This window comes from Hyla sarda, chromosome 3 (assembly GCF_029499605.1).
Source record: "Hyla sarda isolate aHylSar1 chromosome 3, aHylSar1.hap1, whole genome shotgun sequence".
NCBI classification, from domain to species: Eukaryota; Metazoa; Chordata; class Amphibia; order Anura; family Hylidae; genus Hyla; species Hyla sarda.
The window spans coordinates 225263157-225407335 of record NC_079191.1 but is presented as its reverse complement, the minus strand read 5'-3'; positions in this window follow the sequence as shown (position 1 = coordinate 225407335).

The window sequence follows — 144179 nt, the reverse complement described above, 5'->3', positions numbered from 1 at the left end:
CTTGGGATGAGATAAAGGACATAATCAGCAAATTGGCACCAAGGAAAGCAACAGAGCCAGATGGCTATACATCAGACTGCAATAAAATATTAAGGGGCGGAAATAAGGCAATGTTTAACAAATTTATTTAATGAGAGGAATAATAAGGGACATATTTTTAGATACATAAAATCACTCATGTTATAGTTATCCTTAAAAAAGCCAAAGACATATCCAGCATGTTACAGACCCATATTCCTAATTAACTTGGATGTTAGGACTTTTTCTAAAATTGGATTGACTAAGATGATAATGAAAAACTAGATTCGTACAATGCTGATATATTAAAACATGATGAGGTTAATGTGTCAGGAGCTAACTACTCAAGTGAATGCTGCAAGACAAGTGTTGACCCAAAATAAACTTTTTAAAGGTACTTGCAAAGTACTTGTCTTTGCCCGGTCTTCCTACTTAAACATTGTGGGAGAGAAAAAGCAACAATAACACTCTAGTCCTCATATCTCATCCTCACATCCTATTCTTACATCTCCTCATCATATCCCATCCTCATATTCCATTCTCACATGCTGTCCTCATAACCTGACCTCATATCCCATCCTCATATTCCATTCTCACATGCTATTCTTATAACCTGACCTCATATCCAAGCCTTATATCCCATCCTCATATCCTGTCCTCATTTTCTATCCTTATATTCCATCCTTATTCAACAGAGATGCGGAACTTGTGGAGTAAGGTGGAGCAGAGCTATGATGAAGAGATTGTGGTTGAAGTACCTGTGATGTAGGTATATAAGGTGTAAATGGTGTTTTTGGCTTTAAATGGTCACTCTCATTAAAACTAAGTTTTGCTATTGCACTCCTTATTGTAAATGAAAAATATTTATAATATACTTTGTTTAAAAAAATGAAGTTTATTATGTTTTATTCGTGCTGTAAAAAGCTCAAGAGCACATTTTGCCCAATCTCATACACAGACTTTGAACCTAATCTCAAACACAGGAAGTGCAGTCTGGAGTGCTGAGGGGGGGGGGGGGGGGTGTCCAGCATCATCCAATCATAGCTCCTCTCACACTTAACTGCCATATGCTGTTGGTTGGACCCCCCCCCCCCCTCAGCTCTCCAGGCTGCACTTCCTGTGTTTGGGCTTCGGTCCAAAGTCTGTGTATGAGATGGGGGAAAATGCTCTTGAGTTTTTTTGTAAGCACAAATAAAACATAGAAAACTTCATTCTTTTAAAACAAAGTATATTAGAAATATTTTATTTATTTATTTATTTTTTATTTACCATAAGGAGTGCGACAGCAAAAATTAGTTTTAATGAGACTTACCATTTAAGCCTAAGAAAAAAATGGCTGAAAATAGAGGGGGCATGGCTTGTGGGAGGGAATGCAAGCTTGACAGACACACTCACCGGGAGATGCAGAGTAGAATTTATGGTGTAAGGTACCGGAAGACCCAAAGTCTTGCATGGGATTTTAGACAAAACCCCATACCATTACAAATGGGCATGGGTTATGGTTAATTTAGCGATCCTATATTTTTTGTTGATATATAAGTAAGAAGTGTCCTGCATATTTTAAAAATACCTCCAGCCTTTTGGAAGTGATGCTGAAACTTACACACATACACACATTGGCCCTGATTTACTATTGTAAACTCGACATGTTCTGTTGGGTTGTGCACCAGATGACTGCACCAGAATTTGCACCAGAATTGAAAAAACTGACTGAGGCTGGGTTCACACTGCGTTTTCTCCCATACGGGAGCACATACGGCAGGGGGGAGCTAAAACCTCGCTCTCCCGTATGCCTTCGTATGCGCTCCCGTATGTCATTAATTTCAATGAGCCGGCCGGAGTGAAACGTTCGGTCCGGTCGGCTCATTTTTGCGCCGTATGCGCTTTTACAACCGGACCTCAAACCGTGGTTGACCACAGTTTTAGGTCCGGTTGTAAAAGCGCATACGGCGCAAAAATGAGCCGACCGGACCGAACGTTTCACTCCGGCCGGCTCATTGAAATTAATGACATACGGGAGCGCATACGGGAGCGCAAAGTTTTAGCTCCCCCCTGCTGTATGCGCTCCCGTATGGGAGAAAACGTAGTGTGAACCCACCCTAACTCTCCATTTTACAGAGAAAACCTGAAAAAGGGGCATGGCCATTAGGGAAAGTTGGGGCATGTTATTTCCACAGAAAATGTAGTGGATTTGAACTGAGGAAAACCCCACAGATCAGACCCTGTGTAAAAAAAAAGCAAAATATAGGTAAAAGTGCAAAATGTAGGGAAACATTTGTAAATACTGTGGAAAAAAAGTTGTAGGGAATTAAAACTCACAAAGAAAACTACACTCCACTCTTAGTAAATTAGGGCCATTGAGCTTTAGATATAAAGGGTAAGCTTTATTGTCTCTTTCATTAAATTAATCATTGGAACCATTTGTGTAGAGCTTTGCATTCTAGTGTTATAAAAATGATTCTACTAATTGTAGAAAATGTTGGGGTGTGTAACGACACACTTTTTTTGGAAACTTTTTTCCTGAAAAAAAAAAAGTATTATTAAGGACAAATCCCAAAGCATTAGTGTCATTTATAGAACCTTTTGGCAAAACATGTCTAAAGTTTAGATTGTACCAGGTCTCAGTTTTGAGACTCGCTGTCATAGTTAAAGCCAGCAACATGTTTCACTACCTTGCTGGCAATCAGATCTGAAACATTCACTTATAGACTTTTCACCATATAAAAAAAGGGAAAAAAGGCTGCACTTATAGACCTGTTGTTTGCTTCTTTATTCAATGATTAGGGAAGACAAGAAATGTTGCTGGGACAATGGACACGCTACAGCCATTTCCGTGTTTCATCTGTGTCAGTGTGAAATGGCTGTAACCTAATAATAGCTGCAAGTTACACTGGCACACTTTTGATCACCTACTATATCTCAGTGGATGCAGCAGGTAGATCACATTTATAGAATGAAAGACCTCTGGCAAACTGTCTCACATGAGAAGTTTTTGAAACTCGGACTACAATGGACTACATTTAGATCTAAAGAGCAAAGGATAGATATTTGTGGAAGATCCATCTCCATTCATTCCCTAGTTATTATTCTTTGTTCATGTCTTTTACCTTTAGTATTTACTATAGTATAAGTGAGTACCATAACAAGCAACCTAAAGAATACAAGCTACATCGAGTGTTTGAAGCTTGAAGTTGCTCTCAATGGGGACTCCACTTTTTTTTTGTAATTTTATAATGATGTGCCTTCTTTACTCCTGTTGTATTTCTGTTTATGTATTATTGTGTTCTTTTTGTCTTCAAGAAAAAGATATTTGACAAAAAAAGTAGAAAATTTGCTGACTGGGTAAGGGAGCATCCCATTCTGAAAAGAAAAGTAAATGTTAATTATTTTAAGGAAACAGATGCACTGGGGGTGACAAAGTCATTGACTGTTCATATAGACTGTTGAAATATTTCCAGAATGAGTATATAATACTCTTATTAAAGGGAACCAAGTGGCAGATTTTACCACATATAAAATGGCCACCACGTAAGTAGTCCCCTAGCCATTGAGTTACGGGGATAACTTCATATCCTCACCATCCCTGGGATGGTGAGGATAAATATTTTACCATATATAATGCGTTGCCAAGCATTATATATTGTACAATCTGCTGCTTGTTTCCCTTTAAAGGTTTTGGAAATACCCACACTCACCGAATTAATCAGTAAGGGAGGTGTGTTAATATTGATGTTAAAAATAATATTGATTTAAAAAATAAATAAAATAATAAAAAAACTATCTAAACTAGAAATGGCAAACAGTTAGATAGTATAGTTTTAGTAACCTGGAAAGAGTCATATTGGGGAGTTATACACTAACCAATCAGAGATAAAATTGATTTAAACAGGAGTGTCAACGATCCAAGACTCCATTCACTCCCAGTCTAGCACCAGTATTCCCCAATTCAGAATTTTTGGTGGAAGTGCCAAGAAGACACCCTTATACACTGTGCATAGTAGGCTGTAGCTAATACTTCAAAGTAAGAACAAAAAGGCAGACAAGATGCGCAGCTATGTGCTCTTACTCCAAAAACAATTAAATCAAGAGAAATGAATAGGGTTATGCTAACCTTTTGATGTTGTACTAAAAGCACAACATCTAATAAAGCGTCTCGCCCAACTATGTATGCAGGCAGTCGGGGTGCAGCCAGGATCTATCCCGTCCGGAGGAAGCCTCAGGTCGGTCAGGAGATGCTTGGAATAATGCCACGGTAGGTAGGAAAATGTACTCCTTCAGGCGCTTCACCCATAGTCATAAGGCGCTTCACCCGTGAGTCAGACCTAATGCCGCTGTAATTGCCTACTGGCCCCTGGTATTGCCCATACTGCACAGCTTTTCCATCAAGGACCATATGACTACGGGTGAAGCACCTGAAGGAGTAAGTTTTTCCACCTACAACCATGGAATTATTCTATTCTGTAGCTAATGTACAAGAGCAAGTGCATGTGACCACTGAGGCCAGTGTTTGGCTGCAGCATATGTACCTGGATGTCTTCAAACCACTTTTCCCAGGTAGTCTAAAGCAGTTGTGGGGCTGCACCAGTCATAAGCAGAAGGGTGGGCTTTTATTTATTTATTTATTTTTTGCTGCCATTTTCCGCTGCTGCTCCTTGTAAAAGGAGCTGGAAAACCCTTTAAGAATTCCTTTCTTTCTAAATACATTATTAAAGATGATGTTTGGCTCTGTTTTTTGAAATTGGGAAATGGAATATGCAAGATCACAGGATGGGTCATCAATCACTGATTGGTGCCCTGCATTATAGACCACTGATTATCTATTTGGTGCCCTGCACTTTAGACCACTGATTATATATTTGTTGTCCTGCTCTATAGACCACTGATAATCTGTTTAGCGCCTGGCACTATAGACCACTGGCTATCTGTTTGGTGCTCTGCACTGAAGACCACTGATTATCTGTTTGGTGCCCTGCGCTATATGTGGTGAGGGTGTTGGAAGGGCAGATGTTATTAACCCTTAGGGCAGATGGGATTAACCCTTTGTGTTTGTAAGGCCAGGGCGTGGTTTACCTATTTCACCACCTGAGGTATAGCCGATGATTCTTGGGTCAGGCGCGGGGCAAATAATCACTCAGATGCAAAGTTACAGAACAACTGCTTTTTACTAAGGCAGAGAAGGTGTTATAGTCTTTACAGCTCAGTTCAGGCCCAAGGAGATGCACGGTGAACTTTAGGAAGCTTATCGGCTTGCTGGGACTTTTAGTGGACTTGGACTGATTTATGCAACCCATGCTGACTGACACTTGACTACCTTGACTAGACTTCTCCCCTGTATTTGTGCTTACTGCCAGGCTTTTACTTTCACCTGCAGGGGTTGACTTGCAGTAGTTGCGGGGCTGCGTGACTAGGCCTTGGGCCTTCCTCAGGAACACCAGGCAAACACCAGGCAAGCTGAACCCTGACCTCACTATATAAGACAGTTTAGAGAGATCCCATTGGTCACCAACAAGCCACCTGATTCACCTTGCATACCTCCCCTTGGTAACATAGCCGTTAGCAACAATTATTTAAAGGCACAATAACATATTAATGCATTACATAACATAACATTAACATACAAATTTTACGATGGTAGAGAGAGTTCTGAGGAGTGTAGGGCCAGGGGACAGTGACTGAGCCTGCCCGATAGGACTGCCAGGGGTACAGAAGGGCACTTTCTGTACTGGGCCACCACATACAGACCACTGGTTATCTGTTTGATGACCTGCACTATAGACCAATGATTATCTGTTTAGTGCCTGGCACTATAGACCACTGATTATCTGTTTAGTGCCCTGCACTATAGACTAGTGTTGCTCGCGAATATTCGCAATTCGAATATTATTCGCGAATATCGCATATTCGCGAATTTCGCGAATATAGCGCTATATATTCGTAATTACGAATATTCGGTTTTTTTTTGTTTTTTTTTTCTTCACAGTACACATCACAGTGATCACCCCTCTCTGCTTCCAGCTTGTGTGGTGTAAAGAAGGCTGTAATACTACTGTGTGAGACTGGCGCGCAGAAATTCGCATATGCGAAAATTAGCATATGCTAATTTTCGCATATGCGTATTTTCGCATATGTTAATTTTGTATGTGCTAATATTCACATATGTTAATTTTCGCATACGCGAAAATAAAACGAGAATATAACGAATATGCGAATATTCGCGAATATTTGACGAATATTCGTCCAAATATTCGCGAATATTCGCGAATTCGAATATGGCCTATGCCGCTCGACACTAGTCAAGTCCAGTCAATTGTTCCTGTGTCTGTGCCCAGAGCATTGGAGGCCTCAAGCCTAAAGTCCTGCAGCCACAAGACGGTCATCAGTAAGTCAAGTCATCTCTGTCAAGTCAAGTCCATCTGTAGTCACTGTGGCCTGCACTAAAGTCAGTCTAACTACTGCAAGTCCCAGCAAGCCTGCGAGGTCCCCCTGTGTCACTGGTCACCTCCCTGGGATATTTGGCTGTACTGTAAAGACTAGTGTTGCGCGCGAATATTCGCAATTCGAATATTATTCGCGAATATCGCATATTCGCGAATTCGCGAATTTCGCGAATATAGCGCTATATATTCGTAATTACGAATATTCGTTTTTTTTTTTTTTTTTTTTCTTCACAGTACACATCACAGTGATCACCCCTCTCTGCTTCCAGCTTGCGTGGTGTAAAGAAGGCTGTAATACTACTGTGTGAGACTGGCGTGCGAAAATTCGCATATGCGGAAATTAGCATATGCGAATGTTCGCATATGCGAATTTACGCATATGCTAATTTTGTATGTGCTAATATTCACATATGTTAATTATCGCATACGCAAATATTCGCATATGCGAAAATAAAACGGGAATATAACGAATATGCGAATATTCGCGAATATATGACGAATATTCGTCCATATATTCGCGAATATTCGCGAATTCGAATATGCCCTATGCCGCTCAACACTACTCTAGACCACTGATTATCTGTTTAGTGCCCTGCACTATAGACCACTTATTATCTGTTTAGTGCCCTGCACTATACACCACTGATTATCTGTTTAGTGCCTGGCACTATAGACCACTGATTATATGTTTAGTTCCCTGCACTATAGACCACTGATTATCTGTTTAGTGCCCTGCACTATAGACCACTGATTATCTGTTTAGTGCCCTGCACTATAGACCAATTATTATCTGTTTAGTGCCCTGCACTATAGACCACTGATTATCTGTTTAGTGCCCTGCACTATAGACCACTGATTATCTGTTTAGTTCCCTGCACTATAGACCACTGATTATCTGTTTAGTGCCCTGCACTATAGACCAATGATTATCTGTTTAGTGCCCTGCACTATAGACCACTGATTATCTGTTTAGTGCCCTGCACTATAGACCACTTATTATCTGTTTAGTTCCCTGCACTATAGACCACTGATTATCTGTTTAGTGCCCTGCACTATAGACCACTGATTATCTGTTTAGTGCCCTGCACTATAGACCACTGATTATCTGTTTAGTGCCCTGCACTATAGACCACTGATTATCTGTTTAGTGCCCTGCACTATAAACCATTGATTATCTGTTTATTGCCCTTTACTATAGACCATTGATTATTGGTTTAGTGCCCTTCACTATAGACCACGGATTTTCTGTTTAGTGCCCTGCACTATAGACCACTGATTATCTGTTTAGTGCCCTGCACTATAGACCACTGATTATCTGTTTAGTGCCCTGCACTATAAACCATTGATTATCTGTTTATTGCCCTTTACTATAGACCATTGATTATTGGTTTAGTGCCCTTCACTATAGACCACTGATTATCAGTTTAGTGCCCTGCACTATAGACCACTGGTTATCTGTTTAGTGCCCTGCACTATAGACCACTGATTATCTGTTTAGTGCCCTGCACTATAGACCACTGATTATCTGTTTAGTGCCCTGCACTATAGACCAATGATTATCTGTTTAGTGCCCTGCACTATAGACCACTGATTATCTGTTTAGTGCCCTGCACTATAGACCACTGATTATCTGTTTAGTGCCCTGCACTATAGACCACTGATTATCTGTTTAGTGCCCTGCACTATAGACCACTGATTATCTGTTTAGTGCCCTGCACTATAGACCACTGATTATATGTTTAGTGTCCTGCACTATAGACCACTGATTATCTGTTTAGTGCCCTGCACTATAGACCACTGATTATATGTTTAGTGCCCTGCACTATAGACCACTGATTATCTGTTTAGTGCCCTGCACTATAAACCACTGATTATCTGTTTAGTGCCCTGCACTATAGACCACTGATTATCTGTTTAGTGCCCTGCACTATAGACCACTGATTATCTGTTTAGTGCCCTGCACTATAGACCACTGATTATCTGTTTAGTGCCCTGCACTATAGACCACTGATTATATGTTTAGTGCCCTGCACTATAGACCACTGATTATCTGTTTAGTGCCCTGCACTATAGACCACTGATTATCTGTTTAGTGCCCTGCACTATAGACCACTGATTATCTGTTTAGTGCCCTGCACTATAGACCACTGATTATCTGTTTAGTGCCCTGCACTATAGACCACTGATTATCTGTTTAGTGCCCTGCACTATAGACCACTGATTATCTGTTTAGTGCCCTGCACTATAGACCATTGATTATCTGTTTAGTGCCCTGCACTATAGACCACTGATTATCTGTTTAGTGCCCTGCACTATAGACCACTGATTATCTGTTTAGTGCCCTGCACTATAGACCACTGATTATCTGTTTAGTGCCCTGCACTATAGACCACTGATTATCTGTTTAGTGCCCTGCACTATAGACCACTTATTATCTGTTTAGTGCCCTGCACTATAGACCACTGATTATCTGTTTAGTGCCCTGCACTATAGACCACTGGTTATCTGTTTGGTGCAAAAGGAAAAGGTGATCCAGCAAAGTAGATGAAGAATTCCAGATTTATTGTAGAAAGTTAAGAACAATTTACAGCAGTATGCATGGCAGGGAAATGCATCTGGAGGCATTTTGAAAGGACACCCATTCTTCATCACAGACAACTTTAAATGTTCAAAAATCACATTTAAATTAAAAAGGAACAGGAAAGTGAGGGAGTGAGAGGAGTGCAACATCATCATTGCAGGTGTGTCTGATCCTTGGTAATTCAAATCAACATTCCTAACACCAGCCTAACAGCTAGTATAGTGTGAACATGGTACTATATGCTGAGACTGTGTATACAGGACACCAATGGTTAGCTAACGTAAAAGGGACATATCATTAAATTAACTTAGAACAAAAACATTAAATTTACCAACAAGGCTGAGTATATGCAAGAATGAATAATGTAATAGCAGTTCTTTACGTATATTAAATGGGTACTCCAGTGGAAAACTTTTTTTAAATCAACTGGTGCCAGAAAGTTAAACAGATTTGTGAATTATGTCTATTAAAAATTCTTAATCCTTCCAGTACTTATTAGCGGGTGTATACTACAAAGACAATTATTTTATTTTGGATTTCTTTCCTGTCGCGACCATAGTGCTCTCTGCTGACACCTTTGTCCATTTTAGCAACTGTCCAGAGCAGCATATGTTTGCTATGTGGAATTTCTCCTGCTCTGGACAGTTCCTAAATTGAACAGAGGTGTCAGCAGAGAGCACTGTGGTCATAACAGAAAAGAATTCCAAAAATAAAAGAATTTCCACTGTAGTATATAGCCACTAATAAGTACTGGAAGGATTTAGATTTTTTAATAGAAGTAATTTACAAATCTGTTTAACTGTCTGGCATCAGTTGATCTAAAAAAAAAAAGGTTTTCCACCCCTTTAAGTCGAAACGGTTCAGAGGTGTCTAGTGTGAACTGTCAGAAGGCCTCTCTATTAACAAGCTTCCTGCAGATCCCCTTATCGCTTCGCTGGCCAGACTTTCTCAATTGCATAAACTCTGAACGCATTGTCTGAACAGTTGTGAACATTGACAAAATGCATAGATGCTGCAGATTTAGATCATGATAAAATGTGGATAATGTCATTGAGGTGTTCAAGAATTCTAGTTTTGAATTTATGGTTTTTACAACCAACATATTTTAGTTTGCAAATGCTACACTCAATCACATTGGTAGTGCAACAGTTCATATACTGGTTCATATTTAAGACTCTGTCTCCCGTTGAGTTAGTGAATGTGTTACCTAATTTAGCATATTTGCATGTTTTGCACTGCAGTCTCCCACATTTGTAGAAGCCCCGGTGTTGTAACCATGAATCAGATCAGGAGATCCCAAAAGATATAGCATTAGACGAAATGCTTTCTCCACTGGTATTAGCCCTCTTGGATACAATCATGCAACCCTGCACAAGGATTTGTGACAAAATGGGATCCTGCTTAAAGGGGTAGTCCAGTGGTGAAAAACTTATCCCCTATCCTAAGGATAGGGGATAAGTTTGAGATCGCGGGGGGTCCGACCGCTGGGGCCCCCTGCGATCTCTCTGTACGGGGCCCTGGCTCTCCGCCGAGATAGCGGGTGTCGACCCCCGCACGAGGCGGCGGCCGACACGCCCCCTCAATACATCTCTATGGCAGAGCCGGAGATTGCCGAAGGCAGCGCTTCGGCTCTGCCATAGAGTTGTATTGAGGGGGCGTGTCGGCCGCCGCCTCGTGCGGAGGTCGACACGCCCCCTTCCAGCGGGCTGTCGGGGCTCCGTACAGGAGATCGCGGGGGGCCCCAGGGGTCGGCCCCCCCGCGATCTGCAACTTATCCCCTATCCTTATGATAGGGGATAAGTTGCTCACCACTGAATCACCACTGGACTACTCCTTTAAGTAAATGTAAATGGTTTTTTTACTATATTACGAGCTTTATTAAAGGAGTAATCTGGTGAAAAACTATTTTTTTTCATATCAACTGGCTTCAGAAAGTTAAACAGATTTGTAAATTACTTCTATTAAAAATTCTTAATCCTTCCAGTACTTATCAGCTGATGAAGTTGAGTTGCTCCTTTCTGTCTGACAACAGTGCTCTCTGCTGACACCTCTGCTGACACCTCTGGTAGTCCAGAGTATGTCGGACAGAAAAGAACAACTCAACTTCAGCAGCTGAGAAGTACTGGAAGGATTAAGTTCTTTTAATAGAAGTAATTTACAAATTAGTTTAACTTTCTGGAGCCAGTTTATATAAAAAAAAAAAAAAAAAAAAAAAAAAAAAACGTTTTTCACTGGAATACCCCTTTACATTGAGGGTAGTAAGAGCTAATACTGGTTTGTTGGGATTTGTTTTATCATTATTGCGATTCGGGGAAAGTAGATCTGATCTGTCTTTAGCATTCACACCAATCCGCTCCAGACAGAAATAAATTGGGATAACCCCATTCACTGAGACGATGCATCAATTCTATCTTTTGGCTGTTATATGTCCCAGAGGACGTGTTATTCTTTGAGCCTTGTAATTTCTTTACCTGTTTAGTGACCTGCACCACAGACCACTTATTATCTGTTTGGTGTCCTGCATCATAGACCACTGATTACCTGTTTAGTGACCTGCACCACAGACCACTTATTATCTGTTTGGTGTCCTGCACTATAGACCACTGATTATCTGTTTGGTGTCCTGCATTATAGACCACTAATTATCTGTTTAGTGTCCTGCTCTACAGACCACAGATTATCTGTTTGGTGACCTACATCATAGACCACTGATTATCTGTTTGGGGACCTGCACTATAGACCACTGATTATCTGTTTGGTGACCTACATCATAGACCACTGATTATCTGTTTGGGGACCTGCACTATAGACCACTGATTATCTGTTTGGTGACCTACATCATGGACCACTGATTACCTGTTTAGTGTCCTGCATTATAGACCACTGATTATCTGTTTAGTGTCCTGCTCTACAGACCACAGATTATCTGTTTGGTGACCTACATCATAGACCACTGATTATCTGTTTAGTGTCCTGCATTATAGACCACTGATTATCTGTTTGGGGACCTGCACTATAGACCACTGATTATCTGTTTGGTGTCCTGCATTATAGACCACTGATTATCTGTTTGGTGACCTACATCATAGACCACTGATTACCTGTTTAGTGTCCTGCATTATAGACCACTGATTATCTGTTTAGTGTCCTGCATTATAGACCACTGATTATCTGTTTGGTGACCTGCACTATAGATCACTGATTATCTGTTTAGTGTCCTGCATTATAGACCACTGATTATCTGTTTAGTGTCCTGCATTATAGACCACTGATTATCTGTTTGGTGACCTACATCATAGACCACTGATTATCTGTTTGGTGACCTGCTCCATAGACCACTGATTACCTGTTTAAAGTCCTGCATTATAGACCACTGATTATCTGCTTGGTGACCTGCACTATAGATCACTGATTATCTGTTTGGTGACCTGCACCATAGACCACTGATTATCTGTTTGGTGACCTGCACCATAGACCACTGATTACCTGTTTAGTGCCCTGCACTAGAGATTACTGATTATCTGGTTGGTGACCTGCACTAAAGACCAGTGATTACCTGTTAAGTGCCCTGCATTATAGACCACTGATTGCCTGTTTAGTGCCCTGCACTAGAGATCACTGATTGTCTGTTTGGTGACCTGCACCATAGACCACTGATTATCTGTTTGGTGACCTGCACCATAGACCACTGATTACCTGTTTAGTGCCCTGCACTAGAGATCACTGATTATCTGGTTGGTGACCTGCACTAAAGACCAGTGATTACCTGTTAAGTGCCCTGCATTATAGACTACTGATTACCTGTTTAGTGCCCTGCACTAGAGATCACTGATTATCTGGTTGGTGACCTGCACTAAAGACCAGTGATTACCTGTTAAGTGCCCTGCATTATAGACCACTGGCTATCTGTTTGGTGACCTGCTTTATAGACCACTGGTTATCTCGTTGGTGCCCTGCACTATAGACCACTGGCTATCTGTTTGGTGCCCTGCATTATAGACCACTTGTTATCTCGTTGGTGTCCTGCACTATAAACCACTGGCTATCTGTTTGGTGCCCTGCATTATAGACCACTGATTATCTGTTTGGTGTCCTGCATTATAGACCACTAATTATCTGTTTAGTGTCCTGCTCTACAGACCACAGATTATCTGTTTGGTGACCTACATCATAGACCACTGATTATCTGTTTGGGGACCTGCACTATAGACCACTGATTATCTGTTTGGTGACCTACATCATAGACCACTGATTATCTGTTTGGGGACCTGCACTATAGACCACTGATTATCTGTTTGGTGACCTACATCATGGACCACTGATTACCTGTTTAGTGTCCTGCATTATAGACCACTGATTATCTGTTTAGTGTCCTGCTCTACAGACCACAGATTATCTGTTTGGTGACCTACATCATAGACCACTGATTATCTGTTTAGTGTCCTGCATTATAGACCACTGATTATCTGTTTGGGGACCTGCACTATAGACCACTGATTATCTGTTTGGTGTCCTGCACTATAGACCACTGATTATCTGTTTGGTGACCTACATCATGGACCACTGATTACCTGTTTAGTGTCCTGCATTATAGACCACTGATTATCTGTTTAGTGTCCTGCTCTACAGACCACAGATTATCTGTTTGGTGACCTACATCATAGACCACTGATTATCTGTTTAGTGTCCTGCATTATAGACCACTGATTATCTGTTTGGGGACCTGCACTATAGACCACTGATTATCTGTTTGGTGTCCTGCATTATAGACCACTGATTATCTGTTTGGTGACCTACATCATAGACCACTGATTACCTGTTTAGTGTCCTGCATTATAGACCACTGATTATCTGTTTAGTGTCCTGCATTATAGACCACTGATTATCTGTTTGGTGACCTGCACTATAGATCACTGATTATCTGTTTAGTGTCCTGCATTATAGACCACTGATTATCTGTTTAGTGTCCTGCATTATAGTCCACTGATTATCTGTTTGGTGACCTACATCATAGACCACTGATTATCTGTTTGGTGACCTGCTCCATAGACCACTGATTACCTGTTTAAAGTCCTGCATTATAGACCACTGATTATCTGCTTGGTGACCTGCACTATAGATCACTGATTATCTGTTTGGTGACCTGCACCATAGACCACTGATTATCTGTTTGGTGACCTGCACCATAGACCACTGATTACCTGTTTAGTGCCCTGCACTAGAGATCACTGATTATCTGGTTGGTGACCTGCACTAAAGACCAGTGATTACCTGTTAAGTGCCCTGCATTATAGACCACTGATTACCTGTTTAGTGCCCTGCACTAGAGATCACTGATTGTCTGTTTGGTGACCTGCACCATAGACCACTGATTACCTGTTTAGTGCCCTGCACTAGAGATTACTGATTATCTGGTTGGTGACCTGCACTAAAGACTAGTGATTACCTGTTAAGTGCCCTGCATTATAGACCACTGATTACCTGTTTAGTGCCCTGCACTAGAGATCACTGATTGTCTGTTTGGTGACCTGCACCATAGACCACTGATTATCTGTTTGGTGACCTGCACCATAGACCACTGATTACCTGTTTAGTGCCCTGCACTAGAGATCACTGATTATCTGGTTGGTGACCTGCACTAAAGACCAGTGATTACCTGTTAAGTGCCCTGCATTATAGACTACTGATTACCTGTTTAGTGCCCTGCACTAGAGATCACTGATTATCTGGTTGGTGACCTGCACTAAAGACCAGTGATTACCTGTTAAGTGCCCTGCATTATAGACCACTGGCTATCTGTTTGGTGACCTGCTTTATAGACCACTGGTTATCTCGTTGGTGCCCTGCACTATAGACCACTGGCTATCTGTTTGGTGCCCTGCATTATAGACCACTTGTTATCTCGTTGGTGTCCTGCACTATAAACCACTGGCTATCTGTTTGGTGCCCTGCATTATAGACCACTTGTTATCTCGTTGGTGCCCTGCACTATAGACCACTGGCTATCTGTTTGGTGCCCTGCATTATAGACCACTTGTTATCTCGTTGGTGCCCTGCACTATAGACCACTGGCTATCTGTTTGGTGACCTGCATTATAGACCACTGGTTATATCGTTGGTGCTCAGCACTTTAGGCCACTGATTATCTGATTGGCGACCTGCACTGTACAGTAAAAACTATTGTATAGTGGTAACAGATAACTGGAGCCCAGTTCCCATTAAAGAGCTGAAATTGCGAAGAATACCACTATACAATGATGAGTGCTCTGCTAGGACAGCCTGCTTTAGGCAGGCTGTATTAGATGAGTTAAAAAGCAGATACTGAGGCCTTCACAATGCTTCTGGCTTTCATAGTAACTGATTAGCATCCTACATTTGCATCACAGTGGTGGCGATCAAACACTGGATGCACCTAGAAGCTTTCAAATGCCACCATTATTATTGATCATTGCATTTAAAGAATTAAGTACATGATCGCTGATGTCAGTCATTAATAGTGAGTGCTGGCTGCTGAGTGCAGCCGTCACCTGCCATTCATAAAGTGAACTTAGCTCCTGAGCTTGCTTCATAGTCCCTGAGAACGCATTTGCCAAACATGTATGGCGGATTTCATCAAGGGGTTACTGTGAGCCTCTATTCCACAAACAAATTTCCAAGGACACCATGAAGTGAATTCAATAATATAAAGCACTTGACATTTATAGAATTTCCTTACATGAATTTGATAATAGGGAAACCTACAGACAAAGCTTTTTTTCTTTTTACTTCTGATTGTACAAATTGCAGCCATCATCTACATACAGTATATAAGCAAATATTTTCTTATACCTAATGTATTTAAGAATAATGTACATAAACCTTTGACAGGACAACACACATTTGAGGTTTATTGCCTATAAAAAACAAAAATTAAACGTATTAAACTTGTGTTATTACCAGAAAAGAAACAAAATAACATTTTATTATGTAAAATAGAAACCATTGCAAATAAACATAGCATCAGCCAATGCTGACTGTTATAGTTCTTTGGACAGCAAGAACGCTATTTAATATATTGCTAACTCATCAAGCTCTATACATCAAAATGATTGTAGAAGAGAATAAATGTAAAATACAGCCGTTTGATTATAAGCAAGTTAGCATTAATATATCAATGCGTTTTATAATGAATTCCACCACATTTTGCATGTCTGCATATTTCCCCTTTTATTAGCATAAAAACTCTTAGCTCTAAACCTCTTCTGCAAATGATCTGTGTCCACCAGAAATATATTAACAATTTTATTGAAAAACTGCGTAGTTCAATAAACCTCAGTATGAACCTGAAGTCCAGCTAATAGGAACTATTTATCACTGTAAACGGACAGATTTTTACACACTCACAATTTCCACATTTTTCTATACATGTGTTTTGTCAAGGAGGAAATATACCCATTACATTGATTCATCTTCTAGCGTTTTTCATTTCTTCCATTCAGAAATAAGGATTTATACAATCTGGGAATTTCACATAATTCAACACCTATTATCTGGGCCTAATGCTTAGTATTTCTAGAAAATGTTTTATGTGCTTGTGTTATTCCAGACTGATTAGTAATTCACATTAGAAGGCGATAAAACAATTGAACAACGGCTCTTAAGTTGCTCATGAGCACGTCATGTCATGATGCTTTAATATTAGTTGAGTTTACACATGCGTAATTTAATAGTATGCTTACACAGGGTACATTTACCAACATATTTTATTTTAAGTATGCAATTTTGTCCGTAATAATTGGTTAAAATTTTTGCTGCAATTTTTTTGTGCCACATTTTGCCCTTTTATGGACAAAAATGTGCACGCAAAATAACAAATGTTTCTAAATGTTATATTATGTGAACATGTACAGATATAACTTTTGGGACATTCAGTCTATGTTGACCAGTGGCGTAAATAGAAGAAAGAGGGCCCTGCATTAAATTATACAATGGGCCTCCAAATTCGGCATCTGATTTTGTTTCCAGGATAGAAAGGTCTGCTGTTTATTTCCCCTTGCTTTCAATGACCCATTGGTCAATACCACCCTCCATGGATTTCCAAACAATACAGTTCAGTGTAAACATGAGTGCTGCACTGTTTCTTACCAATAGATAAAGATTTTGGACTAACCCGGGATTGGGTCCCCCTCTTTTTAAGGGCCCTATAGTAAGCTGCATGGTCTACCACTATGATACTGTATATACGCTCTCTATTTACAGTTAGAGTTAGAGTTAATGAGTCATTTGGGTATGTAAAGGGATTTCGCAGAACAGAACTTTTGAAACCAATTGCTGTCTATATTTATTGATGATCATAGTGATAATAGTCACCTGAAACGTATATAGACCAAACAGTACTAACTGAGAAAAGAGCAACATGGAAATGTGAAGGAGCTAGTAAGTATGGTTGGTAAGCAAAGTTATGGGTTTACTGAGGGACTCTGTAGTAGGCATTGTTTTGGATAAGTACACTGTCACTCCTTCTCTCCCCTGAGATCATCTGTCAGGAGAGAGTTGGGAGGCACAGATTATATATTCTGCTGGCCAAGCGTCTGGTGAATTTATACAGTGGGGCAAAAAATAATTTAGTCAGCCACCAATTGTGCAAGTTCTCCCACTTAATAAGGTGAGAGAGGCCTGTAATTTTCATCATAGGTATACCTCAACTATGAGAGACATAATGAGAAAGAAAAAAACATAAAATCACATTGTCTGATTTTAAAGAATTTGTTTGCAAATTATAGTGGAAAATAAGAATTTGGCCACCTACAAACAAGCAAGATTTCTGGCTCTCCCATACCTGTAACTTCTTCTTTAAGAGTCTCCTCTGTCCTCTACTTGTTAACTGTATTAACCCCTTAACGACGCAGGACGTATATTTACGTCCTGCGCCGGCTCCCGCGATATGAAGCGGGATCGCGCCGCGATCCCGCATAATATCGCGTCGGTCCCGGCGCTCATCAACGGCCGGGACCCGCAGCTAATACCACACATCGACGATTGCGGCGATGTGCGGTATTAACCCTTTAGAAGCGGCGGTCAAAGCTGACCGCCGCTTCTAAAGCGAAAGTGAAAGTGACTCGGCTGCTCAGTCGGGCTGTTCGAGACCGCCGCGGTGAAATCGCGGCATCCCGAACATCTGGCAGGACACCGGGAGGGCCCTTACCTGCCTCCTGGGTGTCTGATCGGAGATCCAGGCAGGAGCATTCAAGCGCCGATAACACTGATCACAGGCGTGTGATTCATTAAAAAATGAATAAAAAGTGATCAAAAAGTCAGATCAAAACAAAAATCATACCGATAAAAACTTCAGATCACGGCGCAAAAAATGAGTCTTCATACCGCCCTGTACGTGGAAAAATAAAAAAGTTATAGGGGTCAGAAGATGACATTTTTAAACGTATAAATTTTCCTGCATGTAGTTATGATTTTTTCCAGAAGTGCGACAAAATTAAACCTATGTAAGTAGGGTATCATTTTAACCGTATGGACCTACAGAATAATGATAAGGTGTAATTTTTACCGAAATATGCACTGCGTAGAATCGGAAGCCCCCAAAATTTACAAAATGGCCTTTTTTCTTCGATTTTGTCGCACAATGATTTTTTTTCCCGTTTTTCCGTGCATTTTTGGGTAAAATGACTAACGTCACTGCAAAGTAGAATTGGCGATGCAAAAAATAAGCCATAATATGGATTTTTAGGTGGAAAATTTAAAGGGTTATGATTTTTAAAAGGTAAGGAGGGAAAAACTAAAGTGCAAAAACGGAAAAACCCTGAGTCCTTAAGGGGTTAATAGCACCTGTTTTACCTGTTATCAGTATAAAAGACACCTGTCCACAAACCTCAAAGAGACACACTCCAAATTCCACTATGGCCAAGACCAAAGAGCCGTCAAAGGACACCAGAAACAAAATTGTAGACCTGCACCAGGCTGGGAAGACTGAATCTGCAATAGGCAAGCAGCTTGGTGTGAAGGAATCAACTGTGGGAGCAATTATTAGAAAATGGAAGAAATACAAGACCACTGATAATCTCCCTCAATCTGGGGCTCCATGAAAGATCTCACCCCATAGTGTCAAAATTATCACAAAAACGGTGAACAAAAATCCCAGAACCACAAGGGGGGATGTAGTGAATGACCTCCAGAGAGCTTGGACCAAAGTAACAAAGGCTACCATCAGTAACACACTACGCCATTAGGAACTCAAATGATGTAGTGCCAGATGTGTCCCCCTGCTTAAGCCAATACATGTCCAGGCCTGTCTGAAGTTTGCAATACAGCATTAAGATGATCCAGAAGAGTATTGGGAGAATGTTATATGGTCAGATGAAACCAAAGTAGAACTTTTTGGGGAAAACTCAACTTGTCGTGTTTGGAGGAGTAAGAATGCTGAGTTGCATCCAAACAATACCTACTGTGAAGCATTGGGGTGAAAACATCATGCTTTAGGGCTGTTTTTCTGCTAAGGGACCAGGACAACTGATCCGTGTAAAGGAAATAATGAATGGGGCCATGTATCGGGAGATTTTGAGTGAAAAACCTCCTTCCATCAGCAAGGGCATTGAAGATGATACATGGCTGGGTCTTTCAGCATGACAATGATCCCAAACACACTGCCTGGGCAATGAAGGAGTGGCTTCGTAAGAAGTGTTTCAAGGTCCTGGATTGGCCTAGCCAGTCTCCAGATCTCAACCCCATAGAAAACCTTTGGAGGGAGTTGAAAGTCCATGTTGCCCAGCGATAGCCCCAAAACATCACTGCACTAGAGATAATCTGCATGGAGGAATGGGCTTAAATACCAGCAACAGTGTATGAAAACCTTGTGAAGACTTACAGAAAACGTATGACCTCTGTCATTGCCAAAAAAGGCTATATAACAAAGTATTGCCCCACTGTATGACTTTCCATTAATGTGTTTTTGAGCCTCAAACATTAAAGTTAAAGTTTCAAGGTGTAGGAGGAAAATACAAATATATGCAACTAGTTGCAATAGGGAATAAGAGAAGCATCAAGGGGCCTGGCTTAGGCCCCTTTCACACTACATGTATCATACTGTAAAAACCTCCATCATTACTCCCATTAAATAGTCCTGAAAATGGCTGTCAAAAAATCTCATTCATGTCAATTGGATTTTTTGACCATCCTTTTGTGGTGTGTCGATTTTTACCAATCTCCGTAATTTTTGCCTTCACGAAAGACTGTGCATGCACTTATTTTTGTCCTGGCAAAAATTAAGGTGAAATAACGTCCGTTAAAATTTAACATTGAAGTCTATGGGAAACGGATGTTAACAAAAAAAAAATCCGCTATTATCCGTTTTTTATGATCCATATTTTGTACTGAGCATGTTCAGTACAGCATTACAACCAGTAAGTCACATGGAAATAAAATAATGGACATAAAATAATTGAATACAACAGGTGATTATGGATGGCACATGTCCGTTATTTTGACAGAAAGTCCGTTAACATTGGTCATCAGTTATCATCCGTTGTATTCAGTTACTTTATCCATTTTATCATGACCCGTTATTGCTGAATAACAGATGTCAGAATGCAGGAACATAACTGTAGTGTGAAAGGGGCCTTACAAGGATCTGGGTGATACAGAAACTATTCTAGAGAATGAGCCAGATGTTGGAGAACAGTCAGCATGATAATGGTTAGAGATGAGTGAAGTTACAGTCATTTGATTCGTCACGAACTTCTCGGCTCGGCAGTTGCTGTCTTTAGCTGCATAAATGAGTTCAGCTTTCAGGTGCTCCGGTGGGCTGGAAAAGGTGGATACATTCCTAGGAGAGTCTCCAGCCCACCGGAGCACCTGAAAGCTGAACTAATTTATGCAGGCTAAAGCCAGCAACTGCCGAGCCGAGAAGTTTGTGACGAATCGAATCACTGTAACTTCGCTCATCTCTAATAATGGTCTTGGTGAGAATGGCCTCCTGGAAAAAGATCTATGTGTTACAGAAAGATCTGCAACACACAGAAATGATGTAAAAAATGTAGAAAATGATGCATGTTGACCCAACCTCAGGCCATTTCATATAGCATTGCTGCATATTTGCATTTCTTGTACTGCATAGCTATGTTTCTTAACCCTCTGTTATTGTTGCATCAACCACAGCCCATTTGTTCCAATACTTCTCTGGATTGATCCCACCATGTGTTGCCTGTTAAGATCGTGATCTTTTCTTGAATCAATTTTCGACATTTTATTTGTATTTTTTTTAATATGTCTTGTTTGACTTTTCTAACAAACTATATATATTTTTAGTCCTGTATGCACACTTTTTTTTTTGGGGTATCATGCATACAACTTCCTGGAACTTTTAAAACCCAATGGGGAGATTGTTAATTTGTGTTTATAATTGTATTCATCTGTCAATCTGTTCTTTTCAGAATATTTTCCCAAGTTGTTCTCTGTGCTTTGTTCATTTTCTTCAGGCCATTGAATTCTATTGGTGTTTTAACCATCAATGTCATACCACCTGAGATCCTACCTTGCTCTGAGTTGGCCTCAGTAACCATATCTTTAAGTCATCCACTCACTTTCTATTGTCAAGACTCAACGCTCTCAGGTATCTGCTGTTGTGGAAATTTTTAGGACCTCTGGGTGGAGGTCCACAATGTGATAACTGCTGCTATTAAAGAATACCTGTCATCAAACCATATTTAACTCAGATTATTTTCCCTAACTACTCTTAACCTCCCCCCCCCCCCATGCCCTTACAATTTTTTCCAAGCTTTAAAAAGCTCTGTATCATACCTTTCCCATTGCTCACATTGTGTGAGCTCCCGGCAGGAGAAAGTGGGCGTTTCCCAGCAGGGGCGACATCACTGAAGCCTGCGAGAGCTGTGCCTCGCCATGTCCCGCACGCAATTCCTGAAGTTGGTCTTCTGCCAGGCCGGGAGGAGACCAAACAAACTGTTTGACTTGCCACCTAGTGGCCAGTTTTTTCGATCACATTAAAAACATATAAAGGTTGAGAATTTTACCAGCAAGTAAATAGTTAAGTGTGTTATAATTAAATAAGGAACAATATAATAAAGGTGTACAAATATGCTACTAACTCACAACAAACTTGTAGGTTTGGCCCTATACTTCATGGGCTAGGTGCCCCTTTCGGGGGCAGATATTAAGCAGCAAACTATATAGCTTCTTATACATCAAGGGCACATGTAGTAGTGTAAGAACGAACCTGCAAGTTTGTTGTGAGTTAGTGGCAGATTTACGAACCTATTAAATCTGAAAGGATTTCAGGTTCAAAAATCTGCTGCATTTAGTCCACTGACTTTCCAATTAATGGCTTATATAGGTCATTGGTCAACAATATGTGATTGGTGGAGTTCTGGCCTGCGTGGATCAGTTGATCAGCTGTTTGCCAGAGCCATGGTGCCCAGCATACACAGTTAACAGTGCCAAAAGCATATGGCTCCATACATTGTCTAGTGGCTGTGCGGGGTTTAGTTAAAGTGAATGGGAGATGATCCCAGCACAGCTACTACATAATGTATATAGCTGTTTGCTTCTTGATTGGTTCACTGTGTATGTGGGCACCATAGCTCTAGCAAACAGCTAATTGGCGGGATGCTGAGTGTAGGCACCTAACTGATCAGATAATGATAGCCTATTCTAAGGATCAATTTAAAGGGCATCAATTTAAAGGCTCCTTAAATTTTGTATTATTTATTATGATTTTGTGTGTATATGAACCGTCTGTATTATTATGTTCATGCTCTACAGGTCAGCAAGCAATTTCTCTTAAAGGAAATCTGTCACCAGTGTCCTCTGCACTAACCTGTCGGTACCTGCAGGTGACACTGATGACAACGGTACTCACCTTGTCCCTTTCCGTGGCGGGGATCTTCGGTAATCTCCTCCATTAGCTCCACTTTGGGCACCCGGCTTGGGGCATGGGCGGAGTTTAGTAACGTCACAGCTGCTACTCCCTGCTGGGTCCCACTGTCAGAGAACAACAGCGGTGACGTCACTAAGCTCCGCCTGTGGCCCAAGCTGGGTACCCGGAGCGGAGCTAACGGAGAAGATTACAGAAGATCCCCGCCACGGAACGGGACAAGGTGAGTATTGTTGTCATCAGTGTCACCTGCACTACCTGTCGTTACCGACAGGTTAGTGGAGATGACACTGGTGACAGATTTCCAATCCCAAGCCTTGCTAAGCCCCTACATGAAGAGGCCATAAGAGGGCTTGATAGTTACACATCTTGCTTGGCTTCAAAAAGGAGATGTGAGACAACCTCATTTTTCTTCCTCTGCTGTTCCTGCTGCAGTGATGATTTGCGGTCTGCAGCTCTCTGTCTCTGTCCTCTGGTCATAGCAGGTTGCTACAGAAACGTGTGGACTCACATAACATCAGGAATGTCAATTTATTTAAAGGAGAAATATATGTATGGTTCTCTTTCCTGCAGATCAAGGTACAGTGCATCCGGAAACTTTTCAGACTTTCATTCCTTTTTCACATTTTATTTGTGGCAGCTTTGAGCCTAAATAATAAAAATTCAAGTTACCTCCATCATTCTGCTTTCAATACCCCATTTTGACAAAGGGAAAATAAAATGTTAGAAATCTTTGCAAATTTTTTCTATTTAAAATATTTATTATTTTTCAGAGAAGAACAAGGTAAAATAAAAATAAAAAATAAAAAATCCAACGCAGGGGCAACAAAAATGCAGTAATGCAAGCAATAACATTAGGTAAATACAATCAAACATCTGCAATTCAGGATACTACAAGAGGATATGACAAAAGTCTGCAAAGGTCCAAGAGGACTGGCTCTGATAAGTAACATTCTGCAGGAGGTTGTGAACAAACATCAAACCAATGATTCAAAGAGATCAGAGGCGTACCTAGCGCCCCTTGTGCTCCTGTCAAGATGCTATATATCGGTGCCCCCAGCCCCACCATGACCCCGCCCCTTTACATGCCCAGCCCCGCCCCCTCACATGCCCCCCACAAAAAATAAACATTTTTAAAAGGCCCTCCCCCAATAAAAATTTAAATGTCCCCTTTTTCCCATTTTATCACAAAAAGGATAAAAAATATATATAATTAATAAACATGTGGTATTGCTGAGTGCCTCAATGTCCAAACTATCAAAATATAATGTTAATGATCCCATACAATGAATGGTGTAAGATGCAAAATTAATTAAAAGTGATTAAAAAGTTGGCAAAAATGGAGGCAAAAGTGGTATCGATAAAAAGTACAGATCACGTCACAAAAATTTTGCCCTCATACAGCCTCGTATATGGAAAAATTAGAAAGTTATAGGTGATCAAAATAGAGGGATTTTAAACATACTAATTATGTTTAAAAAGTTAGAGATTTTTTTAAAGCCGCAAAGTTGTAGAAAAGTATGTAATCATGGGTAACATTTTTACTGTAAAGTGTACAGTGTGAAAATGAAACCCTCCAAAATTGACAAAAATGCGGCTTTCTTTTCAATTTCCCCACACAAATATTTTTAGGGTTGCGACATACATTTTATGGTAAAATGAGTGATGGCATTACAAAAGACAATTGGTGGCTCAAAAAACAAGCCCTTATATGGGTCTGTGGATGGAAATATAAAAGAGTTGGGATTTTTAGAAGGAGTGGATGAACAAACAAAAATGCAAACATTTTATTGGCTGCGTCCTTAAAGCCAAAATGGGCTGTGTCCTTAAGGGGTTAAAGGGGGTTTGCGACTGTATTTTGCCTATATGCCACATTCGCACCTGATAAATTCCCGACCACTGCAAAGTGAAGACTGAAAATTGCTTAGGTAGGGCTGATTAGTCGCACAACAAATTGCTTAGGCGCACGTGCGACTTTTGTATAAAAAAGAAACCCTTTAAATCCCTTGATAAATCTCCCTCATAGATGCAGAATATCTAATCTGTTCAGGGGGAAATATATCACATGCATACGGAAGGGGGGGGGCAGGGGGGTTCGGCACTGTCAGTATCTAATCCAAACATGGGGGGGGGGGGTTGGGCACTGACAGTATCTAATCCATACATGGAGGGGGAGGGGGCACTGTCAGTATCTAATCCATACCAGTGGGGGGCAAAAAAATCATAATGTGACCATCCCCCCTATATAGAAATGATGCTGACAGTACCCCCCTGTATGGATTAGATACTGATGATAGCAGCATGTGGGGGTATCATCAGTATCTAATCCATACAGGGGGACACTGTCAGTGTCTAATCCATACATGGGGGGGGGGGGTAAAAAATCATAATGTGACCATTCCCCCCAATATAGATTACATACTGATAGTACCCCCTTGTATCGATTACATACTGATGAATGCAGCATATGGGGGTATCATCAGTATCTAATCCATACAGGGGGACACTGTCAGTATCTAATCCATACATGGGGGGGGGGGGTAAAATATCATAATGTGACCATCCCCCAATATAGATTACATACTGATAGTACCCCCTTGTATTGATTACATACTGATGAATGCAGCATATGGGGGTATCATCAGTATCTAATCCATACAGGGGGGCACTGTCAGTATCTAATCTGTATTTAGGGGGGGCACATTATGATACAGGTACTGACAGTGCACCCTTAATGAATTAGATACTCATGATGATACCCCCTCATGCTTCAGCCTGCTGGAGCCTGGAATTACTATAGATAAACTAAATAAACATAAATGTTTTTTTTTTCTATGTCATTTTTCACGTTTTACAATTGCAGCAGACACCCAGTCTTCTCTCTTCAGGGTCTTCAGAAAATGGAGGCCAGGCCCGCGCTCATCAGCCGTGCGTAGTAACCAGGGCTCCTCCTCAATTAGTGATGCAGAGGGAGTCATGCCAGGAGAGGCCACACGTAAGTCTAGTGATGTCAGCATGGCTCCGCCTGTGCCTGTACACAGATGCTAGACTCCTGGACAGCCGTGGGCAGCAATCATATTAACATGACTTCTGCTGATTGCCACCGTGGCCGGTCCCGCTGCCGCCACCTGTATGATCGTCCTCCAGTCACCCTGCAGCCACATGTAGTGGCGCGGCCTGCAGTGCTTGCCGGGTTCGCCAAATTGTAGGTACACCATTGAAAGAGATACACTAAGAGGAGGAAACACCACAATATGGTTAGAGAAAGCTGCAGGGTTGTGGGAGGCAGTGGAAGTAAAGAAAGACAGTGACAAAGAGGAAGGAGACATGTGGGCTATTGACAAATAGGTGTCCAAGGAGAGAAACTCAAACCAGGGAGAGCACAACAGAGCCTCTCTCTCTCAACGGGGCATCTGAGCCACCAAAAGTTCCTCCATGTGGTGGAGATGATGAATTTTAGCAAATCAATCAGCTACAGAAGGAGGAGTTGCACTCTTCGACAAGTAAGGGGATCACTTGTGTAGTGGCTAGGAGGAAAAATTTAAATAGAGATTTAGACACAGCTTTTACACTATTTTTGCTAATTTATTTAAAAGTAAAATTCCAAATATTACTTGTGGAACATTCGGTGCAATATCATTTATTTTTTTGTGCATTTCTTTTCATCTGGGCCTTTACACAATCCTGTCTCTGATCTCTACAGGCAGATCTTTCCATCCCATGGTTTGGTTTTTGCTCTGATATGCATTGCCAGCTGTGAGACCTTATATAGACAGGGATGAGTCTTTCCAAATTATGTCTAATCAACGGAATTTACCACATGCGACTCCAATCAAGGTGTAGAGACATCTAAAAGATGAGCAAAAGAGAAATGGGAGACCCCCGGAGCTACATGGCAAGAGTCATAGCAAAGAGTCTGAATTCTTATGTCCATGTAAAGCTTTAGGTTTTTATATTTGAATAAATTAGCAAAAATGTCTAAAATTCTACTTTCCTATTCTAATTCTGGGGTATTGAGGGAAGAATGATGGGGAGTATATATTTAATGGGAAGAAAGTGAAAGGGTCTAAAAACTTTCTGAATGCATTGTACATCCTTGTTGGGCTATTGTGACTTCTCTTATCAACTCTGTCCTTATTTCCTGTGTACATAGCAAACAAAATGTGGTTAACAATCCAATGAGGGTCCCATCTTGACTATCTGTAGGTAAAAAAATGATAAGTCTCTATGTCTCACATAATACTCATTAGATGACATTTTGGATGACTTATCTCCATTCATTGAAGTAAATCTTCATGAAGACTTCTGTCCCTCTATCTGCATCAGTTACATTCTTTATTTTACTTTAAACACGAGTCACTTATTTAGCTGTTGGTTTGATGTTAAAAAGAGAATGAAAGCTAATATTTTCGTGAAACCAGGCATGAAACAACTGTCACTGAAGCTACATTTTATATACTGTTCCGAGAAAAGATAAGTGAGCCATTTGGTATTGTCATGATTTTTACATTGATAAAATGTGGTCTGATGTTATAGACTGTTATAAGAAAACAAATTGAAAAGCCTGTGAAAAATGAAAAAAGCGATCTGATTGGTTGCTATGGGCAACTCAGCAACTCTGGACAGGTTTTGAAAAATTTCCCTAAAAATCTAGCAAAGCTAATAACTCACAAACAGTTGTACTGTTTATGTCTCTTATTAAGTACTTTGAATTAACAACTGCAGTGTGGTTTTTACATACACCGTAAAAGTGTTTATACACTTAGGGTAGGGTGTTTATAGACTGTTTGTTTATTCTCTTGGTGCACTTTAATATGTATTGCTGGTATTTTTAGTGTAATGTCCCTCAGTGTTAATATTCCTCATTCATTTTATACCGTTATATTCTGATATTGTAAATGTATGCATTCCATGTTACAGCCTGTCCTGACCATTTGTTTTTATGATCGTATTCAGTTCCCTATATACTGATCCTTGTATGATACACTAGTCTATAATAAATTTGAATGTTTACAATTTTGTGAAATAAAATACTTGTTATGAGAAGTTATGCTCTTTTAGTTTTTTTTTGTTTTTTCTTGGTGCACTTTATACTATAAAAGTAGATTTCTTTTCAGTTGTCTGTTTTAGTCACTGCTGAACAGATACAGTAACCCTATTTGAATTTGTTTCCACTATTAAGCTTCATTCAACTAAGAAATATTTCTATTGACTGGTATCTTTCAGAGTTGGTTACATCATCATAAGGTTATGTGGATAATTAAACTTCCACCCATGTTTCGCTCCTTGAAATTATTATTGAAGTATTAAAAATAAGCTTTTCTTTGTTTTAGCCAGTCTGTGGAATGTTTGCTGGTAAGTACCTAGCAATCTGGTAGAGCAGACAAATTCATACTGGCAACAAGATACATTCTTTCTTTACAGTGCTAATTAACCCAGCATAGTGCTAATTAACCTAGCACCAGCCAGCCCAATAAATATGCTAATGAAGCCGGCTATTCCATGGTCAGACACTGAGAGAATTCCCTGGGAGGAGTCCACAGAAGGGCACAGAGACTTCTTAAAAAACAGGCCCATGTGATACATTTTGTAAAAGAATTATAACAATATTGATAATAATAATAGTAATGATAATGCATTTATTATAAAACTAAGCAGTGAATAATATATGCAGAGGAGCTAAGCTGATTTATTTATGAATCAATTGTTTTCGCATCATTTTTCATAAATTCATGTAAACCTTCACTTATTCCAGTGAGTGGTTCTATCAGTGAGTGACACCTATCTCTACATGCACACTCATACAGGTCCTACTTTACAACTCTGTAACAAACTGCATGTGAATAGATCTACCAGGCTAATATATATTTTTTTTTATTGAATGCAATCAATTCTATGTGCGAACCTTCAGAGACACATTACCAGAGAAGACTAGAGCAAAAATAAATTACCATATCAGAAGTAACAAAACTTGGAAGCAATAGGAGTAGTGTATTGTAAGTTTAGTTTTGCCGACTGCAGGCTTCAGAATCAAGTTGTAAGAAAAAATATTTTGATACTATTTTAACAATTAGTGTAAGTGACCTAGACCTAGTCTATCTGTATAGGTATAAATACACCGAAAAACACAGTGCAAATCCTAGATGGTTCCAGCCACTCACAGCTCTCTGCGGGAAATATGAATAATAGGTATAAATACGGCAGATACTCATACTACAGTGGGACCAGAGAAGAGCGGCCAGCCGCCCGCATCTATACATTATACAGGACGATCGCATAGGGTATCAGAAGTAACACTCGCAGGCATCTGTCTATTAATGCAGGTAATACAGCTCCCAGCATGGAGCAAAGTGGGCTCCATGTTGGGAGCAGTAGTACCTGCAGTTAAGGACAGATCACAGTGGGTATCACTCCTGACACGTGCTGCGATCGTCCTATTTATTGCAGAGATGCGAGCGCAGGAGAAAGCCGCTCGCATCTATACATTAAACAGGACGATTGCAGGGGTGTCACTAATGAAGAAATTCGTTATTTAGAATCGAGTCGAAGTTCGGATTCGGTCAGAATCTAATTTTTCATGAAATTCAGAATTAATTCGACTTCATCAAATTTGATTCGCTCATATATAGGATATGACCAAAATGATAATCTTCCAGGAGAGTTAGGAATAGTTAGTCATTGTGTTTGTGATGTATAGAAGAACAGATTTGATAATATCTCAGGGTCATGCAAGCAATGAGTTTTCTTCTGGGGTTAAATTGTGTTGCTGTATTGGCATCAGTGTTTGAAATATTTGAATGCACCACGTTTTGTCAGTAATGTGTTACACACCAACAATTGTCTATAAACAAGACATCTATACAATCTAGACTTATGATATCACATTGGCTCTATACTTTTTCTATTACTAAATCACCTTTCATGGATGGTCTTGAAAATAGTGTTTGTAATATGGAAGCTAGAAAGGCAGTTTACAGCTCAACTGTAAGTATTGCTTTAAAAACTATATAAATTGATTTCAATTTTCCAATAGTTACACTTTTATTTCTCATGTCAAAATGCTTATTTCAAGGGCATATCACTTTCTAGCAGAGAAGGTATTTTCTCTGCATGGAGCCCATCTCGTGGTCTCTTATATTGGAAGCTAGTGCAAATCTGCAGTTTACTTGGATTAAATATAAATGTAAGTGGAGTACATGTTAAAACTTGTTGTTTGGCCTCAGTGGTTCCTCTACTGTCCATCCTATCAATTTAAATTCAATTGTTTTGCTTATCCCCTTATGATTTATTTTTCATTTCATACACCTATTTTTATTTTCTCTTAGAATTCTAACCTTTGTTTCCTGTGGAGTCCTAAGTTTTAAAATCTTGCATCCCCAATCACTCGCTTTACTTTCCAGCAGGGGTCTAACAGCTTTACTCTTAAGATAACTTATATCTTAATAGTCACTGTGTAGACTCTTTGTAGACTGCGGCATCGTGATAACTCAACTAGCTTGTGGAAATCCATCTCAAGCATGATACAAGTATGCTTACCAATGTCCCGCTTCAATTGCTGATTGTTTCATGGTGTCTTTATTTCTTCTGTAATCCAACAAACCTACTTAGGTTCATAAAATAGCATTTGTTTGGCAAAAATGTGGTAGAAATCTATGGGAAATGTTTTTAGAATTAATACAAACCTATCTTAATAATTATAGCAAATAAACTGAAATTATCTACAGTTTTCATCAAAGTGTGCATAATGGCAAATGTATTTATAAAGTCCTATTACATAACAGATTAAAGGTAGGGTCACACGTAGAGGATCTGCTGTATATTTCACACTGCATAAAAATCCACCAGGCAGTGGGAAATGTGGCCGGCCCAAGCATCACAGTCACGCTACCGCACTGGCCCGCTCCAAACCTTACTGCGCACTCAGGGCTTCCACAGAGACACAAAGAATTTCCGGCAGACTTCCTGCAGCGTGAAACACACAGCGTACATGCTGCATGTAACCCTACCCATAACATTTTTAAGAAAACAATGCTCCTATCTCATTGTATGTTAAGATCTTAACTGTATGGAAACCTGATAATTGGTTCTAAAGTTCCCAAAATGTCATACACCAATAACAAAAAGTGAGAATTAAAAACAGAAGAAGTAGTTAACTAACACATATTAAAGGGGTACTCCAGTGGAAAAAAAACATTTTTTTAAATCAACTGGTGACAATGGCAGAGCCAGCGTCTGAGAACTCCCCCACTATCTCTCCCGCGACTTTCCTGACGGACCGAAGATAACCGGTGATGGAATTCCTGAACGGCGACCGGCTCCGGGTGAGTGCGCTCTGATTCTTTGGATGTATTGTATGGAAAGCTGTTTTTCTAATAGAGGAGCACCACCCCTAGGACTATACAGTCAACTCTTATGCCATAGACTCTTAGTGGTGTATACATGTACCGGATTAGTGGAAGTTCTAGTGTCCGCACGACCAGAAGAATATATAGCTGTGATACTTCTAGCAGTGCCGGTGACTTCACTTCTTTGCATATATAGATGTGTAAATTACTTCTATTAAAAAAATCCTAATCTTTCCGGTACATATCAGCTGCTGTATGCAACAGAGGAATTTCTTTTCTTTTTGAATTTATTTTCTGTCAGACCCCTGTGCTCTCTGCTGACACCTCTGTCCATGTCAGGAACTGTCCAGAGTAGGAGCAAATCCCCATAGCAAACCTATCCTGTTCATGGCAGTTCCTGACACGGACAGAGTTGTCAGAAGAGAGCACTGTGGTCAGACAGAAAATAAATTTGTTACGCCGAGCGCTCCGGGTCCCCGCTCCTCCCCGGAGCGCTCGCTTCTCTCTCGCTACCGCAGCGCTCCGGGCAGCTCCACTGACCCGGTGCGCTGCGATACCGTCTCCAGCCGGGATGCGATTCGCGATGCGGGTGGCGCCCGCTCGCGATGCGCATCCCGGCTCCCGTACCTGACTCGCTCTCCGTCTGTCCTGTCCCGGCGCGCGCGGCCCCGCTCCCTAGGGCGCGCGCGCGCCGGGTCTCTGCGATTTAAAGGGCCACTGCGCCGCTGATTGGCGCAGTGGTTCCAATTAGTGTGTTCACCTGTGCACTCCCTATTTATACCTCACTTCCCCTTCACTCCCTCGCCGGATCTTGTTGCCATTGTGCCAGTGAAAGCGTTTCCTTGTGTGTTCCTAGCCTGTGTTCCAGACCTCCTGCCGTTGCCCCCGACTACGATCCTTGCTGCCTGCCCCGACCTTCTGCTACGTCCGACCTTGCTTCTGTCTACTCCCTTGTACCGCGCCTATCTTCAGCAGTCAGAGAGGTTGAGCCGTTGCTAGTGGATACGACCTGGTCACTACCGCCGCAGCAAGACCATCCCGCTTTGCGGCGGGCTCTGGTGAAAACCAGTAGTGACTTAGAACCGATCCACTAGCACGGTCCACGCCAATCCCTCTCTGGCACAGAGGATCCACTACCTGCCAACCGGCATCGTGACCGTAGATCCGGCCATGGATCCCGCTGAAGTTCCTCTGCCAGTTGTCGCCGACCTCACCACGGTGGTCGCCCAGCAGTCACAACAGATAGCGCAACAAGGCCACCAGCTGTCTCAACTGACCGTGATGCTACAGCAGCTACTACCACAGCTTCAGCAATCATCTCCTCCGCCAGCTCCTGCACCTCCTCCGCAGCGAGTGGCCGCTTCTGGTCTACGACTATCCTTGCCGGATAAATTTGATGGGGACTCTAAATTCTGCCGTGGCTTTCTTTCCCAATGTTCCCTGCACTTGGAGATGATGTCGGACCAGTTTCCTACTGAAAGGTCTAAGGTGGCTTTCGTAGTCAGCCTTCTGTCTGGAAAAGCTCTGTCATGGGCCACACCGCTCTGGGACCGCAATGACCCCGTCACTGCCTCTATACACTCCTTCTTCTCGGAAATTCGAAGTGTTTTTGAGGAACCTGCCCGAGCCTCTTCTGCTGAGACTGCCCTGTTGAACCTGGTCCAGGGTAATTCTTCCGTTGGCGAGTACGCCGTACAATTCCGTACTCTTGCTTCAGAATTATCCTGGAATAATGAGGCCCTCTGCGCGACCTTTAAAAAAGGCCTATCCAGCAACATTAAAGATGTTCTGGCCGCACGAGAAATCCCTGCTAACCTACATGAACTCATTCATCTAGCCACTCGCATTGACATGCGTTTTTCCGAAAGGCGTCAGGAGCTCCGCCAGGATATGGACTCTGTTCGCACAAGGCGTTTTTTCTCCCCGGCTCCTCTCTCCTCTGGTCCCCTGCAATCCGTTCCTGTGCCTCCCGCCGTGGAGGCTATGCAGGTCGACCGGTCTCGCCTGACACCTCAAGAGAGGACACGACGCCGCATGGAGAATCTCTGCCTGTACTGTGCCAGTACCGAACACTTCCTGAAGGATTGTCCTATCCGTCCTCCCCGCCTGGAAAGACGTACGCTGACTCCGCACAAAGGTGAGACAGTCCTTGATGTCTACTCTGCTTCTCCACGTCTTACTGTGCCTGTGCGGATATCTGCCTCTGCCTTCTCCTTCTCTACTATGGCCTTCTTGGATTCCGGATCTGCAGGAAATTTTATTTTGGCCTCTCTCGTCAACAAGTTCAACATCCCGGTTACCAGTCTCGCCAGACCCCTCTACATCAATTGTGTAAACAATGAAAGATTGGACTGTACCATACGTTTCCGCACGGAGCCCCTTCTAATGTGCATCGGACCTCATCACGAGAAGATTGAATTTTTGGTCCTCCCCAATTGCACTTCCGAAATTCTCATTGGACTACCCTGGCTTCAACTCCATTCCCCAACCCTGGATTGGTCCACTGGGGAGATCAAGAGTTGGGGGCCCTCTTGTTTCAAGGACTGCCTAAAACCGGTTCCCAGTACCCCTTGCCGTGACTCTGTGGTTCCCCCTGTAACCGGTCTCCCTAAGGCCTATATGGACTTTGCGGATGTTTTTTGCAAAAAACAAGCTGAGACTCTACCTCCTCACAGGCCTTATGATTGTCCTATTGACCTCCTCCCGGGCACTACTCCACCCCGGGGCAGAATTTATCCTCTGTCCGCCCCAGAGACTCTTGCTATGTCTGAGTACATCCAGGAAAATTTAAAAAAGGGCTTTATCCGTAAATCCTCCTCTCCTGCCGGAGCCGGATTTTTCTTTGTGTCCAAAAAAGATGGCTCTCTACGTCCTTGCATTGACTACCGCGGTCTTAATAAAATCACGGTAAAGAACCGCTACCCCCTACCCCTCATCTCTGAACTCTTTGATCGCCTCCAAGGTGCCCACATCTTTACCAAACTGGACTTAAGAGGTGCTTATAATCTCATCCGCATCAGAGAGGGGGATGAATGGAAAACGGCATTTAACACTAGAGATGGACACTTTGAGTATCTGGTCATGCCCTTTGGCCTGTGCAACGCCCCTGCCGTCTTCCAAGACTTTGTTAATGAAATTTTTCGTGATCTCTTATACTCCTGTGTTGTTGTATATCTGGACGATATCCTGATTTTTTCTGCCAATCTAGAAGAACACCGCCAGCATGTCCGTATGGTTCTTCAGAGACTTCGTGACAATCAACTTTATGCCAAGATAGAGAAATGTCTGTTTGAATGCCAATCTCTTCCTTTCCTAGGATACTTGGTCTCTGGCCAGGGACTACAAATGGATCCAGACAAACTATCTGCCGTCTTAGATTGGCCACGCCCCTCCGGACTCCGTGCTATCCAACGTTTTTTGGGGTTCGCCAATTATTACAGGCAATTTATTCCACATTTTTCTACCGTTGTGGCTCCTATCGTGGCTTTAACCAAAAAAAATGCCAATCCCAAGTCTTGGCCTCCTCAAGCGGAAGATGCCTTTAAACGGCTCAAGTCTGCCTTTTCTTCGGCTCCCGTGCTCTCCAGACCTGACCCATCTAAACCCTTCCTATTGGAGGTTGATGCCTCCTCTGTAGGAGCTGGAGCGGTCCTTCTACAAAAAAATTCTTCCGGGCATGCTGTTACTTGTGGTTTTTTTTCTAGGACCTTCTCTCCGGCGGAGAGGAACTACTCCATCGGGGATCGAGAGCTTCTAGCCATTAAATTAGCACTTGAGGAATGGAGGCATCTGCTGGAGGGATCAAGATTTCCAGTTATTATTTACACCGATCACAAGAACCTCTCCTATCTCCAGTCTGCCCAACGGCTGAATCCTCGCCAGGCCAGGTGGTCTCTGTTCTTTGCCCGATTTAATTTTGAAATTCACTTTCGGCCTGCCGATAAGAACATTAGGGCCGATGCTCTCTCTCGTTCCTCGGATGCCTCGGAAGTTGAACTCTCTCCGCAACACATCATTCCTCCTGACTGCCTGATTTCCACTTCTCCAGCCTCCATCAGGCAAACTCCTCCAGGAAAGACCTTCGTCTCTCCACGCCAACGCCTCGGAATCCTCAAATGGGGTCACTCCTCCCATCTCGCAGGTCATGCAGGCATCAAGAGAAATCTGTGCAACTCATCTCTCGCTTCTATTGGTGGCCGACTCTGGAGACGGATGTCGTGGACTTTGTGCGAGCCTGCACTGTCTGTGCCCGGGATAAGACTCCTCGCCAGAAGCCCGCTGGTTTTCTTCATCCTCTGCCTGTCCCCGAACAGCCTTGGTCTCTGATTGGTATGGATTTTATTACAGACTTACCCCCATCCCGTGGCAACACTGTTGTTTGGGTGGTCGTTGATCGATTCTCCAAAATGGCACATTTCATCCCTCTTCCTGGTCTTCCTTCAGCGCCTCAGTTGGCTAAACAATTTTTTGTACACATTTTTCGTCTTCACGGGTTGCCCACACAGATAGTCTCGGATAGAGGCGTCCAATTCGTGTCAAAATTCTGGAGGGCTCTCTGTAAACAACTCAAGATTAAATTAAACTTTTCTTCTGCATATCATCCTCAATCCAATGGACAAGTAGAAAGAATTAACCAGGTCTTGGGTGATTATTTACGACATTTTGTTTCCTCCCGCCAGGATGATTGGGCAGATCTTCTACCATGGGCCGAATTCTCGTATAACTTTAGAGTCTCTGAATCTTCCTCCAAATCCCCATTTTTCGTGGTGTACGGCCGTCACCCTCTTCCCCCCCTCCCTACTCCCTTGCCCTCTGGTTTGCCCGCTGTAGATGAAGTGACTCGTGATCTTTCCACCATATTGAAAGAGACCCAAAATTCTCTTTTACAGGCTTCATCTCGCATGAAAAAGTTTGCCGATAAGAAAAGAAGAGCTCCCCCCATTTTTGCTCCCGGAGACAAGGTATGGCTCTCCGCTAAATATGTCCGCTTTCGTGTCCCCAGTTACAAACTGGGTCCACGCTATCTTGGTCCTTTCAAAGTCTTGTGCCAAATTAATCCTGTCTCTTACAAACTTCTTCTTCCTCCTTCTCTCCGTATTCCTAATGCCTTTCATGTCTCTCTTCTTAAACCACTCATCATCAACCGTTTCTCTCCCAAGTTAGTTTCTCCCACTCCTGTCTCCGGTTCTTCTGACGTCTTCTCAGTGAAAGAGATACTGGCCTCCAAGACGGTCAGAGGAAAAAGGTTCTTTTTGGTGGATTGGGAGGGCTGTGGACCTGAAGAGAGATTCTGGGAACCTGAGGACAACATCCTAGACAAAAGTCTGCTCCTCAGGTTCTCAGGCTCTAAGAAGAGGGGGAGACCCAAGGGGGGGGGTACTGTTACGCCGAGCGCTCCGGGTCCCCGCTCCTCCCCGGAGCGCTCGCTTCTCTCTCGCTACCGCAGCGCTCCGGGCAGATACCGTCTCCAGCCGGGATGCGATTCGCGATGCGGGTAGCGCCCGCTCGCGATGCGCATCCCGGCTCCCGTACCTGACTCGCTCTCCGTCTGTCCTGTCCCGGCGCGCGCGGCCCGCTCCCTAGGGCGCGCGCGCGCCGGGTCTCTGCGATTTAAAGGGCCACTGCGCCGCTGATTGGTGCAGTGGTTCCAATTAGTGTGTTCACCTGTGCACTCCCTATTTATACCTCACTTCCCCTTCACTCCCTCGCCGGATCTTGTTGCCATTGTGCCAGTGAAAGCGTTTCCTTGTGTGTTCCTAGCCTGTGTTCCAGACCTCCTGCCGTTGCCCCCGACTACGATCCTTGCTGCCTGCCCCGACCTTCTGCTACGTCCGACCTTGCTTCTGTCTACTCCCTTGTACCGCGCCTATCTTCAGCAGTCAGAGAGGTTGAGCCGTTGCTAGTGGATACGACCTGGTCACTACCGCCGCAGCAAGACCATCCCGCTTTGCGGCGGGCTCTGGTGAAAACCAGTAGTGACTTAGAACCGATCCACTAGCACGGTCCACGCCAATCCCTCTCTGGCACAGAGGATCCACTACCTGCCAGCCGGCATCGTGACAAAATTCAAAACGAAAAGAACTTCCTCTGGAGGATACAGGAGCTGATAAGTACTGGAAGGATTAAGTTTTTAAATAGAAGTAATTTACAATTCTGTTTAACTTTCTGGCACCAGTTGATTTAAAAAAAAATGTTTTCCACTGGAGTACCCCTTTAAGCAAGTCCTAACAGATACAAAAAAGAAAGCTGATGGAAGCTGTAAATCACAGTCTATGTTTTCATGGTCCTGTACAGTACACACTGTCCTGAAAAGTGTCCTCATCCTGAAAAGTGTCCTCATCAGTGTCCTGAAAAGTGTCCTCATCCTGAAAAGTGTCCTCATCAGTGTCCTGAAAAGTGTCCTCATCCTGAAAAGTGTCCTCATCAGTGTCCTGAAAAGTGTCCAAAGGAGTCGCTAACCCTGGCATGTGTAAAGGGCAGTACAGAACATGTAGTACCATAGCATAGAGAGGTGCAACCAGACAGCCAGTTAGTGCATGTACTTCTGTAATACAGAGGTTTTACCAATAAAATGCCCATTCTGATTCTTAAAGAGTGATTTCCTGATGAGTGATCTATTAAAGGGGTTATTCACCATAAGGTGATTTTAGTATGTCCGGAAAAAGCACTTGCTAAGTGGGGAACGGAGCTTGTTGCCATTGTACCCCCCTCTCCCCCTCTTTGCATATGTGAGTATCTAGCTGGAATAAAAGCGTGAGGATTGACCTTGGTGAGTGGCCGGCTTTTTCTTACTTCTTATGAACATGATTTTAGCATGTACCTGCCAGGCAGTAATAGCCATGCTTAGGAAGGATCTCTGCTTGTCTTAGTGCTAAATGGCTATATTGTGAGATTACCATAATGCTGTGGCTATCTTTTTGTGAACTGGGTATTTCCTGTTGGAGTTTGGTCTCTTAAACTAGAAGTGCCATAATTCCTTGTTTGAAAGTGTGAGGTCACTTTCCTCCCTCCCATACCTCAGCCACCCCACACACTGATACACAAATGAGCTGCATTCCATTCAAAAGTCCAGTGTTTTCTAACCAGGGTGCCTCCAGCTGTTGCAAAATGATCTCTCTACCACCCAGTGGGCGCCCCACTCAATGAAGCAGAACAGGCTCCCTCTGATCACCTGACTAGTGATGTAATGTCTCGACGCACTGCAACCTGGGAAAACCCAAGACTTGAGTAATTTTGTATGCTGTTAAAAATAAATATTGGGGCGAACATTAGTGTTGCTCGCGAATATTCGCAATGCAAATTTTATTCGCGAATATAGCACTATATATTCGTAATTTTGAATATTCGTTTTTTTTTTTTTTTTTCTTCACAGTACACATCACAGTGATCATCCCTCTCTGCTTCCAGCTTGGGTGGTGTAAGGAAGGCTCTAATACTACTGTGTGAGACTGGCGTGCGAATTTTCGCATATGCGAATTTTCGACTATGCTAATATTGGGATATGCAAATTTTTGCTTATGCAAATTTTCACCTACGCAAATTTTCACATATGCGAAAATAAAACGCGAATATTACGAATATGCAAATTTAGCGAATATATGACGAATATTCATCCATATATTCGCAAAATATCGCAAATTCGAATATGGCCTATGCCGCTCAACACTATGAATTACACTAACTTTACAGCCCCTGTAGCATAGTCAAATAAAAAAAATCCTGGAATACCCCTTTAAAGTTGTTAAACGCAGAGATTGTACACTGAAATAGCTTGACCATCACCTTCTTCTGAATATGTCCTTTTGTATGCTATTGTTGAGTTGACCTTGACCAGACCATTATTCCTTGGATTCCCCAGATTTTATAATCCACTGGATCTTTTTGAGCCAGAGAGGCATGTAGTCAATTACTAATAATCTCTTTGACCATAACAATGTTTTACCCTACTAGTACAATTGACCCACATGTTAACAATTGTCTTGGCTGTAAAATATAGTCTATGTATGTGCTACATACACTATATAGTGAGTGCTGTTTGAAAAAAATAGTTCCTTTTCATGCACTAAAGCTTGAAGTTAGAAAGAAGAGAAACATAAAATGTGTCGGCAGATAAGAACCGTTTGGCCCATCTAGTCTGCCCAATAATCTGAATACTATCGATAGTCCCTGGCCCTATCTTATATAAAGGATAGCCTTATACATATCCCATGCATGTTTGAACTCCTTCACTGATAAGTGAGCCATTTGATACAGAAATGCCCCTGATGTGGACATATAAAGTGCTCTGCGGGTGCACAACAGGGCTCAGGAGTGTCAGCGCACATGTACATTTAAGGCCTAAATTGGGGATTTGCACACGGGTGGCTGATAGTTACAGCGGATCTTACATAAATGCAAAAGATAAAAATAAAAAAAAAATACATGTGACCCCATTTTGGAAACTACATCCCTCACAGAATGTAACAAGGGGTACAGTGAGCATTTACACACCACAGGTTTTTGACAAGATTCTGTTAAACTTGGATGTGAAAATGAAAAATGTAATTTTTTTTTTTTTTACTAACATACTGGTGTTACACCAAATTTTTCCTTTTCTCAATGGGTAATAGGAGAGAAATTTCCCCTAAATTTGTAACATAATGTCTTCTGAGTAAGGAAAACCCCATATGTGGTCATAAAGTGCTCTGTGGGCACATTAGAGGGCTCAGAAGAGAAGGAGCAAAATTAGTTTTTGTGATCCTCTTTCAGAAACAACACCCCTCACAGAATGTAATAAGGGGTGTAGTGAGCATTTACACCCTACAGGTGTCTGACAGATTTTTTGAACAGTGGTCAATGAAAATAAAAAAAATAATTTTTCATTTGCACAGCCCACTGTTCCAAACATCTGTCTAATGCCTGTGGGATGTAAATGCTCACTTCACCCCTTATTACATTCTGTGAGGGGTGTAGTTTCCGAATTGGGTCACATGTGGGGGGTGGAGTCCACTTTTATGGTAGCACGGGAGCTCTGTGAATGCACATTCCATTCCAACCAAATTATCTCTCCAAAAATGGCGCTTCTTCTCTTCTGAGCCCTTTAGTGCACCCACAGAGCACTTTACATCCACATATGGGATATTTCCATACTCAGAAGGAATGGTATAACACATTTTGGGGGGCTTTTTCTCCTATTACCCCTTGTCAAAAAGAAAAGTTTGGGGTAACACTAGCATTTCAGTGAAAAAAAAAATCTAATTTTTCATTTTCCCGTCCAACTTTGGGGAAAATTCGTCAAACACCTGTGGGGTGTAAAGGCTCACTGGACCCCTTGTTACGTTCCTTGAGTTTCCCATATAATGTGCTATGTTTTTTTTTTGTTTTTGTTTTTTGCTGTTCTGGCACCATGGAGACTTCCTAAATGTGACATGCCCCCCAAAAACCATTTCAGCAAAAAAAATTGTTTTGGTACGAATTTATTTGGTATTAAAAAAATTCTGTCCGACAGAGATCCTCAATAGGGGCGTAGAACACTTTGCCTTGCTGTAATACGCATAGGGTGTGTGCTGGGTTAGTGAAATAATACTTTTATTTAGTATGACATGCAGATCAGAGGTGTCGCTATTAGAATCATTGCCACAGAGCGGCATAATGACAGAACCTGGAGGTGGCATCAGTATGAGGAGACCATATAGTGGCTGAATGACACAGTGTGAAGGTGGCGGCAGCATGAAGAGAAAGTATAGTGGCTGAAAGAGCATGGAAATGGAGGCAGCATATAGTGGCTGAATGACACAGCTTGGAGTTGGCGGTAACATATAGTGACTGAATGACACAGTCTGGAGGTGGCAGCAGCATGAGGAGACCATAAAGTGCCTGAATGACACAGCGTGGAGGTGGCGGCAGCATGAGGAGACCATATAGTGGCTGAATGACACAGCCTGGAGTTTGCAGCAGCATGAGAAGACCATATAGTGGCTTAATGACACAGCCTGAAGTTGGCGGCAGCATGAGGAGACCATATGGTGGCAGAATGAGATAGCCTGGAGGTGGCAGCAGCATCAGGAGTCCAGAAAGTGACACGGTGACAGAGTAGTGTGGTGGGTGGCAATGCCAGTACCCTGTGACAAAGGTGGATGAAAAATTAAGAACTTGGCATCAAATGTGTGGCATCAGGCGGTTGGAAAGATCAGAGTAGTAGCTGAGGCAGGTAGGCAGAAGAAAACAGTCTCTTTTGTAAAAGTGTTAGTGTGCAAAAGTAAGTATTGAGGAAATGTATTACTTAAAACTTGATTTTTAATAATATGCTTAGGATAAAATATATGGACCCAAATTTTTTTGTAAAAACAAACAAAAGGAAAGGTGTGCAAAAAACACCATGTACCACCTACACCACCAAGTATTGATGTGATGCAAAGACCTCTAAAAGGTTGAAGGGAACAACGTATGGTCCATTGGGTAACCAGTGGGGGTAAAAACTTCCCCTGTAAGGCCCTACTCTCGCTCTATTAATTCCTTTCTTGGCAAATATTACTCACCCTAAAAAGGGAAACCCCACACAGGAAACTCTCTATTTCCACCTGAAAACCCTGGGAAATGGGAGTGTTTGTAGGGGGAAATAGGGAGAGGTTCCTGTGTGGGGCCGCTCTTTATAGGGCCAGTAACACTTGCCTAGAAGGGAATTACGAATGCGAGAGTAGGGCCTTACAAGGGAAGTTTTTACCCCCACCGTTTACAATGGACCATACATTGTTCACTTCCACCTTTTAGAGGTCTTTGCATCACATCAATACTTTGTGGTGTAGGTGGCACATGGTGTTTTTTGCACAGCTTTCCTTTTGTTTGATTTTAAAAAAATGTTTGGGGTCCATATATTTTATCCTAAGCATATTATTAAAAGTTATGTTTTACGTAATGCATATCCTCATTATTTGTGGTCTGATGCGGAGGAATGTCTTTTACTGGGAAACAGCGCCTTAAATATTTTTAGCACTATCTATATTTGGATACTCTGATGCATCAGGTGTTGGTGGGTGGAAATCCTGGCTGATCCATGCCTGATTCATCTTCACAAAGATCAGTCTCTCCACATTTTTCATGGACAGATGAGCTCTCCTTGGGGTTACTATGGCCCCCGCCGCACTAAACACCTGCTTTGATGGCACACTACTGGCCGGGCAGGACAGCTTTTCCAGGGCAAACTCTGCTAGTTGCGCCCACAAATCAAGTTTGGCTACTCAGAAGTCCAGCGGATCTTCAAGGTGTGTTTGCATAGTCATGTCAAGGTATGCCACCACCTGCTGGTTCAGGTCCTGCTTCAGGTCTACCTTCTGCTTATGAGTTGCTTCACTATGCGCTTAAAGAAAGCTACTCATCAGCGACTGTAGACTCAGGCTGCTGCTGAAGGAGCTTGTACTGTTCCTGCCACCCCACCACTTCCCATCAGCCATGGCAGTGGAAGGTGAGTGCAGAGGGCCCCCTGAGTCAGACCTATGAGAGGATGGACAATGGCACAGATAGGAATCAGCCAACTGACTACATAGGATGTCTCTGTAGTAGGTCAGTTTATCCTCCCTTTCAGTGGGTGTAAAAAAGGCCACCATTTTGTGCCGGTAGCGTGGGTCCAATAAGGTGGAGAGCCAGAAGTCATCCCGCTGCCGAATTATGACAATTCGGAGGTCATTACACAAGCAAGTGAGCATGTATCCTGCTATTTGTGCAAGTGACTAGGAGGAACTTCCTTTTGCGTGGCCTTTTACAGTATCTAGGCCCTTAAGACTTTAACAGGAACAAAATAGTACACCACTTAGATGTACATATGTGGTATGCACTTATGAGGGGAGGACAATGCACTCCAGTACGCTTAAAACATTCTTTGTGTACAACACCAGCAGTAAACACCAGTGCTGCAGCACACAGTTGCCATGCACTACACCTAAAATTGCACTCTCTCTCTCAATCTCACTCCCTTCCCTATCAGTACTTCTAGGCAGGATTCTGGCTTGAGGGGAATCGCTGCTGTTCTGTGCAACACACTGCTCTCTGTCCCTCTCTGTAATAGAACAGTGTAGTGATTGGGAGGTGAATCGCTGCTAGAAAAATGCTTTTCTGCAACACACAGCACTGTCTGTCCCTCTCTATCTCTCTGCAATAGAAGGCTGAAGTGACTGGCCACAAGATGGCTGCTGATTGTATAGAGCTGTGACATCACAGGGGTGGCTGGCTGCTGATAGGCAGCATGCTGCATGTGATTCAGGGTCATCCCGCCCACCCACCTTCCCAAAAAGAGAAAAAGATGTGTAGCCCACTTAGGGCCAAGGAATATCTACCCAAGATTACTGGTGATACCTTCACCCAAAAAGGTCAGAACTGTGTAGGAATTGGATATAAAATGAATTATATAGACCAGTCCTCGAAGGTGCATAGAAAAATAGAATAGAAATAGAAAATGGATCCAGTAATATTAAAATCACAATTTATTATGGTATATAATGACAACAAATAAATTAGCCTCCTGTCGCCCTAGCAGGGCTCTTGCATCGGGTGAAGGGGCTCAGCAAATGGATATGTTAGATATCAAAGATATAATGTAAGAAAAATGTTGGATAAAAACAAAAAAAAAATAAAAGCTCAGGAGTGTATACCAACTGGAATGATTAGCAGCTGAATTAATGTGCAATAATATGCAATAATAAAGTGCACTAGTTTATGGAATAGTTCATTGATGGCACAGTGCAAAGTTCAGCAATTATGTGGCAAAGGCAAGTTCCATTAATGATGCATAATCGTTGGTGATATAATGGCACTTGATTAGCAGCTGAATTAATGTGCTATAATAAGCAATAATAAAGTGCACTAATTCATAGAATAGTTCATTAGTGGCACAGTGCAAAATTAAGCAATAATGTGGCAAAGGCAAGTTCTATTGATGATGCATAATCGTTGGTGATATAACGGCACTTGAATGACACAGGGTTGGTGCACGGCACCACTCACCGACCAAATGGAATATGATGGGGTATGCAGTCCAGGCTGGCACGGTAGCATCCGGCACTGAGGGAACATTGGAATGGACATGTAATGATGATGGTATTAGATCCAATAATTTTTTTTTATTTTTTCCCCTTCTTTATTGGATCCAGTACCATCATCATTACATCTACCATTCCAATGTTCCCTTCCATTTTTTCTAACTTTCCGCTTAAAGCATCATCATACTGAGACTATATAAAGTACATCATTTTCATCCATCAACTCTTATATCGCTACTGAAGAAAAGGCCTGTGGCCTTGAAACGCATCTAGCATCTATATCCAACTGATAAGTCAGACTTTACACTTGCAACAGCTGGATGCCCCCTATTTTGGGACCACTATCACACACGCACTTGCAGCGCAGCACCGACACGCGGACACTGGTCTCCACTCCCATACCAGCACAGGACTCACCACTGTCTCCACGTGTCAGCTACGGCTATCATCCTTTCAGCCTCCATCAGGCCAGACGTTATCCCGTGCCAGCAGAAGACTGCTGAACGACTCGGAGCTTCTGAGGTCCTGTGACATCGTGCAGACGGGAACAATCCCCAGTTCCGGACACTACCGTGCCAGCCTGGACTGCATACCCCATCATACTCCATTTGGTCGGTGAGTGGTGCCGTGCACCAACCCTGTGTCATTCATGTGCCATTCTATCACCAACGATTATGCATCAGCAATAGAACTTGCCTTTGCCACATTATTGCTGAATTTTGCACTATGCCAACAATGAACTATTCTATGAATTTGTGCACCTTATTATTGCTTATTATTGCACATTAATTCAGCTGCTAATCATTCCAGTTGGTATACACTCCTTAGCTTTTATTTTATTTTTGTTTTTATACAACATTTTTATTATACAGTATTATATCTTTGATATCTAACATATCCATTTGCTGAGCTCCTTCACCTGATGCAATGATGCAAGGGCCCAGCAATGGGCGACATGAGGTTAATTTATTTGTTGTCACTATGTACCTTAATAAATTGTTATTTTAATATTACTGGATCAATCCTCTATTTCTATTCTATTTTTCTATGCACCTTCGAGGACTGGTCTACTTAATTCATTTTACATCCAATTCCTACCCTTGCTCCCGCCTTCCCAGGATTCCTTGCCCCATGTTCTCACCTGTGGATCCGCCATTGTAGATGCCCTGGAGCCTGGACCGCTCTAAATGGAGTTTAATGAAGTGATCTCCATCACTTTTTTTGGATCACTAAAGTCGCTTGCAAAAACGCGAAAGTTAAAACCCACATGTCGTTTTTCTTGGCGTTTTTTTTTTTACTCCCATAGACTTCTATGGGAGAAATGTGCCACGATTTCAGTGAAAAAAAAATGCCATAGGCTCAACATGCTGCGACTTTCGTTTTATTAGATCGAATTGCGGCTATATTCGCATTTGCTGCAAATCAAATTTTTCCTGAAATTCTTAACGAATTTGGATTTGTCAGATTCGATTTGCTTATCCCTTTTTTCTCCTATTACCCCTTGTGAAAATGAAAACATTTATGCAACACCAGCATTTTTGTGAAAAAAATAAAACATTTTCATTTTCATGTCCCATTTTAAAAAATAGTTTATCAATCATCTGTAGGGTGTTAAGGCTCACTATACCCCTTGTTACATTACTTAAGGGGTGTAGTTTCCCAAATTGTGTGCCATGTGTTTTTTTTTTTTTTGCTGTTCTGGCACCATAGGGACTTCCTAAATGCGACATGCCCCCGAGAACCATTTCAGCAAAATTCACTCTCCAAAATCCAAAATTTTGATTTTGAAATTTTCGGGAAAAATTGGAAAATTACTGCTAAACTTTGAAGCCCTCTGATGTTTTCAAAAAGTACAAGATTCCAACATAAAGTAGACATATTATATATGTGGATCAATATATAATTTATATGTCATGTCCATTTTCCATACATGCAGAGAGCTTCAAATTTAGAAAAATGCAAAAACATTTTTTTTTAATTTTAGAATTTTTCATCAAGAAATGATGCAAGTATCGATGAAAATTTACCCCTAACATAAAGTAGAATATATCATGAAAAAAACTATCTTAGAATCAAATTCATAAGTTAAAGCATCCAAGAGTTATTAATGTTTAAAGTGACAGTGTTCAGATTCACTAAAAATGCTCTGGTCCTTAAAGTCAAAATGGGCTTGGTCCTTAAAGGATTAAGGAATACTTCATACATTTGAGCAATTTACATAAATTTTTTAAATTCACTTAAAGGAGTACTTTGGGATAAGTTTCAGATCGCGGGGGGTCCTACCGATGGGAAAATCTTTAGATCTGCTGCAACACCTACTCCACCAGCAAAGGAAAACAGTGTCGCAGTTTGCAAGGAAACAAGGCACTTTATTATTTGCAATAAGTACATGGTGCATTGTATTGTTTTGTTGATGCCACTCCTGTACCCAGACCAAATTTTTTATGACAGATTTGTGCTTGTATTTTGCTAGCCCGGAGCACTTCCTTAACCCCTTAAGGACACATGACGTACTGGAACTTCATGTGTCCGCTCCCGATCTATAACGCAGGGCCACGGCGTGGCCCCGCATCATAGCGGGTCGGGCCCGGCCTCTAACAACGGCCGAGACACGTGGCTAATAGCGTGCAGCATTGATCGCGATGCTGCGCGCTTTAAACCCTTTAGACGCGGCGTTCAAAGTTGAATGCTGCGTCTAAAGTGAAAGTGAAAGCATGCCGGTTAGCTCAGGGAGCTGTTCGGGATGAAATCGCGGCATCCCGAACAGCTTACAGGACAGCCGGAGGGTCCCTACCTGCCTCCTCGCTGTCCGATCGCCGAATGACTGCTCAGTGCCTGAGATCCAGGCATGAGCAGTCAAGCGGCAGAATCATCGATCTCTGGTTTCCTATGAGAAACTGGTGATCAATGTAAAAGATCAGTGTGTGCAGTGTTATTTGTCCCTATGGGAGCTATAACACTGCAAAAAAAAAGTGAAAAAAAAGTGAATAAAGATCATATAACCCCTCACCTATTAAAAGTTTGAATCACCCCCCTTTTCTCATAAAAAAAAAACAGTGTAAATAAAAATAAAAATAAACATATATGGTATCACCACATGCGAAAATGTCCGAAATATAAAAATATATAATTAATTAAGCCGCACGGCCAATGGCGTATGTGCAAAAAAATTCCGAAGTCCAAAATAGTGCATTTTTGGTCACTTTTTATATCATGGAAAAATGATCAATAAGTCCTATCAATGCAAAAATGGTACAGTTAAAAACTTCAGATCACAGCGCAAAAAATTAGCCCTCATACCGCCCCATACGCGGAAAACTAAAAAAGTTATAGGGGTCAGAAGATGACAATTTTAAATGTATTAATTTTCCTGCATGAAGTTATGATTTTTTCCAGAAGTATGACAAAATCAACCCTATATAAGTAGGGTATCATTTTAATTGTATGAACCTACAGGAGAAAGATAAGGTGTCATTTTTACCGAAAAATACTACGTACAAACGCAAGCCCCCAAAAGTTACAAAACTGCTTTTTTTTCAATTTTGTCTCACAATGATTTTTTTTTTCCATTTCACCATAGATTTTTGGGCAAAATAACTGACGTCATTACAAAGTAGAATTGGTGGCTCAAAAAATAAGCAATCATATGGATTTTTAGGTGCAAAATTGAAAGAGTTATGATTTTTTAAAGGCAAGGAGCAAAAAACGAAAATGCAAAAACGGAAAACCCCCTGGTCCTTAAGGGGTTAAGGACTGTACAGCTTGCCCACAGCATCCGGGAAACGCTCGCACCTAGGGTTTGTGTGAGAGGCGTCCCAGGGTGTGAATACTACCTCTCCACGCTTAACTATTTCTGTACAAGTCTTCGCTTCAGCCAAGTCTTCCTTCAGCGCTACAGCATTTTTGGATTCTGGATCAACAGGTGACTTTATTGATGCTTCTTTGATCCACAAGTATCATCTTCCTTTCACTCGGCTTGCCAAGCCCTTGTTCATCTCGTCTGTCAATGGACAAAATCTGGACTGTAAGGTTCACTTCCGTACTGAATCTCTTGTCATGCAAGTGGGAGTATTGTATAAAGAAAAGATTGAATTCTATGTACTACCACACTGTACTTCAGAGATTCTTCTTGGTCTTCCTTGGCTGCAATGCCATTCTCCGCAACTGGATTGGAGAACTGGAGAGATTATTCGTTGGAGACATTCCTGTCAAAAGCTTTGCCTCCAATCAGTTCAGTCTAAAATTGTTTCTCATCCTCCTCCTTTACCTTGCCTGCTGCCACCTTACCAAAATTTCGCTGACGTTTTCTGCAAGAAACAGGCTGAGTCTCTGCATCCACATCATCCTTACGACTGCCCTATTGATCTTCTGCCTGGTACCACTCCTCGTCGTGGAAGGATATAACCTCTATCGGTTGCTGAGACCAAAGACATGGCTGAGTATATCTAGGAGAATCTCCAAAAGGGATTTATCCATAAGTCCTCTTCTCCTGCTGGAGCAGGTTTTTTCTTTGTAGGGAAGAAGGATGGCTCACTCCGTCCATGCATTGAATACAGGGGACTTAGCAAAATCATGGTCAAAGACCGTTACCCTCTACCGCTTATCTCTGAACTTTTTGACCATCTACGTGGTACCAAGGTCTTCTCCAAGTTGGACTTACATGGAGCGTATAACCTCATCCGCATCCGCAAGGGAGATGAATGGAAAACAGCCTTCAATATTTGTGAACGACATTTTGAGGATCTCCTAATGCCTTTTGGTCTCTGCAATACTCCAGCCGCTTTTCAAGAGTTTGTCAATGATATCTACTGTGATCTTCTCTACACCTGTGTTGTCATATACCTAGATGACATCCTGATCTTCTCTTCCAACCTAGAGGAGCATCCTTCTCATGTTCGTCTGGTTCTTCAGTGACTATGGAAAAATCATCTCTACGCAAAACTGGAGAAATGCCTGTTCGAGAAAACTAGTCTTCCGTTTCTTGGCTACATTGTCTCTCATCAGGGCCTGCAGATGGATCCAGATAAATTGTCTTCAATATTGGATTTGCCTCGTCCTTCATGCTATTTAACGTTTTCTAGGATTCGCAAACTATTATCGTCATTTTGTCCCACATTTTTCATCCTTGGTTGCTCCCATTGTGGCTTTCAATAAGAAGGCATCTAATCCTAAGTCTTGGCCTCAAGAGACTGAACACGCCTTCCCCCATTTAATGTCTCCATTTGCCTCTGCTCCCGTGCTTACAAGACCTGATCCGGAGAGGCCATTTGCTTCGGAGGTTGATGCCTCATCTATTGGAGCGGGTGCTGTTCTTACTCAGAAAAATGCCAAGGGCAAGACTGTTACTTGTGGGTTCTTTGCCAAGACCTTCTCCCCTGCTGAGAGAAATTACTCCATTGGAGATCGTGAACTCCTCACTAGCAAGCTAGCTTTGGAGGAATGGTGTCATTTATTGGAAGGTTCTTCTCATCTGGTCAGCATCTACTCCGACCATAAGAATCTTTTATACCTTCAGTCTGCTCAGCGTTTGAACCCCCGCCAGGCAAGGTGGTCACTGTTCTTTTCCAGGTTCAACTTCTTCATTCACTTCCGTCCAGTAGGCAAGAACATCAGGGCTGATGCACTCTCCAGGTCCTCTGACGTCATTGGTTTGGACTTCATGCCTAGGCATATTATTCCTCCTTACCATTTGATTCCTGCCACTCCTGCCAAGATGCAGCAAGTTCCTCCAGGAAAATCCTTTGTGCTCGCCAGATTGAGACACAAGGTTCTAAAATGGGGTCATTCTTTCATGACCGCAGGACATCCTGGAATGCGCAAGACTCTACTTCTTATCTCCCGGCACAAGATGGGTGGCCCCATCTTGAACGTGATGTTTGTGATTTTGTTCGTTCCCGTGAAACTTGTGCCCATGAAAAACTCCTCGACAGAGACCTGCAGGACTCTTACAGCCTTTACCCATTCCAGAGACTCCCTGGTCCCATATCACCATGGATTTCATCACAGATTTGCCACCATCTCATAATTACACTGTCATCTGGGTCGTTGTAGATCGGTTTTCCAAGATGGCTCATTTCATTCCTCTACCAGGTCTTCCTTCTGCTCCGCAGCTGGTGAAGTTCTTCTTGTTGCATATCTTTCGTTTACATGGTCTTCCTCAGCATATCGTTTCGAATCAAGGTGTGCAGTTTGTCTCTAAGTCCATCCTCCTCTTCCTATTCCAGTTTCCTCTGGTGTGCCTGCTGTTGATAAGCTGGTCCGTGACTTCTCTACCATCTGGCAACAGACCCGACAGTCGTTATCCCATGCTTCTTCACGCATGAAAGCACAAGGGGATAAAAGTAGTAGACCTCCTCTGTCCTACTCCCATGGTGACATGGTGTAGCTTTCATCCAAGTACATCCGCCTTAAGATCCCCTGTTACAAGCTCGGTCCTCGCTTCCTTGGTCCCTTCCAGATTCTACAAAAAATCAATTCTTTCTCCTACAAACTCCGTCTACCTGCTACGTTACGTATTCCCAATTCCTTTCACGTCTCTCTACTCAAGCCTCTTGTCATAAACCGGTTTTCTTAGAAGAATCTTGTCCCCACACCTGTCTCCGGCTTTTCTGACATCTGCAATGTTAAAGAGATTCTTACTACAAAAACTGTGAGAGGTAAATAATTTTTTTTGGTCGACTGGGAGGGTTATGGTCCTGAGGAGAGATCTTGGGAGCTTGAGGAGAATATCCTGGACCGTGACCTTCTCAGGAGTTTTCTGACTCGTAAAAGGAGGGGGAGACCGAAGGGGAGTACTGTTACTTTACGTGCTTCCGCCGCACACGCTGGCCGTGAGCGCATGGTCCCGTTACCTACTGCTGCCGGTGAGGCTGGGACTCGCATCATGGCAGGTGCCCGCATGTGAGCCCCAGTCCGTCACTCACCTGGTGCTTCTCCTGCCCCCGCCTCTACCTCTCTGCTCCGGCGCACATGTCCCCGACCCCTAGGGTGTATGCACACCCAGAGCTTTAAGATTTAAAGGGCCAATGTACTCATTAGTGAAATTCACCTGTGGCTCATTGATTAATTCCTCCACCCTCCTCTCTTCCCTGCCGGATCTTTGTACCCTTGAGCCTGAGAGAAAGCATTCCTGTCATTGCCTTGCCGTGTATCTGAGCCTTTGCTCCGTGACCTGGCCTTCCTCCTTGCCGCCTGCCTACTGACCATTTGCTACATTCCTGACTACGCTATTGTGTGGCCCTGACCTTCTGCTGTCCTGACTACGAACTGTCTTATCTGTCCCCTGTCCCGTGCCTCGCATCTCCTCAGCCGCCAGTGTGGTCGAGCCGTGCCAGGGGTAGCGACCGGTGTGCCACCTGCTGCAGCAAGTCCATCCCGCTTTGTGGTGGGCTCTGGTCCCTGGTATGGTCCGAGTCATCTGTCACACAGGTCCAGCGGATCCACATCCACCAGGGTTCCTGGCTTCTGAAACGTGAGTGACACATAAACAGATTTGTAAATGAATTCTATAAAAAAATCTTTACCTCTGCTAATAAGTACTGAAAGGATTAATATTTTTAAATAGAAGTAATTTAAAAATCTGTTTAACTTTCTGGAACCAATTCTTTAAAAATAAAAAAAGTTTTACACCTTAGTACCCCTTTAATGTTCAGTGCTAAGCATTAGCATAACATTGATCAGTGATATCTACAATCCATAATATCCAAATTAGTAGTTTTTTTTACAGTGTTTTATTTGAAAAATGGCAAAAGGGGAATGATTAAAATTTTTATTAGGGGAGGATTTTGTTTTCTATTTTTAAACATATTTTTGGCTCCCCTAGGGGGGCCTATCATAAGCCAACAGTAAATGGCTTACATAGATCATTGTAATGGTTTAAACATTTTTATTGAAATTATAGATTTTTTTAAATACAATTGATAAAAAGAACACACCTACATAGTTACAACATGTATGTGACAAGCTGTAGCAGAGAAATATTGAAACATGTTCCTGTTTATAAAGTCAAGGTATAGGACAATAAAAATACAAAATACAAGAGTTTTTACAATCAACTAGACCTCAGTCTCTTTGCCCAGCATTTCCGACTATCGCTATATGGACCCATAAGTCTGTCTAAACAGAAACACATCTAAAGGTGAACTTTAAGTTTTAACTGTAAGACATATATACAGAAAATTATACTAACTGGTTTTTTTTGTTTGTTTTTTTTTTGCAATTTTGGGCTCCCTGACAGTTTAAAAAACAAACAAAAAAAAACACTGCATGTTGGGACTTTGGCTTTTTTTTTTTTTTATAAATCTTGGTGTTTTTTGCCCATTGAAGTCTATGGGAGAGCAAAAATGCCGTAAAAAAACCTCAGTAGAAATCTACCCTAAGGCAGCGTTCAACAATTGCCAATCCATAGAAGCCCAAAGAGCAGAGGTAAGGCCCCAGGCTTCCTTAACAACTCATTTGCACCAATGCTGATGTGCGCGCTAGACACCAGAGATGCCTGCATTTAATGTTTAAATGCTGTGATCGCTATTGATCACAGCATTTAACCAGTTAAATAATGAACATGCGAACGATCTCCGATGCCCATCATTACCAGGCATCTGCCAGTTATTACACAGATCAGACTGGCAGCAAACTCTCCTCACATGATCCATGACGTACATGTATGTCTTTAGTCAGAAAAGGGTTAAAGGAAATCTGTCAACTTCACTTAAATCCCTATTTTTTAAATTTCTCAGCCAAGAGTCAAGGATGTGTGGCCGAACTGCTTAAGTGCAGCAGCTAGTACATCTGTCACCTTTACCCTCACCTTTTAGCCCCTCCTTTGGCACTGGAGTAGCTTGGCTTCACCTCTTTAACACATGAAAGTGATTTTATAAGTTTGGAGCCACCTTCAGCTCCTTGAAAGTTACAGTTTGCTTTTATACCCTAACAGCTATCCAAAGGTATCTGCAACTCTTAGCAGCAAATAGGTCTGACAGATTTAGTGACTATCCTATGCAGTTTCATTTCATTCGTATTTTTTATAATGTGCAAAATGTTTTTTAAGTCCACAAGACGTCTAAGACAGCTTACACTGGGGACAGAATGATAGAGTGGAGCAATCTTTTTACACACTATTTACTATTGTCCCAGAATAATCCCTCCAACTACTGGAGAAATGTATTCAGCATTCTTTTGATAAACCTGGAAGATAGTGAGAAAATGGATGTCCAATTGCCCTTCAAGTGTAGTGTGTTGGATTAATCTTGTTAAGCTACATTTTTTTTTATATCATTGTCTTGGTAAGTGACTCAACCCCTTGCCTTGGGAAAGTGGTGACATTTCTTTTTTTTAATACTTTTTATGTATATGGAATTTTGGCAAAAAAGCATGTGTGGGGTTTGAGAGGTTTTTATAGTTGGTTTGTCATATATGTATGTGAGGTTTTATGAGAATTTTGTGATTCCTCGCTTTTATGTTGCAAGGCATATAAAAATATAATCTGCTTTCAGCAAATACTGTACCTCTGCTATGGAGCAGGCAGGGGTAAGAAGCAGAAGAGTAAGGCTATGCTCACATGGTGGAATTTACGTAAATCCACAGAAATTCCGTTCAGCAAAGCTTGCTTACAGGGGAACTCTGGTGGAAGACATGTGGGAAACACATGTTTTCAAATCAACTGATGCCAGAAAGTTAAACAGATTTGTAAATTACTTCTATTTAAATATCTTAACCCTTCCAGTACTTGTCAGCTGCTGTATACTACAGAAAAAATGTGTGTACTTCTTTCCAGTCTGACCACAGTGCTCTCTGCGAACACATCTGTCCGTGGCAGGAACTGTCCAGAGTAGAGGAAAATCGACATAGAAAACGTTTCCAGCTCTGGACAGTTCCTGACACAGACAGAGGTGTCAGCAGAGAGCACTGTGGTCAGACTGGAAAGAACTACAAAAATGTCTCTGTTAGTTTATCTTGAGCATACAGCAGCTGATAAGTACTGGAAGTGTGAAGATTTTAAAATAGAAGTAATTTACAAATTTGTATAACTTTCTGGCACCAGTTGATTTAAAAAACATCCTATTTCCAACGTAGTACCCCTTTAATGGAATTGTGGAATTTCAGAATTCTGCCGGAATTCCAGCATGATTTAGGCAGAATTTTGGCAGAATTTCTTTGTTCTCAGAGCACACAATTCAGCTGAAATTCAAGCACCTTTGACTTTAATGGGATCCTGCCACAAAAATTCCATTGTCTGCATGGGGCTGCGAAATCCCATTGAAATCAATCCGCAGTAAATATTGGCGGAATTTCTGGCAGATTCTTCAGCGGAATTCCTCATGGAGATCCACCATGTGAACATACCCTAACACATGGATGTAGAAGTAGTAGGTGTGTGAATACACACATCAGTAAGGGTAATAATAGTATATAGCTGAAGCATGAAGAGACCATATAGTGGCTGAATGACACAGCGTGGAGGTGTTGGCAGCATGAGGAGACCATATAGTGGCTGAATGACACAGCTTGGATGTGGCTGAAGCATGAGGAGACCATATAGTGGCTGAATGACACCGCGTGGAGGTGTTGGCAGCATGAGGAGACCATATAGTGGCTGAATGACACAGCGTGGATGTGGCTGAAGCATGAGGAGACCATGTAGTTGCTGAATGACACAGCGTGGAGGTGTTGGCGGCATGAGGAGACCATATAGTGGCTAAATGACACAGCGTGGAGGTGTTGGCAGCATGAGGAGACCATGTAGTGGCTGAATGACAGGCTAGAGCTGGCAGCAGCATGAATAGACAGTAGGGCTTCACAATCCCTAAGGTTTAAAGATGAATTTTGAAATTTAAATTGAAGATTTATGATAGTTAGTGCTACCATAAAAATGTTTTGGCCCAGCAGCATCAGTAAACCATATATTGGCTGAATGACACAGCCTGGAGTTTACTAAAGCATGAGGAAACCATATAGTGTCTGAATGGCACAGCCTGGAGTTGGCAGAAGCATGAGGAGACCATTGAAATTTAAAGGGGTACTCCCGTGGAAAACTTTTTTTTTTTTTTTTAAATCAACTGGTGCCAGAAAGTTAAACAGATTTGTAAATTACTTCTATTAAAAAATCTTAATCCTTCCAGTACTTTTTAGGGGCTGTATAATAAAGAGAAATCCAAAAAAGAAATGCATTTCCTCTGATGTCATGACCACAGTGCTCTCTGCTGACCTCTACTGTCCATTTTAGTAACTGTCCAGAGTAAGAGAAAATCCCCATAGCAAACATATGCTGCTCTGGACAGTTCCTAAAATGGACAGCAGAGGTCAGCAACGAGCACTGTGGTCATGACATCAGAGGAAATGCATTTCTTTTTTGGATTTCTCTTTAGTATACAGCCCCTAAAAAGTACTGGAAGGATTAAGATTTTTTAATAGAAGTGATGTACAAATCTGTTTAACTTTCTGGCACAAGTTGATTTAAAAAAAAAAAAAAGTTTTCCACGGGAGTACCCCTTTAAGATTTTTAAATAAAAATGTAAAATTTTGAAATTGAAATTGAGGATTTTGAAATTAAAATTTTAACTCCCAAGTTTTAGTGTTCCGGGCCCCGGCGTGTGGGTACAAAGGACCAAATCTAACAAGGAGTCACATGTCACATGGTAGCACAATGACAGAGCCTGGAGGTGGCATCAGTATGAGGAGACCATATAGTTGCTGAATGACACAGCCTGGAGTTGGCAGCAGCATGAGTAGACAGTAGGGCTTCACAATCCCTAAGATTAAAAGATGAATTTTGAAATTTAAATTGAAGATTTATGGTAGCTAGTGCTACCATAAACAGTTTTTAGGCCAGGGCCCAGGCCCAGCAGCATCAGAAAACCATATATTGGCTGAATGACAAAGCCTGGAGGTGACTGAAGCATGAGGAGACCACCTAAATTTAAGATTTTAAAATTTAAATGTAAGATTTTGAAATTGAAATTGAGGATTTTTAAATTTAAATTTTAACTCCCAAGTTTTAGTGTCCCGGGCCCCGGCGTGTGGGTACAAAGGACCAAATCTAACAAGGAGTCACATGTCACATGGTAGCACAATGACAGAGCCTGGAGGTGGCATCAGTATGAGGAGACCATATAGTTGCTGAATGACACAGCCTGGAGTTGGCAGCAGCATGAGTAGACAGTAGGGCTTCACAATCCCTAAGATTAAAAGATGAATTTTGAAATTTAAATTGAAGATTTATGGTAGCTAGTGCTACCATAAACAGTTTTTAGGCCAGGGCCCAGGCCCAGCAGCATCAGAAAACCATATATTGGCTGAATGACAAAGCCTGGAGGTGACTGAAGCATGAGGAGACCACCTAAATTTAAGATTTTTAAATTTAAATGTAAGATTTTGAAATTGAAATTGAGGATTTTTAAATTTAAATTTTAACTCCCAAGTTTTAGTGTCCCGGGCCCCGGCGTGTGGGTACAAAGGACCAAATCAAACAAGGAGTCACATGGCAGCACAATGACAGAGCCTGGAGTTGGCATCAGTATGAGTAGACCATATAGTGTCTGAATGACTGCCTGGAGTTTGTGGCAGCATGGGGAGACCATATAGTGTCTGAATGGCACAGCCTTGAGATGGCTGAAGCTAGGGGAGACCATATAGTAGTTGATTGGCACAGCCTGGAGTTTGTGGCAGCATGAAGAGATCATATAGTGGCTGAATGGCACAGCCTGGAGTTTGTAGCAGGATGAGGAGACAATATAGTGGCTAAATTGCACAGCCTGGAGTTAGCTGAAGCATGTGGAGACCATATAGTGGCTGAATGAGACAGCCTGGAGGTGGCAGCAGCAGCATCAATAGTCCTGAAAGTGACCCTAATGCAGAGAGATTTCTGAAAATGGGGACAAGCACCTTAATTAAGTTTTGCAGTATCCATGGCAGCACAATGAGAAAGCCTGGAGGTGGTAGCATCAGCATGAGGAGATTATAGAGCAGCACAATTAGAGAGCCGGGAGGTTGCAGCATCAACATGAGGAGACCATATGGTGGCACAATGACAGTGCCTGGATGTAGTAGCATCAGCATGAGGAGACCATATGGCGGCACAATGACAAAGCGTGGAGGCGGTAGCATCAGCATGAGGAGACAATAGAGCAGCACAATGAGAGAGCCTGGAGTTTGCAGCATCAGCATGAGGAGACCATGTGGTGGCACAGTGACAGAGCGTGGGGGTGGTTACATTAACATGAGGAGACCATAGAGCAGCACAATGAGAGAGCCTGAAGGTGGCAGCATTAGCATGAGGAGACCATATGGCGGCACAATGACAGAACTTGGATGTGGTAGCATAAGCACGAGGAGATCATTGAGCAGCACAATGACAGAGCCTTGAGGTGGCAGCAGCATCATGAGGGCCATGCCATCTGAAGGTTGAGTCTGAGGAACCCACCAACTGTTGACTGGGGGTGTCAGATGTCACTTGGGATGGCATTCTTTTTGAATCCACTTCTGGCTTTGGTAAAAAGAAACTGCAGTGGCGTCAATAAAAAAAATGTGCCAAGTGGAAACGCAGGATAGGTTAGTATGACTTTTTAACTTTTTACAGCAGCACCAGCAGCATAAAAATATGTTTTAATCCTGGAATACCCCTTTAATCTATTAAGGACCAAGGACGTATCTGTACATCCTGGGTCCTTTACCTTTCTATAATGCGAGTCGGGCCCATGGCTAATAGTGTGCGGCACTGATCGCGGTGCAGCACATTATTAACCCATTAGACGCGAAGTTCAAAGTTGATCGCCACGTCTAAAGTGAAACTAAACTACTCCCGGTTAGTTCAGGGGGCTATTCGGGATCGCCGCGGTGAAATCGCGGCATCCCAAACAGCTGTAGGACATAAGGAGGGTCCCCTTACCTGCCTCCTGGTGTCCGATCGCCGAATGACTGCTCAGTGCCTGAGATCCAGGCATGAGAAGTCAAGTCAAGTTTCCTATGAGAAACCATTGATCAATGTAAAAGATCAGTGTGTGCAGTGTTATAGCCCCCTATGGGAGCTATAACATTGCAAAAAAAAAGTGGAAAAAAAAAGTTAATAAAGATCATTTAACCCCTTCCCTAATAAAAGTTTGAATCACCCCCCCCCCTTTTCCCATAAAAAAAAACCATTGTGAATAAAAATAAACATATGTGGTATTGCCGCGTGCGGAAATGTCCAAATAATAAAAATATATCATTAATTAAACCGCACGGTCAATGGCGTACGTGCAAAAAATTCCAAAGTCCAAAATAGCATATTTTTGGACACTTTTTATATCATGAAAAAATTAATAAAAAGCGATCAAAAGGTCCGATCAATACACATATGGTACCGCTTAAAACTTCAGATCACATCACAAAAAATTAGCCCTCATACCAACCCATACGCGGAAAAATAAAAAAGTTATAAGGGTCAGAAGATGACAATTTTAAACGTATACATTTTCCTGCATGTAGTTATGATTTTTTCCAGAAGTACGACAAAATCAAACCTACATAAGTAGGGTATAATTTTAATCATATGGACCTACAGAATAATGGTAAGGTGTCATTTTTACCGAAAAATGTACTGCCTAGAAACGGAAGCCACCAAAAGTTAAAAAATTGTGTTTTTTCTTCAATTTTGTGGCACAATGATTTTTTTTTCTGTTTCAGTGTAGATTTTTGGGTAAAATGACAAATGTCATTACAAAATAGAATTGATGGCACAAACAATAAGCCATCATCTGGATTTTTAGGTGCAAAATTGAAAGAGTTATGATTTTTTTAAATTAAGGAGGAAAAAAATGAAAGTGCAAAAACGGAAAAACCCCTGGTCCTTAACCCCTTAACGATGCAGGACGTATATTTACGCCCTGCGCCGGCTCCCGCTATATGAAGCGGGATCGCCCCGCGATCCCGCATCATATCGCGTCGGTCCCGGCGCTCATCAACGGCCGGGACCCGCGGCTAATACCACACATCACCGATCGCGGCGATGTGCGGTATTAACCCTTTAGAAGCGGCGGTCAAAGCTGACCGCCGCTTCTAAAGCGAAAGTGAAAGTGACCCGGCTGCTCAGTCGGGCTGTTAGGGACCGCCGCGGTGAAATCGCGGCGTCCCGAACAGCTGGCAGGACACCGGGAGGGCCCTTACCTGCCTCCTCGGTGTCCGATCGGCGAATGACTGCTCCGTGCCTGAGATCAAGGCAGGAGCAGTCAAGCGCCGATAACACTGATCACAGGCGTGTTAATACACGCCTGTGATCTGTGTAAAAGATCAGTGTGTGCAGTGTTATAGGTCCCTATGGGACCTATTACACTGCAAAAAAAATGTAAAAAATAAAGTGTTAATAAAGGTCAATTAACCCCTTCCCTAATAAAAGTTTGAATCACCCCCCTTTTCCTATAAAAAAAATAAAACAGTGTAAAAAAAAATAAATAAACAAATGTGGTATCGCCGCGTGAGTAAATGTCCGAACTATAAAAATATATAATTAATTAAACCGTACGGTCAATAGCGTACGCGCAAAAAAATTCCAAAATTCCAAAGCATTTTTGGTCACTTTTTATACCATTAAAAAAAATGAATAAAAAGTGATCAAAAAGTCCGATCAAAACAAAAATCATACCGATAAAAACTTCAGATCACGGCGCAAAAAATGAGTCCTCATACCGCCCTGTACGTGGAAAAATAAAAAAGTTATAGGGGTCAGAAGATGACATTTTTCAACTTATAAATTTTCCTGCATGTAGTTATGATTTTTTCCAGAAGTGCGAAAAAATCAAACCTATACAAGTAGGGTATCATTTTAACCGTATGGACCTACAGAATAATGATAAGGTGTCATTTTCACCGAAATATGCACTGCGTACAAACGGAAGCCCCCAAAAGTTACAAAATGGCATTTTTTCTTCGATTTTGTCGCACAATGATTTTTTTCCCTTTCGCTGTGCATTTTTGGGTAAAATGACTAATGTCACTGCAAAGTAGGATTGGCGATGCAAAAAATAAGCCATAATATGGATTTTTAGGTGGAAAATTGAAAGGGTTATGATTTTTAAAAGGTAAGGAGGAAAAAACGAAAGTGCCAAAACGGAAAAACCCTGAGTCCTTAGGGGGTTAAGGGGTTAAAGTGTCCATTTTAAAGTGCCAGGAAACTATTTACAAAAGAATACTGAAAATATACAGTACATCCCCTTTCAAGCTACTCTATATAATAGTCTTCAGAAGCATTTGTAACTCAGGATCACTGCAATATACAGAAAGTAATATGATGTATTTATAAAGTTGCTCATCCTATTCCATAAAATTTATCAGTAGGTAATCGGTAAAATTGGGTTCAACGGTGAATCTATGCTTTCATAATAAGGATCTGGATCTAAATGTATAGACCATAAGTGGAAAATTTAACCTCAGAATTGATTTTAATTTGCATTTTTTTAATCCTAGCTCTATGAGATACATTATGTTTCGGTGAGAATATTTTTTAGTGACCTAGTATGTGTAAAAAACTAATGAAAACAAAATAAAAAAGAGTTATCAAAAGCTTAATTCTAGATGGGAACACCTTTGACAACATAGCAGGTGTAATTTCACACTGCAAGTCTGCAGACAAGAAACAAAAATTATAACAATGTAACAAAAGTCTAAAAGGGAATGAGAGAACATAACATAAATAAAAGTTTATAACAAAAAAGTATCCCAAACATATGTGAGCTAAATTATTCTACTGGACAAGAATAAATGTCTTATTGATTTATCTACCCATACACCAAGCTTTATTGAGACAGCAACCCCCAGCCGGTAGGTAGTAGGTAATGCCTTCAGGTAAGTAGTGGATAATGTTCCCAGTAGGTAGATAGTAGATGATACCCACAGTACATAATATGTAATGCTCCCAGTAGGTAGTGCCCCCAGTAGATAGGTAATTCCCTTAGTAAGTAAGTAGTAGGTTATGCCTCCAGTAGGTAGTGCACCCAGGTAGGTAATACCCCGAGTAAATTGAAGGTTATGCCCCCAGTAGATTATTCCCAGAGTAGGCAGTGTTTCCAGAAGGTAGTATCCCGAGGTAGTTAATGCCCCTCTATATAGTGCCCCCAGGTGGGTAGTGCCCACAGTAAATAATGCCCCCAGAAGATAGTGTTCCCATGTTGGCAATGTCCCAGGTAGGTCATGCCCCTAGGTAGATAGTGCCCCCAGATAGGTCCTCAAAAAAATGAATAAAATAAAGATGCACCTTTCTGCCCCTCTTGCGCTGAGGCCAGGCTCTCAGGATCCTTCCAAGCAGCGTGGGACTTCTCTGGCAGGCCGCGTGATGAAATTACATCATCATGTGGCCTGCAGTGTAAAGCTACATTCCTATATGTAAGTTATGTACGCTATTTGTGTAATGTACATACAGGAGTAGGATATCGCTGTTTAAATAGCGGTCTTCTGCTTCTGTGCTGGGGCTACTCCAGGGGCATGCAGCAGGAGCCCAGGCCCCTAACTGGGGTACTGGCTATACCTCCCTTGTGGCAGCCCTGTGCTGTGGGCCAGAGGGCCTCTGTTGTTATTAGGAAGTGAGGAACAACCTGCAGAGGCTTTAGGAGGAGTCATGTGAAGGCAAAACCTTAGTATACACTGTATCCATGCATCAAAAAGCTGAGATCTCTGGAAAGATTACACAGTTTAAACTTAAATCAGGAAGCTGGAGAAAAAAAAATACTTTTATTCTGGAGAATAATGGGCCATTCAAATAAAAAAAATTGAATGATGTTTGTTTTGAGCAAATAAAAAAAAGAAAAGGGGAGAAGGATGAGAGGGCTCCAGCCAGAGAGCTGTGGACTGGCATAATGTTGAGCCGAATCAACCCAGGGTTCTACAGTAACAGACCCTATACAGTGTGCTATCTGCAGGGCAAGCAGCATTATCATCTAGCCACAGCTCTGACAGTTCGAGGGATGTTAGCAACACCAGTTATTAAAAAGGGGCTCAGATTTAGCTCCTGGAGTCACCAGAGCTACCAAAGGGGGGAAAAGAATAAAAAGAAAGTGAAGTCCAAGCCTCAGGAACAAGTACAGGTTGTATATTCCCCCTCCCTGTGCAGCCTGGCCTGAGTTATATTGCAGGAGAATGGTAAGGGTATGGAGTCTGATATGGCCATAAGCTCCATTTCTGTTTGCATTAGGTATTAGTTGTAAAGTCGAACAATGATATTGACCTAGAAATGTGCAGTGGCAAGAGAGATGGGCAAAACATAGAAAGTGTGATAAAAGGCTCTGGTTCATAGCTTTTAGCTTGGGAGAGGAGGGGGGCAGATATGTGCCAGAGTCAGTTGTGGGAGCCAGGGGGCCAGCATGTGAGGGGGCCTGCCGCCATTCCCCGTGCCGCCGCTGCTCACTGTTCTTAAGCGGCTGTGGTGCATAATAGTGCATCGGGCACTTTAGACAGTGAGTCTGCAGCCGGCCGACCCTGGTCTGATGAGTGTGTCTCTGTGTGTGTGTCTGTGAATGTGTGTGTGTCTGTGTGTGTGAATGCTGCCTAATGTGGGGAATCTATGATACCTAATGTGGGGAAACTGCTACCTAATGTGGGGAAACTGCTACCTAATGTGGGGAATCTATGCTACCTAATATGGGGAAACTATGCTACCTAATGCGGGGAAACTGCTACCTAATGTGGGGAAACTGCTACCTAATGTGGGGAATCTATGCTACCTAATGTGGGGAATCTCTGCTACCTAATGTGGGGAATCTATGCTACCTAATGTGGAGAATCTATACTACCTAATGTGGGGAAACTATGCTACCTAATGTGGGGAGTCTATGCTACTTATTGTGGGGAAACTGCTACCTAATGTGGGGAATCTGCTACCTAATGTGGGGGAACTGCTACCTAATGTGGAGAATCTATGCTACCTAATGGGGGGAAACTGCTACCCAATATGGGGAATCTATGATATCTAATGTGGGGAAACTATGCTACCTAATGTAGGGAAACTGCTACCTAATGTGGGGAAACTGCTACCCAATGTGGGGAATCTATGTTACCTTATGTGGGGAAACTATGCTACCTAATATGTTGAATCTATGCTACCTAATGTGGGGAAACTATGCTACCTAATGTGGGGAAACTGTGCTACCTAATGTGGGGAATCTATGCTACCTAATGTGGGGAATCTATCCTACCTAATGTGGGGAAACTATGCTACCTAATGTGGGGAATCTATTCTACCTATTGTGGGGAAACTGCTACCTAATGTGAGGAAACTATGCTAATGTGGGGGAACTGTTGCCTACCTAATGTTGCAGATTAATGTGACACTGACACTGATGTTCCTTTGGAGCTCTGGTCCTAATGCCAAATATGCTACATCTCTAACATACATACACGCTATATCTCTAACATACACGTATACTTCCAGAACACACTAAGTCCAGAAAACACACAGGTTCAGGCAGTATGAGAAAACTGATGTAGGGGTGAATGTAGCAGTGGATATGGGGAAAAATACATCTGTTTATAGAATTCTGCCTGGTGCTTTGAATGGGGCATGGGCAGTGGCACAAGTGGAGGTATGGTGGGCAACTCATCTAAGAATGAGTGACATTGGTTTAGGTTTGGATTATATGGAAGAGGGTGGTGAAAGGAAACAGATTAGTGATTGATTGGCACATAGCACCTGGTTCATTTACACTCCCAGTGGTTGAAGCACTCGTCCTCTAACTCTAATGTCGGATCTGTATTACTCAGATTGGTACAATTACAATAATACTCAATTGATATAATTTCTGACAAGTCTTACTTCTTTTAAATAAATACTTATTTTTATGTTTTTTTTTTAACTCCGTAAAGACAAAAGGATTTTTCATTTCTGCACTTTTGTCTTTTCCTCCTTGCCTTCTAATAGCCATAGCCTTGCAGCCATAACATTACAATTTTCCAAATACATAATGACCTGTTTTTTGTGCCACCAAATGTACTTAGTATGACATTACTCATTTTACAAACAAATCTACTGTGAAACAAAAAAACAAAAAACTAAACCTATTTATGGGGCAAAAATGAAAAAAAAAAACAACAACCCTTTGTCAAAACTTTTGAGGGCTTCTGTTTCTATGCATTGAGCTTTTCAGCAAAAATGCCATGCTATCTTTGTTTTGTAGGTCCATATGATTTAAATGATACCCACTTTGCATAGGTTTTATTTTATGTTACTACTTTAAAAAAAAAATTAACTTTTGGATAGAAAATTTGTATGTTTACAAATGTCCTCTTCTGACCCCTATAACTTTTTTTTATTTTTACATATACAAGAATATATGAGGGCTCACTTTTTTCTGTGATCTGTATTTTCATTTGTACCATTTTTCTTTGATGGACTTTTTGATCACCTTTTATTTTTTTATGCTATGTGAAGTGATAAAAAATCTGCAATTCTGGACTTAGGTATTTTTTTTTATATTTACAGCATTGACAGTTTCAACATTATTAACAATGGGCCTCATTTACTAAGCTGAAACCGACCAGTTTTCGTCTGGTTATTATGTCTGAGACATGTCTGCGCCAGTCTGTGCCAGTCTGCGCCAGTGTGCGCCTGGAAAATCCAATAAACCCGACATTGCACTGTGAAAAGCCTAAAAGGGGGTGTGGTCTGCCACAAAGGGGTGTAACCGGTCCGAAAAGGGGCGTGGTTTCACAACCCGACTGATTTACTATTGAATTCACAGAAAATCCTGTGGATAAATGGCTGGAAATATCAACCTAGAAAAAGCTGGTCAGAAAATGTTCCTGACTTTTCCCAATAGTAAATAGAGAGGAATCCTGCAAGTCTGAAACAACTTTTCCCACTAGTAAAAACCCAAAACTCTTAGTAAATGAGGCCCAATATATTTGAATAGGTTGTACTTTTAAGCATGCAGCGATATCACGTATGTTTATGCTTAGCTTGTTTACATTATTCTGTTTAAGAAATGGGAATAGGAGGGTCATTAAGAGAAGGGGTCTATTCTCCAGATTAGTTCCCTGAGCTAGCCAGGAATGCTTTTTACCCAAATTTTCAATCCAAAAGTTAGATGGAGCTAATAGCAGCTGGGACTCAACATGTATGAAGCACGTTCAGCTCCTGAGTGCGCTTCATACACCAGGAGCAAGATGAGAGCATACATTTAAGCTTCATACTCTGAAGGGGTTAAATTGTCATTTTCTGACCTCTTTTCTTTCTACCATATTCTGTAGTTTAGGTTTTTTAATACAATTTTGGCACTGATCAGATTTTTTTTGTCCATTTTTTAAAAGTGAACAGCACTTGTTACCCAGGCTGGCTAGGTGGTGGTGTCCTTGGTGGGTGCTTAGCCAAAATCCTAACCACATTAAATACCCTTAGAATGCCCCCTCTGGCCTGAAACACAATGTCCCCACTCTAGTATTCATAATAATGTAAGGGTCTAGTCTGCCATCTATATGAAATTTCCACTGGTCTGGGGTCTGAATGAATTTATGCTTTTCCTAATCCAGAAAGGGTGAAAGCACACTTAGTGGCCTACTTGGATTTTATTTTCGGGAAAAGTGTCCCTGTTTTACATTCTACATGAAACTGGTCATTTAAAATTCTGCTATAGGACACAGTCTTTTCTAGTTATGCCCCCCTTCATATGGCGGAAGGTAATTCATTGGCTATGTTGTTGATTCTATCTACAGTAAATTGTACATTTGTGTTCTAATACTTACAGTATATGTAACATTAGATAAAAGGCTTACTTGATAAAACCTAAGATACAGTGGATCAGCTGCAAACGCATGTAAGTGTGAGATGTATCAGTACTACAGTATGTTGTACTGTACATCAGACAGGCAGATAGACCCAGAATACATTCAGGAGTTCAAATGAAATATAAAGCACACTGTGGATGAGAGAACTGCTCCAGCTATAGAGAATTCTGCCGGCTCCCTGCCTTGCAGGGAGCATGTTTGGCTCTGACGGCAGGAGATTATTTGTTCTCTTTCTCTGACACTGAACTAAAGAGAGCATTGTGGGAAAGCCATCATGACACATGACACAGTGCAAAGGAGGCTCACAGCATGTGGCAGCATCAAGGGGTTTACATGGCCTTGATGCACTCTGGCACAGCTTGGGACTACAAAGGAGAGTGGCTGTTCCAGCTTCAGCAACAGTTCAATTTGCACTACTCCCATGAGAGCTGGCAGCGAAGATTCATTCTGAAGCCTTAATATATGTGGGGCAAAAATACTGTCACTGTGCTTTTATTAATATTAATCATAATTAAAAAGATTGTTATGGAATTACTAAAAATAACATGATTATTATCTTCAAGCTAAATCTGTAAACATGCTTGGAAAAACCTATACGATTCATTTTGTTTCAAAATTAGCAGAATTAAAGACGAAATGTTTCTTTTATCTTATAGGAACAATTATAGTGCTCAGATTTTTTATGCAAATTAAAAGAAAAATAGCGGCAGTTTGGACAGGTTTTTGAAAACAAAAAAGTCTAGCACTGGAGTACTCCTTTAACACCATATTTAAATGCCCTCGCTATCTGGTACTTAGCGCACCAGGATGTATATGTACATCCGAAGAAGCATCCAGACTGTGAAGTAAGTGCAGGACCTTCATATTCTGGCAGGCTATACAAATAGATCACCAATATTATTCATACATGCCAAAGCATAGCACTGAACAGTATTAGCAATCGAGTGATCGCTATAAATGCAGTGATCCCTCAAGTTACATTATTAATTGGTTCCAGGACAACTATTGGATATTGAAACCATTGTATGTTTAGACCGTAACTCTATGGAAACCTGGTAATTGGTTCTGAAGCCCCCAAAATGTCATCCTAAAATAGGAAAAAGTGAGGATTAAAGAGAAATAAGTAAATAACTAATACAGATAAAGCAAATCCTTATATATAAAAGTAATAAAGATCTGCTGGGAGCTGTAAATCACTGTCTATGTATGTAGAGGACAGGAGCTTCTTCTGGGTCCTGTACAGTACATATAATGTCCTAAAAAAAGTAAAATGGAGCCGCCCTTACCTGGTGTCCAAAGGAGCAGCTAACTGTAGCACAGGTAAATAGTAGTACAGAACATGTAATACGTCCTAGGGAGGCATACAAACAAATAATAAAGTTATTGGGGTCAGAATAGGGAAATTTGAAACATACTTCTTTTGTTAAAAAGTTTGTCTTTTTAAAAGCAGTACAATAACAGAAAAGCATGCATACATGGGTATTGTTTTAATCCTATTGACATACAGAATAAGGATTTCATTTTTATCATAAAGTTGGGTTAATAGATGTGGCCCCAAACAGGAGGTTGTGTGGGGTCCAAGCAATTGGATCCCCTGTGATAAGACACTAATCCTGTATCCTGTGGATAGGGGAAAAGTGTCTGATAAGTTCAGTTCCTGGACTACCCCTTTAACTCCTTGGGGACGGAGCCCATTATAACCCTAAGGACGGGAGCATTTTTTGCAATTCTGACCACTGTCACTTTAAGCATTAATAACTCTGGAATGCTTTTACTTTTCATTCTGATTCCGAGATAGTTTTTTCGTGACATATTCTACTTTATGTTAATGGTAAATTTTTGTTGATACTTGCATCGTTTCTTGGTGACAAATTCCAAAATTTGATGAAAAAATTGAAAATTTTGCATTTTTCTAACTTTGAAGCTCTCTGCTTGTAAGGAAAATAAACATTCTAAATAAATAATATTTTGATTCACAAATACAATATGTCTACTTTATGTTTGCATCATAAAGTTGACATGTTTTTACTTTTGGAGACCATATAGTGGTCTCCAAACTGTGCCACTTCAGATGTTGCAAAACTACAACTCCCAGCATGCCCAGACAGCCTTTGGCTGTGTGGGCATGCTGGGAGTTGTAGTTTTGCAGCTTTTAGAAGGCCACAGTGAAGATCACTTATCGCAATCTTCACTGCAGCCTTCTCAGCCGCACTTTCCGGCCGCCGCTCCTCCTGCTCGTGCTGCTTGTTCCTGCTGCCGCCAATGCCGGTCCGGGTAAGCCGGGGCATGTTCCCCCCCCCCCCCTCGCCGCCAGTGTTCCCCCCGTTCTGTACTGACTTCGATCGGTGCGCAGAGAGGGGGAAAATGAACTGTAAACCCCGCCCCCCTCCTGCCATTGGTGGTCAGCCTGACCTACCAATGGCAGGGGATTTGCCACCTCGTTCCTATGCTTTAGGCTGGTCGGAGCTGTCTCTGACAGCTCCGATCAGTCTTATTTTCCAGGAGATCGGGTCACCAGTGACCCGATTTGCCCAGATCGTGGCAAATCGCAGGTCTGAATTGACCTGCGATTTGCTGCGATCGCCGATATGGAGGGGTCTCAGGACCCCCCTAGGCATTGCCATGGGATGCCTGCTGATAGATATCAGCAGGCATCCCGGTCCGATCACCGCCCGGCGAGCGGCAGTGATCGGAAATACGGAGGGCGTATGGATACGCCCTCCGTCCTTAAGTGACGGGACGCAAGGGCGTATGCATACGCCCCACGTCCCCAAGGAGTTAATGAAAAATATATTATTATTATGTTTTAGTTTTTTGTTTATAAATAAACAAATGCAAATGTTGAAAATAGAAATTGTTGAAATGTGAACTAGTTGTACCAATAACAAATAATTATTATTGAAAATGTGAGAAAACAATGATTATTTTATTTCTTATATAGATTGTAATATTTAAAAATATACTGAAGAGGAGTATAAATAACTGGAGTAAGTGTGTCAAAGTGTGTCAAGTGTGTCAAAGTGTGTCCAGAGTGCCTAATGTGCCACCTGCCATAGTAACCTATAGGGGACACAGGACGTGAATGTATGCCTTTGCTGCCTGGTACTTAGCGCACTAGGGCACACATTTATACCATCTGGCATGTAAAGTCTATAAAGCTAGGGAAGGAGCTGGAAACAGGGGACTTCACCACTTATCACTGTGATCGCTGTAATTACTGATGCCTGCCCGCAATTTCCCATAGAAATGAATGAAGCGGGCATTTCTTGACCACCTTACGTGCTAGGTGCAAAACGTCATCACAGCAAAAGAGCTGGGGCTGAGCCAGGGCCCATGTGGGAGATCGCAGAGAGTCCCAGCGGTTAGACCCTCTGCAATCCGACACTTATAAGTGTTTTTCCCGTTGGAGATGAGGGGCTTAGTGACACTCATCGGACCACCTGGAGCACGATGGCAGGGTCTGATGAGTGAAAATTGTGGCTGGAGGTCTCGCCACTTGCTCCATGACACTATTCCTGGATCCACTTGTATAGTTTGCTGTCAGGCAGCTTGTACAAATGGATCACCGATAATACTGATCAGGCCTATGACATTGCAGCAACAATAACAGGATTTGAGTGATTGCTATTAATATTTGCCTATAGAGACCTAAAAAATGTAAAATGAAAAAAAAAAAATTTTTTTGTTTAAATAGGCCCCTCCCTAATAAAGATTTTAATCATCCCCTTTTCTTATTTAAAAAAGTATGAAAATAAATTAATTTGTAAATAATATTTTTTTTGTGTGTAAAATGTCACATTGGGCAGGGATAAGTGCAGCCCTGAGCTCGCCAGGACCTCTGACCCTGCCTCTTGGGGCGCACACCTCTTTTATAGAGTGGCCTGAACCATGGTGCCAGTCCTTACGCTGAATAAAGTGCAGGGCATGGCAAAGTCAAAACAAATAAACAAACACTGTACGGAAGTCAGGAAAACAGGTTGAGGTACAATGAGTTAAACAGGCACAGAACTAAAGACATAAATGAAATACAGGGAATAAACATACAGACAGATAAAGCAAAGTCAGACAGCCTGAGTAGAAGGTTGTGCAGTACAAATATAGAAAGCAAAAGAGTAGTCACAGAGAAAGCGAAGGTCAGAATACACAGGAATAAAGCAAAGCACAAGTCAGGAGCTAGCGTAGCAAAAGATCTCCATCAGAAGCAATAAGCAAAAGCAGACTGGAAAGACCAGCTCAGGTGACGTGTTTACTAAGGCTGGAATCAATTGGCCCTATGCCTGAGCTCCTGAGTGACCAGAGAGCAGCATGTGATGCATGGCCAGGTGCATTATTGGTAAAATGAAAGGTGCCAATGCAATGTATAATTGGCCACACAAAAACAAGCACTTACATGGGTCTTGAGATTGAAAAATTAAAGAGTTATGGCTTTTAAAAGGTGAAAAACAAAATGCAAAAATTTAAAATTGGCTGTTCCCAAGGCCAAAATGGGCTGTGCCCTTAAGGGGTAAACCACAATAATGTTATTAGAGTTTTATTTACATATGAAAAACAATTATTTTTGTGTGCAATATTGAAAAGTAATGTCCCTGAACATGAGGACACTATGATCCCTACCTGCTCCAAAACAAGTAAATATAAAAAATGCATAGAAAGGACGACATAGAAGTCACAAAAAGCATAAAAAGTAGCTTACTCATTCAACCCCCTGGGCACAAGGTTTATAAATCACTGTTCCCTCTCAATCTGAGAGAGGCATCTCAATATATTGCCTGCACAAATCTTCAGGCCTTATTCAGATGTGGGTATTATATCCAAGTTAATTTTATGGTTGGAGCACCCAGGCCCTAAGTCCCTTAAGTTAGTTATTGCAAGATTATAACTTATCACCAATTTAACTGATTGATGGGGGTCTAAATGCTAAGAACCCAACAGATCACTTAGCGGGGACATAGGGACCCCATTCTCATGAATTAGGTGGAAGCATGCATATTTGGTTTCTGCTCCATTCAATTTCTATGGGACTGCAAAATATATCCGAGCGCAGTACTTGGCAATCTTTGACACTTTACAGTAAGTGAGGGAATCCGCAGTATGCATTCTAGATTGCTGCTCCATTTTCAGGAGCTAGAAACCATTGATCGGATATCTTATCTTGGGGTACTGCAGATGGCCTGTGTGTTGCATTATGGATGGGTATTGTGTACCTGTCTGGATAAGGGCTTAAAGGGGTACTCCACCCCTAGACATCTTATCCCCTATCCAAAGGATAGGGCATAAGAAGTCTCATCGCAGGGGTCCCGCCGCTAGGGACTCCTACGATCTCCCGGCTGCACCCAGCGTTTGTTTAAAGGGGTATTCCAGGCAAAAACTTTCTTTTATATATCAACTGGCTCCGGAAAGTTAAACAGATTTGTAAATTACTTCTATTAAAAATCTTAATCCTTCCAATAGTTATTAGCTTCTGAAGTTGAGTTGCTGTTTTCTGTCTAACTGCTTTATGATGACTCACGTCCCGGGAGCTGTCCAGCTCCTATGGGGATATTCTCCCATCATGTACAGCTCCCGGGACGTGACATCATCATTGAGCAGTTAGACAGAAAACTTCAGAAGCTAATAACTATTGGAAGGATTAAGATTTTTTAATAGAAGTAATTTACAAATCTGTTTAACTTTCCGGAGCCAGTTGATATATAAAAAAAGTTTTTGCCTTGAATACCCCTTTAAAGCGTTGGGTGCAGCGCCTGAGGCCGTTACTTCACTACTGCACCCTGCTCGTGAAGTCATGGCTAGGCCCCCACTATGCAAGTCTATGGGAGGGGGTGATGTCTGTCATGCCCCCTCCCATTGACTTGCATTGAGGGGGCATGACCATGATATCATGAGCAGGGTGTGGCCTTGACATCATGAGCCTCCGCCCTGCATCGCCAGTCATTCGGCATGGAGCAAAGTTCGCACCGAATGACTGTGGTGCCGCAGCCGAGATCGGGGGGGGGGGGGGGGGTAAGATGTCTAGGGGTGGAGTACCCTTTAATCTGTTTTATCTTATCCTTCTTATTCTTTTGTGTGATTGTTAGATGTTGAATGTTACAAGCAAGCAAAAGGTCTTGTGGGCTGTTATGTTGAAAGCTTTTTTCCATTCTTATTGGTCAAGAGATTTAGATACGTAAAATATTGATCTATTTGACGTAAAGTGTGTATATAGAATCTGTAGAAGATACCAATAATGTTGATATAATGCTTCGTATATTGGTCTATGACCTAAAACCGGCAGTGGAATTCTGAAACAATAAGTTTATGGATTCTGATAGAAAAGGTCTTTATTGTGACCTTGTGGAACTGTTCAAATGCATAAATCATCAGCTTAGAGATAATGTGTGCATGCAAATTGGAAGAACTTATTTTGCTGGCAATCAAGGATATTATGACTTTGGAAGCCATAGTAATGATATCTCATTACTGCTTTTGGATGACAATATTAAAGGGCATGTAGAATGAAATTCAACTACAAAGTTCAGGTCACAACACTGTTTACTGGATGTGCCTTTTGGCTTACCTGAATCCTAAACATCTTCCCACAGGATATTGTATATATATAATACAAATTTATTCATATCGTATAATATTTCAGAATTAAGAGAGCTTGCTCCATTCCTCAAATACACTTTTTAATGATACATGGAGATTCAGCTATCTTCAATTTAAATGTTTTTGAAGGACTTTAACCCCTTAAGGACCAAGCCCATTTTGTCCTTAAGGACCAGGCCAATTTTTTTTGCTTTTTCATTTTTTCCTCCTCCCCTTCTAAAAATCGTAACTCTTTTATATTTTCATCCATAGACTAGTATTAAGGCTTGCTTTTTGTGTGACCAGTTCTCCTTTGTAATGACATCACTCATTTTACCATAAAATGTATGGCGCAACCAAAAAAATACTATTTGTGGTGGGAAATGAAAAAGAAAACTGCAATTTAGCAAATTTTGGAAGGTTTTGTTTTCACGCCATAAAGTTTACGGTAAAAATGACTTGTGTTCTTTATTCTGTGAGTCAATACGATTAAATTGATACCCATGATAACGTACTTTTCTATTATTGTTGAGCTTAAAAAAAAATCACAAACTTTTTCTTAAAAATCCCTTTATTTTGATGACCTATAACTTTTTCACTTTTCCGTATAAGCAGTGGTATGAGGGCTAATTTTTTTGTGCTGTGATCTTTACTTTTTATTGATACCACATTTGTGTATATAAAACTTTTATACATTTTTTTATACATTTTTTTTACATAAAATGTGACAAAAAAGCAGCAATTTTTAACTTTTTTTTTTTATACGTTCACGACGTTCACCGTACGGGATCATTAACATTATATTTTCATAGTTCGGACATTTACACACATGGCGATACCAAATATGTTTATTAATTATTTATTTTACACTTTTTGGGGGTAAAATGGGGGAAAAAATTGACATTTTTAATTGTTATTGGGGGAGGGGATTTTTCATATTTTTTTTTTAAACTTTTTTTTACTTTTTTTTTTTTACACTTTAATAGTCCCCATAGGGGACTATTTATAGCAATCAGTTGATTACTAATACTGTTCAGTGCTATGCACTGATCAGTGTTATTGGCTATCTTCTGCTCTGGTCTGCTCAATCTCAGACCAGAGCAGAAGAAGCCAGGAGGTGAGGGGACCTCCATCCCCCATGTTAGCTGATCTGATCCCTGCGGCCATGCCAAGGGCGATCAGATCAACATAAAATGTAGCCACGCTGCTGCAGATGCCGTGATCTGTATTAATCATGGCATCTGAGGGGTTAATGGCAGACATCCGCACAATCGCAGATGTACATTTACGTCCGTGGTCGTTATGGGGTTAATGAGTGTGAAGAGGTGCGAGCGGGACTGTGGTTATATTGATTCGGTGAAACAGGGTTCTGCTGGATACTAGCTGTGGTGAAGTATGGGTGGTGCTCAGTTTTCAAAGTATTTCCAGATATACAGTTGATAGAAGACAGAAGAAAAAACGGCACTCACCAGGACTTCATTTCTTCATGTTTTATTGCAGGTAAAATACTCACATAAAAAGGAAGGAAGACATTCAGTGGGGGGATTCAGGGCGACAAAGCTCCGTTTCGTACAAGAAATGTACTTCCTCCGGCCGGTCATGTACAGGACGTAAATGTATGTCCTGGTGCGCAAAGTACCACCGCACCAGGACGTACATTTACGTCCGTGGTCGTTATGGGGTTAATATTGAGGGTAGATCCTTAGGATAGGTATTCAATTTAAAGGGGTACTCCGGTAGAAATTTTTTTTTTAAATCAACTGGTGCCAGAAAGATAAACAGATTAGTAAATTACTTCAATTTAAAAATCCTAATCCTTCCAGTACTTATCAGCTGCTGTAAACACAGAGGAAGTTCTTTTCTTTTTGCATTTCTTTTCTGTCTGTCCACAGTGCGCTCTGCTAACACCTCTGTCCATGTCAGGAACTGTCCAGAGCAAGAGCAAATCCCCATAGCAAACTTCTCATGCTCTGGACAGTTCCTTAGATGGACAGAGGTGTCAGCAGAGAGCACTGTGGAAACATGGTACCATTCTATTACAGCAATCAATTTCCTCCCTTATTAGTGCAAACTCCCACAGACTAAAATGGTCCCAATACATGCCAACATCCAGATTTCATCAGTGGCATGTGCAAAGTGCACCCTATACAAAGCAGGTTCTTTTGTGTTGCCTAATGGCAAGCAAATAGAAGTTGAGTAGTGTTGCTCGCGAATATTCGTAATACGAATATTAATTTTTTTTTTCACAGTACACATCACAGTGATCACCCCTCTCTGCTTCTAGCTTGTGTGGTGTAAAGAAGGCTCTAATACTACTGTGTGAGACTGGCGTGCGCATGTGCTAATTTTTGTATATGCTAATTTTCGCATTCGCGAAATTTCACATATGCGAAAATAAAACACGATTATTACGAATATGCGAATTTAGCAAATATATGATGAATATTCGTCCATATATTCGCGAAATATCGCGAATTCGAATATGGCATATGCCGCTCAACACTAAAGTTGAGTTGCAACACAACCAGATGAGTGGGTTTGTAGTGTTGCCTCCTGGCCATGCATTTTATAATAGAGGACTGCCAGAAGAAAGGAGAAAATGTAGGAGTAAACAGATTTATAAATGATTTCTATTAAAAAATCTTAATCCTTCCAATAATTATCAGCTGCTGAAGTTGAGTTGTTCTTTTCTGTCTGGCAACAGGGCTCTCTGCTCACATCTCTGGAACTGCACAGAGTAGAAGAGGTTTGCTATGGGGATTTGCTTCTACTCTGGACAGTTCCCAAGACAGGTGTCATCAGAGAGCACTTAGACAGAAAAGAACAACTCAACTTCAGCAGCTCATAAGTACTGAAAGGATTACGTTTTTTTTAATAGAAGTAATCTACAAATCTATTTAACTTTCTGGAGCCTTTATCCTGTTGGGGATGGAGGGCTTACCTGTACGCCCCACACCCACTCCCTTTCTATAACGCAGGGCCACGCCGTGGCCCCACATCATAGCAGGTCAGGCCCTGGCCTCTAACAACGGCCGGGACCCATGACTGATCGTGGTGCCGCACACTATTAATCCTTTAGACGCAGCGTTCAAAGTTGAACGCCGTGTCTAAAATGAAAGTAAAATGCTCCGGGCTAGCTCAGTGGTCTGTTTGGGATCGCCGTGGCGAAATAGCGGCATCCCGAACAGCTGTAGGACAGCAGGAGAGTCCCCTTCCTCATCGCTGTCCGATTGACTAATGACTGCTCAGTGCCAGAGATCCAGGTATGAGCAGTTAAGCGGCAGAATCATTGATCAATGGTTTCTTATGAGAAACCATTAATCAATGTAAAAGATCAGTGTGTGCAGTGATATAGCCCCCTATGGGAGCTATAACATTGCAAAAAAACTGTGGGGGAAAAAAAAGTTAAGAAAGATCATTTAACTGTGTAAATAAAATTAAACATATGTGGTATCACTGCATGTGCAAATGTCCAAATTTTAAAAACATATAGTTAATTAAACTGCACGGTCAATGGCGTACGCGCAAAAAATTCCAAAGTCCAAAATAGCGTATTTTGGATCACTTTTTATATCATGAAACAATGAATAAAAAGCAATCAAAAAGTCTGATAAATATAAAACTGATACCGCTAAAAACTTCAGATCACGGCACAAAAATCCCTCGTAGCACCCCGTAAACGGAAAAATAAAAAAGTTATAGGGTTCAGAAGATGATAATTTTAAACGTATACATTTTCCTGTATGTAGTTATGTTTTTTTCCAGAAGTGCCACAAATCAAACCTATATAAGTAGAGTTTAATTTTAATCATATGGACCTACAGAATAAAGATAAGGTGTCATTTTTACCGAAAAATGTACTGTTTAGAAACGGAAGCCCCCAAAATTACAAAATGGTGTTTTTTCTTCAATTTTGGCGCACAATGATTTTTTTTTCCATTTCGCTGTAGTTTTTTGGGTAAAATGACTGATGTCATTACAATTTAGAATTGGTGGTGCAAAAAATAAGCCATCATGGATTTTTAGGTGCAAAATTTTAAAGGTTATGATTTTTAAAGGGAAGGAGGAAAAAATAAAAGTGCAAAAACAGAAAAACCCTCCGACCCCAAGCGGTTAAGGACTGAGCCCTTTTTTGCAATTCTGACCAAAGTCACTTTATACATTAATAATTCTAGGATGCTTTTACCATTTATTCTGATTCCGAGATTGCTTTTTCGTGACATATTCTACTTTAACATGGTGGTAAATTTTCATCTTGCATCATTACATGAAAATTTTGAAAGTTTAGCATTTTTCTAAATTTGAAACTCCTTGCTTGTAAGGAAAATGGATATTCCAAATAAATTATATATTGATTCACATATACAATATGTCTACTTTATGTTGGCATCATAAAGTTGAAATATTTTAACTTTTGAAAAACATCAGAGGGCTTCAAAGTTCAGCAGCAATTTTCAAATTTTTTACGAAAATTTCAAAATAGGCATTTTTCAGGGACCTGTTCAGTTTTTAAGTGGATTTGAGGGGCTTTCATGTTAGAAATACCCCATAAATTAACTATTTATAAAAACTTCCCCCCTCAAAGTATTGAAAATGACATTCAGAAAGTTTTTTTTAACCCTTTAGGTGTTTCACAGGAATAGCAGCAAAGTGAAAGTGAGGGCAAACCTCCAGCTGTTGCAAAACTACAACTCCCAGCATGCATTTACAGACTGTGCATGCTAAGAGTTGTACGTTTGCAACAGCTGAAGGCACGCTGGTTGGAAAACCTTCAGTTAGGTTCTGTTACCTAACTCAGTATTTTCTAACCAGTGTGCCTCCAGCTGTTGCAAAACTACAACTCTCAGCATGTACTGATCACCGAACGGCATGGTGGGAGATGTAGTTATACAACAGCTGGAGGTACGCAACTACACCTCCCAGCATGGCGAGACAGCCGTTTGCTGTTCGTGCATGCTGGGAGTTGTAGTTTTGCAAGATTTAGAGGGCCACGGTTTAGAAACCACTGCATAGTGATCCCCAAACTGTGGCCCTCCAGCTGTTGCAAAACTACAAATCCCAGCATGCCCAAACAGCAAACAGCTGTCTGGGCATGCTGGGAGTTATAGTTTTGGAACATCTGGAGGGCTACAGTTTATAGACCACTGTATAGTGATCTCCAAACTGTATCCCTCCAGATGTTGCTAGGAAACTCACCAGCTTTAGTAGTCTGCACCAGGGAGCCAGCCGCACGTCATCACCACACGCTGCCGCCACCGAAAAAATCTTAATTCTTTCAATAATTATCAGCTGCTGAAGTTGAGTTGTTGTTTTCTGTCTGGCAACAGTGCTCTCTGCTGACATCTCTGCTTTTCTCGGGAACTGCACAGAGTAGAAGAGGTTTGCTATGGGGATTTGCTTCTAAGCTGGGCGGTTCCCGAGACACATGTCATCAGAGAGTACTTTGACAGAAAAGAACAACTCAACTTCATCAGTTCATAAGTACTGAAAGGATTAAGATTTTTTAATAGAAGTAATTTACAAATCTGTTTAACTTTCTAGAGCCAGTTGATATATATATATATATATATATATATATATATATATATATATATATATAAAAGTTTTTCCTGGATAACCCCTTTAAGGTAACGGGGAAGGCCTTTTACCAATTTTGGCAGGTAGAAATCCACATATATGGCTATTGTGAAGAATAGGTAGCTCAACAATACAGAGAGTGGGGCCGAACTAGAACCAGTAAGAGAAAAATGTTGTGTACCCTGTACAGCCTGGGGGAAGTATTGTAAAATAAATTCTTACTGCCCTCTAGTAAGGTCCCTATGTAGGAATATGGTAAATAGGATAGGAGATAGAGTGTTTTGAATGAGTATCCAATCAGTCCAATTGTGATGTTATACTGTTGCAAAATAGATACATTTATTGTAGAAATACAGAAATTGCTTGCTGAGAGCTAACTGCAGGGCCCTTCAGGATCAAAAGTGCTTACTTGTTAAGGCTGTTCAGTGTAAGCACACATGAGATTAGGTACACATGGTGTACACATAAGATATTTTCTTGATGTTGTCCCAAACCAATAGAGATGCTTGATTCAAAGTCTGAGGTGTGGTATAGGCAGAACTGACTGGAGTGCCAAAGAAAATATCCCAATATCCCTCAATGAGAACATACAGCTTGTGACTTGTGGCCATTTGTACATGTGATTAATTGTAGAGGGATGACCCAATAACATTTAAGTAGGTCAGGTATAATAACCTCTTCAAGATACATTTACCAATTTTTTTAATGTACAATATAATGTGTTAAAACAATTTGAAAACAAAGCAAATATGGGTAGCATGAGAAAAAAATTGCAAACTTTTTTATAGCATTTAATGTGTGAAAAATAAGATATAAACTTTATTCTGCTGGTCAATACAAGTACAGTAACACCAATGTTATGTGGTTATTTGTTACATTTTATTACTTTAATCAAATTAATATATTATCTTTATTTGCTTTGCGTTGTAAATTTCTGAGACATTTTTATTTATTTATTTCATTTTTCTGTGGAGGGGGGGCTGTTATTCTAATTGATATCATTATGTGTAGTATAAAATGGTATGATAACTTTTTATTACAGATTTTGGAAGGCAAAATGACTAAAAACAGCAAACTCAACTCAATGTGGAATCACAGTCTAACACTTATCCTTTTCTCTATACAAACTCCCCATGTGTATTACACTGCCCCCATATAGTGATTAGCATTCCTGCACTGCCCCAACATAGTAGTTAGGCCCTCTTTGTGCCCCATGTAGTAGTCATGCTCTTCTGGGCCCCGATATGGTATTACGTTACCTCTGTGCCCTCACATAGTGGTTAAGAACCAACGATGGCCGACCTACGATGGCCCCGACATATGATAATTTCAACATGTGATGGCCTCTCAGAGGCCATCGCATGTTGAAGGCAGCATCAACATACGATGCTTTTGTATGTTGGGGCCATCGCATAAACGGCTATTCGGCAGCGCAGACTGCTTCAGCTGCCACCAGATAGCTGTTTACGGTGCCCCGTAAGCTCCGGTGATGGTTACTTGCCTGTCCGCGGCGCTCCAGGGCGTCATCTTCGGGATCCCCTGCATCGCCGTCGCCCTCCATCGTTGTCATCACGTCGCCGCGCACGCCGTCCCGATAACCAATAGGAGCGGGGACAGCGATGGACAGCGACATCCAGGGCAGCGGTGATGGTGGGGACCGGTGAGTATAACGTCCTATATTTACCATTGCACGGATCCCTCAACATACGATGGTCTCAACAAATGATAGTTCATTTGGAATGGATTAGCATCGTATGTTGAGGGTCCACCGTATATAGTAGTTACCCCCCCCCATGTACTCCCATATAGTAATTAGGTCCCTATGTTACACCATATAGTATTTGGACACCAAAGTGTCCCCATTAGTTAGAATACCCACACATTGCCCTTATATAGCAGTTGGGCCTCCTCTGTGCCCCAATATAGTAGTTAGGTCCCTCTATGCCCCCATATAGTAGTAAGGTTCCTCTGTGTCCCCATATATTACGTCATCTCCTTTCCTCCTCTGTGCTCCTAAATAGAAGTTGGGCCTGACACACTGCCCACATACAGTAATTATGACCCTATACACTGTCCCCATATAGTAGTTAGGCCACCTCTGTGCTCCCATATGGTATTTATATATATATATATATATATATATATATGGTATCCATACGCCCGTTGTAATTTCAGTCCCCGCCGCGCACCGGGCGGGGACAGGAGTGACTGCTGATATCTATCAGCAGGCACCCCGTGCATATACCCAGGGGGTCATTAGACCTTCCCATGTCGACATTCAGCGCAAATCACAAGTGAATTCACACTTTTTTGCGCCAATTTCGGGTCATTACGGGTCTATGGTGACCCGGTGACCCGGAATAGAAGGGGGATTGCGGTTGTCTAATACAACTACGATCCCCCTGAAGGCATGGGAGTGAGGTGGCAGGGGTGCCACTCCTCCTATCCCTGCTATTGGTGGTCTAGACGCAACCACCAATAGCAGATCGGGGGCGGAGGGGTTTACTTTCGTTTTCCCTGTCCTGCCCACCCACAATAGGCGGGGCAGAATGGGGAAACGAAGGAGACCGAACGCCGAAGGTCCACTTACCCCTCCGGAGACTGCGGGCGACGGTGATCGGCGGGCAGCGACGGAGATCGGCGGGCGGCGACGTCGTGCGGCAGAAGAGGACGGCTCCCTGGATCCTACGGAAGCCGGTAAGTTGCCAAGCAACATCTGGAGGGCTACAGTCTGAGACTGTAGCCCTCCAGATGTTGCAAAACTACAACTCCCAGCATGCCCAGAAAGCTGTTTGCTGTTTGGGCATGCTGGAATATGTAGTTTTGCAACAGCTGGAGGGCTGCAGTTTGAGACCACTATACAGTGGTCTCTAAACTGTATCCCTCCAGATCTTGCAAATCTACAACTCCTAACATGCTCAAACAGCTCTTTGCTGTCTGGGCATGCTGGGATTTGCAGTTTTGCAACATCTGGAGGGTCACAGTTTGGAGATCACTGTGCAGTGGTCTATAATCTGTAGCCCTCCAGATGTTGCAAAACTGCAAATCCCAGCATGCCCAAACCGCACACAGCTGTCTCAGCATGCTGGGAGTTGTAGTTGTGTAACCTCCATCTGTTGCATAACTACATCTCCCAGCATGCCCTTCGGCGATTAGTACAGGCTGGGAGTTGTAGTTTTGCAACAGCTGGAGGCACACTGGTTGGAAAATTCTGAGTTAGGTAACAGAACCTAACTGAAGGTTTTCCAACCAGTGTGCCTCCAGCTGTTGCAAAAGTACAACTCCCAGCATGCACGGTCTGTCAGTACATGCTGGGAGTTGTAGTTTTGCAACAGCTGGAGGCACACTGGTTGGAAAATACTGAGTTAGGTAACAGAACCTAACTGAAGGTTTTCCAACCAGTGTGCCTCCAGCTGTTGCAAAAGTACAACTCCCAGCATGCACGGTCTGTCAGTACATGCTGGGAGTTGTACTTTTGCAACAGCTGGAGGCACACTGGTTGGAATATTCTGAGTTAGGTGACAGAACCCAACTGAAGGTTTTCCAACCAGTGTGCCTCCAGCTGTTGCAAAAGTACAACTCCCAGAATGCACGGTATGTCAGTATATGCTGGGAGTTGTAGTTTTGCAACAGCTGGAGGCACACTGGTTGGAAAATTCTGAGTTAGGTAACAGAACCTAACTGAAGGTTTTCCAACCAGTGTGCCTCCAGCTTTTGCAAAAGTACAACTCCCAGCATGCGCAGTCGGTCAGTACATGCTGGGAGTTGTAGTTTTGCAACAGCTGGAGGCACACTGGTTGGAAAATACTGAGTTAGGTAACAGAACCTAACTGAAGGTTTTCCAACCAGTGTGCCTCCAGCTGTTTCAAAAGTACAACTCCCAGCATGCACGGTCTGTCAGTACATGCTGGGAGTTGTAGTTTTAAAAACAGCTGGAGGTTTGCCCCCCCCCCATGTGAACGTACAGGTTACATTCACACAGGCAGGTTTACAGTAAGCTTCCTGCTTCAAGTTTGGTCTGCGGCAAATTTTTTGCCGCAGCTCAAACTCCTAGCGGGAAACTCACCGTAACACGCCAGTGCGAATATACCCTAAAAACACTACACTACACTAACATAAAATAAAGGGTATAACACTACATATACACCCCCTTACACTGTCCCCCCCAATAAAAATGAAAAATGTATTTTACAGCAGCGTTTCCAAAATGGAGCCTCCAGCTGTTGCAAAACAACAACTCCCAGCATTTCTGGACAGCCACTGACTGTCCAGGCATGCTAGGAGTTAAGCAACAGCTGGAGGCACCCTGTTTGGGAATCACTGGCGTAAAATACCCCTATGTCCACCCCTATGCAATTCCTAATTTAGTCCTCAAATGCGCATGGCGCTTTCTCATTTTGGAACTCTATCGTATTTGAAGGAAACAGTTTAGGGCCACATATGGGGTATTTCCGTAATCGGGAGAAATTGCACTACAAATTTTTGGGGGCTTTTTCTCCTTTTACCCCTTATGAATAGGAAAAGTTGGGGGCTACACCAGCCTGTGCTGGTCCAGACCAACATGCTGGTGTTGCCCCATACTTTTTATTTTCACAAGCAGTAAAAGGTAAAAAAGCCCCCAAAAATTAGTAACGCAATTTCTCCTGAGTACAGAAATACCCCATATGTGGGCGTAAAATTCTCTGCGGGCACACAAGACATGTGAGGCCTAAATTGGTGATTTGCACAGGGGTGGCTGATTTTACAGTGGTTTTGACATAAACGCAAAAACATAAATACCCACATGTGACCCCATTTTGGAAACTACACCCCCCACGGAACGTAACAAGGGGTAAAGTGAGCTTGAACACCCCACAGGTGTTTGACGAATTTTCATTAAATTTGGATGGGAAAATGAAAAAAAAAAATGTTTTCACTAAAATGCTGGTGTTACCCAAAATTTTTCATTTTCACAAGGGAAAATAGGAAAAAAGCCCCCCAAAATTTGTAATCCCATTTCTTCTGAGTAAGAGTATACCCCATATGTGGATGTAAAGTGCTCGGCGGGCGCACTACAATGCTCAGAAGAGAAGGAGCACCATTGGGATTTTGAAGAGAAAATGTGTCCGGAATTGAAGGCCACGTGTGTTTACAAAGCCCCCATAGCGCCAGAACATGTGACCCCATTTTGGAAACTAAACCCCTCATGTAGTGTCTTAAGAGGTACAGTGAGCATTTACACCCCACAGGTGTCTGACAGATTTTTGGAACAGTGGTCCGTGAAAATGAAAAATTACATTTTTCATTTGCACAGTTCACTGTTCCAAAGATCTGTCAAACGCCAGTGGGGTGTAAATACTCACTGCACCCCTTATTAAATTCTGTGAGGGGTGTCGTTTCCAAAATGGGGTCACATGTGAGGGGTCCACTGTTCTGGCACCACAGGGGGCTTTGTAAATGCACATGGCCCCTGACTACCATTCCAAAGAATTCTCTACCATTCCAAAGAATTCTCAAGAATTCCAAAAGCTCAATGGCGCTCCTTCTCTTCTGAGCATTGTAGTTCGCCCACAGAGCATTTTAAGTCCTAACATGGGGTATTTCCATACTCAGAAGAGATGGGGTTACAAATTTTGGGGGGCATTCTCTCCCATAACCCTTTGTAAAAATGGTAAAATTGGGGAAAAAACTGCACTTTAGTGAAAAATTTTTTTTTTTCATTTACACATCCTATTTTAACGAAAAGTGGTCAAACACCTGCGTGGTGTTAAGGCTCACTGGACCCCTTGTTACATGCCTTGAGGGGTGTAGTTTCCAAAATGGTATGCCATGTGGGGGTTTCTGCTGTTCTGGCACCATAGGGGCTTCCTAAATGTGACATGTCCCCCAAAAACCATTTCAGCAAAATTCACTCTCCAAAATCCCATTGTTGCTCCTTCCCTTCTGAGCCCTCTACTGCGCCCGCCGAACAGTTGACATACACATATGAGGTATTTCCTTACTCAAGAGAAATTGGGTTACACATTTTGGGGGGCTTTTTCTCCTATTACCACTTGTAAAAATTCAAAAACTGGGTCCACAAGAACATGCGAACGTGTAAAAAATTAAGATTTGGAATTTTCTCCTTCACTTTGCTGCTATTCCTGTGAAACACCTTAAGGGTAAACAAACTTACTGAATGTCATTTTGGATACTTTGAGGGGTGCAATTTTTATAATTGGGTCTTTTGTGGGGTATTTCTCATTTGAAGGCGCTTCAAATCCACTTCAAAACTGAACTGGTCCCTGAAAAATTCCGATTTTGAAAATTACGTGAAAAATTGGAAAATTGCTGCTGAACTTTGAAGCCCTCTGATGTCTTCCAAAAGTAAAAACATGTCAACTTTATGATGCAAATATAAAGTAGACATATTGTATTTGTGAATCAATATATAATTTATTTGGAATATTCATTTTCCTTATAAGCAGAGAGCTTCAAAGTTAGAAAAATGCAAAATTTTCAAAATTTTCATCAAATTTTGGAATTTTTCACCAAGAAATTATGCAAGTATCGACAAAAATGTACCACTAACATAGAGTAGAATATGTCACGAAAAAACAATCTCGGAATCAAATTTATAAGTACGGTAAAAGCATCCCAGAGTTATTAATGCTTAAAGTGACAGTGGTCAGATTTGAAAAAAATGCTCCCTTCCTTAGGGTCATAATGGGCTCCGTCCCCAAGGGGTTAAAATATAATAGCATTATTTTTATAAGTAAGCAAAAGAAAAAAAAACAATTAAAAAACTTTGTGAAAGAAGCCTAAGAAAAGCACAATAGAAAACCAAATTTTGTCAAAACATATGAAGCATGATCCTTTATTCAGCTTATTCAGAGTAAGCTTTAACTCTTGGACTGTGGCTGGCACATAATGTATCTTATTACTACAAAATATTTAGGTTTTCCTATATAAATAGTCACTTGATTTAAATAACTGCTATGTTCAGTTTAGGCTATGGGTGGCATTTTATTAAGCTTGTCAGTTAGAATTGGGTAATTTGCTCATTTTTATATATGCATTGAAAAGACACTAATGCCCCGTGTTATATGGCATTTCCTGGAGAAAAGCACTGATTTCACTCCTCCTGTCTATGTACCAATGGAGAATAATTTCTGGTAGCTTCTGCCATAGCCCCCACTGTTCTTTACACAGGCCATCTGGCACCAGTCCTCAATCATTTATCCTCCCACCTAAGGAACATGAAGCAGGAGTGACTCCCCACTGCCATGTAGCAAATGCTCATTGCTCATGAAAGTGTCAACATGAGCAAAAAAAGAATTTTGATTAATCTCATGTACACCTGTTAACTGTTAACCCCATCCTCGAAAAGATTTTACACTTTATGGACAAGTTGCATCTGCTCTTCTGAAAATGTAAATTAATCCTTGTTACAGTGTCAAATCTAAAAGAAACAAAAGGCTAACAGACATTCATCCCAGGTATTCTAGTGTTATGAGGACAAGGCCACCATTTAACGCACTATTCCAAATTTCCTCTTCTATTTCACGGTGCTATTTATCTTTTACATTTACATATCTTTAATGTTGTTCATTACACATAATATTTATTATTATCAGAGAAAATATTGCAAATTTGTATGATCCACTGTCGAGTTCCATTAATGTTGTATTTGAAATTGTTACTGGAACTAGTTGATCAAGCCCATGACAGTATTTATATGAAGAATGTTTTTAATGATTTATCCCCTGAGTTTTCAGGATTTTTTCCCCAAATTCTCTGTATTTCTTACAACTACCTAAAACATACAGTAGAATAACTTCAGACACTGCATAAAAAATAAAATAAATGGTTTTGTAAGCATTTACATTTTACATTTCAAATCTATAGGAAAGATGTTGCATTTCCTGTTTTGTGTTGTTTTTTTTTTTTTTGTTTTTTTTTCTCTCTGTTGTTAACCCCTTAAAGAGATACTTTACTGGAATATTATTTTTTTTTTTTTAAATCAACTGGTGCCAGAAAGTTAAACAGATTTGTAAATTACTTTTATTAAAAAATCGTACTTATCAACTGCTGTATGATCAACTGCTGTATGATCTACAGGAAGTTCTTTTCTTTTTGAATTATCTTCCTGCTTGACCACAGTGCTCTCTGCTGACACCTCTTTCCATTTTAGGAACGTATAGGAAAGAAAAAAGGAAATGGAGAGGACAGTGCCTTTTGTAATTCCATGGGTATTATATCCCACTTGACCCCCCGTGTGATATGCGCCCACCTGGGGTAAGTCTTGATATAAGCGTGTGACCCCTCCGCGTGGGCTGCAGCCTGCAGAGTCTGGCCGAAACACTCAGGCAGAGGTTGGCAAAGGATATGGAGATATTGGAGGTAAAAGATGTTCTGTAGTGGCGCTGCCTTTCTGAGATCAAGTTCACTTTCTGTCCGGTTTAAAACAAAGTATTCACATTTATTAGTGCATACATGTGGTGGAAATTAAGCAAGACACGTTTCAGGGTTTAGTTACCCCTTTCCCAATTGCAGAATAAAAGATATACTACAACCCACACAAGTGACTCAAGTAGTGCAGTTCATCCAGGATGGCACATCAATGCGGGCTGTGGCAAGAAGGTTTTCTGTGTCTGTCAGCGTAGTGCCCAAAGCATGGAGGCGCTAATAGGAGATAGGCCAGTACATCAGGAGACGTGGAGGAGGCCGTAGGAGGGCAACAAACCATCAGCAGTACTGCTACCTACGCCTTTGTGCAATGAGGAGCTGGAGGAGCACTGCAAGAGTCCTGCAAAATGACCTCCAGCAGGCCTAAAATGTGCATGTGTCCACTAAAACAGTCAGAAACAGACTCCATGAGGACACCAAGAATGGCAAATTCTCCACTGGCACCCTGTGCTCCTCAAAGATGAAAGCAGGTTCACACTGAGCACATGTGGCAGACGTGACAGAGTCTGAAGATGCTGTGGAGAATGTTCTGCTGCTGCAACATCCTCAAGCATGACCGGTTTGGCGGTGGGTCAGTAATGGTGTGGGGTGGCATTTCTTTAGGGGCCACACAGACCTCCATGTGCTTGCCAGAGGTAGCCTGACTGCCATTAGGTACTGAGAGGAGATCCTCAGACCCCTTGTGAGCCCATATGCTGGTGCGGTTGGCCCTGGGTTCCTCCAAATGCAAGACAATGCTAAACCTCATGTGGCTGGAGTGTGTCAGCAGTTCCTGCAAGAAGAAGTCATTGATGCTATGGACTGGCCCGCCCGTTCCCCAGACCTGAATGCGATTGAGCACATCTGGAACATCATGTCTCGCTCCATCCACCAACGCCACATTGCACCACAGACTGTCCAGGAGTTGGCAGATGCTTTAGTCCAGGTCTGGGAGGACAACCCTCAGGAGACCATCCACCATCTCATCAGGAGCATGCCCAGACATTGTATGTCATACGGGAATGTGGAGGCCACACACTACTGAGCCTCATTTTGACTTGTTTTAAGGACATTACACAAAAGTTGGATCAGCCTGTAGTGTGGTTCTCCACTTTGATTTTGAGTGTGACTCCATATCCAGACCTCCATGGGTTGATACATTTGATTTCCATTGATAATTTTTGTGTGATTTTGTTGTTAGCACATTCAACTATGTAAAGATGAAAGTATTTCATACGATTAGTTCATTCATTCAGATCTAGAATGTGTTAACTTAGTGTTCCCTTTATTTTTTGGAGCAGTGTAGCATGATTCAAGACAAACAACTTTTTTTACACTTTTTTTTAGTCCTCATAAAGGCCTATTACATGCAATCCTTAGATTGCATACACTGAACAATGATATGCCATAGTATAGCATTGATCAGTGATATCTGTGCTCAATTGCTCTAGCCTGCAGAGCATGGCCAGAGCATCGACACACAGATCGGACGGCGAGGAGGCAAGTAAGGGACCTCCCGCCGCCCTCTCAGCTATTCGGGATGCTGCGATTTCACTGCGGTGGTCCCGAACAGCCCGCTGAGCTAACCGGCATGTGTTTTCTCAAATTTTAGATGCTGCAATCAACTTTGGTTGCGGCTTCTAAAGGGTTAATACTGGACAATGTCCGGTATTAGCTGCAGGTCCTGGTTGCTGTTAGCAATATTTTGTCCATTGTTGTTAAGGGGTTAAAGATGCAGTTTTTGCAGAAAATGAGGAGACCATATAGTGGCTGAATGACACAGCCTGGAGGTGGCAGAAGCATAAGAAGATCATATAGTTGCAGAATGAGACAGCCTGGAGGTGACAGCAGCATGAGGAGAACATTTGGTGGCAGACTGAGACAGCCTGGAGCTGTCATCAGTATTAACAGAACATATGGTGGCAGTATGAGACAGCCTGGAGGTGGCATCAGCAGCATCAGGAGTCCTGAAAGTGACCCGGAGACATAGTGGGATGGTGGGTGGCAATACCAGTACCAGGTGACGAAGGTAGGTGAAAAAAAGGAAAACTTGGCATCAGATGTGTGACATCAGGCAGGTGGCAGGATCAGAATATTAAGTAAGTATTAAGGATATGCATCACGTAAAACATAACTTTTAATAATATTCATAGGATAAAATATATGTACCCCAAATTTATGGGAAATCAAACAAAAGGAAAGGTGTGCAAAAAACACCATGTGCCACCTACACCACCAAGTATTGAAGTGATGCAAAGACCTCTAAAAGGTGGAAGGGAACAACGTATGGTCCATTGTAGCAGTCGGGGGTAAAAAATTCCCCTGTAAGGCCCTACTCTCGCACTATTAATTCCCTTCTTGGCAAGTGTTACTCGCCCTAAAAAGGGCGGACCCACACCGGAAACTCTCCCTATTCCCCCTAAAAACCCTGGAAAATGGCAGTGTTTGTAGGTGGAAATAGGGAGAGGTTCCTTTGTGGGGCCACCCTTTTTAGGGCGAATAACACTTGTCAAGAAGGGTATTAATAATGCAAGAATAGGTCCTTGCAGGTGAAGTTTTTACCCCCAACCAGTTACAATGGACTATACATTGTTCCCTTCCACCTTTTAGAGGTCTTCGCATCACATCAATACTTAGTGGTGTAGGTGGCACATGGTGTTTTTTGCACACCGTTCCTTTTGTTTGTTTTAAAAAAAATATTTGAGCCCATATATTTGATCCTAAGAAAAGTTAAGTTTTAGCTAATGCATATCCTCAATACTTACTTGTGGTCTGATGCTGAGAAATGTCTGTAACTGGGGAGAAGCACCTTAAATATGTTTTGCACTATCCATATTTGTGAAGTGTTGGTGTGGCACCATGGTCAATCTACTCTGATGCATCAGGCATCGATGTAGGAGGAGTAGGAGCATCTGGAGCGACAGAAGATGGGTATGATTTATATATCCAAGTTCCCCAAGAGTTTCACAGGGTTTTATTAAATCACCAATTCCCCTCCGAGCTGAAGCCCGACCCTTGACAAAGCTGGTTGTATCCAACAAAACGTCGGGTGGGGGGGTGGTGTTGGGTACAAGGACAGACCATAAATAGGGATAATATATTGCAATCAGGCATCTGTCTAAATTATCGTGTGCATTATACCCAAAAAACTAGCCACATAGGATTGCTAAATCCCACCAGATGAGAGTGGATATCACAACCACCTCATTCTGGTTCTGGTCCCTGTGGGGTTTTAATCACAATATCATTGTATATATGAGCAACAAGGGTATCTAAAGTATTTTAATTATTGTAAATAAAAGTTATATTTTAAAGGGGGTCCCTAGTATTGGGAATTAGTCACATCTGGGCTTCGGCTCAGAGGGAAATTGGTGATTTTTTAGAAGATGGGTATGACACACAGCTCCCTTGGGCTGAAATGGTGGAGCCTTGGCTGGCTGAAACAGGGAGTGGCAAGCCACTGGGTGATTGGGACCCTGGACACGCATCACCTTCTGCTGACACATCGTGCATGTGGCCATGTTAACATGCTCCAGATGCTTGATGAAAAACTTCCACTCCATAAGTAGTTGATTTTACCACCAACAGTCCACACTGATTGACTGCTACTGCCGCCAACTCCAGGAACCCCTGTTCCACTACCTCCCTGGAAGGTAGGCTGCTAGAGGCAGGTGGTCTACCCCGGTGACATTTGGCTCCAGACTTTCCACTTCAGCCACCATGGTGACTGCCAACCATGCTACCACCTTGCTGGCTCAGCTGTTGCCTCACGGGCAACCTGCAACTCTCTTCTTCTGATGATGAGGAAGTCCCTTTTGCACCCTGCTCTCAAGTGCGATCAGCTTCATCACCATCGAGTTGTGTCCGTACGTCACTGATGTCCTCCTCAGGTTCTTCAACAGTGTATTCTTCAGGAGCCAGAACGCTCGCAGCACGACCTTCCACGCCTCTCCTCATCACTACTTACCTGCCTAGCGGAGGAAGCGGCAGATGTCTCCTCCACTTCTTAGCTGAGCAGTAGCTGCTGACTGTCCTCTAGTATATCATTCTCACGAAATAGAGGAGCTGAACCCTTCTGTGGGGAAGGGAACAGCATAGGACAGAGGCAATGGGAGGACAGGGACTGCTCCCGGGCCATGCCAGCTAAGGGTTGTGCCTGACAAACCCACCGACTGTTGACTGGGGGTGTCAGATGTCCCTTGTGATGAACTGGATGACCGTGTTAACCATTCGATGATGGCAGATGGTTTGCTGGTCGAGACACGACCGCTAGCTGATACCGGGAGCTCAGGCCTCTCGCTGCAACTCCTGCTGCCACTCGCCCCTAGTCTGCTGCGTCTTCTGCCTGATGAATTAAGGCCTCTGCCACTCCTCTGTGCACATTCTAGCACTTCTCTGCGTGACATACTTAGTGCGTATATGAGGGGAGTACAATATGCTCCACTAAGCTTAAAACAGTATTTGTCTACAACACCAGCAGGTGTGTACTTTTGCCTGGCCTTTCACAGTATCAAGACTCTTAAGACTTTAACAGGAACAAAATGTTACACCACTCAAATATATATATGTGGTATGCACTTAAGAGGGGAGGACAGTGTGCTCCAGTACGCTTAGACAATATTTGTTTACAACACCAGCAGGTGTATACTTTTGCCTGGCCTTTCACAGTATCTAGGCCCTTAGGATTTTAACAGGAACAAAATGGGACGCCACTTAGATGTACGTATGTGGTATGCATTTATGAGGGGAGGACAATGCGTCCCATTAAGCTTCAAACAGTATTTGTCTACAACTCCAGCAGGTGTGTACTTTTGGCCTTTCACAGTATCTAGGCCCTTATGACTTTAAAAGGAACAAAATGGTATACCACTTAGATTTACGCATGCGGTATGCACTTATGAGGGGATGAAAATGCGCTCCAGTATGCTTTAAACAGTTTTGTCTACTACCCCAGCAGGTGTGCACTTTTGTCTGCAATAGAATGCTGCAATAGAACGCTGATGTGACTGGGAGGTGAATCGTTTCTGTAAAAATGCTTTTCTGTGCAACGCACTGTTGTCTGTACCCCTCTCTTTGTAATAGAATGCTGATATGACTGGCCACAAGATAGCTGCCAATTATATAGGGCTGTGACATCACAGGGGTGGCTGGCTGCTGATAGGCTGCATGCTGCATGTGATTCAGGGTCATCCGGCACGTACGCAAATATCTTTCTTGCAATGTTGGAGAGCAAATCCATATTTTCAAGCAAGAATCTATTCACCTCTTACATCAAGTTATACCTCCGGTACGTTGACGCCATCTTTGTCGTATGGGATGGGTTGGCCGATCTATTCACTGAATTTCTAAATTATTTAAATGCCCCTAATGAGCAAAATATGTATTTTACTTACCAATTTAGGGGACAAACACTGGATTTCCTTTACGTCAGGATTTCGATAGATAGCAGTGAAATAAAAACAGGCTAAAGGAAGGAGATTATGCAGGATTCCCTATTACACTATAAGAGCTTCCACCCTAAACATGTACAACGAGGCAGTCAGTTCGTCCACTTAAGAAGGATAAATGGTGATTACTCACACTTTCAGAAACAGAAGCAGAGGAGCTGAAAGTACGTCTACTGGAAAGAGCTTTTCCCATAGAAACAATAAACGCAGCTTACCAGAGAGTACAAAATAAAACACAAGGAAGGAGATTTATCAATCTCCGTAGTAGATTTTTTTTGCGTAAAAAAGTCACACGTACTTGCACACGTGCAACATTTCTATACATGCTGTGACTTTTTGATTTTTGCTTATTCCAAAGCACTTTTCTGAAATCTGCTCACATAGTTTATTTAATTTTTTTTTAAGTTGCAGTGGTCATGTATTTATCAAATGCGATAGTCGCTATTTATGAAGAAAAAAAGTTGCATCTCAATTTAAAAGTCGTATATGTATTCCAGGTCCAACCTGGCTTACAGAAAGGGCATACATCTGCAGAAAAGGACATTAACACCCACTTTAACAACTGTTCTTGTTCTGCATCATGAAACAATGCTACTATATTAATGATAATTATTGAAAATAATTATTATATAATTAATAACTATTAATTTTAAGGTTGAAAATACACACTGCACACCTTGTTAATTTTAGGACATGTACATGCTGGCGTATCCACTACATTTTAAAATTAATGTTGTGTTAAAGTAGAATAAGGCACCAAATAATTGTGTAACAATTTTTACAGACTACGTAAATAACCCATATGTGGCACAAAAATAAAAAAAATAAAAAAATAAACATCCATAGTAATACAGCTTCATGCACATTTTGTGGTGGGTAACGTACCGAGCCTTTTTTTTTTGTGGCTTCACTATTGTTTACGTGCCTGTTGGTGCTGCGCTGTCTTCCTTCCTGACGTAAACTCTGGCCTCAGCACAGCGACGCAAGACTCCGCCCACCAACATCACAAAATGTGGGCTCAAAATTTAACAAAAAAGCCTCCAGAGTATGGATATTCATGGTGCGGCATAGTTTGTTTTAATATTTTACAATTTCTGGGGAGGGTGGATGGGTTGTTGCGGGATAGTTGGAGCGATGCTATTTAGTGCCAGGCAGGCCAGTCAGGGTGTCACATGATGCGGTACGACCCCCCCCCCCCCCTCCCCATCACTCTCTAGCAACGCTTCTGGAAGTAAAGGGTAGATAAAGAACTTCGGCTGTTGACATAAGGGAAAAATTTTCTGCTTTAAAAAATGCTTTTGTAGACGGGTTTCCCGGGTTATGCTTACGTGTGATTTATTGTAAGCAAAATTAAGTTAAAAAAATTGTCATATAAAAGCCATACGTTTGAAAAGAATGATAACTCTCCTTCAAGATGAATTGAGAAAAAAAAAAGAATAGAATTAAAACATAGTCAGATAGGTCTGTGTTCAGTTTCCATAATTCCCCTATGAAGCGAGCAGTGAGTAATGCCATTCACAAAAATTGGTACATTTTGGAATCCAATCCAGACTTGGCAGATACAGCAAAAAAATTGTCCTATTATTACATACAGAAGAAACACGACAATAGGCAGTTACATAAAAATCGCACAAAATTAGAAAAAAATTTGAAAAAAAGGAACTGACTGGTTAAATAAAATAGCCCCATTAGGGAATTATTTGTGTAAAAATTGTTCTTTCTGCAACCATAATTTACGACAGAAATGCTTCTATTTGGGTGGCACAGATATACAGGTTCACCAGTTTATTACATGCCGCGGTTCACATGTTGTATACTGTCTGATATGCACATGCAGATTTTACTATGTAGGGAAAACGAAGAGGAATTTGTTTAAACGCATAAGAGAACATTTTTACGGCTTACGAACAGGCACGGGAGCGCCGAAGTTCATAAACTATATGCAGAATGGACACAACAATGATTTGTCCCAAATAAAGTTTGCAGGAATACCGACTGACCCCCACCTGATTCTTGTAGCTAGGGGCCGGCGTTAATAGCCAACATGCGGCTATTAACCCTTTAGATTGCCAGCGGTGTCTAAAGGAACCTGTAAACCTTCCCTGATGGTCCAGTAGGGTGGATCTCCCCCCAGCAGAGTGAGCGCGGAGGGTTGATCCACTGCTGAGGTAGCTGGAGGGCTTACCTCTCCTTCCGTGCTGGCTGTGGCGCTGAGAATGATAAAGCCTGGCAGGACCAGGCTTTATCAATCGAGTACAGAGCACACAGATCAATGGGGTTCTATGGAACCCCATTGATCTGTATGAGGAATCTAATGATTCCTCCTAAAAGTCCCCTTAGGGGACTAAAAGCGTAAAAAGAAAGCTTAATAAAAGTTTTAAAACACACGTTAACCTCTTCATTATTAAAAGTTTAAATATACCCCCTTTTCCCAAATTCCATATAAAAAGTATAATGACATAATAAAAATGAACATATGTGCGTAAATGTCCGAACTATAGAAATATAATAAAAAATTGCCAAATTCCAAAATTGCGTATTTTTAGTCACATTGTATATTCTAAAATTTTTTTTATAAATAACAATCAAAACAAAAATGATACCGATGAAAACTTCAGATTATGAGCCCTCATACTGACCCGTATATGGAAAAATAAAAAAGTTATAGGGGTCAGAAGAGGAAATTTTAAACTTACAAATTTGTGTACATAAAGTTATAATTTTTTAACAGAAGTAAAATGAAATCAAACCTATATAAATAGAGTATCATTTTAATCGTACGGTCCTACAGTAAAAGATAAGGTGTCCTTTTTACCAAAAAATGCACTGCGTAGAAATGAAAGCCCATAAAAGTTACAAAATGCATTTTTTTTTTCAATGTAGCCCCATAAATATTTTTTTTCTGGTTTTGCGTAGATTTTGTGGTAAAATTATTGATGCCATTACAAAGTTAAATTGGTGGAAAATTTTAAGCGTTATGATTTTTTGAAGGTGAGGAGGGAAAAAAAAGTGCAAAAATCAAAAAAACTGTGGTCCTTAACACCTTAAAGGAGAACTCCGGAATATAAAAAATGTCACCCATACTGCCGGCAGTAAAAAAAAATAAAGATGTACATACCTTCCTCCGCTCCCCCGGGGCCTCCAGTGACCGGCTCCGGTCTCCGCCGTGATCCACTTCCTGGTTGCCGGTGGTCGGATGAATCATACTGCGCTCAGCCAATCACCAGTCACAGCGAAGTCAGACTCGGCATGCGATTGGCTTAGCAGCAGTGTGAAAACGCTTCAGGACACAAAATTCTTCACTACACCGGCACCTGCAGCCGGGGCCGAAAACGTCACACTGCCGCTCAGCCTATCGCCGGCCGAGTCGAGACTTCACTGCGGCCAGTGATTGGCTGAGCGCGGTAAGACTCTCCGACCACCGGCAACCAGGGAGAGGATCACGGCGGAGGCCGGAACCAGATACTGAAGGCCCCGGGGGAGCGGAGGAAGGTATGTACATCTTCATTTTTTTACTGCCGGCAATACGGGGGACAATTTTTATGTTCTGGAGTTCTCCATGTATGGTATCGCCGCGTGTGGAAATGTCCGACTTATAAAAATATATCGTTAATAAAACCGCACGGTCAATGGCGTACGCGCAAAAAACATTCCAAAGTCCAAGTGCATTTTTGGTCACTTTTTATATCATGAAAAAATTAATAAAAAGCGATCAATAAGTCCTATCAATGCAAAAATGGTACCGTTAAAAACTTCAGATCATGGCGCAAAAAATTAGCCCTCATAACGCCCCATAGGCGGAAAAAGAAAAAAGTTTTAGGGGTCAGAAGATGACAATTTTAAACGTATTAATTTTCCTGCATGTAGTTATGATTTTTTCCAGAAGTACGACAAAATCAAACCTATATAAGTAGGGTATCATTTTAATTGTATGGACCTACAGAATAAAGATAAGGTCTCATTTTTACCGAAAAATTTTCTACGTAGAAACGGAAGCCCCCAAAATTTACAAAATGGCATTTTTTTTTCAATTTTGTCTCACAATGATTGTTTTTCCATTTAGCTGTAGATTTTTGGGCAAAATGACTGATGTCATTACAAAGTAGAATTGGTGGCGCAAAAAATAAGCCATCATATGGATTTTTAGGTGCAAAATTGAAAGAGTTATGATTTTTTAAAGGAGAGGAGGAAAAAACGAAAATGCAAAAACGGAAAAAACCCTTGTCCTTAAGGGGTTAAGAGTCCCCATAGTGGACTATCTATAGCAATCACTTGATTGCTAATACTGTTTTTTCAGTGCTATGCATAGGGCATAGCACTGATCAGTGTTATCGGTCATCTTCTGCTCTGGTCTGCTTGTTCTCAGACCAGAGCAGAAGACCCTTGGAGACGGACGGAGGCAAATGAGGGGACCTCCCGCCACCATGCTGGATGATCGAATCGAATGCCGCAGATGCCATGACCTGTATTGATCATGGCATCTGAGGGGTTAATGGCACACATCAGTGCGATCGCTGATGTGCGCCGTTACAAGCGGGTCCCTGGCTGCTAATAGCAGCCGGGACCTGCTGCGCATGACCCGAGCATCGGTCGGATGCTCACAGTTATGTACAGGAAGTAAATGTACATCCTAGTGCGTGAAGTACCACCGCACCAGGACATCCATTTACGTACTGCATCGTTAAGGGGTGGAAAGGGGATTTTTGGGTGTGAAGGATTTTACTATTAATGTTTGTTCACAATATCCTGTTTCCCCAGTGCCCCACCTTAGTGCAGAGCCTATTTAACCATACCTTACCTGTTACCTGCCGAGGCCGGAAGAAGCGTATCTAACACAAAACAGTTCTGTCGTCTCACTCCTTCCTGCACCTGTCCTCCCTCCCTGCACAACTCAACGTTGTTTCCAGTGTTTTGTACAGATGAAAATGTAACAAAGTAAAAAAAAAAGAAAAGAAGCATGGTGAGTGCTACGTGATTATTTCTACATGCCTATTATAAAAAAATCTGCACATACACCCTGTTCCAAATTATTATGCAAATTCTATTTAAGTGTCACAAAGATTAATATTTTGTTTTTTGTTTAACTCATGGATAGCATTGTGTCTCAGAGCTCTTTTGCTCACTGAAAACAATCTTGGACACCTATGATAATTAGATTGCCAGGTGAGCCCAATTTAAGAAAAAACGACTAAGGGTGGGTATTCCTCAGGTGGAAAACTTTTTTTTTAATCAGCTGGTGCCAGAAAGTTAAACAGATTTGTAAATTAAAAGAAAAAGGGGTGTATGTGCAGCTCACAATAATAGTACACACTGAGGTCAAGCTAGGGCATGCAACTATACCCTAATTGCACAAAAAGACAAGCCAATAGAAAAAAGTTGCCCGGACCTTCTAAGTGAGTAAATACCATACCATTATTTACTCACTTAGAAGGTCCGGGCAACTTTTTTCTATAGATTTGTAAATTACTTCTATTAAAAATTCTTTATCCTTCCAGTACTTAAGAAAAGTTTTCTACCAGAGTACCCCTTTAACCCCTTCCTGCTACAGGACGTATGCAGACGTCCTACGTGGGCTCCCGTGATATAACGCGGGGTCACCTGGTGATCCAGCATCATATTGCATCGGTCCCATCGCCCATCAACTGCTGGGACCCGCGGCTAATACCGGACATCACCGATTGCGGTATTAACCCTTCAGATACGGTGATCAAAGTTTATCGCCACGTCTAAAGTGAAATTAAACATTGCCAGTTAGCTCAGTGGTGCCAGTTAGCTCAGACCGCACATTGAAATCGCGGCATCCCAAACAGCTTACAGGACACCAGGAGGATCCCTACCTGTCTCTTTTGTGTCCGATCAACGAATGACTGCTCCATGCCTGAGATCCAGGCAGGAGCAATCAAGGGGCGATAACACTGATCAATGCCAGGCTATTGCCTGGCAGTGATCAGTGTAGGAAATCAGTGTGTGCAATGTTATAGTCTCCTATAACATTTCGAAAAAAAGTAAAAATAAAGTGTTAATAAAAGTGATTTAACCCCTTCACTAATAAAAGTCAGGACCCTTTTCCCATTAACCCCTTCAGGACCAAGTCCATTTTGGCCTTAAGGTCCAGAGCGTTTTTTGCACATCTGACCACTGTCACTTTAAACATTAATAACTCTGGAATGCTTTTAGTTATCATTCTGATTCCGAGATTGTTTTTTCGAGACATATTCTACTTTAACATAGTAGTAAATTTTTGTGGTAACTTGCATTCTTTCTTGGTGAAAAATCTGTAAATTTGATGAAAAATGTGAAAATGTTGCATTTTTCTAACTTTGAAGCTTTCTGCTTGTAAGGAAAATGTATATTACGAATACATTTTTTTTATTCACATATAAAATATGTCTACTTTATGTTTGCATCATAAAATTGACATGTTTTTACTTTTGGAAGACACCAGAGGGCTTCAAAGTTCAGCAGCAATTTTCCAATTTTTCACAAAATTTTCAAACTCAATGTTTTTCAGGGACCAGTTCAGTTTTGAAGTGGATTTGAAGGGTCTTCATATTAGAAATACCCCATAAATGACTCCATTGTAAAAACTACACCCCCAAAGTATTCAAAATGACATTCAGTAAGTGTTTTAACCCTTTAGGTGTTTCACAGGATAAGCAGCAAAGTGAAGGAGAAAATTCAAAATCTTCATTTTTTAAACTCACATGTTCTTGTAGACCCAATTTTTGAATTTTTGCAAGTGGTAAAAGGAGAAAAATATTACTTGTTTTTGGAGCCCAATTTCTCTCGAGTAAGCACATACCTCATATGTCTATGTGAAGTGTTCGGCGGGCGCAGTAGAGGGCTCAGAAGCGAAGGAGCGACAAGGGGATTTTGGAGAGAAAATTCTTCTGAAATGGTCCTTGGGGGGCATGTTGCATTTAGGAAGCCCCTATGGTGCCAGAACAGCAAAAAAAAAACACATGGCGTACCATTTTGGAAACTAGACCCCTCGGGGAATGTAACATGGGATAAAGTGAGCCTTAATACCCCACAGGTGTTTCATGACTTTTGCAAATGTAAAAAAAAAAATAATAATTTTTACCTAAAATGCTTGTTTTCCCAAATATTTTACATTTTTAAAAAGGGTAATAGCAGAAAATACCCCTCAAAATTTGAAGCCCAATTTCTCCCGATTCAGAAAACACCCCATATGGGGGTGACAAGTGCTCTACTGGCGCACTACAGGTCTCAGAAGAGGAGTTGTCACATTTGGCTTTTTGTAAGCAAATTTTGCTCTGTAAGCCCCTATGGTGCCAGGACAGCAAAAAAAAAACAAACACATGGCATACTATTTTGGAAACTAGACCCCTCGGGGAACGTAACAAGGGGCTAAGTGAACCTTTATACCCCACAGGTGTTTCACGACTTTTGCATATGTAAAAAAAAAATTATAATTTTACCTAAAATGCTTGTTTCCCCAAAAATTTTTAATTTTTAAAAAGGGTAAAAGCAGAAAATAGCCCCCAAAATTTGTAAAACAATTTCTCCCGAGTACGGCGATACCCCATATGTGACCCTGAACTGTTGCCTTGAAATACGACAGGGCTCCAAAGTGAGAGCGCCATGCGCATTTGAGGCCTATATTAGGGACTTGCATAGGGGTGGACATAGGGGAATTCTACGCAAGTGATTCCCAAACAGGGTGCCTGGACAGTCAACGGTTGTCCGACGATACTGGGAGTTGTTGTTTTGCAACAGCTGGAGGCTCCGTTTTGGAAACAGTGGCGTACCAGACGTTTTTCATTTTTATTGGGGAGGGGGGCTGTGTAGGGGTATGTGTATATGTAGTGTTTTTTACTTTTTATTTTATTTTTTGTTAGTGTAGTGTAATGTCTTTAGGGTACAGTCACACGAGCGGGGGTTCACAGTAGTTTCTCGCTGGCAGTTTGAGCTGCGGCAGAAAATTTACTGCAGCTCAAACTTGCAGCCGGATACTTACTGTAAACCTCCGCCCATGTGAGTGTACCCTGTATATTCACATTGGGGGGGGGGGGGGGGGCATCCAGCTGTTGCAAAACTACAACTCCCAGCATGCGCTGACAGACTGTACATGCTGAGAGTTTTAGTTTTGCAACAGCTGTAGGCACACTGGTTATATATCACTGAGTTTGTGACCTAACTCAGTGTTTCACAACCAGTGTGCCTCCAGCTGTTGCAAATCTACAACTCCCAGCATGTACGGTGCATGGTGTACGGTGACTGCTGAGAGTTGTAGTTTGCAACAGCTGGAGGCACACCGGTCGTTTGCAACAGCTGAAGGTACACTTTTCCATAGAAAAAATGTGCCTCCAGCTGTTGCAAAACTATAAGCCCCAGCATGCCCATAAGGAAATGCTGGGAGTTGTGGTTGTCTGCCTCTTGCTGTTGCATAATTACAGCTCCCAGCATGCCCTTTTTGCATGCTGGGAGCTGTTGCTAAGCAACAGCAGGAGGCTGTCACTCACCTCCTACTGCTGCTCCGGGACACAGGTCAGTCCCTCGCCACCGCCGCTCCTGGGGCCCCGATCCCAACATTGACACCGGGGATCGGGGTCCCCAGCTCCCGGGGTCTTCTTACCACACCCGCTCACGTCCTCTGGAAGTGGGGCGGAGCGGGTTGCGGGAGTGACACCCGCAGCAGGTGCCCTGATTGGTCGGCCGGTAAACCGGCCGACGAATCAGGGCGATCGTGAGGTGGCACCAGTGCCACCTCACCCCTGCTGGCTATGGCTGTTCGGGGCCGTCAGAGACAGCCCCGATCAGCCAGTAATTCCGGGTCACCGGGTCACTGGAGACCCGATTGACCCGGAATCGCAGCAGATCGCTGGACTGAATTGTCCAGCGATCTGCGGCCATCGCCGACATGGGGGGGCATAATGACCCCCCTGGGCGATATGCCGCGATGCCTGCTGAACGATTTCAGCAGGCATCCGGTTCCGGTCCCCAACCGGCTAGCATTGGGGACCGGAATTCCCACGGGCGTATGGATACGCCCTCGGTCCTTAAGGACTCGGAATGCAAGGCGTATCCATACGCCCTATGTCCTGAAGAGGTTAAAAGAAAAAATACGATGTAAATAAAAATTTATATAAACATATGTGGAATCGCCGTGTCCGTAAATGTCTGAACTATATAAATATATTGTTAATTAAACCACATGGTCAATGGCGTACAAGTAAAAAAAAACTTCCAATGTCAAAAATAGCTTATTTTGGTCACTTTTTATACCATAAAAAAATTTATAAAAAACAATGAAAAAGTCCAAGCAAAACAAAAATGGTACCGATAAAAACTTCAGATCACAGTGCAAAAAATAAGCCCTCATACATGCAGAAATATAAAAAGGTTATGGGGGTCAGAATAGGACATTTTTCCTGCATGTAGTTAGGATTTTTTCCAGAAATATGACAAAATCAAACCTATATAAGTAGGATATTATTTTACCCATATGGACCTACAGAATAAAGATAAGGTGTCCTTTTTACCAAAAAAAAGGCACTGCGTAGAAACGGAAGCCCCCAAAAGCTACAAAATTATGTTTTTTCTTCAATTTTGTCGGACAATGTTTTTTTTTTCCGTTTTGCCATGGATTTTTGGGTAAAATGACTCATGTTACTGCAAATTAGAACTGGTGTCACAAAAAATAAGCCAAAACATGGATTTCTTTTGTGGAAAATTTAAAGGGTTATGATTTTTAAAAGGTAAGGAGGAAAAAGTGAAAAAATGGAAAAACGCTATGTCCTTAAAGGGTTAAGCAAAGCACCATTTTCAAACAATAGGGGAAAGTTAAAGGATCTATCTGCTGCCAATTAGAGTGAAATAGTTCAATGCCTTGGACGAGGTATGAAAAGATTAGATTTTTCATGAAAACGTAAGCGTGATCATAAGAGATGAGTGAAATTTTTGAAAAATTTGGTTCGGCCGATGCGCCAAAACTTCCCCAAAAATTTGGTTCAGTCTGAATTTATTTGTGGCAAATCTGTGTTAAAAACGTCTATTTCTGGCCTACAGAGAGCCTCAATAGGGGTGTAGAACACTTTGCTTTGTTCTAACATGCATAGGGAGTGTGCTATGTTAGTGAAATAATACTGTTATTCAGTATGACATTCAGATTACAGCCATCGCTATTAGAATCACTGCCACAGAGCATCTAGATGTGGCAGATTTTTTTTATATAATTATTATTTAATTTAATTTGAATTTATTTAAATGTTTTGATTACCCATTCTGGTGAGCATCAAGCTGGCGGTCCGCCGTGAGGCAAGCTACCACCTGCTCCAGCCCCTGCCTCTCAGCGCACCCCCATTCTCTGAGTGTCCACTTCATTTTCACAATGGGTAATAGGTGTAAATGTCCCCCAAAATTTGAAGCCCCTTTTCTCTTGAGTAAAGAAATACCTCATATGTGGATGCTAAGTGATCTGCGGGTGCACTAGAGGGCTCAAAAGGGAAGGAGCGACATTAGGCTTTTGGAAAGCAAAGTTTGCTGAAATGTTTTTTTGGGGCATGTCACATTTAGGAAGCCCCCATGGTGCAAGAATAGTGAAAAACACCCCACATGGCACACATTATTTGGGAAACTACACCCCTCAAGGAACGTAACAAGGGGTGCAGTGAGCATTTACACCCCACTGCTGTTTCATGATCTTTGTAACAGTGGGCTGTGCAAATAAAAAATTAGATTCTTCATTTTCACGGACCACTGTTTCAAATATCTGTCAGTCACCTGTGGGGTGTTAAGGCTCACTATACCCCTTGTTATGTTCCGTAAGGGGTGTAGTTTCCAAAATGGAGTCACATGTGGGTATTTATTTATTTGGTGTTTATGTCAGAACCACTGTAACCAGCAGCCACCCCTGTGCAAATCACCAGTTTAGGCCTCAAATGTACATGGCGCTCTCTCACTCCTGAGCCTTGAGCCTTGAGCATTTTACGTCCAAATATGGTGTATTTCTGTACTTGGGAGAAATTTTGGGGATCTTTATTTCCTTTTACCTTTTATGAAAATGAAAAGAATGGGGCAACACCAACATGCTGGTGTAGACCCCAACTTTACCTTTTCATAAGAGGTAAAAGGAGAAAAAGCCCCCCAAAATTTGCAGCGCAATTTCTCTCGAGTACGGAGATACCCCATGTGTGGCCCTAAACTGTTGCTTTGAAGTACAACAGGGCTCTGAAGTGATAGAGCGTCATGCGCATTGGAGGCCTAAATTAGGGATTTTCATAGGGGTGTACCCGCTATTAGCTCGTCCTCACTGATTAGTGGAGCTGTACCCACAGCATAATATACTTCTTTAGGGGAGGGAACAGCATAGGACAGAGGCAATGGGAGGACAGGGACTGCTCAGGGCCATGCTAACTGAGGGTTGTGTCTGAGGAACCCACCGACTGTTGACTGGGGTATCAGATGTCACTTGTGATGAAGTGGATGACCGTGGTAACCAATCAATAACGGCAGATGGGTTGCTGGTCGAGACACAACCGCTAGCCGATACCGGGAGAGCTCAAGCCTCTCACTGCAACTCCTGCTGCCACTTGCCCCTAGTCTGCTGCGACCTCTTCCTGATGAATTTAGGCCTCTGCCTGAAATACTTAGTGCGTATATGAATGGAGTACAATACGCTTCACTACGCTTAAAACAGTATTTGTCTAGAACAGCAGTAGGTGTGTATGTTTGGCTGTCCTTTCACAGTATCTAGGCCCTTGACAGATTAACAGGTACCAAATAGTACACTATTTAGACATAGGTATGTGTTATGCACCTATGAGGGCAGAAAAATGTGCTACAGTAAGCTTAAAAAATAGTTTGAGTAAAACACCAGCTGGTGATTACTTTTCCCTGGCCTTTCACAGTTTCTAGACCCTTGAGAGTTTAACAGGTACAAAATAGTACACTACTTAGATGTAGGTATGTGGTATGCACTTATGAGTGCAAAAAAATGCGCTACAGTATGCTTAAAAAAACTTATTTTTACACAACACCAGCAGTACACAACAGGGCTGCAGCACACAAAAGCTGTGTACTAAACTAAATATTGCACTTTCTCACATACTATAAGGCATGGACTGCTGGGTGTGTATCATACCTTCTATAGACTAGTATAACCAGCAGACCATTTGTTGTGGAACAAAGAGGGCAGAAAAATGTGCTACAGTATGCTTTAAAAAGTATTGGAGTAAAACACAAGACAGTGATTACTTTTGCCTAGCCTTTCAGAAAATATCTAGGCCCTTGACAGATTATAAGGTACAAAATAGTACACTATTTAGATGTACGTATGTGGTATACACTTATGAGGGCTGAAAAGTGCGCTAAAGTATGCTTAAAGAAGTAGTGGAGTAAAACATTAGCCAGTGATTACTTTTGCCTGGACTTTCACAGTATCTAGGCCCTTGACAGATTAGCAGCTACAAAACCATACACTATTCAGATGTAGGTATGTGGTATGCACTTATGAGGTGGTATGTTTTATACCATCTACAGACTAGTACAACAAGCAGACCATTTGTTGTGGAACAAAGTGGGCAGAAAAATGCACTACAGTACGCTTAAAAAAAGTATTGGAGTAAAACACCAGCTGGTGATTACTTTTGCCTTGCCTTTCACAGTATCTAGGCCCTTGACAGATTATAAGGTACAAAATAGTACACTACTTAGATGTACGTATGTGGTATGCACTTAAGAGGGCAGAAAAATGCACCACAGTACGCTTAAAAACGTATTGCTGTAAAACACAATCCAGTGATTACTTTTTCCTGGCCTTTCATAGTATCTAGGCCCTTGACAGATTAACAGGTACAATATAGTACACTACTTAGATGAGGACAGAAAAATGTGCTACAGTACACTTAAAAGTCGTATTTTTGCACAACACCAGCAGTACACAACAGTGCTGTAACACATTGTCGCTGTGTACTAAACCCAAAATTTCACTCTCTCAAAGACTATTAGGAATGGACTGCTGGGTATTATACCGTCTACAGACCAGTATAACCAGCAGACCATTTGTTGTGGAACAAAGAAACAGAGTTGTGCAGAAAAATTATTCCTCCATCCTCTGCTGTTTCTCAAGCTGAGCCAGCTTGTTCAAATGTATGAGGCAACACACAGCTCTCTGCCCCTCTCTGTAATACAATGCTGTAGAAAGTGACTGGGAGGTTAATGGCTGCAGTAAAATTATTTTCTGTGAAAAAAAACACTTCTCTCTTCTGTCCACCAGAACGCTGACGTGACTATGAGGGGAAACGCTGCTGTAAAAAGCTTGTCTGCGTAACACACAACGCTGTCCTATCTCTCAGTGAAAGGATGAAGTGACAAGCCGGAATATTGCTGCCAATTATATAGGGCTGTGACATCACAGGGGTGACTGGCTACTGATAGGCTGCATCCTGCATGTGATTCAGGGTCATCCCGCCTACCCGCCTTCCCGCCTTGCCTTCCTGCCTTCCCAGAGTTCCTTGTCCCATGTCCTCACATGTGGATCCGCCATTTTAGATGCCCTGGAACCTGGACCGCACTAAATGGAGTTTAATGAAGTGATTTGCACGATAGAATCGCGGCGATATTTGCATTCATTGTGAATCGAATCTTTCAGGAAATTCGTAACAAATCCAGATTTGACAGATTCAATTCGCTAATCTCTAGTGATCATCGCACTATTAAGAGATTTGTGGCGGATTCAGAGTGCAGACAGGTTCATGGAGATAAAGGCACATTGAGGAAGGCACATTTCTGCCAGATCCATGCATCGAGTCAAGAGAGCAGTTGCTAAAATACCATTACATAGCAGCAAACAGATATTTGAAGCTGCTGGTGCCTCTGGAGTCCCACGGACATCAAGGTGTAGAGTCCTCCAGAGTCTTGCAACTGTGCATAAACCTTCTATTCTGCCACAACTAACCTATGCTCACAAGCAGAAACGGCATCATTAGGCAGAAAAATACATGAAGACTAATTTTCAAACAGTCCTGTTCACTGATGAGTGCCGTGCAACCCTGGATGGTCCAGATGGATGGAGTAGTGGATGGTTGGTGGACGGCAACCCTGTTCCAACAAGGCTGCGACATCAGCAAGGCGGTGTTGGAGTCATGTTTTGGGCAAAAATCGTGGAAAGAGAGCTAGTCGGCCCCTTTAGGGTCCCTGAAGGTGTAAAGATGACCTTTGCAAAGTATGTGGAGTTTCTGATTGACCACTTTCTTCCCTGGTACAGAAGGAAGAACTATGCTTTCCTTAATAAAACGCCAAGGTTTCTCAAATGGCGCGGGACCTAACGCTAACCTACCTGTGCGTAATAAGCAAAAACCAGGGGCCAGTGGGCAATTACAGTAGCACTAGGCCGACATGCACTAGGCCGACATGTAGGCCTTTTATACACAGCAGAGCTGTGTGCAAAAAGGGGATCCTGTAACTCCAAAACAGAGATCAAGGAACTACATATGCCACCGTACAGTGCTCCATTGGAACACAATTATGGGAAAAATCTCTAAAGGGGCATGCAATAGAGAATACCAGATTTTTTTCTCTATTGGATTAATAGAAAGTCTGGAAGTAAAAACAACCCTAACACTCCCATATGAAAAAAGGGAACCATAATATGGCCATTTACATCAACCCATAGATTAACTGATTTGCAACTAAACCCATTATTTATAGAAATGACAACAATCAGACATTACATCCTCACAGATCATATACTAAAATAATATAAGCCAATATAATATTAGCATATTTGAGACCACTTTAGAGACCACATTTTCCTTCTATCAAATTTAAAAAAATAAATTTATGGATTTTAAATGAAAAAATTGGTAACCCTTTTCTTTAGTACTGGACAGTAGGGTTTCAGGGCGAGTGGATTGTGAAAAAACATGAATTTTACTGCAACCGTTCTATTATTATTACTGTTCATAAAGTATAATTTAATTTATGTTGTACAATGTTATGTAAAGGACGTAGCTTTCATGCGCGGCAAACATTAATGGAACTTCTGGGAAGAAAATCTTTAATTTTTATTAAAACGAGAAAATATTACATAACATAATTATCACATCCTATAAGATGAGAAACAAGTAATAAATTACCCTAAGGAATTAATATTTTCAGAGAAACTACAGTGATGAAATCCAAATCTTTTTACAGTATTATTTGTAGTATAAGTACTAGACTGTGGTTTTATTGGGAAAGAGACATTAGACATTCTAGTAAGTGTGTGAATTGGTGCAGAGGAATCGTTTATAGAGTACTTTATAGGTTTACAATCACAAAATATTAGTGCCGTTTTTTTAAGTTCTGTTACGCTGTTTCCTTCCTTGTGAATTAATTACTATAAGCAACTTATAAGATGTAAATATGTTTTTATTCTAAGTAACTCCCTAATTTTTTTAAGTGGAATTGTAACCCTCTCCCAAAAAGCTGGGGTTACAAAAAACAGCTTTTTTAGCACTTTTTTGGCTGATTTTCCTTTAGTTTTCGAGGCAAATCCAGAAGTGAATCAAGCAGGAAGGAGAAGTTTAAGAGGAAGATTTATCAAAACTTCTGCAGAGAAAAAGGTTGACCAGCAACAAATCAAATTGCTTCTTTCATGTTTAAATAGGCCTTTAAAAAAATAGAAGCAATCTGATTGGTTGCTATGGCCATCTCGCCACTCTTCCTCTACCGTGGTTTTGATAAATCTCCACCTAAGTCCTACCTTAACCCCTTAAGGACTTAGGACGTATGAGTATGTCCTAAGTCCGGTCCCTGTCTATAACGCGGGGTCCGGTCCCTGTCTATAACGCGGGGCGCCTATTCACAGCCGGGACGCGCGGCAAATAGCGCGCGGCCGCGATCGTTCGGCCACGCACTATTAACCCTTCCGATGCGGCGCTCAAAGCTGAGCGCCGCATGGAAAGTGAAAGTAAATGCTTCCCGGCTGCTCAGTCGGGCTGATCGGGGTCATCGCGATAAGATCGCGATGCCCTGATCAGCTACCCGGAGAGAAGAAGGTCCCTAACTTCCTCCGGCGGCGTCCGGGCTCCGATTGGATGCTCCATGCCTGAGTTACAGGCTGGAGCAATCAACCGTCGATTACGCAGCTTGTTGCCATGCAACAGCAAGGCAAAAATCTGTGTATGAAATCAGCCATTGCAAGCTCATAGGTCGCTATAGGAGCTATGAGCTCGCAAAAAAAGTGTAAAAAAAAAGTTAACCCTTTCAGGTATTCCCTTCTGAATTAAAAGTTTAAATCACCCGGCATTTCCTAGTAACAAAATAAAACAGTGTAAATAAAAATAAACATATGTAATATGACCGCGTGCAGAAATGTCTGAATTATAAAAATATACCGCTTTTAAAACTGCACGTTCAATGGCGTACGCGCATAAAAAATTGAAAGTCCAAAATAGTGCATTTTTGATCACTCTTTATACCACAAAAAAGTGAATAAAAGTGATCAAAAAGTCTGATCAGAACAAAAATGGTACTGCTAAAAACTTCAGATTACAGTGCAAAAAATGAACCCTCATAGCGCCCTGAACACAGAAAAATAAAAAAGTTATAGGGCTCAGAAAATGACAATTTTAAACATATACATTTTCCTGCATGTATTTATGATTTTTTTCTGAAGTAATGCAAAATCAAACCTATACAAGTAGGGTATCATTGTAACCGTATGGACCTACAGAATAAATATGAGGTGTGATTTTTACAGAAAAATGTACTGCATAGAAACGGAAGCCCCCAAAATTTACAAAATGGAATTTTTTCTTCAAGTTTGTCGCACAATGATTTTTTTTTTCCGTTTCGCCGTGGATTTTTCGGTAAAATTACTAATTTCACTGTAAAGTAGAATTGGTGGCACATAAAATAAGCCATAATACAGATTTTTAGGTGCAAAATTGAAAGGGTTATGATTTTTTAAAGGCAAGGAGGAAAAAACGAAAATGTAAAAATGTGAAATCGCTCAGTCCTTAAGGGGTTAATATTCCTAAATGTTGTTACCTTTTACTCTACTCCTGTGAAGAAAGGCAGTACTGGGAAATGTTCTCAACAGAATATGAAGTCACAGCTTAGTTTTAGACTTAGTGGCCAGAATGCAAACTACAACAATTCAAGATTATTATGAAATAAAAATAGTAAAAATTAAAATAAGAAAATATGTACCCAAAAATTCTTTAAAAATATATGTTTAAGTCCTGGTTTAAATAATAGGTAATTTTCTTAAAGGGGTACTCCACTGGAAAACATTTTCTTTTAAATCAACTGATGTCAGAAAGTCAAACAGATTTGTAAATTACTTCTATTAAAAAATGCCAATCCTTCCGGTACTTTTTAGATGATGTATACTACAGAGGAAGTTCATTTCTTTTTGAATTTCCTGTCTGACAACAGTGCTCTCTGCTGACACCTCTGTCCATGTTTGGAACCGACCAGAGCAGGATAAGTTTGCTATGGGGATTTGCTCCTACTCTAGACAATGCCTTAAAAAGACAGAGGTGTCAGCAGAGAGCATGTTGTCAGACAGAAAGATTCAAAGAGAAAAGAAGTTCCTCTGTAGTATATAGCAGCTCATAAGTACTGAAAGGATTAGCATTTTTTGATTCATAAATCTGTTTAACTTTCTGGCACCAGTTGATTTAAAAGAAAAGGTTTTCCAGTGGAGTACCCCTTTAAGACACTTTCCCTTTAATTAAAGTAGTCTTACTAACACATTCCAAGTCCACAAGTCTTATTAGGGGAAATAGATGGCATAGTTAAGGACAATGAAGAGCCATTGCTATTTCAATCTGTTTAAACCCTTTACCCTTTGAGAAAATGGTTGTCTTAGAGACTACCCATCTAACTTTAGTAGTTAAATAAAAGCAGGGATTCTAAAGTATTTTCATATTTTTTACTTGACAAAAAAAAAACAAAAAAACATGTTTGATATTTCTGGAAATGTCTGAACTATTACAATATAATATTATTGATCCTACATGGTAAATGACAAAAACTAACAAAAACAAGCAAAAAAAAAAAAAAAAAAAAAAATTTTTTTTTAAGAAGGGGTACTCCGCCCCTAGACATCTTATCCCCTATCCAAAGGATAGGGGATAAGATGTCAGATCGCCGCGGTCCCGCTGCTGGGGACCCCCGGGATTGCCGCTGCGGCACCCCGCTGTCATTACTGCATGTAATGATGGGCAGTAAAGGGGCCGGAGCATCGTTACGTTATGGCTCCGCCCCTCGTGATGTCACGGCCCGCCCCCTTCAATACAAGTCTATGGGAGGGGGCATGGCAGTTCTCACACCCCTGCCATAGACTTGTATTAAAGGGGTGGGCCATGATGTCATGAGGGGCGGAGCCGTGATGTTACGCTGCTCCGTCCCCTGTATCGCCCGTCATAACGCACAGAGCGAACTCGCTCTGTGCAGTAATGACAGCGGGGTGCCGCAGCGGCAATCCCAGGGGTCCCCAGCAGCGGGACCGCGGCGATCTGACATCTTATCCCCTATCCTTTGGATAGGGGATAAGATGTCTAAGGGCGGAGTACCCCTTTAAGTCATGTCATATTTAAGAAAAGCGATCAAAAAGTTCCAACTACCCTAAAATGATGCCATTCAAAATTAAAGATCACAGCAGAAAATGTTAAGAAAAATTACTTTTTTAAGATGCGGCGCTCAAAGCTGAGCGCCGCATGGAAAGTGAAAGTAAATGCTTCCCGGCTGCTCAGTCGGGCTGATCGGGGTCATCGCGATAAGATCGCGATGCCCTGATCAGCTACCCGGAGAGAAGAAGGTCCCTAACTTCCTCCGGCGGCGTCCGGGCTCCGATTGGATGCTCCATGCCTGAGTTACAGGCTGGAGCAATCAACCGTCGATTACGCAGCTTGTTGCCATGCAACAGCAAGGCAAAAATCTGTGTATGAAATCAGCCATTGCAAGCTCATAGGTCGCTATAGGAGCTATGAGCTCGCAAAAAAAGTGTAAAAAAAAAGTTAACCCTTTCAGGTATTCCCTTCTGAATTAAAAGTTTAAATCACCCGGCATTTCCTAGTAACAAAATAAAACAGTGTAAATAAAAATAAACATATGTAATATGACCGCGTGCAGAAATGTCTGAATTATAAAAATATACCGCTTTTAAAACTGCACGTTCAATGGCGTACGCGCATAAAAAATTGAAAGTCCAAAATAGTGCATTTTTGATCACTCTTTATACCACAAAAAAGTGAATAAAAAGTGATCAAAAAGTCTGATCAGAACAAAAATGGTACTGCTAAAAACTTCAGATTACAGTGCAAAAAATGAACCCTCATAGCGCCCTGAACACAGAAAAATAAAAAAGTTATAGGGCTCAGAAAATGACAATTTTAAACATATACATTTTCCTGCATGTATTTATGATTTTTTTCTGAAGTAATGCAAAATCAAACCTATACAAGTAGGGTATCATTGTAACCGTATGGACCTACAGAATAAATATGAGGTGTGATTTTTACAGAAAAATGTACTGCATAGAAACGGAAGCCCCCAAAATTTACAAAATGGAATTTTTTCTTCAAGTTTGTCGCACAATGATTTTTTTTTTCCGTTTCGCCGTGGATTTTTCGGTAAAATTACTAATTTCACTGTAAAGTAGAATTGGTGGCACATAAAATAAGCCATAATACAGATTTTTAGGTGCAAAATTGAAAGGGTTATGATTTTTTAAAGGCAAGGAGGAAAAAACGAAAATGTAAAAATGTGAAATCGCTCAGTCCTTAAGGGGTTAATATTCCTAAATGTTGTTACCTTTTACTCTACTCCTGTGAAGAAAGGCAGTACTGGGAAATGTTCTCAACAGAATATGAAGTCACAGCTTAGTTTTAGACTTAGTGGCCAGAATGCAAACTACAACAATTCAAGATTATTATGAAATAAAAATAGTAAAAATTAAAATAAGAAAATATGTACCCAAAAATTCTTTAAAAATATATGTTTAAGTCCTGGTTTAAATAATAGGTAATTTTCTTAAAGGGGTACTCCACTGGAAAACATTTTCTTTTAAATCAACTGATGTCAGAAAGTCAAACAGATTTGTAAATTACTTCTATTAAAAAATGCCAATCCTTCCGGTACTTTTTAGATGATGTATACTACAGAGGAAGTTCATTTCTTTTTGAATTTCCTGTCTGACAACAGTGCTCTCTGCTGACACCTCTGTCCATGTTTGGAACCGACCAGAGCAGGATAAGTTTGCTATGGGGATTTGCTCCTACTCTAGACAATGCCTTAAAAAGACAGAGGTGTCAGCAGAGAGCATGTTGTCAGACAGAAAGATTCAAAGAGAAAAGAAGTTCCTCTGTAGTATATAGCAGCTCATAAGTACTGAAAGGATTAGCATTTTTTGATTCATAAATCTGTTTAACTTTCTGGCACCAGTTGATTTAAAAGAAAAGGTTTTCCAGTGGAGTACCCCTTTAAGACACTTTCCCTTTAATTAAAGTAGTCTTACTAACACATTCCAAGTCCACAAGTCTTATTAGGGGAAATAGATGGCATAGTTAAGGACAATGAAGAGCCATTGCTATTTCAATCTGTTTAAACCCTTTACCCTTTGAGAAAATGGTTGTCTTAGAGACTACCCATCTAACTTTAGTAGTTAAATAAAAGCAGGGATTCTAAAGTATTTTCATATTTTTTACTTGACAAAAAAAAAACAAAAAAACATGTTTGATATTTCTGGAAATGTCTGAACTATTACAATATAATATTATTGATCCTACATGGTAAATGACAAAAACTAACAAAAACAAGCAAAAAAAAAAAAAAAAAAAAAAATTTTTTTTTAAGAAGGGGTACTCCGCCCCTAGACATCTTATCCCCTATCCAAAGGATAGGGGATAAGATGTCAGATCGCCGCGGTCCCGCTGCTGGGGACCCCCGGGATTGCCGCTGCGGCACCCCGCTGTCATTACTGCATGTAATGATGGGCAGTAAAGGGGCCGGAGCATCGTTACGTTATGGCTCCGCCCCTCGTGATGTCACGGCCCGCCCCCTTCAATACAAGTCTATGGGAGGGGGCATGGCAGTTCTCACACCCCTGCCATAGACTTGTATTAAAGGGGTGGGCCATGATGTCATGAGGGGCGGAGCCGTGATGTTACGCTGCTCCGTCCCCTGTATCGCCCGTCATAACGCACAGAGCGAACTCGCTCTGTGCAGTAATGACAGCGGGGTGCCGCAGCGGCAATCCCAGGGGTCCCCAGCAGCGGGACCGCGGCGATCTGACATCTTATCCCCTATCCTTTGGATAGGGGATAAGATGTCTAAGGGCGGAGTACCCCTTTAAGTCATGTCATATTTAAGAAAAGCGATCAAAAAGTTCCAACTACCCTAAAATGATGCCATTCAAAATTAAAGATCACAGCAGAAAATGTTAAGAAAAATTACTTTTTTAAGAATTAATTTATATATTGTTTAAAGTATTAAAATAAAACAATACATATTCTAATATAAAATGAGAATCATTGTAATCATATTTACCTATATAATGAAGATAACATTTTATCTTTGCTGTAAAGTGCATTGCTTTACTCCACAAATTTTTTTTTTTTTTTTCATTGGTCTAATTACAAAGTACAATTGATCTAGCAAAAAAATAAAATAAAAATAGCCGTCATATGGCTATACAAGATTATGGAGGAGATTTATCAAAACCTGTCCAGAGGAAAAGTTGCCCAGTTGCACATAGCAACCAATCAGATTGCTTATTTCATTTTTTACAGGCCTTGTTAAAAAAGAAAGAAGCTATCTGATTGGTTGCTCTGGGCAACGGCACCACTCTTCCTCTAGTCAGGTTTTGATAAATCTCCCCCTATGTCTTTAAGATAATGGATTAAGGCAAGGATTAAAGGAAGGAAAAAATAGAAACAGAAAAAATGGAAATGAGCTTAATTGTTAAGGGGTAATCAAGAAAAAATGTATTTACTCTGTGACATTAAAGGAATATTTAAATAGTATTATAATAATAATGAGGACAGTGTGGGCCTAGCCTGAAACCACCCCATTGTCTCTACCTACTTGGTTGATCCACTCTAACTGATGGCCCCCAACTTGGTGATGTTCCCTACACTGACATGGACTTACGCTATACAGGAATGGTCAGATAGACCAGGTTAGAACCAGATGGACACACCAAAGTCAGAATCAGAGTCCAAACACTTGTTAGAGAGCAAGCCAGGGGTCAGATCATTAACCAAACTTAAAATAATTACAAACAGGGTCAAACCAGAAAGGCACTTCAAAGATCAAAAAGAAGGTAGAAGTAAGGGCTCATTCACTCTGCAGAATCTCCAGCCAGATTAATGGCAATCTCTGCCAAGACCAAATAAGATACCCAGTCAGACTAAAGGTCAGATTTAACACCTCAAATATTACTCTAAAGGCTGCTTTAACCCCTTAAGGACCACTGTTTTTTTTTCATTTTTGCACTTTCGTTTTTTCCTCCTTACCTTTTAAAAATCATAACACTTTCAATTTTGCACCTAAAAATCCATCTGATGGCTTATTTTTTGCGCCACCAATTCTACTTTGATGTGACATCAGTCATTTTACCCAAAAATCTACGGCGAAACGGAAAAAAAATCATTGTGCAACGAAATTGAAGAAAAAATGCCTTTTTGTAAATTTGGGGGCTTCCGTTTCTACACAGTACATTTTTCAATATACCTTATCTTTATTCTGTAGGTCCATACGATTAAAATGATACCCTACTTATGTAGGTTTGATTTTGTCATACTTCTGGAAAAAATCAAAACTTCATGCAGGAAAATGTATACATTTAAAATTGTCATCTTCTGACCCATATAACTTTTTTTTTTTCTGCGTATGGGGCGGTATGAGGGCTCATTTTTTGCGCCGTGATCTGAAATTTTTATCGGTTTCATTTGTGTATTGATCGGACTTTTTGATCGCTTTTTATTCATTTTTTCATGATATAAAAAGTTACTAAAAAATACGCTATTTTGGACCTTGGAATTTTTTTTTGCGTGTACGCCATTGACCCTGCGGTTTAATTAATAATATTTTTTTAGAGTTCGGACATTTACGTACGCGGTGACACCACATATCTTTATATTTATTTTTATTTACATGTTTTTTTTTTAAATAGGAAAAGGGGGGTGATTTGGACTTTTATTAGGGAAAGGGTTAAATCACATTTATTAACTTTTTTTACACTTTTTTTTGCAATGTTATAGCCCCCATAGCTTTGCATTGATCAGTCTTATTGGCTGTCAATTGCTCAAGCCTGGATCTCAGGCTTGGAGCAATCAATCGACGATCGGACACGCCGGAGGAAGGTGAGTGACCCTCCGCTCGCGTCCTAGCTGATTGGGACACCGCATTTTCACTGCGGTGGTCCCGATCAGCCCCACTGAGCAGCTGGGAAGCTTTTAATTTAGTTTTAGACGTGGCGTTCAACTTTGAACGCCGTGTCTAAAGGGTTATTAGCACGCTGCACTGCGATCGCTTCTGCGTGCTATAAGCCCCGGGTCCCGGCTTCAGTCACATGCCGGGACCGACCTGATATGGCACACGGTCACCGCGTGGCCGTGCATTATATCGCGTCAGCCGGCCACAGATGTAAATATACATCCGTGGTTGTTAAGGGGTTAATCATTTAGCCTGACCGTCTCATTTAGTTTGACTGGTTTTAGGGTGAAAAGTTGACAAGAAAGGCAGAAAAATATTCCAGTTATGAGAAGACTATAATTAAACTGTATTAGTATATAAATGTCCCAAACAAAAAAAGTTGTTTCAAGTTAAGCCCCCTCAAAGACAATCTTTTGAAATCCCATACAGGCAGCTTATATGTTCAGGAAAGGAACCAAACACAGTCACAATTAGGCATTTAGCCTATTAAAATCTAATGACTTGGACAGGATGCTGACATATACCCCTAACGAGAGCACAAAGTGGGACCTTAAAGTGTACCAGTCGTTAGCAAAAACCTTTTTATATAATGTAGATAATACCATTGTATTTATATTTGTAATATGCATTGGTTAAAAATGTGTATATTTTTTGGGTGACAAAATGCTGTCCCTGCAGTTATTGCCTGTGTGTCTCTGTGAATAGACCAAATACAGGAAGTGAGGGCAGGACAAGCAGGGCTCTGTGCAGGCTCCTGGCTTGTCAATCATCCTGATGTGTGAGTCGGGAGCATGTCACAGAGCCTCACTGCACAGAGCCCTGATTGTCCTCAGTGTACAGAGCCCTGCTTGTCCTCAGTGTACAGAGCCCTGCTTGTCCTCACTGCACAGAGTCTTGCTTGTCCTCACTGCACAGAGCCCTGCTTGTCCTAAGTGTACAGAGTCCTGCTTGTCCTCAATGCACAGAGCCCTGCTTGTCCTCAGTACACAGAGCCCTACTTGTCCTCACTGCACAGAGTCCTGCTTGTCCTAAGTGTACAGAGTCCTGCTTGTCCTCAATGCACAGAGCCCTGCTTGTCCTCAGTACACAGAGCCCTGCTTGTCCTCAGTACACAGAGCCCTGCTTGTCCGCCCACACATCCTGTATTCGGTCTCTTTACAGAGACACAAAGACAATAGCTGCAGGGACACAAATATACACATTTTTTAACCTATGTATATTACAAAGATACATATAATGTTTTTTTTATACATTATATAAAATGTTTTTGCTAATGACAGGCACACTTGTGAATGTGTAGAATTATTTTTTTGAACATTGATCCAGCATTTTTGCCACTCATGATCAGGGGGCATTTTTTAATGGTAGATAAGATAATTCTTTACGGGTTTCTTTCCTTCCTCTGGAACAATAGGAGGAAACAAAGCTCTATAGTAGTGTTGCTCGCGAATATTTGCAAATCGAATATTATTCGCGAATATCGCATATTCGCGAATTCGCAAATTTTGCGAATATAGCGCTATATATTCGTAGTTACGAATATTCGTTTTTTTTTTTTTTTTTTCTTCACAGTACACATCACAGTGATCACCCCTCTCTGCTTCCAGCTTGTGTGGTGTAAAGAAGGCTGTAATACTACTGTGTGAGATTGGCGAACGAACATTCGCATATGCGAAAATTGGCCTATGCCGCTCAACACTACTCTACAGATACCCATATCCCTCAACTTTATATTCTCCTTTCCCCACTCTGTGTGAGCTATTATGTAGCTATTCTATTTATCAATGAAATGTTTTAAATGTTATAATTCTCCGTGATGATAAATTATATAACTCCTTCCTTCACTATACGTGTTTACAGGATTCTTGTCTGTGATATAAGGGGCTCTGTATTTACTTATTGCCTTACATTGAGAGGTACATTTCTTTACATTTTTTATATATTATAACAAAATTGATACACACAGTTATATTACTGTATAGTTAAGGGTAATATATGATTGCATGAATTATAATATTATTTTCTAAGCATCTGAGATCTGACAAGTCATCAATGTAATGAAACAGCTGGTTGAAATCATACGTGATGAATGGGCTGTACAGTTCAGTCTCCTGAGATGAGGCTCATACATCTTGCAGACTTTGTTCATACATTTATTTACAGATTTGTAGTGATTATGAGCTCTCTCTACTAAACTAGAAGGCCATATTATGTTCTATGGAGTATCTATCTTTTACAGAATCATTAAAGTTGCATAACTAATACATATATAGTAACACAAATATGTTGGCGAATTTTTACATGTACGCTATCTACTGTTTGGTTTTACTAACCTTATATTTTAATCAGTCAGACATTTACACACACGGTGATACCTCATATGTTTATGTTTATTTTTTTAATTCCATTATTTTATTTCAAAATGGGAAAAGGGGGGGTGATTCAAACTTTTATTATGGGAGGGCCATATTTACATTTAACCATAGGGGGCTAAAAATATGCAATCTTTCGATTGCATACACTGTTCAATGCTGAGCTTTGGCTGGCTGGGAGCATCAGAACACTGATCAGATGGCAATAAGGCAGGTAAGGGCCCTCCCGCCATCCTTTCAGCTGATCAGGACATTGCGACCGGCAGGAAACCTGGGGCCTGGCTGCTGATAGTAGTCAAGACCCACTGGGTTTGAAGCGTGCTTAGCTCGTGAACACACTTCAAACACCAGTAACGGGACCAGGGCGTACAGGTACTCCCTGTGTCCTTAACCCCTTACAATTTTATTTTTACGTTTTAGTTTTTTCCTCCTCCCCTTCAAAAAATCATAACTCTTTTATATTTTCATCCACAGACTAGTATGAGGGCTTCTGTTTTGCGTGACCAGTTGTCCGTTGTAATTCCATCACTCACTTTACCATAAAATGTATGGCGCAACCAAAAAAATACTATTTGTGTGGGGAAATTAAAAAGAAAACCGCAATTTTGCAAATTTAGGAAGGTTTTTTTTATGCCGTACAATTTATGGTAAAAACGACATGAGTTTTTTATTCTCTGGGTCAATATAATTAAAATGATACCCATGATTATACACTTTTCTATTACTGTAGCGCTTAAAAAAAATTGCAAACTTTTTAACCAAATTAGTACACTTAAAATCCCTCTATTTTGAAGACCTGTAACTTTTTCACTTTTCCGTATAAGCGGTGGTATGAGGGCTCATTTTTTGCGCCATGATCTTTACATTTTATTTATACCATATTTGCTTATACAAAACTTTTATAAAATTTTTTATAAATTTTTTTGGAATAAAATGTTATAAAAAAGCAGCTATTTTGGACTTTTTTTTAACGTTCATGCCGTTCACCGTACGGGATCATTTACATTTTATTTTAATAGTTCGGATATTTACGCACGTGGCGATACCAAATATGTATATAAAATAATTTTTTACACTTTTTGGGGGTAAAACAGGGAAAATGGGACAATTTACGTTTTTATTGGGGAGGGGTTTTTTCCCATTTTTTTTTACTTAATTTGTTTTACTTTTTCAACTTTTATTTTTACACTCTTATAGTCCCCATGTATAGGACACAGCACTGATCAGCATTATCGGTCATCTTCAGCTCTGCAGATCAGAGCAGAAGACTCCCGGAAGGCAGCGGAGCCAGGTGAGAGGACTTCCGTCTGCCGTGCAGGATGATCGGATCGCCGCGGCAGCGCTGCAGGCGATCCGATAATCCTGTTAAGTGACCGCGATGCTGCAGATGCCGTGATCTGTATTGATCATGGCATCAGAGGGGTTAATGGCGGACATCCGCGGGATGCCTGCGGTTATGCTCAGGACGTAAATGTATGTCCTGGTGCGTTAAGTACCACATCACCAGGACGTACATTTACGTCCTGCGTCGTTAAGGGGTTAAGTACCAGGACGTAAGGGCATAACCATACGCCCTGCTTCCTGAACGGGTTAAGCTTTAGCTATCTGATCTTAAATGACATAAAGCTGATTTATGACAACATTAACCCCTTAAGGACCAAGCCCATTTTCAACTTAAGGACCAGCCAATTTTATTTTTGCGTATTTGTTTTCTTCTAAAATCCATAACTCTTTTATATTTCCATCTACAGACCCATATAAGGGCTTGTTTTTTGCGTGACCAATTGTACATTGTAATAAAACTTCTCATTTTACCATAAAGTGTACAGCAAACCCCAAAACAAATATTTTTTAGGGAGGAAATTTAAATGAAAACTACAATTATGCACATTTTGGAGGGTTTCGTTTTCACACTGTACAATTTATGGTAAAAATAACATGTGTTCTTTATTTTGTGGGTCAATACACAAATACCTACCCATGGCTAGATACTTTTATATTTTTGTACCGCTTAAAAAAATCTAAAACTTTTTTGTACAAAATCAGTATTCTAAATCTAATTGCCCTATTTTGACCACCTATAACTTTTTCATTTTTTCATATATAGGGCGGTATGAGGGCTAGTTTTTTTCCCCCCGTCATATATCCTTTTTATTGATACCACATTTGCATATATAAAACTTTTAAATCATTTTTTATTATTTTTTGGGGGAATAAAATGTGACAAAAAAGCAGCATTTTTTCCTTTTTTATTTTTTTACATTTACGCTGTTCACCGTACGGGATCATTAACATTATATTTTGATAGTTCGGACATTTACGCGCACGGTGATACCAAATATTTTCTAAAAAAAGTTTTACGCTTTTTGGGGGTAAAATGGGAAAAACTTACAATTTTCATTTTTTTGGAGGAGGGGATTTTTTTTATTTTTACATTTACACACTTTTTTAAAATACTTTTCATGTCCCCAGAGGGGACTATCTACAGCAATCGTTTGATTGCTAATACTGTTCAGTGCTGTGCATAGGACATAGCACTGATCAGTATTATCGGCTATCTCCTGCTCTGGTCTGCTCGATCTCAGACCAGAGCAGGAAATGCTGGAAGACGGACGGAGGCAGGCGAGGGGACCTCGGTCCGCCATTATAGATGATCGGATCGCAGCGGCAGCGCTGCGGCTGATCCGATCATCTATTTTAACATGGGCATTGCCGCAGATGCATTGATCTGTACTGATCACGGCTTCTGAGGGGTTAATGGTGGACATCCGCGCAATCCTGGCTGCCGTGTATGACGTGAGCACAACTCTGATGCTCGCAGTCATACACAGGACTTAAATGTAAGTCCTGGTGCGTGAAGTCCCGCCAAACCAGTACGTTTATTTACGTCTGTGGTCGTTAAAGGGTTAAAGTTGGCTATTGTTCTGGTTATAAATCAGCTTACAAAACCTCAGAAAAGAAGAATACAATCAGGAAAGAGGCCTGTCAACACAGCTTCACTGACTGGATAGGATACATCAGCCAGCACTGAATGTAAAAACAAGCAAGCAGGCTGTAAACGAATCTGAGCAAAGATTATGAAGACCCATGGAGAATTTTTTTTACCATACTAAGTAGAGATGAGCAAGCCAAGCCCGGTGAACTTAGTATCACTCCAAACTTTGGGATAACAGTGGCTCGCTGAACTTTCAACCAGGTTCAGCTCACTGCAGTAATAAAAGTAGAAGGAATGAAGAACACCTGCCGTTTTGGCACTTAAATGAAAGGAGGAAGTATTGAGTACACCAACATGGTGTCAGGGTAGTCCAACATACCTTGCAGCTATCAGCAAGATCACATGATCCCAGGTTATCCAATTTTTGCTTGCATTTATTTGTCATTCAGTTTTCAAGCCAATAGGACACAACATAGGGGTGGGTTTAAAAGGGCTAATAAAGCCCCATACACTGCATTGCGGCTACCATTTTGGAGAGAGCTTAGAGAGAGCAAGTACTACTGATTCCAGAAAGCCTTCATAATTTTTTTAGAATTCCAAAGTAACCTGAGCAAAGCATTAATCAGTGGGCTGACCTTAGACAGTGACCTCCTGTCACCTGCAATACTGTGACCAGTTAGTGTCCTACAAATCCAAGCCAGCAGTGATTGAGCCCATAAAAGCTATCACATTACAAGCAAAGCAAAGCATTGATCAGTGGGCTAGCCCCAGACAGTGACCTCCTGCCACTTGCAATACTGTGTCCAGTTGGTGCACTATAAACCCCAGCCAGCAGTAAACAAGTCCATAAGTTATCACATTACAAGCAGAGCAAAGCATTGATCAGTGGGCTGACCAGAGACAGTGATCTCCTGTCACCTGCAGTATTTTGTCCAGATAGTGTACTAATAAGGCTAAGTTAATTTTCTGGGTTTAACCTCTTAAGGACGCAGGGCGTACCTGTACACCCTGAGTGTGCTCCCTTTCTATAACGCGGGGCCACAGTCTCTAACAACGGCTGGGACCAGTGGCTAATAGCGCCCAGCACTGATCATGGTGCCGCGCACTATTAACCCTTTAGACACGGCGTTCAATGTTGATCACCACGTCTAAAGTGAAAGTAAACTAATCCTGGCTAGCTCAGTGGGCTGTTCGGGACCGCTGCAGCGAAATCGCGGCATCCCAAACAGCTGGAGGACACAAGGGGAGCCCCTACCTTCCTCCTGCATGTCTGATCGCTGAATGACTTCTCCGTGCCTGAGATCCAGACATAAGCAGTCAAGCGGCAGAATCATTGATCAATCTTATCCTATGGATAACAATGATCAATGTAAAAGAACAGTGTAAAAATGTTATAAAGATCATTTATCCCCTTCCCCAATAAAAGTTGGAATCACCCCCTTTTCCTATTTAAAAAAAAACTGGGTAAATAAAAATAAACAAATATGGTATCGCCACGTGCAGAAATGTCAGAATTTAAAAAATACATAGTTAATTAAACCATCAATCAATGGCGTAGGCGAAAAAAAAATTCTAAAGTTCAAAATAGTGTATTTTTGGTCACTTTTTATGTCATGAAAAAATTAATAAAAAGCAAACAAAAAGTCTGATCACGGCACAAAATACTGCCAATTTTAAACGAATAAATTTTCCTGCATGTAGTTATGTTTTTTTTTTTTACAAAATCAAACCTATATAAGTAGGATATAATTTTAATCCTATGGATCTACAGAATAAAGAGAAGGGGTAATTTTTACCCAAAAATGTACTGCATAGAAACGGAAGCCCCCTAAATTACAAAATGGTTTCCGTTTTGCCATAGATTTGTGGGTAACATGACTGATGTCATTACAAAGTAGAATTGGTGGCACAAAAAATAAGCCATCATATGGAATTTTAGGTGCAAAAGTGCAAAAACAGAAAAAACCCGGGGTTAATTTAATATAGTATTTCTACCTTGGTTTAACATAATTGTTCAGGTAAAGAACAAGGAAGACACCAGAAGTTTATACTGAGAAGAGTGGTGGGGATGAAGAGAAGGAGTTTGATGATAATGATTAGGGATTAGCGAATAGCTCTCTCACTTTAGAGTCCTGTCGTATTTCAAGGCAACAGTTTAGGGCCACATAAGGGATATTTCCGTACTCGGGAGAAATTGCCTAACAAGTTTTGTGGGGCTTTTTCTCCTTTTACCCCTTATGAAAAGGTAAAATTGGGGTTTACTCCAACATGTTATTGTAAAAAAATTAAATTTATTACACTAACTTGCTAGTGTTGCCCTCAAAATTTGTAATGCAATTTCTCCTGAGTACGGAAATACCCCATATGTGATGAAATGCTCTGCGGATGCACAACAAGGCTCAGGAGTGAGAGCACACCTTGTACATTTGAGGTGATTTGCACAGGGGTGGATGATCGTTACAGTGGTTCTGACATAAACACACACAAAAAAACACCCACATGTGACCACATTTTGGAAACTACACCCTTTAAGGAATGTAACAAGGGCTATAGTGAGCCTTAACTACCCACAGGTGTTTGAACAATTTTTGTTGAAAATGAAATTTTTTTTTCCTTAAAATGCTGGTGTTATCCCAAATTTTTCATTTTCGCACCCCTCCAAACTTTGTAACACCATTTCTTTGGAGTATATAAATACCCCATATGTGGATGTAAAGTGCTCTGCTGGCGCACTACAGGGCTCAGAAGAGAAGGAGCACCATTGGGCTTTTGGAGAGATTTTGTCTGGAAGTGAAGGCCATGTGCGTTTACAAAGCCCCCATGGTGCCAGAACGGTGAAACAGCCCCCCCCCCACATGTGACCCCATTTTGGAACTTCCCCCCTCACGGAATGTAATAAGGGGTGCAGCGAGTATTTACACCCCACAGGTGTTTCACAGATTTTTGGAACAGTGGGCAGTGAAAATGAAACATAACATTTTTCGTTTGCATAGCCCACTGTCCCAAAAGTCTGTCAAACATCATGGGGGTGTAAATAATCACTGTACCCCTTATTACATTCCGTGAGGTGTGTAGTTTCCAAAATGGTGTCACGTGGGGCACCAAGGGGGCTTTGCAAACGCACATGGCCCCCGACTTCCATTCCAAACAAATTCTCTATCCAAAAGCTCCTTCTCTTCTGAGCATTGTAGTTCGCCCACAGAGCACTCTACACATGGGGTATTTCTATACTCATAAAATGGGGTTACAAATTTTGGGGGGCATTTTCTCCTGTTACGTCTTGTAAAAATGGTAAATTTGGGGAAAAAATGCATTTTAGTGAAATTTTTTTTATTTGCACATCCGAATTTAAATGAAAGTCGTCAAACACCTGTGGGGTGTTAAGGTTCACTGTACCCCTTTTTACGTGCCTTGAGAGGTGACGTTTCCTAAATAGTATGCCATGTGTTTGTTTTTGTTTTTTTGCTGTTATGGAACCATAGGGGCTTCCTAAATGCGACATGCCCCCTAAAAACCATTTCAACAAAATTTACTCTCCAAAATCCCATTGTCGCTCCTTTGCTTCTGAGCCCTCTAGTGTACTCACAGAGCACTGTACGTTCACATATGAGGTATTTCCTTACTCGAGAGAAATTGGGTTACACTTTTTGGGGGGCATTTTCTCCTTTTCCCCCATGTAAAAAGTCAAAAACTGAGTCTACAAGAACAAAAACTGCATTTTAGTGAATTTTTTTTTATTTACACCTCTGAATTTAACTGAAAGTCGTTAAACACCTGTGGGGTGTTAAGGCTCACTGTACCACTTTTTACATGCCTTGAGAGGTGTAGTTTCCTAAATAGTATGCCATGTGTTTGTTTTTTTGCTGTTATGGAACCATAGTGGCTTCCTAAATGCAACATGCCCCTAAAAACCATTTCAGCAAAATTCACTCTCCAAAATCCCATTGTCGCTCCTTTGCTTCTGAGCCCTCTAGTGTACTCACAGAGCACTTTACGTTCACATATGAGGTATTTCCTTACTCAAGAGAAATTGGGTTATACATTTTGGGGGACATTTTCTCCTTTTACCCCTTGTAAAAATTCAAAACCTGAGTCTACAAGAACAAAAGTTTGTGTAAAAAATTTTGATTTTGAATTTTCTCCTTCACTTTGCTGCTATTCCTGTGAACCACTAAACAGTTAACAAACATTCTGAATATCATTTTGTATACTTTGAGGGGTGCAGTTTTTATAATGGGGTCATTTATTGGGTATTTCTAATATGAAGACCCCTCAAATCCACTTCAAAACTGCACTGGTCCCTGAACAATTCAGATTTTGAAAATGTTGTGAAAAATTGGAAAATTGCTGCTAAACTTTGAAGCCCTCTGATGTCTTCCAGAAGAAAAAACATGATGCATACATAAAGTAGACATACTGTATATGTGAATCAATATATAATGTATTCAAAGTTTCAAATTTTTCATAAATTTTTTTAATTTTTCACCAAGAAATTATGCAAATATCGATGAAAATTTACCACTATGATAAAGTAGAATACGCCATGAAAAAACAATCTTGGAATCAAATTAATAAGTAAAAGCATCCCAGAGTTATTAATGCTTAAATTGATAGTGGTCAGATGAGCAAAAAATGCTCTGGTCCTTAAGGCCAAAATGACCTCAGTCCTTAAGGGGTTAAAGGGGTACTCCATTGAAAAACATTTTTTTCATTAACTGGTGCCAGAACGTTAAACAGATTTGTAAATTACTTCTATTTAAAAATCTTAATCCTTCCAGTACTTATCAGCTGCTGCATTCTCCAGAGGAAGTTCTTTTCTTTTTGAATTTATTTTCTCTCTGACCACAGTGCACTCTGCTGACACCTCTGTCTGTCTCAAGAACTGTCAAGAGCAGGAGCAAGGTGGTGTCAGCAGAGAACGCTTTGGTCAGACAGAAAAGAAATTTAAAAAGAAAAGAACTTTCTCTGTAGTATACAGCAGCTGATAAGTACTGGAAGATTAAGATTTTTAAATAGAAGTAATTTACAAATATGTTGAATTTTCCCTTTTACATTATAGTATTTTGGTCATATTTGCATCAATATTGCTTTTGGCTTACAGATAATTATGTAAAATAGTGTTCTAAACACTGTTATGTAAACATGACTAATGCTTAACTTTACATCTTCATTGTCTCAGCCTGACTTAATTCTCCCTAACTTGTGCCATTGGGGGACTGTTGAGATTCCCCCAAAAGCATTTGATTGATCTGGATTTAAAAACTTTTATTTTGAAATTTCTAGAAAATCTTTTACTAATGCAATAGTTCCAAATAAGGCTAACACAATGTTTTTTCCCCAGTTTTTACAGAGCTCTTAAGTCTAATAATTATCAAGGAAGAAAGAGAAGAAAAAAACGTCTTCATTTTGTGAGAATCCAACATTTCTGCACATTTTTCTAAATCGCCAAAAACATAATCTACTGTAAGGCTTTGAAGATTAGGGTCCTCCCTTGCAAGGAAGCGGAAAATTACAATTCTAAGAAAAAAGCTGTACTTTTCATTTCCCCTTCGTGCATCAAAGTTAAAAATCAAATCATTCTCCGCTATATCAGGCGGTGGTGACAGCATGTGGATATCAGTGCTGTAATTAAAAAGTCATTCAACTCACTTGGTAAAATGTAATTTAAGCTGTAGTCACAGGTTGCTTTCTAGCAATCTATTTACCTCCCAATATCCCCAGGCAAACAGAGGAGAGTGTGAACTGATCAGGTTTTAGTTATACTCATACATAACAAATTTCATTTCAAATTGTGACTTTAATAAATGGTGTTATTTATAACGTAACAGCGAGATCTCACTGCTCTGTGGCAATACAATCCAAAGTGATAACTTCTATGGGGGAAAACTTTCCTCAGTTTGCTTTATCTGATAGTTGCACATTAATCTTTAAATTATCCTTTGAACACTGGTGTCAAGCTTCCTTGCTCTGTTTATTTCAGTTTGTTCATTTCGAAAACTAAACATAAAATAAATAATGAACATCATGAAATGCCCAATAATTAATAAAGGAAAAGAACACATTTTCATTTTTGTCTGCGTAAAATATATGTATTTTTTGCTTTGAAGGAAGAAAGCATTCAGGAAATATCTTTTTTTGGTTTGACGGATGCAGATTTCCTTCCAAACGTTGGGGCATGTTCACACTTGCTTGTTTTATTTCAGAAGCAAGAATTTCCAAAGTGTCTGAATAAGCTTGCAGAAATCTGTGTGCATGCTGTTGGAACAATCTCATTCAGATGTATGGAACTAATTTTCAGACCTAGGACCCTATTATGATGTGCAGTTAGTGACCAAATAGGCCAATAGTGGTCTGTGTTATAAGGCCATCGGTAAGCCAATAAATAAGAAAATGACAGTCCTGTTGTTTTGACCTTTAAAAATCATTGCTTGTTGCCCCACTCATCTCCCTGTGTAGTAGGGCTTTGCAACTAATAAATGATGAGGCAGAGGGTCACAAACAATCCAGTAATCATTCATGAGGTCCTCCTTGCCCAATCCTTGAGCCTTGTAATAGGCTTTTTAAATGAGTGCCAATCGAAAAAGTCAGAGTTTAAACCATATTTTGTACCATTTTGCTTTGCCTTCTTTTGAATCTACATTTGATCTGTAAAAATCTGCAGATAAATATATACACTCCTGATCAGGGCTTCGCAGAGGCAGGTGTAAAGGGTGCAACATCTAGGCATCAGGCATTTAAGGAGTAGAGTGGAACTGACCATGAGCTCAAGGAGTTAACTGCTTTAGCTCACAGTTAGCACCCCCTCTTCTCTTCAGGCTCTGGGTATAGAGCAGGCTCAAGTCCCAAGCCCAATCCATGCATGTTGACAACCCCAGGATAAGTATGCTCATCATGGGTAGGTTAACAGTTTAGATGCTGCTATCAAAGCTGACAGCGGCATTTAAACAGGTAAGTACCACATATTTGTGTTCAGTGGGACAGATTGGCTCCCAGCAATGCTATTGTTATCATAGCCTCATCTGCTATGAAATGAAAAATTTGCTTTTACAGCCAGCCATAGGCAAGCTTTACTAGCAGGTAACAAAAAATCAACGTATACACTGAATTGAATAAACAAACAAATGATTGTTTAAAATTTTTTTTTGGAAAATTAGAAAAAATAAATTAAGATCAGGCCCTTTTTCCATTTTTCAGATAAAAAAAAGGAAACAAAAATCCCCCTAAAACATATTTGGTATTGCCACCTGCAGAATATATAATATAATTATAATGCAACTGCACTGTGAAGGGTGTAAACATAAAAATAAAAATTATAATTAATTATGACAGAATTATGTTTTTTTGATCACATCACATCTCACAAAATATAATAAAAAAAGACAATAAAGTAGCCTGATCAGTGCAAAACGGTACCAGTAGAAAGTACCGATTTTTACACATAAAGGGCCCTTATAAAACTTCGTAAACAGAAAAGTAAAAAAAAAAATTATAGGAGTCAGAATATAGCATTGCATTTCTCAATTTCACCTCACAAATATTTTTTTTATGGTTTTACAGTTCTGTTTCTGATTAAAAAAAATGTGTTTTTACAAAGTTCTTATCTGGCTCTGTAAATGGAAAATAGAAAGTGGAATGGTTCTTAGAAGACAATGGGGAAACAATAAAATTGCAATACAGAAAATTGGCTGCATTATTATGGGGTTTCATACCACACCACCGTGTCACCCACCGGAATTGATGCACTAGTCTGGCCTGGCCAAATAGAGGCATGGGTGTTGCCGAAAACATTAGTGCTAACTACTACGGTACGACACACTTTTGTCATAAAATTAGCGCTGACAGGGCCTTCATTTTATGCTTGGCTCTATTAGTCAGGAGACACAGCTCATGCTGAATCCTGATTGGATCATTTGGGTGGGCTTCTGTTTGGACAGTGATGTCAGACGTCTATTTTCTCACCAAATACAGGGAGAGCCTGTGGTTTCAGGGAGTGGAGTGCAGTGCGAGGGGGGGGGGGCAAACCAATGTGGCAGCAGGAGTCCAAGTGGCAAGCAGTCAATGTCCAGACTCAGCCCAGCTAAGTAACCAAGTAAACCAGGATTTGAGTAGAGTGTTACAGGCTTCAGTTAGTATAAGGTACTATTAGTTCTCCTCTTATAAAAAGTTTATTATCCCCTGCCACAAACCCAAGTAATAACACCCTTAACAGAAATGAAGTATATTGGGGCCCCTTTTTTAGATTCCTTATAAGGTTTTGCCATCCAGTCTGCATTCCTTACAGGTTGAGGAGAAGCAACATCAATATAGGAAAGGCTTTTTTACAGTTACAAAAGTCAACCTGTGGAATATCCTTTCACATAAAATATCAACAGATACTATGACAGTATGGATATAAAGCGCTAGATACCACATGACCATGAGGAATATTATTCAGATATTAATTAGATAAAACTTTTTCAATTCATCAGATCACTTTGCATTTTTTTTTCAGTTCAATTTATGAAAATCAATTCTATATAACTTTTTTGTAAAAGAAAAAGTAACTCTGATAGACTAGTGTCTTTAAAAAAAAAAAAAGCCTATGTAACTATGTACAATATAAAATAACGTGTAGTAGAAAAAGCTCACCTGAGCATTTGGTGCACGGCAGACACATCCCTTCATGCCGACACGTTTCAGGTCAACAGACCTTTAGTCATGGCAAGTCATGCCATTACTAAAGGTCTGTTGACCTAAAATGCATTGGCGTGAAGGGATGTATCCTATGCTCTTACTGTTGTAATATCGCCTGATGTACTCTCTTATACTGCTTCTCCAAATGGAATTTTAAAAGGAATCAAATAAACTTCTGTTTTTATGGTGATCCAAAGGACCCCCGCGATCTCTGGCCTGGCAGCGGCGACTTCTGGAAAACAGAAGCTTGGAGCTGATGTTTTCGTGATGTCACGTCACACCTCCTCCATTCATGTCTATGGGAGGCGGCGTGACAGCTATTACGTAGCTGTCACACCTCCTTCCACAGACATGAATGGAGGGGGCATGGTGGCTGTTGTCGCCAGTTATCTGGCACGGAGGGGAGTTCGCTCCGTGCCAGGATTACCGGGGTACCGCGTCGGAGTGCGGTGGGACCCCTGCCACCAGACATCTTATCCCCTATCCTTTGGAATCTTACCCCCTATCCTTCGGGATACCCCTTTAACCAGTTCATTTACATGGCTTAGCTTGTTCATACAACAATTCGATGAAATCTCATAATACAATTAACATATAATAAACTACAAGTCATGATAGTTAAATCTTATATAAAAAAATTATAATAAATAACATTCTTCCAAAAGTCAAGGACCACATAGGTTGGTGATGTTTGCCTTCTCAATTGCATTCATTTGCATGTATGAAATAAAACTAATAAACGTTGTATAGATACTTTTTTTTGCTGTTACATTTGTTGTTATATTTGCAAAAATACATGGATATAATTGATATGTAAAATTATCACTTAAAAATAACATTTCTTTATGACTTTTTATGTATTTAGATGCAAATAGGCATTGAAGCTGCTGGCAACACCTTGGTGTAGTAGCTAAAATATAAGATGCACAAATGTTCATTCTGCTCACAGAGGCATTACGCAGATATAATAGTTAGATATCTTGACTCAAATTACCTCAGTGATTTTAACTTCCTGCTCTCTTTTCCTTTTTTTCAAAAACCTCCCTTATTTGCCCAATTATGTCTTGCTGAGACATCCTGATTAAATAAAAAAAGAAAGCCTTACAAGACTAAGAATTGTCAGGAAAAAATCATTTAAGTGAATGCTAGCTATCAACTTACTAGTTTGTAACCTTTCACCTTTCCTTCTACACACCTAATCACCTCCGCAAATGGAAACCATGTACATTACTAAAATACATATGCAGCTCCTTCTTGAAAACATAGCCATTTATTAAAACTATGTCGTGTCTGTATTTTCTTTTCTTCTTTCTACTTTTATATACGGTAACATAAAGATTCATTTATTTTAGAAAAAAGGATATTTTTTCTGAATATAACTCTCTTGCATCTTAAATGATGCATGACCTAGTATTGCTTTCAGTGTGTCTGATACACTTGAGCTAAATGCATAGCAATAGGGAAAGAGTGATTAATGTGTCTTATCATTATAATTTCCCAGTAGCAGATATCCTCCCTTAGTCTACTAAACCCAAAATATTATCCCAACTTTTAGTTGGGCAGTTTTTATAGGCAGGTACACCTTATTTCTGAAGTCAGTACAATATAGTGGAAGCATTTCTAGACCTATTATTATCTATCTATGTGGTACCTGGACATTAAAAATAAGCAGCATAGATTTAGGATAGGCTGAACTATGTTTATTTAAGGTCAACAATTTGTAGTGGAGTTATGATCCCATTGATGCCTAAAGATCAAGTCAATACAGATGAAGTGCAGAACCGAGCACATGTACAAAATACTTCTGTGGGAGGATAATATGAAAGGGTCATTCTGGAGAAAGTCTAAACAGGCTTATGGTGCAGATAAGTAAATAAAATAACTATACTAACCCTACTCGCTCCCTTGCCTCTGTTTTGTGTTGGTCCCCTGCTTCAAGCACTTCCTTGTGTTGTTGGGACAAAAATCTTTCCTGCTCAGCCAATCAGGTCAACTGATTGGCTGAGCAATAAGGTCCTTTTGAGACATAGACACAAGAAAGTGCAGTGCAGTGGAGGACCAACACGAGACAATGGAGGTGGCAGGGAAGCGAATGAGAATGGCAAGTATAGGTTTTCTTTCTATTTAAAAGAAGACATGTGGCAAAACCCCAAAGATTAAGATGTTACTATCATTAACCATGTGATAATGCAGCCAATTTGTCATTTTTTTCCTCCTCTCCTGGGCTGTGGGCTGTTCACTCACACTTAATCCTATGTACTATTGGCAGAGCGCAGGTGCCAGTCCTGTGTAGGCTCTCTGTCAGCAGCATTTATGAAGTGATCTCCAGTGCCCGCTATAAACTGTTGTTTTCAAAGCTGGCAACAACCTTTAAACAGTGTTTAGTGCACATCATTGGTAGTTCATGGTTTGGATCCATTTTCACAGCAACCTGAGGCCTTCTGAAGGCTTCAGTGAGTGCCATGACTGGCACACTGTATAAGCATATTACCTATTGAATATTTAAATGCAGTGCAATAAGGACAAAAAAAGTATTAAAAAAGTTGAATTAAAAAAGAAAAGTATAATAAATTATGAAATTATCCTTCTTTTCTCATAAAAAAATAATGTAAGAAAAAATTTTTTGAACATATTTTCTATCACTGCATGCAGAATCTTCAGAACCATGAAAATATTCCAGAATAAAAACAATTCAAAATTTGAATGGAGATTGTTCAGATAGTTCAGTCTATGCTTATTTGGTAAAGTTAAAAACTGCAGATTGCAGTGTAAAAAATAAGTCCCAACATATCTTCACAGCCAGAAAAATAGGTCCAAACCAGGCAGTTTTAAGTGTAGACTTAAAATAAAAAAAAAAATTTTTTTTAACTAATAAATTAAGAAATTATAAAAAAAAAGTACTGAGCTGAAGAATTAAGATAACATTTCATTTTGACTTTACAGTGAATAGCATACAAAATAAACCTTCTCATATTGCCAAAATTGCATTCCATTTTTAATTTCACCTCACAAACAGTTTTTTTCCTGCTTTGCAGCATATTTCATAGAAAAATTAAGGGTGACAAAGTACAGTTGGTCCCGAAAAAAACATGCCCTCATTTGGGTCTGTAGATGGAAACAATGTGAGAGAGAGTTATGGCTATTAAAAGGAGAGGAATTTTTTTTTTTTTTAAAGGAGTAGTGCAGTGAAAATAACTTATCCCCTATCCAAAGGATAGTGGATAAGTTATAGATCGCGGGGAGTCCGACCGCTGGGACCCCCCCGCGATCTCCTGAATGGGGCCCGGCAGTCTGCCGGAAGCGGCTGTTCAGACCCCGCAGGAAGCTGGGATACATGGAGGGGGTGTGTTGGCCACCATTCTGTGCAGGGGTTGGCATGCCCCCTTCCTGCAGAATGCCAGGGCCATGTTTAGGAGATTGCAGGGGTCCCGGCAGTCGGACCCCCAGCGATCTATAACTTATACAGTATCCTTTGGATAGGGGAGAAGTTATTCTTTCACTACACTACTCCTTTAAAGGGGTTCTCCGGTGCTTAGACATCTTATCCCCTATCCATAGGATAGGGGATAAGATGCCTGATCGCGGGAGTCCCGCTGCTGGGGACCCCCGTGATCTTGCACGCGGCACCTCATTTGTAATCAGTCCCCGAAGCGTGTTCGCTCCGGGTCTGATTACTGTCGATCACGGGGCCGGCGGTGTGTGATGTTACGCCTCCGCCCCCGTGTGACTTCACGCCCCCCTCAATGCAAGTCTATGGGAGGGGGCATGACAGCTATCACGCCCCCTCCCATAGGCTTGCATTGAGGGGCGGAGCGTGACATCACACGGGGGCGGAGGCGTGATGTCACACGCTGTCGGCCCTGTGGTCGCCGGTAATCAGACCCAGAGCGAACACGCTCCGGAGAATGATTATAAACGGGGTGCCGCATGCAAGATCACAGGGGTCCCCAGTGGCGGGACTCCCGCGATCGGGCATCTTATCCCCTATCCTTTGAATAGGGGATAAGATGTCTAAGCACCGGAGTACCCCTTTAACCCCTTAAGGACTTAGCCCTTTTTCACCCTAAGGACTCGGACGTGTTTTGCTATTCTGACCACTGTCATTTTAAACATTAATAACTCTGGAATGCTTTTAGTTATCATTCTAATTCCATGATTTTTTTTTTCGTGACATATTCTACTTTAACATAGTGGTAAAATTGTGTGGTAACTTGCATCCTTTCTTGGTGAAAAATCCCAAAATTTGATGAAAAATTTGAAAATTTAGCATTTTTCTAACTTTGAAGCTCTCTGCTTGTAAGGAAAATGAATATTCCAAATAATTTTTGTTTATTCACATATACAATATGTACACTTTATGTTTGCATCATAAAATTGACAAGTTTATACTTTTGGAAGACACCAGAGGGCTTCAAAATTCAGCAGCAATTTTCCAATTTTTCACAAAATTTCCAAACTCACTATTTTTCAGGGACAAGTTCAGGTTTGAAGTGGATTTGAAGGGTCTTCATTTTAGAAATACCCCATAAATGACCTCATTATAAAAACTACATCCCCCAAAGTATTCAAAATGACATTCAGTCAGCGTTTTAAAGCTCAGAAGGGCTCAGAAGCGAAGGAGCGACAAGGGGATTTTGGAGGTAAGTTTTTCTGAAATGGATTTTGGGGGGCATGTTGCATTTAGGAAGACCCTATGGTGCCAGAACAGCAAAAAAAAAACACATGGCATACCATTTTGGAAACTTGACCCCTTGAGGAACTTAACAAGGAATAAAGTGAGCCTTAATACCCCACAGGTGTTTCACGATTTTTGCATATGTAAAAAAATAAATAAAAAAATTTCACAAAACTGTGTTTCCCCCCAAATTTCACATTTTTGCAAGGGTTAATTGCAGAAAATACCCCCAAAATTTGTAACCCCATCTCTTCTGAGTATGGAGGTACCCCATAAGTTGACCTGAAGTGCACTACGGGCGAACTACAATGCTCAGAAGAGAATGAGTCATATTTGGCTTTTTGAGACCAAATTTTGCTCGGGGGCATGTCGCATTTAGGAAGCCCCTATGGTGCCAGGACTGCAAAAAAAAACACATGGCATACTATTTTGGAAACTAGACCCCTCGGTGAACTTAACAAGGGGTTAAGTTAACCTTTATACCCCACAGGTGTTTCACGACTTTGCATATGTAAAAAAAATTATTTTTTTTTACCTAAAATGCTTGTTTTCCCCAAAATTTTACATTTTTAAAAAGGGTAAAAGCAGAATATACCCCATAAAATTTGTAACACAATTTCTCCCGAGTACGGCGATACCCCATATGTGACCCTAAACTGTTGCCTTGAAATACGACAGGGCTCCAAAGTGAGAGCGCCATGCCCATTTGAGGCCTAAATTAGGGATTGCATAGGGGTGGACATAGGGGTATTCTAGGCCAGTGATTCCCAAACAGGGTGCCTCCAGCTGTTGTAAAACTCCCAGCATGCTTGGACAGTCAACGGCTGTCCGGCAATACTGGGATTTGTTGTTTTGCAACAGCTGGAGGCTCCGTTTTGGAAACAGTGGCGTACCAGATGTTTTTCATTTTTATTGGGGAGGGGAGGGGGGCTGTGTAGGGGTGTGTGTTTATGTAGTGTTTTTTATTTTTTATTTTATTTTGTGGTAGTGTAGTGTAGTGTTTTTATTGTACAGTCGCATTGGGTGGTTAGCACACCTGCTACTATATAAAAGTATGTTGCTGCCGTGGCGCTGTGTCTGCGGGGAGGTGCGACCCATGGACTGGTTTGAGTGGCATTGGGGCCGCTCTGCCAGTGGGTCGTTCCCCCTGTGGGCACTGGTGTTGCGGCGGTGGTGGTCGCCGCCCAGTGCTACGCCATTTTATGCTAGGGGCGTTAGGGACCCACTCTAAATAGGTGGCCTTGATGTGGCGAGTGGTCTTTGTACTTTTTGATCAAAACGTATATACTAACAACCTGTTAGTTTTTGAAATTATGCTGAGCAATTAGATCATTGTGCAAGATTGTAGATGTGCACCATGTCTGTTTTCTACCTGAATTCACATTGTGTTTTCTATCCCCTCTTTTTTTTTTGTTTGAACATGTTGTATGCACTCTTCCCCACCCCCTCAGCCCAACCCTATATAATTAGTAGTTAGCTACACATGGGCCTTTTCTTTCCTGGTAGCCTCCCAGTTTGACTGGGAGAGCATGGTAAGTGTTCTGTAACATCCTGTTCACACTGCGGGGAGGTGCGACCCATGGACTGGTTTGAGTGGCATTGGGGCCACTCTGCCAATGGGTCGTTCCCCCTGTGGGCACTGGTGTGGCGGCGGTGGTGGTCGCCGCCCAGTGCTACGCAATTTTATGCTAGGGATGTTAGGGACCCACTCTAAATAGGTAGCCTTGACGTGGCGAGTGGGCGTTGTACTTTTTGATCAAAACATATATACTAACAACCTGTTAGTTTTTGAAATTATGCTGAGAAGCAATTAGATCATTGTGCAAGATTGTAGATGTGCACCATGTCTGTTTTCTACTTGAATTCACATTGTGTTTTCTATCCCCTCTTTTTTTTGTTGTTTGAACATGTTGTCTGCACTCTTCCCCACCCCCTCAGCCCAACTCTATATAAGTAGTAGTTAGCTACACATGGGCCTTTTCTTTCCTGGTAGCCTCCCAGTTTGACTGGGAGAGCATTCACACTGGTGTGGTGCTGTGCGGCATCCGATCATCCACAGCACCACACCAGTGTGAACAGGATGTTACAGCACACTTACCATGCTCTCCCAGTCAAACTTTTTTTTTTTACCTAAACTGCTTGTTTTCCCAAAAATTTTACATTTTTAAAAAGGGTAAAAGCAGAATATACCCCATAAAATTTGTAACACAATTTCTCCCGAGTACGGCGATACCCCATATGTGACCCTAAACTGTTGCCTTGAAATACGACAGGGCTCCAAAGTGAGAGCGCCATGCCCATTTGAGGCCTAAATTAGGGATTGCATAGGGGTGGACATAGGGGTATTCTAGGCCAGTGATTCCCAAACAGGGTGCCTCCAGCTGTTGTAAAACTCCCAGCATGCTTGGACAGTCAACGGCTGTCCGGCAATACTGGGATTTGTTGTTTTGCAACAGCTGGAGGCTCCGTTTTGGAAACAGTGGCGTACCAGATGTTTTTCATTTTTATTGGGGAGGGGAGGGGGGCTGTGTAGGGGTGTGTGTTTATGTAGTGTTTTTTACTTTTTATTTTATTTTGTGGTAGTGTAGTGTAGTGTTTTTATTGTACAGTCGCATTGGGTGGTTAGCACACCTGCTACTATATAAAAGTATGTTGCTGCCGTGGCGCCGTGTCTGCGGGGAGGTGCGACCCATGGACTGGTTTGAGTGGCATTGGGGCCGCTCTGCCAGTGGGTCGTTCCCCCTGTGGGCACTGGTGTTGCGGCGGTGGTGGTCGCCGGTGGTGGTAACACAATTTCTCCCGAGTACGGCGATACCCCATATGTGACCCTAAACTGTTGCCTTGAAATACGACAGGGCTCCAAAGTGAGAGCGCCATGCCCATTTGAGGCCTAAATTAGGGATTGCATAGGGGTGGACATAGGGGTATTCTAGGCCAGTGATTCCCAAACAGGGTGCCTCCAGCTGTTGTAAAACTCCCAGCATGCTTGGACAGTCAACGGCTGTCCGGCAATACTGGGATTTGTTGTTTTGCAACAGCTGGAGGCTCCGTTTTGGAAACAGTGGCGTACCAGATGTTTTTCATTTTTATTGGGGAGGGGAGGGGGGCTGTGTAGGGGTGTGTGTTTATGTAGTGTTTTTTACTTTTTATTTTATTTTGTGGTAGTGTAGTGTAGTGTTTTTATTGTACAGTCGCATTGGGTGGTTAGCACACCTGCTACTATATAAAAGTATGTTGCTGCCGTGGCGCCGTGTCTGCGGGGAGGTGCGACCCATGGACTGGTTTGAGTGGCATTGGGGCCGCTCTGCCAGTGGGTCGTTCCCCCTGTGGGCACTGGTGTTGCGGCGGTGGTGGTCGCCGCCCAGTGCTACGCCATTTTATGCTAGGGGCGTTAGGGACCCACTCTAAATAGGTGGCCTTGATGTGGCGAGTGGTCTTTGTACTTTTTGATCAAAACGTATATACTAACAACCTGTTAGTTTTTGAAATTATGCTGAGCAATTAGATCATTGTGCAAGATAGTAGATGTGCACCATGTCTGTTTTCTACCTGAATTCACATTGTGTTTTCTATCCCCTCTTTTTTTTTTGTTTGAACATGTTGTATGCACTCTTCCCCACCCCCTCAGCCCAACCCTATATAATTAGTAGTTAGCTACACATGGGCCTTTTCTTTCCTGGTAGCCTCCCAGTTTGACTGGGAGAGCATGGTAAGTGTTCTGTAACATCCTGTTCACACTGCGGGGAGGTGCGACCCATGGACTGGTTTGAGTGGCATTGGGGCCACTCTGCCAATGGGTCGTTCCCCCTGTGGGCACTGGTGTGGCGGCGGTGGTGGTCGCCGCCCAGTGCTACGCAATTTTATGCTAGGGATGTTAGGGACCCACTCTAAATAGGTAGCCTTGACGTGGCGAGTGGGCTTTGTACTTTTTGATCAAAACATATATACTAACAACCTGTTAGTTTTAGAAATTATGCTGAGAAGCAATTAGATCATTGTGCAAGATTGTAAATGTGCACCATGTCTTTTTTCTACTTGAATTCACATTGTGTTTTCTATCCCCTCTTTTTTTTGTTGTTTGAACATGTTGTCTGCACTCTTCCCCATTGGGGCCGCTCTGCCAGTGGGTCGTTCCCCCTGTGGGCACTGGTGTCGCGGCGGTGGTGGTCGCCGTCCAGTGCTACGCCATTTTATGCTAGGGACCCACTCTAAATAGGTGGCCTTGACGTGGCGAGTGGGCTTTGTACTTTTTGATCAAAACGTATATACTACACAACCTGTTAGTTTTTGAAATTATGCTGAGAAGCAATTAGATCATTGTGCAAGATTGCAGATGTGCACCATGTCTGTTTTCTACCTGAATTCACATTGTGTTTTCTATCCCCTCTTTTTTTATTTTTTTTGAACATGTTGTCTGCACTCTTCCCCACCCCCTCAGCCCAACCCTATATAAGTAGTAGTTAGCTACACATGGGCCTTTTCTTTCCTGGTAGCCTCCCAGTTTGACTGGGAGAGCATGGTAAGTGTGCTGTAACATCCTGTTCACACTGGTGTGGTGCTGTGCGGCGTCCGTTGCTGCCGTGTCTGCGGGGAGGTCCAATCCATGGACTGGTTTGAGTGGCATTGGGGCCGCTCTGCCAGTGGGTCGTTCCCCCTGTGGGCACTGGTGTCGCGGCAGTGGTGGTCGCCGCCCAGTGCTACGCCATTTTATGCTAGGGACCCACTCTAAATAGGTGGCCTTGACGTGGCGAGTGGGCTTTGTACTTTTTGATCAAAACGTATATACTACACAACCTGTTAGTTTTTGAAATTATGCTGAGAAGCAATTAGATCATTGTGCAAGATTGTAGATGTGCACCATGTCTGTTTTCTACCTGAATTCACATTGTGTTTTCTATCCCCTCTTTTTTTATTTTTTTTGAACATGTTGTCTGCACTCTTCCCCACCCCCTCAGCCCAACCCTATATAAGTAGTAGTTAGCTACACATGGGCCTTTTCTTTCCTGGTAGCCTCCCAGTTTGACTGGGAGAGCATGGTAAGTGTGCTGTAACATCCTGTTCACACTGGTGTGGTGCTTTGCTGCGTCCGTTGCTGCCGTGGCGCCGTGTCTGCGGGGAGGTGCGACCCATCGACTGGTTTGAGTGGCATTGGGGCCGCTCTGCCAATGGGTCGTTCCCCCTGTGGGCACTGGTGTCGCGGTGGTGGTGGTCGCCGCCCAGTGCTACGCCATTTTATGCTAGGGACATTAGGGACCCACTCTAAATAGGTGGCTTTGACGTGGCGAGTGGGCTTTGTACTTGTTGATCAAAACGTATATACTAACAACCTGTTAGTTTTTGAAATTATGCTGAGGAGCAATTAGATCATTGTGCAAGATTGTAGATATGCACCATGTCTGTTTTCTACCTGGATTCACTTTTAAATTTTCATCCACAGACTAGTGTGAAGGCTTGTTTTTTTATCGGCCAGTTGTCCGTTGTATTGCCATCACTCACTTTACCATAAAATGTATGGTGCAACCAAAAAATACTATTTGTGTTGGGAAATCAAAAAGAAAACCGCAATTTTGCAAATTTTGGAAGGCTTTGTTTTTTCCCGCCGCCCAATTTACGGTAAAAATGACATGTGTTCTTTATTCTTTGGTTCAATACGATTAAAACGATACCCATGATAATATACTTTTCTATTACTGTTGCGCTTAAAGAAAATTGCAAACTGTTTAACCAAATTAGTATGTTTAAAATCCCCTATTTTGAAGACCTATAACTTTTTCATTTTCCGTATACCGTAAGCGGTGGTATGAGGGCTAATTATTTTTGCGCTGTGATCTGTACTTTTTATTGATACCATATTTGCTTATATAAATCTTTGAATACTTTTTTAATAACATTTTTTGGAATAAAATGTTATGAAAAAGCAGCTATTTAGTACTTTTTATTTTATGTTCACGCCGTTCACTGTACGGTATCATTAACATTTTATTTTGATAGTTGGGATATTTACGCACGTGGCGATACCAAATATGTATATAAAATATTTATTTTTTTACACTTTTTGGGGGTGAAATAGGGAAAATGGGACAATTTAAGTTTTTATTGGGAGAGGGGGTTTTTCAAATAGGTTTTTACGTTTAGTTTTTCAGTTTTTTTAACTTTTATTTTTACACTTTAATAGTCCCCATAGGGGACTATTCATAGCAATCACTTGATTGCTAATACTGTTCATTGCTATGTATTGGGCATTGATCAGCGCAGAAGACCCCAGGAGACGGTCGGAGCAAGGTGAGGGGACCTCTGGCCGCCATGCTGGATGATCGGATCGCCGCAGCAGCGCTGCGGGCGATCCGATCATCCATTCAAAGTACCGCGATGCTGCATCTGTATTGATCACGGCATCTGAGGGGTTAATGGCGGACATCAGCGCGATCGCGAATGTCCACCATTTCGGGCAGGTCCCTGGCTGCTATCAGCAGCCGGGACCTGCCGCGCATGATGCAAGCTTTGCTCCGATGCTCGCGGTTATGCTTAGGACGCAAATGTACGTCCTGGAGCGTTAAGTACCACCTCACCAGGATGTACAGATCAAAAGTTTGAACACACCTTCTCATTCAGAGTTTTCTTTATTTTCATGACTATGAAAATTGTAGATTCACACTGAAGGCATCAAAACTATGAATTAACATATGTGAAATTATATACATAACAAAAAAGTGGGAAATAACTGAAAATATGTCATATTCTAGGTTCTTCAAAGTAGCCACCTTTTGCTTTGATCACTGCTTTGCAGACTCTTGGTAGTCACCTGAAATAGTTTTCACTTCACAGGTGTGCTGGTGTGGAGGATGAGCTTTGATGCTGTTTGGGTGCTTTGCTAGTGACACTGTTGGGCATTCATTCAAAATTGAAGGCATACTGAACCAGCATGGCTACCACAGCCTCTTGCAGCGGCATGCTATTCCATCCGGTTTGCGTTTAGTTATACCATCACTTATTTTTAAACAGTACAAAGACCCCAAACACACCTCCAGGCTGTGTTAGGGCTATTTGACCAAGAAGGAGAGTGATGGGGTGCTGCGCCAGATGACCTGGCCTCCACAGTCACCGGACCTGAACCCAATCGAGATGGTTTGGGGTGAGCTGGACCGCAGAGTGAAGGCAAAAAGGGTCAACAAATGCTAACCATCTCTGGGAACTTCTTCAAGACTGTTGGAAGACCATTTCAAGTGACTACCTCTTGAAGCTCATCAAGAGAATGCCAAGAGTGTGCAAAGCAGTAATCAAAGCAAAAGGTGGCTAGAACCTAGAATATGACATATTTTCACACTTTTTTTTATGTATATAATTCCACATGTGTTAATTCATAGTTTTGATGCCTTCAGTGTGAATCTACAATTTTCATAGTCATGAAAATAAAGAAAACTCTGAATGAGAAGGTGTGTCCAAAATTTTGGTGTGTACTGTACATTTATGTCCTTCGTCGTTAAGGGGTGAAAGAGATACTGATATGTTACCAAAATGTAACAATATTGTTTATACCTCAAATTTTACTTGAGTATTTTTATGTTATGTTCTCTGTTTTACATAATAAAGATGGTGCATCTATCCCTACCTATATAAATTCCCATTACCTTTTGCACTTTTCAACATAACTTGTAACTTTATTTCAAATATTAAACACTAGAAATACATATACTGCCAAGGGACTGGTGAAAATTTGTCTTATGGTGACCTAAACAGAGCTGGAAATATAACTTTGTGCTTACACCAAGATTTGTTATACTATTTTGTATGTTTTGACTAGAGATGAGCGAATTGGAACTGACGAACCCGAATCCGTTACGAATTTCATGAACATTCTTATTTGCAACTAATGCGAATATGGACGCGATTCTATTGCGCAAATCACTTAAACTCCAATGACTGCGGTCCAGGCTCCAGGGCATTTAAAATGGCGGATCCACATGTCCGTACATGGGGAAAGGAATGCTGGGAATGTGGGAACAAGGGTAGGAGGGAAGGCAGGTAGGCGGGATGACCCTGAATCACATGCAGGATGCAGCCTATCAGCAGCCAGTCACCCCTGTGATGTCACAGCCCTATATAATCGGCATCCATATTGCGGCTCCTCATTTGATTCATTACACTGCAGAGAGATAGGACGGACATCGCTGTGTGTTACACGGAAAAGTTTTTTTCAGCAGCGTTTCACCTCCTAGTCACCTCAGCCTTCTGTTGGACACATAGCACAGCATTTTTGCACGGAAGTTAATTCTTACTGCAGCAATTAACCCCTCAGTAACTTTAAACAGCATTGTATTAAAGAGTGGGGCAGAGAGCTGTGTGTTGCTTCAGCTGCAGAAAGGTTTTCAGAGGAGAGAGAATTTTTTTTTTAGGGCAAATCTGTGTCTGTGGCTTATACTAGTCTGTAAATGGTATAATCCATACCCAGCAGTCCATTCCTAATAGTATTTGAGTGTCTGTTTCTGCAACACTGTTGTTTGGCAAATCTGGCAAAAAAAATTTTTGTGTACTGTAGCGCATTTTTCTGCCCTCACAAGTGCATACCACATACCTACATCTAAGTGGTGTACTATTTTGTACCTGTTAATCTGTCAAGGGCCCAGATACTGTGAAAGTTCAGGCAAAAGTAATCACCGGCTGGTGTTTTACTAAAATAGGTTTTTTTAAGCGTACTGTATCTAATTTTTCTGCCCTCATAAGTGCATACCAAATACGTACATCTAAGTAGCGTACTATTTTGTACCTGTTAATCTGTCAGGGGCCTAGATACTGTGAAAGTCCAGGCAAAAGTAAACACCGGCTAATGTTTTACTAAAATACATATTTTTAAGCGTACTGTAGCACATTTTTCTGATCTCATAAGTGCATACCACATACCTACATCTAAGTAGTGTACTATTTTGTACCTGTTAAACTCTCAAGGGCCTAGATACTGTAAAATGCCAGGAAAAAGTAATCAGCAGCTGGTGTTTTACAAAAACACGTGTTCTGAAGCATACTCTAGCATATTTTCTGCCCTCATAATTGCATACCACATACGTACATCTAAGTAGCGTACTATTTTGTACCTGTTAATCTGTCAAGGGCCTAGATACTGTGAAAGTCCAGGCAAAAGTAATCACCAGCTGGTGTTTTACTAAAATATGTGTTCTGAAGTGTGCTCTAGCACATTGTCTGCCCTCATAATTGCATACCACATACATACATCTAAGTAGTGTACTATTTTGTACCTGTTAATCTGTCAAGGGCCTACATACTGGGAAAGGACAGCCAATAGTAGTCACCGGCTGGTGTTGTACTCAGATACTTTTTTAAAGTGTACTCTAGCACATTTTCTGCCCTCATAATTGCATACCACATACGTACATCTAAGTAGTGTACTATTTTGTACCTGTTAATCTGCCAAGGGCCTATATACTGTGAAAGGACAGCCAATAGTACATACCTGCTGTTCTAGACAAAAACAGTTTTAAGCGTATTGAAGCGTATTGTACTCCCCTCATATAAGCAATAAGTATGTCAGGCTGAGTAGTGACAGCATGTGCACAGTGGAGTGGCAGAGGCCTAAATTCATCAGGCGCAGGCAGAGGTCGCAGCAGAGTAGGGGCGTGTGGCAGCCGGAGTCGCAGCGAGAGGTCTGAGCTCCCTGTGTCAGTTAGCAGTCATGTCTCGACCAGAAACCCAGCAGCCATGATTGATCGGTTCACTCGGTCATCCACTTCATCCTAAGTGACGTCCGACACCCCCAGTCAACAGTCGGTGAGTTCTTCAGACTCAACCCTCAGTTGGCATGGTCCTAAAGCTGCTGCTGCCACCTCAACGCTCTGTCATTGTGCTGCTCTATGGTATCTTTATGCTAATGCTACCACCTCCAGGCTCTGTCATTGTGCTGCTCTATGGTCTCCTCATGCTAATGATACCACCTCCAGGCTCTGTCATAGTGCCTCCATATGGTCTCCTCATGCTGATGCTTCCACTTCCAGGCTCTCTCATTGTGCTTCTCTATGGTGTCCTCCTGCTGATGCTGCCACCTCCAGGGTCTCTCAGTGTGCCTCCATATGGTCTCCTCATGCTGATGCTGCCACCTCCAAGCTCTCTCATTGTGCACCC